General features: G+C 39.9%; 4 protein-coding genes across 5 annotated transcripts; 1 reads left to right on the forward strand and 3 right to left on the reverse strand.

Annotated features, from left to right (window-relative positions):
- Positions 1-13,422: 13,422 nt before the first annotated feature.
- On the reverse strand, positions 13,423-64,488 carry BCAT1 (branched chain amino acid transaminase 1). Its single transcript, XM_088528395.1, has 11 exons — positions 64,379-64,488; positions 49,073-49,144; positions 35,864-36,064; positions 32,566-32,676; positions 31,772-31,891; positions 28,934-29,097; positions 27,169-27,311; positions 22,781-22,866; positions 20,783-20,923; positions 19,768-19,842; positions 13,423-14,738 (listed from the first exon to the last, which is right to left on the reverse strand). The coding sequence occupies exons 1-11, from the start codon at positions 64,445-64,447 to the stop codon at positions 14,697-14,699; spliced, it is 1,224 nt and encodes a 407-aa protein (XP_088384521.1). The 5' UTR covers positions 64,448-64,488; the 3' UTR covers positions 13,423-14,696.
- An 11,703-nt stretch (positions 64,489-76,191) lies between these two features.
- Positions 76,192-86,912, reverse strand: GOLT1B (golgi transport 1B). Of its 2 annotated transcripts, XM_088528351.1 has the most exons (6): positions 86,848-86,912; positions 82,876-82,967; positions 80,939-81,117; positions 78,600-78,681; positions 77,587-77,620; positions 76,192-77,230 (listed from the first exon to the last, which is right to left on the reverse strand). In XM_088528351.1, the coding sequence occupies exons 1-5, from the start codon at positions 86,870-86,872 to the stop codon at positions 77,612-77,614; spliced, it is 387 nt and encodes a 128-aa protein (XP_088384477.1). In that variant the 5' UTR covers positions 86,873-86,912; the 3' UTR covers positions 76,192-77,230; positions 77,587-77,611. The 2 variants fall into 2 exon arrangements, with proteins under 2 accessions (XP_088384477.1, XP_088384476.1); XM_088528350.1 differs by lacking the exon at positions 77,587-77,620.
- A 1,539-nt stretch (positions 86,913-88,451) lies between these two features.
- RECQL (RecQ like helicase) lies at positions 88,452-103,894 on the forward strand. Its single transcript, XM_010220955.2, has 14 exons — positions 88,452-88,526; positions 90,071-90,268; positions 91,896-92,075; positions 92,212-92,318; positions 93,651-93,849; positions 95,021-95,187; positions 95,615-95,696; positions 98,068-98,216; positions 98,305-98,422; positions 100,181-100,319; positions 101,079-101,170; positions 102,219-102,438; positions 103,325-103,454; positions 103,643-103,894. Exons 1-14 carry the CDS (start codon positions 88,511-88,513, stop codon positions 103,829-103,831), a joined length of 1,986 nt encoding a protein of 661 aa, XP_010219257.2. The 5' UTR covers positions 88,452-88,510; the 3' UTR covers positions 103,832-103,894.
- Positions 103,895-108,753: 4,859 nt separating this feature from the next.
- Positions 108,754-123,082, reverse strand: PYROXD1 (pyridine nucleotide-disulphide oxidoreductase domain 1). Its single transcript, XM_010220954.2, has 12 exons — positions 123,001-123,082; positions 121,039-121,119; positions 118,783-118,902; positions 116,970-117,098; positions 116,179-116,252; positions 115,363-115,523; positions 114,192-114,292; positions 112,949-113,078; positions 111,761-111,873; positions 110,165-110,287; positions 109,751-109,888; positions 108,754-109,171 (listed from the first exon to the last, which is right to left on the reverse strand). The coding sequence occupies exons 1-12, from the start codon at positions 123,073-123,075 to the stop codon at positions 108,923-108,925; spliced, it is 1,494 nt and encodes a 497-aa protein (XP_010219256.2). The 5' UTR covers positions 123,076-123,082; the 3' UTR covers positions 108,754-108,922.
- Positions 123,083-144,179: the final 21,097 nt, after the last annotated feature.

Genomic DNA, 144,179 nt, shown 5'->3' on the forward strand with positions numbered 1-144,179 from the left:
ACAGTCAGGGAAGTAATTGGAAATAGATCCCAATCCCCTGAAAACCTTCTAGTTTCAAGTAAAACAGCAGCAACAGGCTAGAGTAACAATGCTACAGAATATCTCCCAGAGAAGACAGTATTCATATTTGCTGGTAAATGTAATGTGGCAGAAGTGGGTTTGGGTAAAAGCGGGATATTTTAGTACAAGTTAAATCACACTGCATTATAAAAGTTCTGCAAAAGCCTGTTCTACCTTGCACAAACTCTCAGGACTGTCAAGAAAACCCCGAAGACCTGAGTCGCCTGGGATCAGTAATTTTAAAGTCCATCTGTTCTTCCTGAGCTACGAGTCCTGTGAGACCATGAATCCATTCCAGACTTCTGCTAGCAGCAATGCCAACTAGGAGCATGGCGGATTGTGATTTCCCCAACAGAGCTGTGCCAGCCAAAGCCCCAAATGACTCCGTTGTTCTAAGAAAAATGTGTGTTTCCTAGAATAGCTTTTCCTACGCGCAGTCGCAGCTAGGTATGGTTCTTACTACATAAACAGCAAATTAAGCTTGGCTGGTAGAGCTGCAGCTGTATTTCTGTATTGATAAAAAGTGCCTAAACACAAACATAAGAGCAAAGCATATCACACTTTGGTCATAAGCAAGTTTGGAGGTTGTTTATGCAAGTATGGCTAAAAACATATTGCTACCTCACAGAGACTTTACTGTTCTTTATTGAGACTTTACATTTCATTTACTCAGTGAAAGCCATTTCAGACTGAAAGCATGCAGGGTTTTGTGGGTTTGGTTGTTTTGTGTGTGAAAAACTACAACTCTTCTTGCATCCCTTCTTAGAATTTTCAAGGGAAGGCAGGACTGCCCATCTCCCAGGATGGGCATCTTTCTTCAAGCAAGGAGAAAAATCCAATCCTGCATCTCAAGTTAAAAGAGTAATTTGCCTGGAAAGTTAAAATTGTGAAAAAACAACGTAGAGTCACTCTGCCAGTGGAAAGTAGAGGGATCAAAGTCTGATTGCTGGAGACAAGGCAGGTTTTAAGTATAAGCTAAGTGAAGAAAAGTTGGGAGCTCTGTGTTTTACAAGGCAATGAATGTTCCTTCAGTTCAGACATTAAAAAAAAAAAAAAAAAGTTTGAAGAGCAAAAATATTTCACTTGCGGAAGGAAAGATTACTTATTACTCATTACTGTCTATGTCTCTACTCCCCCCTCACCTGGTACACCAGTAGAGAGCTCTCTCAGGTCTGGACGTGGCGCCAGGCAATTCTGGATCATGGCGATCTTGGTTAAGTCAATCTACTGCAGCTGGGCTCCATTTTTTTTTCCTCCCCTCCCCTTCCCTAAGGGATAAGAAATGGGATCTTTGTTTCACAGATGATTGTGGGGCTTCATAGTTCACTGGGCTGAAGTCAAGACCATAAAAATAAATGCAGTAAATATTTCAAGTCTCGTCCTTGTGGATTCTTTACCCTATCCTTGTTAGTAATATAAAAGAACTTTGTACTTGTACAACAGCCAGTCCTAAATTAAGAAAGCTATGGGTACAAAAAATACCACCACTGAACATGTAAGCCTAGAAACTTGGCTTTCTGGTGTTCTTTCTAGAGTCCTTCCTGCAGCCTGCCTCTTTCTGAGGTCCAAGTTGTATTTGATCTACCTGCACAAAGGAAAAAGGCTTAAATTTCAAGTGGCTAGGTACCTGTTGTTCCTACACTTAATTTCTTTTGAGCACTTGTAATCCAAGGATATATCATTTGTGATGCAGAGCGGTGCATTACAGCAATGCAATCTCTTCCAAGGCTAGGTGAAAATGAACTAGATGTTTGTTTGCTTAAACCCAAATCACTACTGTAGACCGACAAGGCCTGGAATTATATGAGGTTTAGCCATGAATAAGTTCGATTCTTTTGCATTTAAATGTCACTGTCAGCTGTAGGCAACGTTCCAGCTTGCAAAGTTTCACTGAAACGGGAAGCAAAAATGAATCTTGGCAGAAATGCGATCATAAGATTTAATTGAAAGAGTAAGCACACTATTATAAATTAATGTAGAAAAGGCAGCCATGGCAGAATCTGTCTTCTGTTCCATATGGCTCTCCATTGCTGCAGTATTGGACGTCATACAGCCTGTCATGCATTTATCCTCACAGGAGTCTCTCAGCTAGCTAAGAACTATTACTCCGATCTTACAGCTGGAAAATAGGAGCTAGGAGAGATACCTGACCTGCCCAAAGCCCAGAAAGGAATTGATCGAGGGTAACCACTAATCTTTTCTTCCTTTCCATGTTGCTTAGAATTTTTCCCTAATGAAAACCACTCTTAACTGGTAGACATACATTATGCACCACACAGAGACCTAGAAAATTGTCTTTTAAAAACAAATCATTACAAACCAAGATGTCTCTAGCAGTTTACTATAATTTCAGATTGATTTTCAGTTTTCCTGTAAAAGATCTCAAACCTACCATCTTATTATTGAATAATGCAATAATTGTTAAACTCTATTTGGTTGATTACTGAACTGTGAATCGGGATTTTCTTATTTCATGAAAAATTACTTGGCATTTTTTAAACATGAAAGCCATACATTTTTCTGGCTACCTGCTTTATACACAAAACTGTTTTTCCGAACAATACATGTTTTATTAGTGAAAAAATTAAACAAACGGTTAAAGCAGGTTAAACAACTATGCAACAGAGGAATTTTGCCTTGAATTTGATGACTTGATGTTATCAATGGTAGTCTCACTGGGTCAAACACTGTTACTCTGGCAGCTTAAATAAAGATGAAAGCCTTTTTATGTTACTTTCTAGGATAAACTTGTCACAAATAGGTTGTGAGCTGGACAGATACATGTACGTGTTCAGAAAATAAAGCTTGTCTTTAAATATGATCCTATCCTGTAAAAATATTAGAGTTCTTTTATAAGCCCAAAGTTATCAACACCTGTCTTATCTGTTGATTTCTCATTGTCTTAATATTGACAAATCTTGCCAATAGTACTCACACCAAAAACAGGAAAGTAGTAGAGATGCTGATTTTGTTTGTTAGGCTGTGAAATGAAGTGTGAAATGAGGATTTTTTTCTCTGTGAAACAGGCTGGAGACTAGCAAAACGAAGCCCCTTCCGAGCCCGATTCAGAGCTAAACAGCTACAAGAGGTATGACCAAGCTCTCTCCATCCACCTTTGCTGAGGGAAGGTCCTGCAAAATAGGAACCCAGTGGGGCTGAACTTTCAGACAAAGTAGCCACCTGACCTAAAAAAAAAACCTGCTGAGTGGTTATGTTTCATTTTCATAATGCACTAGCATTATCAGTTGCAAGGTTTTGATACATGTCTTGTTAGATAAATCTCAAAAGACACACTTCTCTTTGGAGGTCATACTTCACAGGGATGAAGCGCACCAGTAATTGTAATCCCACTAGAGCTTTTCAACAAAAACAAGAAACAGGCAGTGAATTAGGTAATATTACTTCTTTAGCTTGTTTACTTCTTAAAAAGAAAACCTAATTTCAGGAATACATAGGACCAAATAGCAAGAAATGCTCAGAAACCCTGGAGCGTGCCATGCAAAATATCCAACCTTCCCAATGCTGCATTTCACTGCTCCTTCAGGAAAGCACACCCAACACTGTCACTCTGTTTCTCATCTTAACACACACACGCTACAAACTCCATTGCCTAAAATGCCCTTGGCACAACCACTGACAAGTCTGAGGATTTTTAGATTAACAACTCACCTGATAGCGGCTATTAGCACTTCTCAGGCTAACGCTATCACCACGGTAGCTGAAGATACCAAAACAGAGCAGGACAAAACATAATTGCTCAGTAAGGTAATTTATCATGGATAACGAACTCCTGTGGCACCTACGTAATCCTCAAGCCTCGTAGTGACTTCGCAAGTCCACAAAATGTTGTGAAGATTGCTGCCACCTGATAACCCTTGGCATGTCGATTACCCTGGGTTATGGGACAGACAGGCCCGCTTTGCACTAGCAAGTTACTGACCCTACCCCTTTAGAGGGAAAAATGATTGTTAGTGGGGGTTGGGGGTTTCTAAGCTTGGGCTTAACTCAAGCTCAATTGCTTCATCTCCAGAGCTAGAAAAATTCCTCCTGGAAGAGGATGAAATAGCAAGGGAACCTTTATTATGGCTAATGCTTAAAGGGTGGTATTTGCAGGAGAATGTTTTTTCCAGACAGTATCAAAAGAAGCTGACAAAGCACTCAGGCTTTCTGCCCGTTGAAGGCTATCAGTAAGGACAGACTCTTTGGTGAAGGAAGGGGGTGATGCTAAGTCCTTAGAAATGATGTGTGTCTCTACTGGTGCCATCCCAAGTAACAGGTTGGTCAGAGTCTTATCCTCAGAGATAAAAGATACTGTATAAGAGTCTGAGCTGTGGTGCTTTTCTTACTTAAAATTTCAATTTTATTACCTCTCAGGCACTGAGGTTTCTTAAAAATATGGAAGTATTTTTCCAAAGTATTTTTCACCATCTTTTTCACCATCTATTTCTAACCATCTTTCAACTATACCTTTATGATGCAGTTAGAAAAACTTTCAGCAGATTCTTTAAGACCTTATAGTAAAGCAAATGTTACAGTCTTTGCTCAGAAAGCTTAGAAATAAGCCCCGACTTGAGCGAGGCTTGGTGCCTTAGATTTTAAAAGCTGTGCTGGAAAGGCCTTGGACTTCAGAGATAATTCGGTTCTTACCATTTTGCATAACTGGTTTCAGACCCTTGAAAACTGCATCCTGGCTAAAAGGGTAGTCCTGCTCTTCTGTGGATGGCCTATGTATACCCCTTTCTATGGTCATACAGTGATATGATCACTCTGCAACTGTTTAAATATCAGTAGTGGCACACAAGGCAGGATCAGTCCTGGGGCAGCTGGAAGCAGGAAGAGTAGAGTCATTCTCTGCAGCGGGATCTCAAGAGCATGAAAGTTACCTCAAGTCAGGGCCCAAGCCAATGCCAATTGAATTTAAAGGTGGTGGTAGCGCTGGCTTTGCTTGGTGTTGGTCTACATAAACTTCACCTCTAGGTCAGGTGAGCCATAGTTGCTGTTTTCTTCTTAGATGTGGTATGTTGGATGAGTTTAATCGATATCAAAAGCCATTCCACAGGTGTTAGTGTTTCTGGTAGCAGCAGCCTCCCAGCACTTATTTACTTTGTAAACCCAGTGAGGAACATCTGGGGATGGGTATAAAATCACCTCCTTCACACATGCAAATCTGTGAAGCACAGTCTTTCATATTACAGCACAGCTGCCTAGGCCATCTAGACAGGGCTCAAGCTACACCTTCCTTCTGGAAAATAGAGATCCTCTGGCACTGTGGGCCCAGAGGGATCCTCAGGCATGTGCTGTGGGTGACTGATCTGCCCACCAGCTATTTTCAGAACGCCTGCCTCACAGGTATTGCCACACACCAAATTTCTAGGACTGTTTGACAAAATACACAGTGCCTAAAATTAAAGCATGAGTCTATTTTACACAGTCTGTGGTTAGAAATTCTCCGTTTTAAACACTTACAGTTCTGCTTATCTTTAAAGTCAGGTATTCATCACACAAATACTGAATTTGGTTAAGATATTTTCTATGTACAGGAGTTTTCTCTTTTTATTGGTCTAAAAAAAACTTGGCCCACACTGCCATCAAAGTAAAAGCTAAATATTTATGCTGAGAGAATGAATTAACCTAAGTTGAAACTTTGAAAAGAATTCTTCTATGGGTAAGATGAAAAAATCAAATCACAAAAAATATGTTGTTTGGAAATCATTTCAAAAGAATGTATTTTCTCTGAATGACCCATAACAACTGGCAATGATGACAATTCAATACCTTAAAATTTTAAAATAAATCTTAATGTTAAAATAAATTTGTAAATTAGTACAAATGTTACATAATATTCACCTGCAGGTGAAGCAGGATCACAAACACATGTCAATAAAAATCATTTGCTCAGGTCAGAAGAAAGGAGACAGCTTTCACATTCTTGTAATTTCTTTGTTGTATTTGTCTTTGGAAAAGCACCTAAGGATGCTGTTACAGAAAATTTAGCTCTTTGCAGAATTCTTTGGTTATTCTTTAGCAGCTCCATTAAAATCACCACTGTGATGACACGCTACCATAAGACTAAGCAAAAGGAAAGGATGAAGAACAACTGAAATTCAAAATTAAGAACTTTGTTGATACACCCTCACACTTAGTATTTGTAATTCTTATATTGCCTGTCTATACTGGAATCTCAAACTTGTCCATGCTCTGCTTGTATGTACCAAATGAAGATTTTTTTCCTTCTGCTCTTGCTCTCCCACCATTCTGTTTTAAAATGGATTTTTCCTCACATCAGCTTTACAAGACTGACTGTACAAGACCCCAAATTGGTGCCTTGGCTATGTAGTCTCTTCGGAGAGAGAAAACAGTGGTGGTAATGCTGCATCAAGGTGCTTATTAAACAGAGCTGATGCCAGCTGGTGAGATGGTTCAAAATGAATGAAACAAGGGATCCTTTAAGCTTTGCTAAGAGGCAAAGGTCTCTCTGCCTGTGAAGTCTGCTAAGCATCAGTCCTCAAATTCTTACAACTTGGAACCTACAAATTTTGAAAACTGTCTTACTGAGGCTTAAGCTAGAATTACCGTTAAGGAACTCTGAAAATGGAGAGGTCAAAACACAGGAATAAAGGCTGATTTTGATATGTCAGGCCCATTCCCCTAGCAATAATTAACAACACTTAGTACTTACCTGTATACAGCTTCTTTAAAGTTTCCTGTACCCATGCCAGCCTTCCCTGAAGTGACTAAGAACGAAACCAGATGGAAAATTTACCCTGATGTGTACTTTACCACAGCACGAATCCATACTATCTTTAATCACAGTATTGCCTGTTCTGAAAAAGGGGAATACGTAAAGTATTTTGGTAAATGTAGCCACTACACATGGCAAATGTCAAGATTTTAATGACACTCACTTTTCGGAGCTTTCCACCTTCAAAGGGATTCTCATTGGTTCATATTCTTGAGAGTAATGACTGCTCAGAAGTGCCTTGTGAAGTAAGTGCTCAGAGTATAAAGTTCTCTTCTGGCTTTCTTCCCTCCCTCGAGTTCATTGCTCCAAAACCTTTAGGAATGGGGCTGTATTCAATCACTGCTACCCAGCCGTGACACGTTAAAAGCTGTTTCAAGACAACATGGTTAGCAGCTAGTTCCTTTGCTGTTTGATTTGTCCAGCGTTTCTTACCGTGATGAAACCGCGGGCCTGGCAGGGGCAGACTGCCGCAGTGAAGGCCTCACGCCTCCCGCTCGTGTGGGCGTCGTGCCCTTAGGCTTTGGTGGAAGCCACAAGGAGGGACAAGGGCTTTGCATTTTGACTGTAGATCTGACTCATCTCTCACCACTGAGGTCTCACTCTATTGTTCTTAAATGCCATGCTTCATTCAGTAATTCTTTTTTTCTTCTAATTTAGCCTTCAAGAACCATTTTCTTTTTCCATAACAGCTCCTATCCATGGGATAATTATGCTTAGTTAGTTGTACTCGACAATGATGATTTCATAACACGACACAAACAGGTGCCCATTAAATTCCTTTATTGGGGACAGAAACATTGCATAATTACAGATTTGATGAGGAAAACTGCAAATAGTGTAGACTGCTTCTACTGCCAGCAAAATACAGTTATTACAGGATTTATAGACATACAAATATAAAGTGTTTCTTTCATGCCAGATGGTCGGTATGTAACAATGCCATTAGGAGCATTTACTTGTGCTTCTACAAAACCTTTAAAGAAGAATGAGGTAGAGTTTCCTTTATTTTATCCAGTATTTTTTTCACACATCTGTCCTTTAATGCTTTTATATGCTTGGATCCTTGTAAAATACCTCGTTAACTTTAACACTTATGAAAACAACAGCCCTTAAGAGGTGTTTACTTCTCTCTCTTTAAACTGTTCATTTCCCTCTGCTTCGATGCTACAATTCCTAGGCCTACTGCAGCACCCTTCTGCATGCCTTGAATACCAGGTAGACTGGCACATCTTTCTTCCCAATTCTACTGCTCCAGCTATGTCTTTAGTTTCCTATAAAGCCCTGCCTTGTCCCCACCATGTCAAAGAACCACCCTCATCATTCTGACACTCCTTATTGTAGTAGCTAAGCTGCAGTCCAAGCCATGTCCCAAAGAGATGCAGGGAACAGATTCCCTCTTTTTCAACACCTATGATTATGGGATTGAGTTCATGATGTACCTGCCACCTGGCTGCAGTCATAGCCAGCTAGTTAGAAAACTGACAGTTATGAGAACTGAGAAGATCACTGACTGTAAAAGACAGTTTCTCACTTATATGACTGAGCATTGCCTCTTTGTTTTGATCTACCGTTTCACTGTTTCATGACTATACAAAGTGAGTTGCAGGTTTCAGTTAAGTAACTAAGACCCAATTATGAAAATGTAGGCATAAATCGTAAGTACTTAAGCAAAATAAGAGCTGTCTTAAATAGCAAGCTATCAGCCTCCTAGACATTTGGTATTCTTGGGTAGTCTTTGTTTAAGACTGAATGAAAAAATGGTAACGTTGTTCTTCTGAACTATGTTGTCTTGAAGTATCGAGATGGATGATTACAGTCTTACTCCTCAGCATCCCTGTTCTGGAGACAAAACACCTTTCAATTTTTGTTCTGGCTTCTGCCACTAGCATTAGTACTTACAGAAAAGCTCGGAGTATGCTAGGGCACATAGCAGAGACAAAAACAAACCAATAAAAACCACTATTTCAACTGAAAAGTTCACAGTTATAGTAGAGACTAAATCATAACCAAGAAGGGTTTTGGTATAAAGGAAGAAGGCAATTACAAAAATAAGAAAAATACTTGCTTTTTTGGTCTTAACCTAGTGAGACATGAGAGTTTTAAACTAACTAATCTGTGATATTGTATCAGATTTTTAAAAGGAAAAGAACAAAAGTTGTAAAAAGGCCCAAAGCTTAAAAGATCACATGTTCATATCTTGATCACTTTGATCAAAAAATCAAAGAAGATCTGTTCATGCAAGATATTACTGGCTAAGATGATTTCTGAATTCCCCTGTCTCCCACTTTAATGACTGTTCCATGCCTGACAAAATCAAGCCTAGCTTGATCAGGAGAACCAACTCCTAGAAACTTTTCCAATTCTTGGTTGGAAAAAAATATACGGAGCATATTTTATTTACTTTTCCCTGTACAGCTCTTTGGTCAATAACAAAAATGATCCTGGAGAGAAGGAGGAAACATAAAATAAAGGACTCTAAAGCCCTAGACAACCCTCTGGTATACTGCAGTGTGTAATTATTTCCACATAGGTAATTTCTGTTTTTCTATGTTTATTTTATATAACAGATATTCTAAAAATATTCTATAGGCAAAGTCTTAGATCCTCTTTTACATCTTCCTATGAACATGGAATTTAAGATTCTTTTATTTAAAGCACATCATGAGAATTCAGGATTGAGTGAGGCACAATAAATTAAGTTTTAAGGTAAGCAAACTCAGCATAAATTCATATTCACAGACAAGGAAGAACTTTTAGTAATGGTGAATTTAAACACATCTCTTTTCAGTAAAGGTAGGTGTGGTTAACCTTGCTGGTGTGGTCAATAATTTTTACTTCCATCTGAACTACTAAGCCTAAAATTTGGTTTTACGATAAGGGTTGATTACTATAGTTCAGTATTGTTCTATACCTGCCTAGCTACTGTACTTGATTGCTATAGTTCAAGCTAATGGAGAAGCCAGTTTTGTTTATGCAGTTGGGGATACATTTGCCAGCTGTGCTATGGATGGCACTCAGATCTTGCATAGCTGGGAAAATAGCCTGGGATTCCCACTAATAACCATCATGCTCAACCAAAGCATAGGCAGGAGGATTGTAACAACAGCATTTTTCACCACTGCAGTATCAATACCCTCTTTTGCTAAAGACTAAAAATACAGCTACTTATTAAGTAGCTTAAGAGATTTAGAACCTATCAATTATCTCGACAAATCTTCAGTGTAGTGACAAAACACAGCCCTTTGACACCTCTCAGTTGTTAAGTCTTACAGTAAAACTGTTCAGAAAAACTGTAGCTTAGATCCATACAAAGATCTGAATGCTACATGACAAAGTGTAGCTCTAGTATAGGTGTAGTCTCATGATTCTACATTGAGAAGCACAAGGCTTCCCCAGGCTTCACCATTCAACAAGACTAAGTTCACCTTCAGCTCTCATGAAGAACCGTTCTGCGTGCAACAGTAAAATCTGAACTGCGTATTTTATTTGTTTGTGCAATCACACAGCAAACCTTAAATATACTTCACACTGAAGAAACGTTTTCCTTCTGTATGATCAGGACAATTCCGCACCCTGCTCTGAAGCAATCCTTTAAATATAGTTCTTGGCATCTTTCTCTGCTGCTAAAAAAGGCTTTCTGGAAAACTTATTAATTTTACTTATGGTCAATCCATAGGAAAGTTACTTTTTTTTACAAAAGCTGGATTATAGCTAAAAGCAGTGTAAGTGGTAGTACTAGTACTATTACTTTACACTTACAAAGAGGTTAGATCACTTGCTGAGGATCAGAGCGTCAGTTTGTGCAGGCATTACATGAGGCAGTGCAATTTGTCTCCCAACACCCGCAAGACAAACAAAACACAAAAGCTTTTACTAAACTGTCACACTATTGAAATAAAAACAGCGGAAAATTACTCAAAATAATCACTTTCAGACATAAGACTGAATGACATCATGACAGAAGGGCTGGGGGAAAGGGGTGTGTGGAAGGGAGAGAGAGAGCAAGGAATGGCCTATTGCATGCTCAGCATCATCATTTATACCTGCCCACCTCTGGTATACAAGCCTGACACTGAAATACTAAAAATTCTCATTATTAGGGCAAAACTCATGCTCACAGAGCCAACAATGTGCCACAGTCTGACAGGCTGTGCTACCATTGCACAGCAATGGCTGTGCTATCCTGCTTCACAGCAAAGCACTGTCAGTAGACAGTTCATGCTAAGCCACCCAAAAAGATTATCCTTGTTATTCTAGAGAGACAATCAGACCAAAGAGGGATCTTCCTCTAAAAAGGTGGCTATGAGATCACTCCTGCTGTTTTTCTATCTATCTCCTTAGAAGTGCTACATGTAGACATTTCAAATAACTTGTGCTGCAAATGACTCTCTCAAATATCCCTTTTTTTCCAAATTACCGCTCTTCATGCCTGAGGAAAAATAAATATACGTAAGAGGATCAATGATGTCTCTCAATTAAACTAGATGAACTGTAAATGAGGATTTATCTAGAAAGAGGAAAGGGACTGCAATCGCTTTTTGGCTGATGGCTCGAGATAGCTTAAGAGATGTAAACAATGACTGGACGGAGAGATCCTGCACTGTCTTGTTTTTGTCTTATCATATTTCCCCCCTTTATCCCAGAAAAATCCTATTTGCTTTGCACCACTGCAGACCGAACGGAGTATCTACCCTGTGCAAGAAGCTTTGCTAGCACTCTCACCGAGTCTGTCATTGTAATCCTCAGTGAATTTGCCCTGATTGCTGGTAAGACTCTAGTTAAATAATGCCATTTGCTCATGCCATAGCTCTTGGCATCAAGAAAGCATTCGTGGAATTCCAGTTTCATGAGACGTTCTCTCATTTGAAGGGTTTCTTTCCTATGCCCAAGTCATACTCACCAAACTGAAAATTAAGGACATGCCTAATACTGAAAATAATAATCAGAAGAATGAAGAAGGGGGGAGAAAGAACACGCAAAAAATTAGAGTTTGTGATTATCATTTTAAAGTACCACTGTTTGTAAAACATAAACATGTGAAAGGCTGAATCTCATTTGATCAACCCAATTAAACATTAAATAATTGCATCCAATTATGCAAATATCACACAACAGTATTAATTTGTTGATCTTTTTTGAACAGTCTCAAATGCTCCTAATGCTAGACTATCTTATGTCTTAAATGATCAATTAGCAGAACCAAAACTAAGTGATGAAGAATGGATAATTGCCTAGTTATGATGTACCAGACTCTTTCTATGTAAATCTGCTGCAATTAAACAAATAGGCCACATAGAAAAGAGATGTGCAGATGTTCTTTTACAATTATTAGTTCAGGGAAAACCACAGTTCCCTCCTAAATTTTTCAGACTAAAATAGGGAGAATGCAATACCAAATACTCACTATTATTTACAAATGCCATTTCTTTCCTTTGGTTAACAGGATAAAAAACAATGACAGAATGCATGGTAGGACTGCATTCCAGATAAGAAGAATCCACTTTCCATGTCCCATAGCTTATTTAGGTTTCAGTTATTTAGGTTTAAAATCTAGAGCCAAACCACAATCACTAAAACAACTTTGTTTCTTCACATTAAATTAATTGCATCCAATCTGAGAAGAGTTTTACACAACTTTGAGGTTGTATGACAATCAAATAATTGTTCTAGCTTGTCCGTATACATTCAAACCAGGGAATTGATTAGTGCTTTTACACTGATGCCCTCACAAGGATTTTTGATATAAAATGTTTCTTACCACTATTTGTCAATGTGTCTTGATGTGTTAAAGGATCATACATCCTGTTCCCCATGCATTTGAGTTTGATATTTCCACCTTTGCTGCTAAAAATAAACTGAACATAAGGGAAGAGGTTACATAGTTCCGCCACAGGTAGCCACATATGATTTCTCATTACATCATCTTTAAAGAGCTCCAAGCCATGCACACTCTAGTTCAAGGCACTCTTTAGTTATGATACTCGCCTCATTGGATAAAACTCTCTACCCCAGACTACAGCTTGACATATTCCTGATATTCATTTTTTCACCCATCTAACTAAAGAAGAAGATTACCAGCAGCTAATAATATGAATAAGATACTCAGCAAAGACCAAAACACAACACAGATTCAAGTGCTAAGAAGAGCAGCGACACAGTACTACTGCTACTGTAAATGAAACGGCATTTTGTGCTTGCAGATGCATTCTAAGGAGAAAACTGTCCAACATATTTTACCAGTGGTTACATTGTCAGAGAGAACCTTCAACTGTTCTTCATTAAAATAATAGATTTCATTGCAGTGAAAGACAGTAAAGTCATCACATGAGGGACCAAAAGTAATTGATGGCTAAGTAACATTTGTCTTTAAAATCTGTCCAAAATGAACAGGAAAGCCATATGGCTTTTCAGCAGTCGGGTAAGGCATGGATGAAATGACACTTTGCCTTTTTAAACTATGTTAACAAATGGCAACAACAACTAAGCACTGGTACACAGAATAGGAGAGATACTATTGAGTATTTTTCAAAAAAGTGCTAATTATTTCCCTTAATACTGGTGCATCTCTACTGTAGGCAATAAATGCTTCAGTTTTATTTCTTACTCCATTAGTGTCAATAAAGTTCCACCAGCTTTATGCTGAAGTAGCACTTTGGAGCGTTGATACACAATATGGTGATCCTTTTTGGCTAGAGACATCTTAAAGCTGTTTGACCAAGCTGTGTGCAAGAACAGAAAGCTAATAAATATTACAGTATACTTGTTAGTGACATTTTACAGAAGTTAATTCCCTAACTATGGGATACATGCTTCATATTGCTTCCAAAAGATATCAAGACTGCATGTGACTGTGTAGCAGCACATAAGAAGTAAGTGCTTAAACTGCAAATATGATCTGAATGAAGTCTCTTTCTTCCTTGTGCTGGATATTTCCTGCTGACAGTACAGCATGTTCCTTAAACAGGAAGGCCATAGTAAGGAATGTAACCAACCTCTGGGAGTCCAAGAGTGGTGGAAGGAATGAGAAAAATATTTTGCTTAACCAGATTAGGTGCTTGGATGTAGAAGGAATATTATTTTAATTATCCTCACTCCAAAGGCTTGCTTGCTCTCACTTTGTCCAAACAAAGGGTGGTTCAACCTTCACCACCACAGAGTCCTAATTTTATTTCTAGACATCCCTCCAGAAGGCAACAGTGAGACAGCATCTCCCAGCTCTGCGCTGGGCCAGGCAGAGGCCAATTCTTGCCTCCGTCTGGCATGGTCCTGCCGTGAAGAGCAGAGGTTTGCCCTGCCCCACAGCCACTGCTCACAAAATGTAGGCATGATCCACACTGAGCACACTGGACTAAATGCCAGAGCTGTTATTTGGCAGAAAATGAAGGAGATCTGCAGGGCTGTGCAAACACAGGTATCTCCCATACAAGCAGAGTACAAATGGAAAGGGTGTATGGCTAAATTTATTTTTTTCCTGGACGCAGAGCGAAAGGCAAATGATGTCAATAGAACCTTGGGCCCAAGGAACAGGCAATGTCCTTGTGTTATATGGCAACCTGTTCTGCTGAGGAGGCAGTTAAAACAAACAAACAAACAAACAGAAGAGCAGTTGAAGAGCATTTTACACGTTTTTGGTCTGTACATAAGACACAAGGAGGCACTAAGAAAACCATTAGGAAAGTTCTATTGCTAACATCTAGCACCTCTACCAAGAAGCTAGGCTTCTACTAGCAGGATTACAGTAGAAATCAAAAGTGATTGTGTTCACATTCCCTGGACTGTGGAACCAATCATCCCAGGGAGCAAGGTGATACAGAAACTACGCTACGCACAGGCACTACAGAAGTTGTCATTTTGTCATGTTTGTTCTCTCTGGAGGATCTGAACTCTTCTGCCTTCAGGACACCAGCACTGCCCAGTTGCTGTCTTCTCTTCCATACTGAAACAAAGCAAAAATGGACCGTAACAATAAAACTTAAAAGTAATGGTGCACAAATCATTATCATAACTTCTTAGGTCTGCCCTCAGTAAGATTCACATCCACACCACCCTGGTAATAGTGTGCATTACTTTTTATGCCTTTATTTATGTCTTGGTTTCTAGCAAAGCCTAAAGGCAGCTTCAAGATTTATCTATCTTCTGATGAGTAGATACCGATTCTTCTTGGAGATGACACAGATTAGTCCTGCTTTGCTGGATCTTTCCATCAGTTTAATATGGTTATTCCCTGTGGTCAGTTCACTAATGAATTTACAAGTATGCCCCTGCTCAAACTCCAATAAACACACGCATTTGCTTTCCTTTATTTTAAAGGTGGTCTTTTATTACAACATTTTGATTGAATACAAAATAAAACCAATTGCAAATACCACAGAGTACAATTAGAGAAAATTGCAATCCAAATAAAAGCCTTCTTTCCATACACAAGCCAACAGTATTCGCAGTCAGAATGGAAAGGACCTACCACATGGAGCTGTATCCCTTCCAGGGCAGGATCCAGTCCCATGACAGCACTTTTGACTCTTAAACTGACCCCATGTTCTAAAGCTCTTTGTCACCAGCCCTGTAAACAATGCTCCAGGGAGCCCCAAAAATGTACATATGGCTCAAGTATGTAAAGAGAGTAGGGATGGCCAGAGAAGAGCAGATGTAAGTTGGGGCCCTACCCCTTATGAGTACCATGTTTAGGGAACTTGAGAAAAACTCTTCAGCAAGGAATAAAGAACAGTTTTTAGAGGTCTCACGTAGGCTGAAAAGATCAGTTGATAATGATCTCTCTAGAGAGGAGAAAAGGAAATTCTTGTCCAAGATCTGCATCAGCAGAGAAAGAGATAAAGGGACAGGAAAGCAGGGAAAGGACAACACATCCAAATTAGGATGAGTCAGAAAAAAAACTTGTTTCTGGAATTACAAAAGAAGAAAGTTCAATTTGCCTGTGCTTGTGCTAGTGTTTGAAAACACAGCACTTACTTAAAACTCAGAACAGGAAACACAAAATGCAGAACTGAAAACTGACATAATAACCCAAAACTTCAGAAATTTGAAGGGCTGGACTGAGTTGTCATTTGACTACTGTTTGAATTACTTCCAGAACTAAATGGGGACCAAAAATGTTATACCAGTATCAAGATAAAGTCATTTTTAAAATAAAAGCAGATCTATGTCTTTGACATAGACTTTAGGACCTTACACTAGTCAACCTATTTTTTTCCTCCTACAGGTCCTGCTTTATAAAATTTAACACATCTTTTCTCCTTCTCTGGCTATTTTACACTGGCTTGCCCATTTAGATTGTGTGACTTTGAGAAAGGTATGGCTTCTGACTAAATATCTGCTTAGTGCATCTTGTCTTGACTGTTCAAATATATTTTATATCTTAAACAATACATTTTACCTTTGATCCATCCCTTCCAAGTTGCATGCATGCTGACCTACACTTTAAAGGGTACAGCAAAAGCTTCTTTATTCTCAACATCCAGAATGCAAACTACAAAAACATCTGATCGGTATTTCAGAGAGTGTATTCCCAGAGAAAGGAATCTCATCTCTAGCTCTTCCAACTCAAGCAGTTATAGAAGATAGTGTTCTGTGAGCAGTTCATTCACCAGCACACCATCACTGTACACAACATTAATTATTTCATCAAATATCTTTATCAGCCTTTAATGATCATGATTTCCACTCAGTGATAGGATGAGAAATCTATATTGTAGTACTACTACTGTTTCTCTCAATGGCCATGAGAAATGGAATCAGTTCTGCTCACAAGTTTCTAATTTGTCACTCCAGCTCTAGTTCCCTCTGAACAGCTGTTCAAAACTAGAGAAATCCTGTTGAACACAGAAAACTTGCAAAAACAACAACAACAAAAAAGCGAGGAACAGGAAAACAGACTTGGAAACACAATAATCAGGAAAATTTGAAAATGTTGAACAAGCATGTATTGAACAAAAGGGAATCAGCATAATGTAACTGGATATGGAGCCCTGCACCTCTCCACCACAGGTTCAAATGAAGGACAAAGTGTGGATACTGAAAGTTATTGTTGTCTATAAATGTCCATTATTGAAAATGAAATGGATGTCAAACAAAAGCATATTGAAAATATCAAACATCCATTACTGAACAGAAAATGCTTTCATTCAGGCAATATCACATCAGAAAGATCAAGCTGCATTTGGCTATAATAGTATAGTATTTTATTCTTAAGAATATTTTGGTGTAGCAGTCTCAGGCAATCCAAACAATATGACAGTATTCCAATGATAATGCGAAGAGATCTTTTGTCCTCCTGGTAGAATACAAAAGATCTTTGTGAAAGATCCTGAAAACTCCTTTGACATTTTATGTTATTACATATTCCCTTGTATATTATTGCATTGTTTTCTGTTGCAGAAATGCATCCTGTAGCCATTGTCTGACTCTTAAGTGAACAGTTCAAGCTTTCCTGGCTTTTTTAAAGCAGGGAGAAACTGCAGAAAGTAAATACGCAGGTAACATTCCAGCTCTTTTATGAGTGCTGATTTTATTATTGGTGTGCAACTAATAAGTACATGCTAAGTACATTCAATTCTGTATGCACAGCTGTAGGGCAAAGAGACCCAAGGAAAATAATGCAGCCTCATCCTTAGCTCTTTTTTTTCCAGGGAAGGAGATTGGATGAACTTGTCTTGACAGATCATTAGGTAAGCCTAAAGAATAAATACCCATATGCCACTGTTGTCATCCAAAACGAAACTACTGCAAACGAATAAGCCATTCTTCTAGAGAAGAGAACATTCTTCTAGAGAAGGTGCTCATCAAGTGAGACAAACTGCTAAAGCAGTGCCTACATCCTCACACTCAGTGCTCAACAAGAAGGAACTAGAATTGGCCTCAGATCTTTCTGCTGCTGCACTATTTTATGACCATAATTGAAGAAGTCATCAGTCAGGATGGAAACTCACCATAAACTGCTAAAAGCAGTTTCACCTAGGCATCAGAAAGTAACGCAGGAGTTGGTTACACTCATACTTTTAGACACCAAATACAGATGCTCGACACACTAAGAAGATGGCTTTAAAATGGAGCAAAAAGTTAAAGAGAGAAAGTTGGCAAGATCTTATGAGGCATTCTGTGTAATTATTAGCATGTATCACAATGAAAACTCTATTTGCACTTTATACACTGTTCTGAAACAAAACTGGTCGTGGTATAACAAGAAAAATGAAGTGATCCACACATTAATTCTAGATGGATGCATAAACTACTTGGGATGAAAAAAATGAAATGATTTGGCAGTATATGGTGGTATTCTGTAGAAATGCAATTATGTATTTGAAGAAAGGCAAGAGGATGCAGATGCTAAATATAAAACACCTGTGAACAAAGAAGCTGAAACTACAGTCTCACTACAACAAATAAACAAAATACAGAACTCCAGATGCCTACACTTCTTTTCAGTTATCAGTCCTGCTACTTGAAGGGAAAGACCCAGATCCTGAACAGCTATAGCTGGCACAGCTGTGACCCCAGAAGTGTGGCATGAGGAATGGAATATCCTGCTTTGCCCCTCTGAAAGTTGGCTAGTCACCAACACAACAGTAACAGAATATCAGGACTTCTTTCCTCCCTGTGTTGCCACCAGTAACGCCCAGTGTTATTCCAAGGAACAAGAGACAGTTTTCCCACATCATCTTTTTACTGAAGAACAATCAAGTGGCCTTGCTGGCAGTGGTTGTGGCCAAGGCCAGCTGGAAATCGGGAAATATGTAGAAAAGAGAATTCAGAAGGACCACTGGAATGACATGAAATGCTTCACTTGCCCTTGTCCAAGACCGGTGCATACTGTTTGAATTGAGCACTAAAGAATTAATCCATTGCCATTCATTGCACTTTCATTAGGACCACAATATAGCAGAACTCATTGCATAAATAATAATGCAATCTCACAAAACAGAAACCAGCTTCCTCATTGTGGTGTTCTAGGTGGCTCAGTAAAGGATAATGGATTGCAATTCATGGGAGGTTTTTGATTGGAGTCTCAGTTCAAGAATTCTGTGTCAGATTTTTACCCTAGACAAGTGAAGGGCCACGTAAAATAGTAGAAAAATACAACTTTAAGACCCTTTCTTAAAAAGATCTGACTGCTTTAAGGGATTCATACAGTTACCATGTGCTGCAGATCATTTCACAATGCTTTAATAAGTTTCATATGGACTTAGCAGCCAGAAGAAATTTGCTGCTTAAAATTTTAGCAGCAAATCTAATAAGCTCCTTCAGTCAAAAGCCATTTATGTAGAGCATTGAACTAGCAGACTTGCTTTGCAGAAATCATGATGAAAATGCCAAACAGCTACTGCTATCAGATCTTAAATAAAGGGGTTTCAATTTGTCAAGACCTGCTCCTATCCTCATATCCCCAACAACATCTGCTACAAAAGGCAGAGAAGAGAGGCAACTAAAGTGAAGAGGACCATTACGCTGAGCTCATTGATGGTATCGAAATGGTACTGATCCTAAGCCCACATTGGGAGGTCACACATAGATTCCAAATAGACTTTGATATTCAGCAAACCTCAGAGGAAGGAACTGATTCAAGAACATGAAATGACCATGGAATTGGAAAGGTACTGAGAAACAAAGACAGTGGTAGGCTGGCTGTTTCCAGCCTGTGCCTTCTGCTTCACACACCTGTTTATTGATGAGCTAAATTCATTTGTAATTTTGGTTATTCAGAGGCTTCATCTATTTTTTTTCTTTAAAAATGAATTTGCAACGTTGATTCAGTTTGCAAGACAGACAGGGAAAAAAAACAATATTTACCCTCCCACCATGTCATACATGCTTGAGGTATGGAAATAGCTACACTGAACACAAATACCTATATTACTCTGTCTACAGCATCATTAACAAAAAAGATTTTTTCAGTATTCTCAAATTTTCACCTTTTATTATTTCATTTTGTTAAAGAAGAGGAACTCTCTTACCTGGATATCACTCAACTTATTCAGGAAACGGGTTGCCAGGTCAGGTCCATTCTCCATAGTTGGAATGTGTAAATGCTAACATTGTGTTGAGGGTGAAGATGGAGAGGAAGGAGAGGATAACATATAAATGAAATAATAGTTTCATGCACATATGAATACTTCAGCATCACCAAGCATTTTAATAAACATTTAATAAATACTAATCAAGCCTTCTAAGCCCTCATCACATGCAGGCAAGGATTGCTGTAAAACCTTTTTTCATAGGAGCACACACTAAGTCAGTGAAAAGTTAGATCAGTTGTATTATGCTGTTTTAATGAAGTGCTAATTCAAGCTCTTTCCAAAACACTTGTCCAAATCAGAGAGTAAATAATAGAGATAAGAGCATATCTCTAGCACACACTATTCCATTTCAGAGTACACTGTTTACAAGTACACTATCAATACTCAGCACCTTGATTTCTCTCATATAACCCTAGTACATGATACCATCAAAACATTTATTCAACCTAATTAATTCAAGAAGCATCACCCTCCATGCATTTATTGTGCTTGTCGCATTTAATGAACTTCCATATAACCAGCCTTTTGAATTAACTGTGTGCTGAGTGAAAAGCATCAAGTCAGCTTGACAGGCTGAAGAAATGTCCTGTGAAATTCCACCTCTGCAGAAGAAATCTCCCAAACAAGTGCAGAGCAGGTGGAAGCAGCAATGCAACCTCCTGAAACTGCTCTTCCATTAGAGTTGGGTTCCCTGCAATGAGGGGCCAAGAAAAAGAAGTACAGTAGTAGAGGGAAAGAATGCAGCAGCTCAGAAATCTCTCCTCATCTATCTCATAAGACTTACATTTTTGAAAAAATGTTTCAATAAAATAAATAAATACATTCTCCGCACTATTTCTTTTTTTTCCAAAACAGACATGAGGCTAGTATTTTTATTTTGATCCAGCTGCAATTAATTTTAAGAATTTTCCAGAAAAAATAAAAGGAAAAAGAAAAAGAAACATTTTCCTACCTTGCCTTTATATAGTATCTTAGAGATGGGACATACGACACAAGCTGTTCCAGCACCAAACATCTCCTTCACTCTGTTCTCTTCCAAGGCAGTTGTCAGGTCACTCATGGTAATGTATCGCTCAGATACTTTGAATTCCCCCTGCCCAAAATGAATCAAGTATACAAATTTTAAAAAGTATAAAAATTGCTGGGGTTTGTTTTACGCAGCTTAAACATCTCTAATGGAACTATACAGTATTCCTAATTAGTCCAGCTGCAAGCAGCCAAATTTTGGCTATAATCTTTTCAAATCTCACAGTAACATGAAAAATAGACTCTAATCAAAAGAATGACCTTCCAGAAAATCTAAGTTTTGTTAGAGAGAGTACTGACGACTGACTATGTGGCAATCTCTTCCCTGTTTTGTTATTGAGCCTCAATACTGTATTAGAGAATAACACAGCAGACTTTATTATGGGTTATGTGTCAGAGAATCTGACTACTTCACTATCATGCTGAAGTTTCTAGAAAAATGACTGGGTTTCGTACAAGAGCACTTTACATCCAACACCCCTGGGCAATTCCTAGGCAAAAGGCATTCTGCTAATTCCACCTGCAATGCCAACTAGATGCTGTGCATTTCTTTATTCCCTCATGAAATCTCACACTACAGCCTGCGTGCAGCTGTTGCATACAAAAATTAACTGTACCTAAGGTGCAAGTAAAGCGACTCACACTGAACACAGTCATGGCAAAAAGAAAAAAGGGGGGCAGATTTTACCTTCTGTATGTGTGCATAGCAGCTGACTGAAGGGAAATATTCAAAGAACAAATATAAACATTAAACTTAGAAATGTTCATTACACAGATTTATGTGGATTTCATTGCCCTAGCAGACCAAACTAAAGCTTAGCCCTGTATTATAAACAAGCTTTTTGCTATGCAAGAGAGCAGAAAACATGGTTAGTTCTGGACAGGATAGCATTTGGAGAGACAGGCAGAAACAATGAGCAAGCAAGTTTCGTATAAATAAGGGGATGAAGGTAAAAGAGAATAAACTTTGTTATTTTATTCAAAAAGACTGAGGTGAGAGACTGGTATCGCACTAACAAATCTTAACAATTGGGATTGTTTCCCTTTCTTGTAAAGCAGAAATGACTGAAGTGACCATTCATACCTGCACTCATTTTAATCTAGGAAAGAGTACTAACACGAGTAATCATGTGGAGTTTAGTACAGGTCAGCAAGTGTCCTATGTGCCCACTAAACCTCATGCATAGCTCTCTTCACTACCAGTTAGGTACAAGTGATATAAATGTGAACTTCAGGAAGTCTTTCAGCTTCCTGAGGTAGTGTGAGGCTGAGTGAACACCAGGGGAAAGAGCATGTATGCCTGCCCTGCTCCTTCCTATGTATCACCCTGGTCAAAAGCTGAAGAGAGGATTCTGGTCTGGTATCTGGTATTCTTGTCACAGCTGAAATTACGTCTTGGAATGCTGGGCAGAGAGAGTGAACAGTTTCCAGCATTTCAGGATCTGAGGCAGACCTTCCAAGGGCCCAGGTAAGTGCTTGGATGAGACATTACAGAACGGGAATCTGCATGCAGACACAAGACTTTAAGATGCTGTCTGTATTTTAGGCTTCATGGTAGTTGTTACGATTAAGGATGGAACCGTGAGAACTGAGTGCAGAAACAGGAAAATGATGACTAAAGTATAGCTGTGGTCATGCACGGTAATTGTTTGTTTCCTTGCTTTATGTTGTTGGTACCACTGGAAGATAGAATTTAAGAAGCCCAATTCGATGAGAATTCTCTACTTAAACAAGCTTGGTATTGTTCTGGGCGACAGGTGCGGATGTTCTGATGACGTTGCTGAGTATCTAGGAATTAGTCCCTTAGTTCCCATTTAGTTGAAGGGATTTTTCCAGATCGGTTGAACTTCAGGACACTGAACAGTGGAAATGACCTACTTTCACAGATGTTTAAAACAGTCGTTATCAAAGTCAAGACACTCACCCAGTTGCAGGCCAGGTCCAAAATGCTTTGTCTTGTCACTCCTGGGAGTATGATGCCATCTAAAGGTGGGGTTGCCAGTTCATCTTCTGTCAAATGGAAGATAAATAAAAGCATAGATTAATAGCAACAACAAAAAACTAACAGGAAAATGGAGAAGTTAAATGATATCAGAAATGTTCCCTACTATGAGAGGCAACACTTGTCAGAGTTCTGCAAAATTGTACAAATTCGGTTCCAATAAGATTTTGAGTATTCAGAACATTTTGAGTACACCAGAATGGACAACATTTAATATATTAATAAATACACAGTTCAAACCTAGTAGTGAGTTTTATTCCCAAGTGTATTATAGATTCACTGACAAAACTATCAGAAGAAGAGGAGTTAAAAACTCCCTGCGAGCCACAGGTCCCACCTGGTTCTGAACGCTGAAAACCTGGTGTTCTGCATTTGCTAACTTTGGACCCCTCAGTCACATATGAGTGTTCCCCTTCTTTTAGCAGAAAACTTGAAATAATGCAGGTTTTAATACCAAAGCTTGTGGCAACACACTGGATAACATTTTCTCTGGTGGTTTTGCCACAGATGTTGGCCAGGACCTGTTTAAGCTCAGCAACATATATTAACTGCTTCGAGCTATTCTGAAAAGGTGCCAGGCCAGAGCAGCTGCCAAACAGCACTAGAATTTTGTCACATACACGCATGATGCCTACCAGCCTGGGGCCACCTAAGGAACATCTGCTCTCCCTAGTATCCGCAGAGATGATAACGCTTCCCAAGCCAGAAAGCTCATTCCCTCTGTGCATGGATACTACATGGCTCCGTATGACACCACTGTGACCATCTCCAGGAACGCAGACTGACAGCTCACAGGCTCCATTGGCCTTCTGAGCTGCTTTGATGGGCTAGGAGCCTTAGATTTATAGCAGCAAAGGACAGGGCAAAGTATTTGAAATAGATTTTCAGAATTCTCTTCATTTGATTCCTTGTTATTATTTGTTAAGGCCCCCTCAATCCACTGCCCTAGGGCACTAAGCACTGAAGAGGCAAGTCCTAACAACCAGATGTGAGGGACTTTAAGAGGATTATTAAAAGGAGGGTTTGCAATCTACTAAGACCCTATTTTTGCACATCTCTACTTATGAACACATGGCAGATCATATTTCACCTACGGGATAACTTCAGTACTAGTCACATTATAACAATGCTGAGAAATTCACCAAAATACATTTTACCAAAATGATAACAGACATAAGTAAATTTCAGGATCAAGGACAGCCCAGGAAACCCTTATTTCAGCACTATGAATATCTAATCCTCTCTCGCAGATTGTTCCGCTCCTTTTTATTTCTTTTTTCTCCTTTCTTCCCACCTTTCCCTCGTGCAATCACTCTCAGTCTTGCCTCTCTTCCAGCTTACTTTCTTCAGTTAGTTTTCCCTCCTTTCCCTCATTTGTCTCTTCATTCATTTGCTGCTCTCCCCTCCATGCTCTTCCTTTCTACCAGTTTCTATTAAAATCATTATTTTACTTATAGTTTACCTGTACAACATGCTCCTATACCACAAATTCACCTCCAGAACATTTTGCATTCTGGTATTTACCTGAGAGGAGTTTTTCAAGTACTCAAGCTGTTTGGAAGCAGGCACCATTAATTCCCCTTTTAATAAGGGCATGAAAATATTAAATAATGCCCAAAGGCTATTCAAAATGCTGTAACCGTAAAGCAAGAAGTAGATCCCAGATGGTTACAAATCATTCTCAAGGCATTGAATTTTTGGAAAATACACACAGATTTCATAGTTCACAACTTTCAGGTTGGCCATATGTTTAAAATTTAAGGCTTTCCTCAAAGTCAAGCCTATATTCTAGGCAGAAGAACAGACATTATTAAAGGAAACAAGAGTTTCAATGTTAACAGCCTCTTGATTGTTATGCGCTCTGAAGAGGCAGGTGGAGGGAAATTTAGGGTGATAAATTTTTTCACTTTGCGAACATAAACCATTCCTACCATTTGTCACGCTCCAGATTTGCACTATTGAAAATAGCACTTCATGAATGAAATATCACCCTTGCTTATTTACGCAACAGCAGTGATCCAGATTTGGCCATATCATAATTCTCGGCCAGAGATCGTCAGCAGAAATACAAGCCCTGCACACAGCATGTCATATTAGTTTACCAGAGATTGAGTAGTTTCCTCCACAACTTGCTCCCCAGTGCTAGAAACAAGTTATTTTTCCAGGTTCCTTTGGCTGCTGAAGGCAAAACATGACATGTTTAGTCGCGATTCTGCAGCTGAAAACGTACAGGCTTGCAGGTGAAATGTGCTGTTGTTGGAAGCATGGGGGTCCATTAGTCCAGACTTCCCTGACCTGTGTCTCTGGTTTGTTGTAAACCGAGTGGAGCTTGTTTAGAGAGCGCAACACAGAGACCTCTGAACACACAAAGGACATTTTCCATTTTATGATCTGCAATTTCTGCCACACTATTTTTAGATAGTTAGATCACCCTCAGCTGCAGCATTTCCATAACAAAACAAATCAAAAGCCCAGCCTAAGTAAGTATCTTTCATGCAGTCGCAGAACGTGATGGCAAGCACTTCCTAAATTCTATCGTGAAGCCACAGGCACCTACCTATGTGCTGGCACATGTGTAACCCTCCTGGTAGCAAGAGTGATTCTTAACCAAAGGGACCACAAATGAAGTGTTAACCAGTACACTGGAGATAACAAAGTGCTCCAGTGATGCTAATGACCACGCCGTGTGAAATGGCAGGTCTGCCAGTGTACAGGAGCTTGGGTGGCATGAATTGCAAGTTGTTTGCCACAGCCCCCTGACAACAGTGCTATTCACTGGTGCATGGGTAACCTGGTGATTGGCAGATCTTTGGAACAGAGTGGTGCTGCAGCTGGATAATTCCAGCATATTCCTGGTTTAAGTACAATGAGAACATTGAATTTGAATCATGTCCCTGCTTCAATATCCTTTCCTTGGGCAAAATGAGCCAAAATTTATTTTCACATCTCTCTGGTGAAGTTATGCAAGGGGTAGATTTGGCCATCTAGCCATCCTCACAAATCCACTGCTACTGTAAAAACAATAACATTTTTCATATTTATAGTTTCATTCATGGGACTTCAAAGACTCCTTCAGTACTAAAGAGTTATCATCTCTATTTTACAGAAGCAGTAAAGATTTCACATAAAAACAAGAAATGCAACTGGAAATGGGAGTCAGGTATCTGGACTCACATTACTGTGCCCTGAACATAAACACAGCCGAAGCACACTGCTGTCCTCACCGAATGCTGATGCTGTACCGCAGCTGTCAGAACGCAGTCAGAAACATGCCAGCTTTCAAGAGTACCTATGGCACTACGATTAAATAATCAATCTGAACTCTGCATCCTCTGCCATGCGAAAGTCCAACAGCCTTTAATTTTCACAGAGTGCGGTGTGTGGGCTAGTACTCATGTAGGTCAGGAGACATCCTTCCATGACTTCCACATACTTCGGCTCAATCCTGTAAGTAGGCAAACCCGTGCACTGTTCTGAATCACTACTTATGTACAACTACCAGTTCTTAAAAACTGAATATTTGCAGGCTCACAGGATGTTTTTGAGATGCTTACCTAGCTGGCAGCTCATTAACTAGACAGTTTTCTATGCAATGTATATATTGAGCATCGTGTCAGCATAAGCAATGTGGAAAGCTGACCAATGTGTTCTCTCCCTCCACTGGATAGGACTTCAAACTCTCCAAAGAAAGAGCCGACTGCTTCATCAGTTGGATGCTGAAATACTTTGGTCACGTTTCAGGAACATATGGCCTGCTGGAAAGTGATGATGGGAAGCACCCAAGCTCAAAGGCACGGAGTGTGAAGTTACACAGCATAAGGCGCCTCTAGGACGTCTGTACTGTTCTGACTCAGTGCCTCCTTCGAAATCAAGCGTGCTGCCAGAGTTGACAGCAAACATACAGTGTGAGCCCTTCTACGGCCGGACCCTACCGGCCTGAGCATGTGGACTGGCCCTGCGGATCAGCTCGTTACTGGCAGGCAGCGCTCACAGCTGCTCCACTCCCTCCTCTTTCAGGATGCCATGACAAATAGTCACCTACTAGTTATTAGAAAGGATTAGGCTTTCCCTTGGTTAAGTAGCTGCCAGTGGAGTTTGTGATCAGCACCCTAATAATCATTTTATGGATTATGAGAACAAGTACCTATGGATTACATGCCACTAACATGAAAAGGAAAAGCAATCCTAGTGGTCATTCTTCGCACCAGACTGTAGCTTCTAGAAGCCTTGTCTGTAAAATGTGAATGTAAAACGCTTTGTTGTCCCAACTGGACATTCTGTTAGAGTATTCATGTTTTGAGTTACTATACCTCCATCTTCATTTATCCAGTAGAGAAACAGATTCATTGTTCCAACTTCAGTTATTTGATGATCTTCTCCATACAGCCACAAAACCTGCTGGCAACCTAATTCCAGGGCTTCTCGCTGGGCATAAATAGAAGAACCATAATTCCTTCCAGAAACAAAAACAAAAAGCAAACAGATATGAGTAGCTGGCAGGATATTTTCTTTCCATTACACATTTTCATTTTCTCATTTCTGTGTAAGACTCAGTGCACAAATACACCTCTGCTTTATGGGCAAGTGCTCTGCACAATCACTGCTTATTCCTGAGATACTGTGATGGTATTTTACTAGACCATTTTGTATCTACTATCCTGTAATTCTGACAGCTCAACACATCCATCCAGACAGTCTTAAAAATACCTCCTGTCCCATTCTGTGCAGGTTCTACCTATTGCAATTGGACACTTAAGGAAAACTTTTTTTTTAAGTATATTTAAATCCTGGAGATCCTGGAGAGTGTGCATCAATCCTCATCCATCCACGGCTTTAAAAAACCAAAGCAAAGGCATCAACCTCATGTTATATGTTAGATGAACAAATGGGTAGTTTGACCTTTTGGAATACAAAATTACCAGAGATGAGCCACTTCTTTTCTAGCAGGTGACATTCACGGAGCTAGTAGCTCTCCAGTTGCATACGGACCTCAATGAACTCCATATCTTTGAGTATCAACTATTTTCTTAAAATGCTGCCTAAAGGGTGATTACAACTAAATAACGTGTTTACCCTGTAGCCTCTCTGGGGGAAAAAGAAAAAGGTCCTCCTGCTCCTGATGTTCAGCAACCATCAAATTCCTAAATCAGTACATCCATTGCTGACCACTCTGTTATTAAGTTCTCACTTCTGGTCCACAAATAAAGTTTGTAATGACCCCAGTTCTCTTCTCTCTGTGTTTTCTTCACAGCTGAAGCATGAAGCACGCACAGGAAACAATTGCTGTATTTGTAAAACTAAACAATCACACAAGCCAAATGCAATAGCCTCAAAACACCAGACTCAGTGAAGGAAAGGTGGATTTTTTTGTTCCAATTTGTTATTCTACTGGCTTGGCTGTGCAGCACCTGACAACCTGCTAACTTCGTGCCTACAAAATAAACTCTTAGGTAGAAGCTTTGTTTAAACCACAGGCTAGATATGTGCAATCTACTTACTCGGCCATACCAAAGCTGCTTGTTCCATTCAAATCCTAAGCAGCTCCATTCTGACAACACCTCAAGCATTTGGACACTAGCAATTGCGTTTCTACCTAACCAAGACCTCTGCCTCATTAAGGAGGATACTAACAGGTCATGGTCAAGTCCATGCAGGTAACTGCCTAATGCTGCATTGCCCAGCTGCAGCAGGCCCCTGCAGAGAATGCTGCATCTCAGAGTGAAGTGCTACCACCTACAGTGTCAGCTTCTGCAAGGGGAAAGGATGAAGTGTCAGACAGAAGCTGCCCAGGTCCAGCTCCCTGGCTTGAGGCACTGCAGAATTCTCTCTCCAAAGAGCTCACTTGGCAGTGATCTCCAAACAGAGAGAGGCATCTGAAATGTATACGCACTGACAAAGTGCAATTTTGAAATCTTTGTTGTAGCACTCCATTGTTTGCCCAACTGCTACATGTGATACCTTTACATCTGTTGCTGGATTACATACTTCACTAAAGAAGAAGAAGAAGGAAAAAAAAAAAAAAAAAGGAGTCTCATTAGTGAGCTCCATAGAAAATGCAGAATCAGGTTTTCTTACCCTCCCAGTTTGCAGTCTCCTGTTCCTCCTTTCCAGGCTCTTACATATTTTGGATCAGCCCATAAGGATATGGGATTAAAACTTCCGCTTGCAAAGTAAGGGCCCACAGGACTCAGTATGACATAGAGTAGGGCTTTAGTTGGCTTCTTTACTCCAAGAGAAGGCTGAACAGAAGGAATAAAAACAAAGGTTACTGGTGTACTTCACTCCAAACACCAGATACTGCACAAATAGCTTCTGAAAAAAAAAAAAAGAGTTTTCAGAGGAACTGCAGCAGTAGAGGAGTGCTTTTACAGACAAGATAAAGTGCCACAAAGAATGGGAAATATTTATATACCCCTTTTCCCTCTGTTGACCAAGGAACAGAGAAACTATAATTTTAATTTTGGTTCATTCATCTGTGCATCATTTTAGCCTTCTCAAATAATTTCAAGCTTTAGAGAATTCAGAATTTAGCTCATAGTCACACTAGATATGAAATCTAACTATATTAATTACAGCAAAAGTCTGCAAAGCTCTTTTTTTCTTTTTTTTCTTATGCAAGGACTACCACTAGCAGTAGCAATGCTGAGGAACTCAGCTCTACTAGAGGTTAGGTTATGTCAGCTCTACGAGAGGTTAGAAGAGGCCACATGTCATTCGGAAATGATCTGTCTTTTGGAAATTCCTGTCACATATGACAGCATAGGAAATAAGCCTGAACATATTGCTGTTTTCCTCTTGTCTTTGAGAGATAGCTCCTCTTACTTCAAGTCATCAAGTCATCACAAGCAACACGTGAAGCAGGAGATGAAGTTTGCCGCTGCTCAAAGGCTGAATTCTGGATAAGAGTCTCGGCTTATCTATATGATTCTTAGCAAAGCTCTAGAGTGATGAATTATCTAAAACAACTGGTTGCCAGGAGGCAGCTTTTATAACGAGACGTGGTGACAGCTGGAATCCTGTGCAATGCTGCTGGGATCATGCAAACGTAGGCAGCTGGATGCCACAAAGAGCAGAGTTTACCCCTCAGTTTCTCTGCGTATAAGCAGTTACTCAGTGCAGCACATCAATTTGTGTGTTCTCTGCTTAAGCACAACAGATCAGGGGAGAGGCAAAGGACAAGGGCTCCTTCTCCTGTGGAAGCGTGCATGCTGTGTTTTAGGTCACACGTCCTCTTAGTGATTTCTGGTTTTCTAACCAGATGACAGACAACCTCCGAGAGCTAATGCAGCTCCCAGGAGAGAGCTTGAAAGACTTTACTAAACTGAGGTTTCTGGCTAATGTGTTGACTATTTTTTTCCTAATAACCACCAGCTTTTTCACCCATGTTGAAAAATTTCTGCAAAGCTGAATGAAACCTGTCTCTCTGGAGATCACTGAAGCTTCACTCTTATTTGTGAAGAGCCTGTTTTTGTGTCATTTAATATCTTCGAGCTTTTCTGTGAAAAAGCATGGTCTTGGCCATTATTACTAGTTCAAATGAGCCCATGAGGCTGCAGTTTCCCAGCTGCCACTATGCTACGTGAAGGGGAAATAATGACAGCTTGAATTGCGCTTAATCAGGAGCAACATTTCTCAGAAATCACTGCATCATTTGAAGCACTACGTTCCCACAGAAGGACTAAAATAAGAGGAAGAAATCATATGAGGAATAGTCACAAGCTCTCAGCACTACAAATCTTTTTCTTTCACAGTTTGAAGAGTAAGAGAAATAAACAGTCCAAAAAAAGTATCCTAAGACTGGATCCTGCTTGGTTGTTAAAACACTGTTTTGTTTAGGGTCAGTTCATTAGAAAGAATGTCTTATCCTTCAGATCTTATATGCAACTGCAAGGGATGCATAGTAGTCTTATATGCAACTATTTTCTCTCCTCTCAGAGAAACTAGTCACCTAAACAGAACAAGCTCATGGTTGCTATCTAAGGTTAGATTTTCACTAAGAAAAAAAAAGTCATGTTAATACTTTGTGGATATCCTTTCACCTGAAAATCTGCAACTAATTTAAACACATTAAATTAATGAAGTCTTAGAATACATGTGAAATAAATGAATATTATGGTAAGCATTGATGGATATGGCTATTGCAAAAAAGTGATTTTGCTAGTTGGGAACCACACATTCCTTAGTCTTGCTGTTTTAATGCTCTGCCATTAAAACTTTCTCTCTCACCACTGCTCAAAAAAAGTTTTACTTGAAATTCCTATTCTAATTCACTTGGTAAATACCTTATGCTTGACTCATGCCCACATGCAAGACATGCTAGGAAGCCTCTATCAAGGTCAGGTTCGTCGAGGTTTGAGAATAAAGTAAAACAAGAATTGATTTTTAGAATTTGATATTCTCTCTCAGAAGAGACATCTTAATTTACTGGGTAGAATCTTCCATAATCCCCTCACTTAGGTCAGAGTGGAGGTATGAAATGAAATAAAACTACACAGTAAATTTTCCCTCATTTTTTCTCTGAATTATTAATATTTTAAAGGATTTAAAATCAGTAGAATTTAAAATAAAGGAGCTAAAAGATGTAAAATAGAACATTTTAAAAGACTATCATGTCACAAATATCTATCCTTTCAGTTTTATATATCTCCATATATAATTATAGAATCACTTAGAAAATTAATTGCAACCGTTTATGTTAAATGATCTGAACAAATGTGTCCACTAGGTGGTGGTGTGGTCAACAAGTTTGTGAAGCAGATCTGCAGGTGATTTAACTCAGAATCAAAAATACAAAAACGATTTAACCCTGAACTGGGACACTATCATTTACTGGCTGCTGCATATTTAACTTGATGAATTAATGGTCTCATGCTTAAACACACAAAAGCAAAGAGGAAACGTATTGTTTCGAACCTCAGTTCCAATTAAAGTGGGACGGATATACAGGCTGGCAGCGGTCGAGTAGGGCACCCACTCCTTCTCCACTTCCACCAGCTTCCGGATGCACTCCAGCAGTTCCTTCTCATCAAAACACTGTGAAGAAAGGGAGAAAAAAAGAAAAATTTCTTCCAGGGTTACAAAAAAGTAGCCATTTACAGTCTTAGCCTCCAATATGGAAAGAACCCCATGCAGCCAACATCTTGCCTTCCCAGGGCACCTGGGGAGCTAGAGCACCACCCCTTTGGCAGAGGAGTGCTTTGGTTGACAGCTACAGGGGGCTGACCAAGTCTCCTAGTTTTAACAAGTTCTCACAGTAATAAAGCTAATAAATATTGAAGGAAATAATTTGGCCAATAAATGAGTGCTAGAAAGAGTGTTATTAGTGCGAGATCAAAAGTGAAGGCACTCGGACACCAAGGGGTTTAACTAAGATGAAAAAAAAAAAAAAAGCAACAGCAATAGAGCAATTTATTCATCAGTCTGCATGCAAAGACCTAAAAAGCAACGTTCCTCCCTCGGTAGCAGACTCTCTACATCAAAGGCAGCAGGAAGATTCTGCAAAAAGCAAAACTCTCTTAAGATTTAAAAGATGACAAAATTCAAGCTGTTTCCTTCACTGAGTAGGATCTCTGAGAAGATTTAACAAAATTCTTCAAGAGCTACAGTATTTGGTAAATGCTACACTACAGTGCTGTTTCAGAGATTTACACTCCGAAAACGAAGATATTCTCCTTAGGTCGGGAGGGAGCTGTGCCTTGGCTACGTACCGGCAGAGTTGCTCGTCGTGCCGATCGCGCCATCCTCTCCATGTTGAGGCTCGGTCTGAAGAGGCGGATTTTGCCATCCACGCCGCGGTAGGCCTTCATTCCTTCAAACAGCTACCAGGCCAAAAAGTGAGGGGAAAGGGAGAAGAATGGGAAAACAAAGAGTAATTGAGGCAGGTTATCCCATGGCAACCTGTGTAAAAGTGTAACATGCCTTTTGGAAATAAAGGAACTTCCCTTTCCTACCTTCCCTTCCTATAACTTTTTCCTAGCACCAACGGTACTCAAAACATTAACGTTAACTAGTCAATCCCTGCAGCACACTCCTGTAAGGTGGTATTTTCATGTTTTTGTCATAAAGACGGCCTGTCTACACTTCAAAATACATCTTGTTCTGTCAAGGGACTTGCTGATAAGATTTTTTTCTCATAAGTTGATTACAACAATTAAAATTTGTAGCATGTGTTTGACTTAACTGTCGCCTCATATCCTGACGGATACTTAAAGCTGAGATGAAACAGTATTCTCCCTTATGAAAAAAGACCTGTGGATTTTAATTAAATATATTAATTACTCTAATGGCTCAATTATTTTAAGGTCTAAAACATATTTTGGTAGGAAGCATAGAATAAGGTATTAAGGGGAGGCTGTTGCAAGCAAATTCTTGACCATCTATTCTCCCATATGTCCCTATGATGGGGTAGAGAGCCTAGCTAGGATGCGAGAGCAGAGCCCCAGCCTAGAGTAGAGGAAGAACACATGAAAATGTTTTGTCTATACTTTACAGAAAGTCTAGACTAGTCATAATTATCTGATCTAACTGCAGAGACTGGGTGACTGGTGCTGCTGCGCAATTTACCAGAAAACCCTTTGGCCCCAGTGCCCTGCCAGCACTCCTAATCGCAGAAAAACTACATACACACACAAAATACCCATACTATTTTTCAGTTATAGATCGATAATTTCCACTTACAGATAAACATACATGTAGTGTATAAGTCAGTATTATATATACATATATTACTTGGATTAAGAACTAAAGAATTTTACTTATATCTATACACAGAGTTTAGAATTTTAAGATGTTTTTTCTAAAGTGTTTCACTGTACATTAAATTTCAGTATAAATTTCATAAATTTAGATGCATTGCTTCTGTCAGGCTCCACAGAAATCTTCTGTTTAAAAAGAATAGCCATAAATACATTCTGTGTGACTGGAAGACAACACACGTTAGTTTTCGATTAAGAAAGAGGAATCTAGTATTTTTAAGTAATTTTATAAAACACTAAAGGTTTCATTATTATTAAATTCTACATTTTCCCATAATGATTAGTGAAATGCAAAGTCTAAAAAGCCTTCATACAGGTCCATGACGGAGTTAGGTCCTTCCACATGACAAATTTTAATTGAGTTGTAACTGGGTTGCAGGAATCTAGGCAATTTTCCTTAGGCTACATACCAGTTATGCAGCAGAACCAGAGTTAAAGCTCAGAACTTTTTGCCCTAAAATTGCTCTTACTTCTATGATAATGCCAACCTTATTAAAAGCTTTGTGCACAGTACTGAAAAAAAAAGTTCCCAAGATAGCTACATTGTAGCTACGAGAAAAAACAAAAAATAATAAGTGATGGCATAGCATATGATACAAATGATATTTTGATATGATTTCTATTGGGTCAGCTGCTGAGCAATATCGCATTTCTGTAAAGCTACTTGTTCTTCTCACAGAAAAGTTGTCCCCCCGCCCCTTCTCCCGACACATGTACAGAAGTGTTAATGAGAGGGAAGAGGAAGGAATGTTACTGCTAAGATTTGACCAATGGTTCAACAAAAGCAAGAATCATATCATTACTGAAACACAAAGCCTTCTCAAACCATTATTTTTTTTCTCCAAAAATACGTATTTTTAATGTCCAAGAGCTCAGTAAACCTTTCACTCTTTCAAGAGGGAGACAGTGATGTGTTCCAGAAATGCTCAACTTGTATAACAGCAACTGTTGTGGTTGCTTGATGGTTGGAGGCTACAGCGGTGCACAAACGATATTATCTGACACTTACACATCACAGGAGCTGGATCTGGAATTCAGCAGATCCAAGCTCTCACACTGCATCATGAAAGGCAAGGAAAAAGGGGAGGGAATGCCAAATTCATCATTTTTTTTATACCCACTGTGTATTCATTGAGCCACAGCATTGGCATCAGATTCTCCTCTGTCTGTCCTCTTGGCTAGAGGAAACGTGATGCAATAAGAGTAAAAGAATAAATAAATAAATAAATGGAAAAAATGAGAGAATGTTCATATTAGCAATGATCTCAGAGCAGGCCAGAGGTTGAGAACTAAAGCAATATGCTACTATGAGTGCAATACAGGTTTGGGACTCCAGCGTGGTTTCTTGCTCCTCGGGCAGATCAAGAGCTGCAGCCTTAGCCGCGGGGGCCTGTTGTCATTTACACAGGTCCCTTGGAGTTTAGTGATGAGACGGGGCGGGGGAAAAATAGTGACAGCAAAAATGGTGCAGGCAAGAGCCCAGGAACAGCAGGTGGTAAAAAAAAAAAAAAAAGAAAACTAAAAAATAAATAAATAAAAGAAGCACCAGCAGCTCTGCTGGTGTCAGAGGACTCCAAGCAGGACAGCGCAGGCGTGAGCATCGCTGACGCCGCTCGGGGACACAAAGGACAGCTTTAGGCAGCAAGCAGCTAAGCACGGAAACGGTTAACCACGCTGGTTTCCGACTTAACATTCCACTTCCCAAAGTCCCATGCTGGATATTCCTGCTCTACTACCCTTGTCCATGCTGAATGCCTCCTATCATCTCCTTTGGAGCTCTCCAGACTTGTTTGGAGGTGCCAACAAGCACCTGCCTAGTCTGTCCTGCAATCCAAGCTATAAAACTCTAAACAGATTGGAATAAATTCCACAAAGTGCATGTTCAGTCCCCAAATTAAAACTATCCTTCGAGTCCCACACAGTCTTATCCAGAGCTTAATTAAGTTACATCTCTGACAGTAATTGGACAGATCCACTGTCAGTGAACTACAATGCTTTTCTAAACTCATGAAAAATGGGCTCTTCCTCACTGCCTATAAAGCAAAGTGTGCTGGAACCTACAGAGCAGAGCTGATTCTGATTACACCAACAGAAGCATAACTGTAAAAAAAGTCACTCTAGAATGACATCAGTTAGAAAAATGTAACCAATCCTAAAAAAGTTAAGGCAGTATCAGTCCTTATATAATGCGCCATACTTTTAAGAGCTAACGATACAAAATAAACAATTTCCAAGGCGGTTTAGTACTCACTTCTACAGCATAATGCAGAGCAGAGGAGGCTGGATGCAATGAGAGGTTCTCAAGAGGCTTAATATAAGGTTTCTCCCATCCTGAAGCCAGGGACCATTCAATTGTCAGCATATTATCAGTGAACACAGTCCCAAACACCAAACCAGTGGGGTCTGGTTTTTCCTTGAAAGTCGTTGCTGGAGTGATAATCAAGTCTGAAGCCTGAAGGAACATAAAGCCAAAAATGAAGTGTATAAATATAATTAATTCAGATTGAATTGATAATCAGTGAACATAGACAAATACAGTGTTTTATCTGCTGGGATACTTACTGGCAGACTGGTTAAAATTAGCTATGTCTAATTAGCAGGCAAAGTGTTTATCTTTCTGTGTAAGCACCTATACATGCAGTTTCTCAGAGCACAAGCATTTTGCATATTTTGAAATGCTGTTAAATAGGAGAAGTACAAGGCAAGAAAACAGCAAGTTAGCAGTTGAAAATTTCTAGGATATTTAGATTACAGTGAATGTTTACACCTGTATGAGTCCCATAAACTTCCAATTGCTATAACTCATAAACTGGTCAACATAAATTGATCATCAGCCAGGATAAGGAAGGAATTCCCCCCTCACAACTAAGTAGGTACGTTACACTGATTTTCATTTAACACATAAAACCAATGTGAGAGATCAGAACAAGTGGTCAGCACGTTACTTAGGTCACGTTAGCTTGTTCTTTCATGTTTGTATTTTCCTAGAAGGATCTTGATAGGACAAGGGAGGGTAAAAAAAATCATTCCTTACATGACAAACTGTACCATGCAAAGGCGTTCTCTTGCAAGCCATAACTAACTGGCTGCAAAAAAGCACCATATGCTTTCATAGGTGCATCATGGTACAGAAGAGTGGGGGCAGGCAGGAGAGGTCCGCTCTGGGCAGCATCCTCTTTCCTAACTGGAGTCAGGAGGCACTGCTTGTTACTGCGGGGAAAGTCTGGCTCTCCCACCTTGGGTACGCACAGCTTTGACTGCAATGCAGCTACTTTGCCCTTCCCACTTCAAACAATTTCCACATGCCTTAAAGAAGGAGATTCTGCAGGAGCTGTCACCAACTTTGATGCTTAATACTCGGCACACATTTTGCAGAAAATTCATCTCAAGATTTTCAAAATTTACAACCCCTCATCTCCATAAACAACCTGAATTTCAAGATGTCTTTAATGAACAGTGGTCCATTTTTTACTTTTTTTTTCTGCTTAATGGCTTAGATGTGAAATTAACTGAGAGCTGGAGCACATGAACAGCAGAAAGCTTGTTTTAAACAACCTCCAATTATAGGGCTTGTCAAGATACTCCAGTGCATTAGCCTGCTTGTGCTAATACATAAGCTGATGAAAATACAATTACTCTGCTTAACTCTTTAGAGCACCCATTCTGCTGTGAGCAGCAAGTGCTCCAGTGGGAAAAGCACTATTAATGATGTACTGAAAATAAAAATGAGTTTTACCTGACAGCCCCTTATGATGCCCTTTGAAAAACCACAGAACACAGAAGAGCAGGCATGGAAATAAAAGCCAGGAAACAGCGCTCGCAATTACCCCCACTCTACCACTTAGTGCGGGAGAACACTTAGGCAGGAGCAGGGTGCCAGTGGGCCTTGCAAGGATGCACAACAGGGTCATATGTTACCTCTGCACAGAGATGCTTGAATTAGAATTCTTATTGCCAGTGATATTACCAGCCCTCTTCGAAGCCAAGGCTGCTGTCTCACCTCAGGCCATTTTCATTAAGAGAACTATATTTACAATAAAGCAGCTTGGACACCAGAAATACCATAGAGCGTCTCACCCTGCACAGCTCCCGTCAACCCACTCATTCCTGCCCATGTCAGCCACTTCCTTGGCTGTGGCAGCACAGCTGGTTCAAGGCCCGGTGAGAACTATGAGCACAAGAACTAGAGAACTGGAGTTCGGGCTGAGGCAGCTGGAGGCAGAGAGCCTAGACAAGGTAGCTGTGATGGTTTCCTGAAAGGAAACGGTGTTTCCTGAGCACAGAGCTTCCTGAAGCTGCGTGTTCTGAGCAAGGAGCCTCTCTGCAGTTTCTCACTTCCCTCTGCATGCAGGAAAATCAGCTTTTGGTCAAGGTGTTTGGAAAACACCTGACCTGACAACATCAGCTGCGATACCAGAACTCTTCCTTCAAATAACTCTAGGGATGTTCTGCAGCCTCAAATACTGGTTAAACTGTATAGACAGAGCAAGGGTCATTAAGCAGGCAAGAAGTTTTCCTGATCCCTGTAATTCTGACAAATCATGTTAAACTTGCATTTAAAACATGTTTTATGTGACCAATAGTGTTGCTCTTTTTCTTGAGTATCTTTCTCTTTGTTCATCCTACAGTTCTTCTCTCTGTCTTCACCAATCAGCAGGTGCAACAAGTTGATACCACCCACAATCTGCTGCATCTTTCAGAATCCCAACAAGCACTTCCTAAGGCAAAACACCATCAAGTGCTGCAGTACATTCAATATTTTTGACAGGAGGCAGGGGGGTCTCGGAAAACCCCTTCTTTGCGTCCTTCCTCTCATGACGTGGTCTGCAGCACAAGATACTGTCCGCACCCTCAGCCTCTTCTACATCTCTGAGCGATGAGGCCCCCAGCAAAACCCTCTTCTCCACCCCCTACCCCCTGCCCTTGGCTTAACCTGCCCAGAAACTCTTGTTGTGCCACTCGGGCAATGCTGGGAAGGAGAGCAGGGAGACAGCAGGACCTGCAACAAGAGCGCGGAGCGAGGCCAGGTGACTAACACCAGAAGCACTCGTTACATATCAGTGCTTATTACTTCTAGCATCACTCACACTGAAAAATGATCATGGCAATGCTGTGCTGTCACCTATGACCTTTATAAATGGCAATCTCTGCCTTGTCTACATCGCTCCAATCCTGGAAGCAGCATTAAGGACACATTAGGGATAGCATTAACACTGCTGTTCACACCGACAGTACAAAGGGCAGTTTTCTACGTGGTTCGCCTGCTTTGTTTACGAACGCGCTCTCCAGCACTCTCTGCCGCTGCTGCCTAATGAAGCCCTTCAACTGGAAACAGAACTGGGAAACAAAGGCCAAAAAGGGAAGTGAAGAAAGAACCACGCGTGGCACACAGCCTAAGTAATAACCAGATGCAGCGACTTGGCCCATGTTGCCCAAAGTAAAATAGCAAAGACTTTTGCCGTTCTGGCAAACTTTCCCATTCCGCAGCAGCACCGTACGTCCAAATGGATGTGCCTAAGGTCCAGCCCTGGGAACCCTTGCTAGAAAGAGGAAGAAACAGATTGCCCTGCCAGAGAGACGAATAAGAGGGATTGCCAGGGCATTTGATATCACTGCACCTGCAAGGAGCTCCTATCTCAACCACACACGCTTTCCAATAGCCCCAAATCTGAAAGGAGCCCTCGAGTTGCAGCACCACTTCTTCCACATTGAAGACTCACCACTGCCGAGCACAGAGGACACACTGTGACTTCCTGAAACTAAAATTCATCCCTTGATCAAAACAGATCTTCCAAATTACAAACCAAGTCAAATACAAAATGATGTGTTGTTAATTTCTAGCCAAAGCTGCAGGAAGACATTTTGGTGCCTACGGCCAGGATGTCAGTTTAGTGCTTAGCCTCCCTTCCCCTTGCAAAATCCCTAAGCAGATCTAGAGCTGGCAGCAGCCTCAGTCCAGAGCTGTTCCCCTCATTGCTGCCCTCCTGCTCCTCATTTGATGTTTACCCTAGAGAATTGTTCAGGGCAAGTGCAAATGGGGAATATGCATCTGGCCCTGCTCTTTCCCTCACATTTTGCCAAAGCATTCCCAGCTGATCTTTGCCTACTAGATTATTTGCCTACAAGGTTATTTCCCCAATGAATAAGCAGTAGACTGAGTAGCTGTAACAAGCATAAATCATTCGACATACCCTGACTTCTCTGAACATTGCACTGGGCCAAGCACTTCTACCACACATACCACAGAACTGGCAGCCTCAGCTATACAACAGCTTACAAATTGCACAACCATAACAACAAGTTTCAGCAGGGATCCTCAAAACATTAGCATAAAGCGAACAAGACTGTCTGTGATCTATGATGCTGAAGTACTTCAACTCCCTGACTTCATGCCTAGGTGATTCATTCAAGATCACAAAGCAGCCAAGAGCAATTATTCTTTTTTTATTACATATGTTGAGTTTTTAAGCATATCCTAGGAAAGATTTGCATCTCCTGATGTAATAACAGGCATGGAAGCATAGACAAAGTGAAAACCAGTTTTGCCCTTGCACTTGTGAACAGCAAAGTGTGATTGCTGCAGCAAAGTGTGATTGCTGCAGCAAAGTAAGTACAGCAGCGTGGGACTCCACTGGAGAGGAAGGCTTGCTAACTCAGCTTCGGAAGCAGAGATCTCTTGGAGGAGTTTATGGGGCCTTGCTGTTCCCACTTTGTGGGCAGCAGTGCAGCAGAAGCAATGGGCAAAACAGTACTTTTCTCCCGCAGCCTCATCAGCCCCTTCCCTTCCCAGGCCCTTGCAGGCAGCAAGGAACGCCCCTCTTTTCCTGCTCACCTGAAAAGTGCTCCCAGATGCCTGGGAAGGGCATCCATTACATATTCTGGGCCAGCACCACATGGTGGTGGAGTTCAGACCACCATTTGCTGCCTGCAATTGCTCCTGGAGAGCAGCTGCTGTGAAGAGCCTGCAGGGATGTGCAGCCTCCTCCCGCAAGAGCCTCCACCACGTGCTCCTGCTTTCTGCAGGCTGCTGTGGCGCATCACGCTTAACCTCCTGCCAAGCTCCTGCCAAGCTCCTGGCACGCTCGGAGCGGTGTCGGGGCGACGCCAGCTGCGCCGCCACTGGCACCGCCGCGGGAAGCAGCGGCCACGCTTGCAGCTATGTGGTTGAAAGGGCAACTGGTCCTTTTCTCCTCCCCTGGGGCACAACAAGTAGTTGCCTGCTCTGCCTATGCAAAAATCCTGCCTTAGAAAAAGAAATGTTGAATATTGCTCTACTGGATGCAAGCAAATTCTGCCTTTTCTAACAGGGTTTATTTTCATTGGATTTGCTCACTAACCTCTCAGCTCTATCCTCTAATCACTAGTTGACACCACAGCTGCATGATCTGCTAGAGTGAGAAGAGTTGTGTGCTGCTGGTGACTGGGGCTGGGTGATTCCTCCAGGCTCTTGTATCCCTTTCCCATCTTCTTTTTCTTTGCAACAGACTGCAAGAGGCCGTCACTTTCTGTATAAGACTAAGCCTAAAATGGCTCTGTTGACAATAATATGAATGTCTACAGTAGAAATAATAAAACAGTAGGATCTGTGTAAGGATTGTATCTATTCAAAGGGGTTTATAAGAGGTGCTGCAACAAATTCTTATAAATTTATTACTAGCTTGTAAGGAAAAAAAATAACGTTAAATTCAGCCAGCCTATAATCCCTTTATAGTCATTACTATTTTAAATTCACAACACAGCCTGAGGCTTGAGAATGGAAAGTGTGCCAAGATATAATAAGATTTGAACAGGAAGAAAATTCTATAAAAATTGAAAAACAAAATGTGTTCTGCTACCCAAGGGAGAACAGCCAGAGATTTTTGAACGTAAAGCATAGCCAGGAGTTGCTCTGGTAGTGTTTGTTTGTCCAGGTCTTTGGAGTGGTGCCTGGAAGGGGCACCAGGTTGCCTGCATGGTGGGTACTGAAACACAGAGCAGATGACAGAGCCGAGAGGTGTCGGGGCTGTGAATCAGTCGTGAATCAATCCTGACAGCAGAGCAGACAGGCCCGGGAGGACTTTGTCTAGCCCTTCCTCTGCAACATGTTTACCTATATGATTCATAACAGACAAATAGCCAACACATTAAGAAAATATTTGTTAAATCAAAGAGTGAGATTCTACCACTACCCTCCCCTTCACCCCACAAGGAAATGGGAAGAAAAGGAGCAGGGAACAGCATTAGGTTAATCTCTTCTCCAAAATAACTACGGACAGGTCAAGAGGAAATGGTCTCAAACTGTGCCAAGGGAGATTCAAGCTAGACACTAGGAAGAATTTCTATGTGGAAAGAGTGGTGAAGCCTTGCAACAGGCTGCCCAGGGAAGTGGTGGAGTCCCTGGCAGTGCTCAAAAAAATGTGGAGATGAGGCGTTCAGGGGCATGGTTTAGTCGGCAGCGTGTTGAGGGGCTCATGGTTGGACTCGATGATCTTGAAGGTCTTTTCCAAACATAATGATTCTGTGATTCTATGATTTTCTCTAGCTTCTTCACCCTTTCCCCTGGCTTGATGGATGCTCCACTCTGACCAGGTAATGTTTGATTTGGAGAGGCAGGCAGGGCAGTAAACCTGATATAAACACTTTTCTGCGCCCTTGCGAGGTAAGTGATGTACATTATTTCCTTCGAGGCTGAACGGGGCACCTACAGTAGCAGCCCAGCTCAAAGCGCAATCTGAGGACGTCAAAAAGCATCAGAAGGGAAAATCAGGATGTGAGAAAGCTGCAGGCTGGTCCGCCAGTAGAATAAACATCGAATAAACTGGCCTTACCCTACAAAATGCTCAAGTGTATGGATAATGCATAATGACATTGATTGCAATGACACTAACAGAACTTCAGAAGTGCTGCATGTATTCAAATGATGCCCTGCACCAACTCACACTGATTCAACCCAAGGCTTACTTAAGATAGTAGAGACCCCTTCTTCCACCTTTGGGGAGATTCAGATTATAAAGAAGGCAAAACTCCCAGAATCTCTACAGCCTCACCCACCTTTACTGCTTGCAGAAAACTTAAATGAACTAATAACCCCTTTGGTTTGTCCCTTTATCTTTATTCTCTTTCTCCGCTGATAAAAATTTTTCTTTTTTAAGTTAAGGAAGATAAGGGAATGGAATTCCCACGGATTAGAAAGAAGCAATTCCACACAGAACAATTAAGAGATACTGCAAACCACAATTGTTTAATGGCCTCATACAGAAAATCTTCTCAGAGACTCATATTCAAATATTTCCATAAATACAAGATGCATTAACTAATTACACTACTCACATTATTGGTTATTAATATCTGCTGCTGCTTCTCAAAAGACCTGACAGCTTGCTTAACACAATTTCTAACGCCGCGCTGTTTTTGCCTCACAACCGCTGTATTTCCACTCTGCAGCACAAACACAACAGTCCATTTTTAGAAAGAGTTTGCCTAGAAGAAGGTTTGAGTCTAACACAGGCTGAGAGCTCACAATGGCCTGTGATACGAGACTAAAATATAAAGATCTGTGACATTTCACTGATACCGCTTTTCTTTTTTTAAACAGAGTCACAGTATTTTAGTTAGATCTTCAAATAATGCTTTAAAAACACAAAGCTTAAAAAATGGTGTACAAAGACTTAAGACGCGACTGCCTCAGGGCTTTGAAAACTATCCACTTGGCACAAAAAAACTGAAACATAAAAATGAGATACTTACAACTACACTTTTAATAAAAATAGCTATATTGATGGAAGAAATGAATTGAAAACCTAAATTTTCAACAAACAAGTAAGAAATATTCGGCCTAAGTAGCCTGTCCAGTAACAAACACCTTGTGTGGAATAGCCAAGAATAGAGGCATAATCCCAAGTGTCTGAGTGCTGTGCAGTCACAGTTAAATCTTCTTAACCTGATTTTAATAAGCTTGCAGACATGCAGGGAAGGGGATTTATGGAATGATGGTCCCCCAAATTTATCATTTCTGGTGGAATTTCAAAAAAGTCTTTTAGGAACATAAAATGCAAAAAACTTTATCATGGTACAGTCTCTTACACACATTTTAGTAATAATTTCAAACATTCATTTGACCACACCTGCCTTTTTGCTTATTCCACCCTTGTCTCTCACACTGGTAGACACAAGTTAAGCTTTGCAAACTGCCATGAATTTTACCGCTTGATCTGCTGCAGAAATTGTCATATTTTGGTGACGGGGCATACTCAGGACTTTCTTGCAAACAGGTAAGAAGTGCGGATTAAGATAACACTTTTTGAGCTCTATAGGTAATTATTTCATATGGATATATGGATTATCCCAGAAGCAAGCAGAAAGCACAACAGAATAATATGAAAAAAGACTATATTATCTTTCTTAATTGTAGTTCTCATTCCTATATATTGGACAAAGAATCCATTTAATATCAATTTTGAGGGATCATTACCACTGTGCCATTTAGGAAAAATTATGCATTCTTGAAAGCATGGACTTTTTAAGTTTTGGGGGAGGGTCAGATAGTTTCCCTTGTGAATCACTGGCTGGTGCTAAAGACTTTCATTTTAAAAACAATCCTTCACTTTTGGGAAAAAAAAAGATATGGTACAAATATAATTTCCAAAATTCTAGGACAACCTCTGTGCTTTTATAGGAATCTTATCTTAAGCTCCTAGTTAACAAAGAAGATAAAGCATCACTTTCCTTGTGCTGTAAGTTAAGTCCACAAAACTGCTCCCTGGCTGTTCTCCAAGCATCTCCCTTTCATCTGGGCTAAAAGCTCCTGTTGTTTGTTGAAGACAATTAGTTTTATTTACAAATTCAAGAACTTCAGATAACAAGACAGGCAGTTTCTCTGCTACGGCTACAATCCTGTAACTATTTGAGGGACATTATTTCTTTCAAAAGAAACACAGCTGGAACTACTACTTGCCATGAGCTTTGCACTGAACAGAGTGACCCTGGATCTCAAACACCACAAGGCAGGTTCCCAAGGGCACTAAAAAAGCACTTGCAGGCTGTTGGGAAATCATCCCTTAGCCTAGCACAGGAGAATCATGGAGAATTAGAAGATTATTTTCACAGCTGTAAGAACATGTTTTCGTTCAGCAGCATTTCTGGGCTACCACAATCCTGAAGGAAGAATCAGTGATGCTTCTCTACTACCAGCTACCTTGTGCTCACAGCCTTGCGCTGGAAGCACGACCTGCAGAGAGCACCATGCCTGGCAATGCTGAGCTGCGCTGCTGCTCTACCTGCACAGGCAGCTGGCACCGAGCTTTGCTCTAACCACACTTCTGAGAGCTGGAAAGGAAGCAGCAGATGCCCAAGTCAATCTTGCCCAGCCTGTATTAGCCTTCTTTAATAAACTCCTGGGTTTATACCTTCATAACAGAGCATTTTTGTAATATGCTGGAAACAGAGTGCCAGTAATAGAGAGCTGTATCCACAGGATGAATTCTGGCCATTATTAGTAACATTCAAATAGCTGTGTGCAAAGCCTGTGTGGATGCACATTTGCCAGGAATGTGAAATAAGGCAGTGAAACAGAATCAGGACTCTGCGTTTTGCACAAAGTTCATGGTAATCTGACGCCAAAGCTGCATGTTTTAAAATACGCCGCTAAAAGCCCTATTCCTGGGAAGAGCAACATCTGTGTGACAGGACTTGTAAGAACAAAATCAATACCCTTAATATTTTTTATTGGCAATGTCTCAACTTGAAACACAAACACCTGCCTTGGAAATACATTTTCAGTTTCTACTTGCCTAAGCCAAAGCAGAAAAAATATTAGAGCTATCGATGGCTGTGAATAGATGTTGGCTGTTTATTTGTAGGTTATAGCCACAGCGCAGAAATAATTAGTTTTTTTTTTCTAGTCTGTGCAGTTCCCAGCAGGATGGCAAGTGGGTCGGAGCACAGTAGACATTATGGCTCTGCAAAACAGGCCGTGGGGCAGGGAGCATCACAGAAACCTCCTGCACCCAGTGCCCCACACAGCTCCACAGGAGCCAGTGGGCGTCACGCAGACGCGTTGGCGTGGCCTGCGTTCAGTCCTGCGAGGCCAAGAGCTCAGCGGGGATCACGAGACAGGCACAGCACTGCGCTAACCCACCTGCAGAGCTGCCAGGCTGCCCGGGCTCCCATGCCACTGGCCTGGGGCCCGGGAAGGCTGCGTTTGTCTGCAGGAGACTGGGCAGGAGGAAGCACAGTCACTTAGGAGCCGTTCAGGTCTGGGAACGCCGCTTACGTGTTATCCATTCCACTATCACAGCTCCTCAGAATAGCAAACGAGCCCAGGTTAAACTGTAAACTATGGCTATTTTATAACTAATTCTATATAGTTTTGAAATATCAAAATATAGAGAAACAATGGCAATGGAAAATACCTAAAAGAGTACTTAAAGAAAGTATCTCATATATTAGTCTCTTACTGAAGAGAAAATAAATTCTGTGACCAAAAGTTATACCGAGACAAAAAACAGAGTTTTTCAAATTTATCAAAACACACAGACTAAGGGCCTTAGTCATATGTTATTTCATGATACTATCACACAAGAAAAGGCACATCCAAGAGCAAAACCAAGTATATGTCTTTTCAGATTCAACATTCAATCATACAGGAGAAGGCTGCAGTTTCCACCTTCGGTTTTACATGCCTTTCCTAGAAGTCTGGTGCTCACAATACACCAAAATTACAAGCATAATTTCTTAGGTAATGGTCGGACCCCACAGCCAGTTCTTTAAAAATACATATAAATAAGCACTAGTTTGGGGTAAAAAAAAAATTGCTCTGGTGGAAGGAGCTGGATAGGTAAATCCTGGAGATTTGACATTTTTTACAAGAGAGGAAATCTAAGTGTAAACATTGTTCCTTCTGATGTTCCTCATCCGCTCCAAGATTACTCATGATGTCTAAGTGCAACCCATTAGATATCTCATAAATCACAGAGCAGTCAGGGTTAGCCTTTGAACTGCAGAAGTGAATCAAACCTAAAAGTAATTCGATAGCAACTGGTATCAACAAAGTTCTGATTCCGACTTGAAAGAAGTCCATGAGAATTCAGAACAGTGAACAGCAAGCCAAGGAGCTCACTACACCCTAGTGTCTACATGTAACAGTCCTTCCTTCTCAGAATACGGAGGAAAAACTCAAATCCCCTGTTAAACAGAAATTGTAGTGAAATTCATATAATTTACCTAAAAAGCACAACAGTGCATTCTAAAAATAAGTGTTTTCAGAGAGGGAATCTGGTATTCAAATATTGGCATCATCCACATTTATGCAACCATAAAAATAAACCATTCCCCATTTTCTGTATTTCCATTCCCACAATCCTGGATTACTTTGGTTACTTGCAAACAAATAGCAGCTTTCCTTGAAATATCTTTACTAATAGTTTCTGAAGTTGTAGCCACAATTTTTTTCATAGAAGCAATTGTGAAGCCCTCAAACGAATCCAACTTTATTTTATTTGTCATTGCCTGGTGTCCTTTTTCCTTCATTTATATATATATATATTTTTAAGAGAGAGAGAGAATGAGTTACAGAAACTGTAAATTATTATTATATTGCACGATGTGACAAAGAATATGTATCTCCCAATCAAACATATACCACAGTACACTATTTTCTAGTGACTGCAGTTAATCTCCACAAACAGACCCATACTGAAGGAAAGTACCTAGGAATCAGACTTCAGTCTGAGCCAGCTGTTTTTTCTAACATTTTTCCCCATATGATGCATCTGTCCCACCTGCTAATACATTTTCCATTCACACACACAGAATCTCTGCTCATGATTTGCCATTCTGACTGACACACAAGAATAAAAGGAAACTGGCTTGAAGACTCCCAATATTTGGAGCTTGGTAAGGGAGCTGCTTGACAGTTGGCATAATTTAGAGCTGCCTTAAGGCTCCTCTAATCTATGGCCTGTTCGCCTGTGGCCCAAACACTACCAGAGCACTTGTCACTCTGTCCGTCCATCCTTCATGTGGACTGCACAGGAGGAAATAGTGCAGGCAGTTACATAAGTGAGAACAGCTCCCTTTTCTAAAGAAATTGTTCTTGTTTTCAAATACTTACTCCAGTAATCTATACCAAATACATATATATATATAGGGATCTATGTTGCCTGCTTATTAAAAGTAGACTTACAAAACAATTCTGCACTCCATGTTATGTCAGATGCTGGAGTTTCATAACTGGCTACATGCTTACGTCAACATTTCACAAAGCAGACCTTCTGGCTGAAAAGTCATCCTAAATCAGCCTTCTCTCATAAAACTGCCAGAGATGTTCAGTGCAAAGGAACAAAGAAGAGAAGGACTCAAAAGGGTCGAGAAAGGTGAAAACGAAATCAAGTGGCATGTTGTTACAAGACCAAATCCTGCAGTCATGGGATCTCTTTCTGTTTTCTATCCTTGGCAAGGTTTTTATTAGAATAAATCTTACCACAGAGACCAACACATTTTCTGCAGCATTTATTTTCTATATCTAATAAAGTCTGAGAAGCTAAAAGGGAAATAGCTACTTAAGCATAATTCAGAAGATTGCACTCAACTGGACACTGCCCAAAGAGACAGGAAGAACGTGACCGTTACAAAGCATATCACTAAAATTTCATCTCTCATACTGCTGACAGTAAGTCAGCAATAACAGGAAAGGAACTGCTGAAAAAGCACAAGTGAGGTCAACTTTTTGGAGTAATATTGTTGAACATCTGCAAAAGACAGATGAGGCTTTTAAAGGTTATATGTAAAGTAGGGAAAGAGAGGGGGAGAAAGAGAATTATAGATGTGTAATGAAGGCCAGAGAAATATTAAAAAGAGAAGCAGAGAATGGGAATGGGGACAGAAGGCAGAAGTCAAAAGCCGCACATGTTGATGGGCTCTGAGTTCCCAACAGACCATTAATTAACAACTGTGTCCACACATTGTCAAAGAAATAATCCTCGTTACTAGTGGAGTTGTTGAGTGCTGCGAATGTGCCAGAGCTGTGGTGTGAAGCCCTTCTGAGACTCTTAACTTTGCAATTTTGAAACCAGAAAAAAAAATAGTTTTGAACACCATGCCAAAATTAGACAAATAATGAAGTATAAATACAGAACGTTACATAGCCTTTGTTTAGAGAACTTATGGGGGTAATCAATCTAGAGCTATATTGCTTTTAAGCAGGTAACAGTTAAGAAACATTCAGGAATATCATGTTAATTTTTGCTTAATGTCTATTAAGCTTTTAGCTGGCACCTGAAACTAAAATTACTCTTGAAACATTGTTAATTTCTTAAAGGGTTAATAGATATTGAAAATAATTTCAAAAAATGCAACTCCTGCTTATAAAATTATGCTTGTGTGTCAGCAGTTACAAACTCCTGCTCCAGAATTCCCACCGCATTGCAGATGATGCCTAGCTCTGCCCACTGAAATGCTCCAAACACCTTAGCAAACAACTTACCTTGAAAGACTCGGTCACATGCTTTGTAGCATCCCCTGCACATCCTCCAGCCACACACTCGTTCTGACAGCCCTACGTGGAATAAAAATAGAGAAAATCAGATTCAATGCATGTTGTAGAAAGATTGCTATATGTTATTTTTTTAAGGACATATTATATTTAACAATTGTTCAGACTTCATTGTCAGCAAGAACATTAGCAAGACCTTTTTGTATTTTCTTAGCATAGTCTTAAACCTTTTAGATTGTTTTACTTTAGTTGAATTATTTTGTGAACCCAAATTTTGGCACTTTAGTAGGAGTGATAACATCTCATATTAGCCTTATACGCTTCACAGTAATCCATAGACAACATTCCCAAGGCTTTAATTTAAAACTAAATATACTGAACTAAATATACAACTCCATCAGATCACAGATTCTCTACAAAAAGCATCTTCCCCAGTAGATTTGCTTATTTTGGCCTTTTCTCAAAGAGGTCTGACTAGGCGGATTAGAAGAGAGGGAAAGGATCATTTTCTCCAAGCACATCAAATGATCAAATGATGGCCCTGACAAAGAACACTCATAAAGTGTTCTGATAAAGAACACTTGCAGCCCTGCAGCATCAGGAGAGCCTCTCCGAGGACCCTCCTGCGCCGGCGAGACCTCCAGGGCATGCAGCAACCTCCAGGGCAGCCTCTTGAAGATAGGCCTAGAAGCACGAAGTAGGGCCAGAAGTTTGGGGGAAGGACAGCGGGATCAGGAACAGGACTGGTCAGGAAGGACAGCGGAGGGCTGAAGGGCTGGCTGGGGAGATGGGGCAGGCGATGGGTGTACGAGAGCAAGCAGCCACGCTGGTCAAGGGAAGGACAGGGCTCTGAGGGAAGTCACTGCCACTGCTGACAGAAAAGGGCTACAGGCTGCATCAGCCACCAGAGCCTTACGGCAGTCAGCATGTCCTGCTGGGGCCGGGACTGGGGCCAACAGGTCACGGGCTGTGAAGCCCAAAACATGCCAAGCAGGTAATGTGTCTTTCCCCTTGGCAGATCTTGGAGATGAGGCAGCGAGGGTGGTATCTTCATGGAGCCCTCGAGGGAGGGCAGACTTGCATGGAGCAGCGCAAGGCGAATTCACAGCCAGCGAGGATCTCACTTCCTCTCTCGTTCCCCAGCAGTGCCCCGGCGTGGGAGGGCACAACGTCCCCTCCCGCCTTTCCTCACCACCCCCAGCTTTCACCCTGCTCTTCCTCTTTTTCCTACTCTCTGCAGTGCAACATGCAATTCTGGCTAAATGCTCCTTACCACTAGTGAAAGAAGGCTCTGCTAAGAGAGATCACAAACCACTTCTCAACTTACCAACGCACAAAGCTTTTTTAAAAGAAGTTTCATTTACCTTAAAGCTTATCTGTTATCACTATTTCTCCAGGAAGACAAGTCCTCCTGCTAGAGTCTGTTGAACAGAATTTAGTGTTTGAGACCATAGCAGGATCTAAGTGTTACCCAACTTGGCGGCAGCCTGAACCTAAGCACAGTATAACAGATCCATGCTTTCCCCGTAATTCTTCAAATATCCCCAAATTCAGTGGTAAAACCCCAGGAGGCTTTCATGAGACCATCAGCTTTTAATAGGCAAGTATGCTGCCTTGTGAATTAAACCAACTGCTTCTCCTTGGCACAGCAGTGAATCAGGGTGCAGAACATAGCGTTTCCCAGCTGACAGGGTGGTAACTGCCAGCTGTGAAAACAACAATCTCCCAAGCAGCTCCAGCTCCATTGCAGGCTTTTGTCTAGTATCTGATATGTGCAATAGGGTTTTCTAACAGCAGTTGCTTGCAATAGCAAATGCTGACAAGCGCTTGGTTATTATTCTTCAATCTCTTCCCTCTTCTGCTTTGAGAAGTTACTCTAAAGGCAGGTGCCGGTATCACACAGAAAGGACAAAATTCGGATGTGGTTAATCTTCTTGTTTCTGATCTTTAAACAGATACAAAATCTGCAAGTGATTTTGAAGTGTGAACCACTTACAGCAAGAATCATTAAGGGCTCATCATGTTTTCATTCAATTCAAGTTCCCACTGCATTCAATGAAGCCAACAGTCCATTTTTGGAGCGTACGCCACTGGGCCAGTTCTGTTCTCAAGGAAATCATTATGTTTTATAGATTTAATTCATATTTAAAGCAGCAGCCAACTGCCTTTATTAACCATCCTGAGATCAGATTCAGTTAATCCCTCAGCCCTAGGAAGACATATCACAATTACCTTTTAATTAGTGGAGTCATATTTTAATGGCTTATAAATCTGAGACATGCCGTTAAATACAATAAGGGAAATTACTCCCTGGTTTAGCACCCACATTGCCAAGGGAGACATGCCAAGACTAGACTGGCCCTTCTTATTTCATGGCATGGTAGATTTAAAACTGTATCCATTACCATACTGACATTATCCTGAAGATACATTTCAGATACTGTGTCAGAGCCTCCTTAAAAGCCACTCAAGTTTGCAGAACCGGCTTTAGACCAAAATATTACGATGCTATGAAACTATTTTGGCATGACAGTATTTTCTAGGCTGGAGTGGAGAGCCAAAAGCCATTCTTTTATAGTCTATGGGCCTGTTTTTCCTAAACTTGAAATATCACAGTATTTCACCATTTTTTCTTCAAAAAAAAGGTAATTTTGAATTTGCACACTGATGCTAGTAAATATAAATCTTATATGAGCAAAAAGTGTAAAGCATACCCCCTTAAAAATGGGTTTTACCAGTCATTATATTAGTGAAGAATACTATCAAAATAAAGACCTGGTGATAATTATTATTTTTTATTTATTGTTATATTGCAAGTAATTTCTATAGAGTCTGTACTATCAGGTAGAAAATTTACTGTTTTTAAAATCAACTCAAGATCTGCAGTTTCACAAACTCCTTGGTCATCTTTTTGGTTTCTCATCCCTACTGAGTTGATGTAGCTGATTTCTGTGAAAGCTCCTGCCTATCTTTAGTTGTGTCCTCAGAGCAGCTACTCCCACAAAACTTCAGATAATCTGCACCTTTCATTAAGGTATTCAGACCACAGTACAGCTTTCTCAACAATAAGACTGTGAACATCTAATCTGAAATTCTGTGTAAATATGAATTTAATAACTTAAATATGAATGAAATGACCTAGTGTGCTTAACTAGTCAGTCCAAAGACATCTGTGATGTCTCCACTGTGACTCGGAATTTCATCAACACCACCTGCACCCTTTTTAGAGTAGTGCCAGTGACAGGGAACACCAGCAAAAACAATTTTGTGCTGTTGCTGCTGCTGCCTAGGAAGGCCAGATTTGTAGGCAGTGCTTTGTTGGCAGTTCTTGGCTATTCATAAGGGAGGAGAACCTCAAGAAATAAATAAGCCAGAGATGCACAGATGTGGTGGCATATAGTCCCTTCTGCTGAGATGTCCCTGCCTCCTACTACATAGAAAATAATAAAGATTTCATGTCCTAATTTGGAAGGATAATGGAATTGGAATATTTATATGTGATTTCTGTGATTTATATGAAGGTACTGCCTACAGGAAAACCAAACCAAGTTTGTGACAACAGGTACTCATGCATTCAGACCCATAAAATCCCACTTGCCCTTCTGTTTCAGGTATAAAATAGGAATCCAGTGTGCACAAATACCACACATCCTGTGTTGCTCCTTTCATATAAAGCATTTCCTTGATTTGAAAATGGCATTTATTTCTCTTCAGGAAATGCTAATGTGATCTGACAGCTACACCACAGAAAATATGAATTTGCAGAAAAAGGGCTACCCAAAAGGGCTACAGAATGACATCCACTCCTTAAAAAATAGTTTTAAAAAATCAACCAGTTGTCAGATTGAGAGACAAAACTCAAATATTGCTGTAGGGCTGAGTCATTAAATACTATTTTTAACATAAATTTAAAAGACTTTTAGTTAATGACCTTTATAAAAGACTGCTAGGGCTTGGGAAGCTCATTTATATTATCCAACAGCCAGGCCTGCTTAACTTCACCTGCCATAGGAGTTGCTCTACATTATACAAATAATGTATTTAAAGTGTCTGTATATTGTATGGGTATAAACGTGAACATACCCGTCTGTCACCACGTGAATGCCACCAGGTGAGTTCATCAGGCTGCACTGCTCAGAGGACAGCACGCCTTACCGTGCACTAGCATGAGAAGATCTCATCCACGCTACTTCTTTTAAATATTGTCTTTCCAAAATCAACAAGAAAGAAGGGGTAAGCAAGCTACCTCTTAGATTGCACTTCTAACCCCTTATCAGGCCAAACAGAGAACCTTGAGATACCTTTGTTGGTTAGCTTGGCACACACTGGTGGTGTTGGCTTGATAGGCTTAAACACTCAAGAGACACGGTACAGCACAAATCCCAGAGCAGCTCCATTGACAGGACTCAGCGTATATAGGTCGCTCACATCACACACACACACAAACAGGGGGCAACTCACCGCAGGCCGCTTCAGTGCTCAGCCTTATACTCAGTTCCTCAAGAATTCCTGCCTGGCTTTGTTTCTGCACTCCCCATATGTTTTTCTCTGAGGCTGCTCCTGCTTTACATGTATCTGCAGTGGTGCCCTACCTGCTGGGAATTCTCCCCACAGCTTCTTGTTCAAGCCCATGCCTTGACCTGGTACTAGAAGTGGTTACACGCATAGAAAGTATAATAAAGGCACAGAATAAGGGAAAATACAAGACACCTAGCAGAAGGGAAAAAAAAAAAAGGAAGAAGAAGAAAGCAGGCTTCCTGATTTAATGATGACCTTGGCATGAAAGCATGTGAGCTCAGAACATGCAGAAATTTCTTCATTCAAGAAAGCTGTATTACAAAACATTAAGGTCGAATTTAAAAAAATGTATCATTAAATTAGTACAAAGAATGTGCAGGCACCTACCTTCTGACTTGAGTAGTTTCTTTCGTTTATTTTAAAGCAATTTTTAAAGTAGTATAAATAAAATTGAAATACTCTCCTCTTTCAGAACAAGTACTTCTACTGTATTTACATAAAAAACAATTCAGATTATACTAGCACAACTTATTGGATAAAAAACTTCAAAATGGAGAACATAAAGCAGTTGATTGAGTTATTCTATCCAAGATTCATATTTAGTAACATTAACTGCTATACCCCAACTCTAAAAGCAAAACAAGCTAGTTTCAAGAAGATTAGACAAACGCAAGACAGTGTTGCCAAAGGAGAGTCACTGCAGTCAGCAGCCTGGTGAGAAACCTCTCTAGGAAAGGAGGCCACTTTTCTGACGCTGTTCTGCAATGAAACGCTGAGTTTGGTCACAGGCTTTCTCTCTCAACAGGTCGGGCACATCAGCTCACCTGAAAGCTGTACAAGACTAGGCAAGGTGAAGGATGACTACTTCTAAACCCCCAAAAGAATGTGTGCTTCATAAACTGCATCACAAAGAGGGCTAGAGGGGAGAAAAAGAGCACGCTAGAAATATAAAATTAATTTAATCTGGTGTGACTAACGCTAAGAAGAACCTGACAGGTTCTATTTGATTTCAAGCTACAACTATTCTGCCAGGTATTTTGGAAAATCTACAACATAAACGGTGAACCTGGAGTGTAAGATACGATCGTTCCCAGTTCAAAGACAGGGAAAACCTAACACCAGCCCCATGTAATACATGGCACAGGGCAGCTCTATTTGCTGTGGCTCTACTTGGTGACCCTTCAGCCCCTTATTAGCTCTGCCTTGATATATTCCCTGCACAATCATACAGTGCTACTTCCCGTTTCCTTTACATAACTGGATAAGCACTGTAGGGAGACCTTCTTCCCACATGACCTCTGAACGCAATCTGCTTTAACCTTATTTTCAAACCCGCTGCTCACACTGTTCTTACTTTTGTTTTCCTTTCTATGAACCTTCTGTTATTCTGGCACCCCCCAGTGCCATTTTCTCTGTCTTCATCCTTTTGCTCAGCTCACTGACTCTTCCCTTCTCATTGGAGAAAACAGTCTTGTTTTATTAGGAGAACAGGGGGGATGACCTAATGGATCCCTTCCATGCCTAACTCCTATGAGCAGTGCCTGTAAGCACTTCTTTTGTTGGTTTGTTTGTCTGCACTAGCATTAATTAGGTTTTTAACAAGTGCTTTGTTTGCTAGAACGGCATAAAGAAAAACATATTAAAGCAGCCAACTGGATCTGGTTGACCCATAAATGCTTCTGCCTGTTTGCTAAACAGATAGTATTTTATGGCCATGTGATACAGTTATTGCTCAAATGAAATAAAATCCATAGGCATGATGAGTTTATTGCTTGGGCCCAAGTCTTGTGATAGGAAATCTTTTACATCACACTGGCAACAAGAAAGAACATAAATGTTTCAACTATCTTCCCTTACCAAGGTAAAACAGCTTTACTGATAAACACGGAACAGCTTCTGTTGATTAACCTTTCTAACATTTCACTTTGTGGATACACTTCATAAAGCCAGGTACTAAATTAGCATATTAAGACTTTATGGTAATGTTATACAGAGTTATGAGATGCAATTTTAATTGCATTGTTCTGCCAACAACACAATAAAATGTAAGCACAATAAAAAAAAAAAAAAAGCTTATTTTCCTCAGGGATCTAGCACAGGTTACACTGCCAGCATCTTGTCTACTGACACAGCTATGCATGTCTAGTACAGATATGGTCTAAAGATGAACAAAATAAAGAGTTTATTTGTGAAATTCTCTGATTTTCCCTGAAAGTACCCACAGACACCACAGCTGATGACCAAGGCAAGTGGTTTGACGTAATGTAATTAGCAAATGATAATGCTACCAGTACAAACATGCACGTAGCAGAAACAAAAAAAATCTTTGTCTGAGGAGTAACTGAAGGCTTAGAACTGGAAACAGATAATTTAGTGGGGGAGAGTACAGCTTCTGTGGTTTGCAAATAAATCATTGCAGACTTCTAGGGGGAAAAAAAAAGCAAACCACAACACATACAGTGATGCATTCCAAAAAGAGAACCGACACGCTTAAAGAGCTCCTAGATGAAAACTTGTATTTAAGGGCATCCTCCTGTGCCCGTCCTCTCATGGCGACAGTAGTACGAGAAGGAATACAGGGTCAGAGCTTAATCACTCGCCTGTACTCCACGGTCATTTGTAACTATTCTCAGAGTGCTCAGAGCGTGTCCCATTTAAGCCCGTTTTGCACCGGAATAAAGGTTTTACATAAGACGCTGAGCAATGATGAATCACACACTGAAAACAAAAGCTCAGGGGAAAAAAAAAGGCTTTTGAAGGGAAAAAAAAAAAAGTTACTTTTTTCCTTCTTTTTTTCCCACCAGTCCTGCATACACTGGAGATAATAAACTGGTACGTTACAGCCTGCTCTCCAACATCAAGTACAACAAAATGTTCAGCAACTGTGCATGGTTGCTGGTCTGTGAAGGACAGACATAAACTGCCTTGGTACCACATCTGGCCCTGATAACTTTACATGGCCTATTTAATTCATCATGGAGTATCAAATGCCACAGGTGCAAAAGGGTTGACCAGGTTAGGCTGTTGGGGCAGTCACTGCCTGTTCCGGCTCCCAAGGAGTGTTTAGCTGTTAGGCGTGCAGCAGATAGAGCTGATAAAGCACGGCAGCAGCTCACCTGAATGGGCTCAATACTGTGTTTTCTCTTGTATTCTGGCAGCCGAATAGTTCCTATGGCTCCTGCAGTTATTTTGCAAATGTTTGTTCTGGATAAAGAACTGGAACCTTCATTGTTTAAAAGCTTTAAATTAGGTTTCCCTACTGAAACACCTGGAATTCTTAAAAAGTAGCACTGGCTCTGTAATCACAACACCCAAGTGAAGGAAGGTAGAAGTATCCATCTCTTTTACGGGCAGGAAATCCAGGCACAGATTGTCCTACACCCTCACCCCCACCCACACACGTGGGCTGTTGCTCCAGGGCAGTCTGACACGCACAGGAATGGGCTGTGCAAGCTCCTGCTGATCTGAACCTACAGCTCCTTACGGAGCCATGCGCATCACATCCATTGCAGCTGAGGTCATTCCGAAGGAGGAAGAACAAGTGTAACCAACTGATGTGGTTTTGGCTCTGTGCTCTGTTCGCATGTGGCTTTGCCCCACACAGGCTCCTTTCGTAACAGTGCACAGGTGGTGACCGCTCAAGTCCTGTCTATACTAGTGCCACTCATCTTTAAACTTAGCATTACTGGGGTGACGTAGTGGGAGATCCCTCCCTGGATTTTAGCAAAGCCTGGATTATATCCTTGTGGTGTGATCTTTGGTATGTGTACAAACACTGCCTACATCTGAATTAATCTTGAACAATTCAGCAAAGCAAAAAGGAAGCCTTTTTTTTTTCCTGAAGTAAAAGAGCTATCCTGCAGGGAATATGGTTGAAGACAATGTTTGGTTTCTTGTTTAAGCTAATAACAAGCTACAGCGAGAAACTATGTTTGCATGACACACATTCAGCTGTGAACATGTGAGAAACCTCTCCAACTCTGCAGCCTTTATGAGGGTCCGTGGGTGCAGCCAGCGATGGCAAGGACAACCTGCAGTACCAAGGAAAACAGCAATAGGCACATGGAAGCACCAAGAAAAGCAAAACACAGCCACAGTGTTACACATGGCTTCCTTGAATGTGGAAAAGGCCAGAAGGAGCTGCTTTGTTTGGTGATGCCTGCTCAAAAAAGGTAATTTTTCTGAGACTAATGAGAAAGGATAGATCAATCCAGCTGCTAAGCACATATTTGTCAACTCATAACCTTAACATACATCAAAAACCATGCATCCTAGCACTCTTAAAATTTTGGATGTTTCAGAACTAAATCTATCCCTGTGTGTCCTTTCTAAATTTCTCGTGATCAAGCACTTCATCTGAAATCACCTATCACGTTTGTTGACAGTGCTCAGAGCAAACTGGACTGTCTCCAGTGAAGTTCAGAGCAAAATATCACTCAGCACATTAAGCGTGACCTTGAAAAAGTTATGGGCACAGATGAGGTATTTATAGATATGCCATCCTGAAACATAAGCAACCAGAGGATCTTTGCCAAAATTACTGCATGGTAAAAGGTCGTCACAAGAGTGATACAATCTCTGTTAGAAAAGAGTTAACTTTGAAATACCTTAGGACTAGTACTGAGAATAATAAATGGAGCTACTACAATTAAATACTGTTCAACATCTCTATGAAAGTTTGTTCAGCTCAGAAAGTCTAATTTGATAAGAATTCTTTAAAATACTCTTTATAATTCAAGGGTTTTGCCTGGCTTAGTAACACATGAATATCAAGACTCTTGAGCAGAATGTCTCTTATATATGGATGCACAAAGCTAGTGATCATTTTAATATGATTTAGAACCTGGTCTGATATGTCTTATATTGACATCCACTTCACCTGGAAGTGGCATATTCAATTCATAGATACATCACGATAAATATTTTGGCTAACTGATATGACGAAAACATTGCTGGCTACAACAGAACCCCTTAAAATAAAATGTAAGGTACGCAAGTGGAAATGTAGCATTCTCAGTTCAATGAAGAACCAGAAATTAATGCTGGTGTGATTGAAATTCTCTGAGTGCTAAGTAGAGCAGCCAACCTGTAAATGTTTGAATCGGCTCTCAAAATGTATGAAAGGCAAAGAATAATATTCAACACTGGGGCTATGCTCATGGTACATTTTTCAACACGGAGAAAGCAGAGATGACAGAACTTGTCTCTGTATTCATCAGAGCACTGTATAACACTGAGGAACAAGCTATGCTGATGGATCGGCTCGCAGCACAGTCACTTTATGAAAAAAGCACCACTGTGATGGAAGGATGTGAGAAGCAGAACTGAACCAATACAGTCAAGTAACCAAATGAACTTCTCTTATGGTTTCACAAGCAAAATGCTTTCTGGCATGGGAAACTGTCTTTCATTTGTCACCCCAATTTCACTTCTGTTTTTAAAGATGGTTGATTCAGTTTAATGCAGAGTCTGTAATTTATTTCCCGTGCACATCATGTGAATAGAGTACTTGCATATCTAACCATATTACTTAGAAAGCAAATGCTATATACATGAGATCAAAGTATAAATAAGGAAATAAGGATAAAGGCTTTAAATATATAAGTGTGAGCACAATGTGATTTTATATTCTGTGTGCCTGCATGTATGCAACTCAGCAGCACAGCCGTGCCAGCCTCTGTGGCTACACAATCACTCTGTGCTGTAACATCCAAGGCTGCCACCCCAACTATCTAGAATTGTACATGCACATTACTTTTTTATACCATTAGACAACCTTTGACACCAGCACTGACTGTGATATTGGTAACTTTCCTAAGGAACATAAAAGCCTATTCTCATCCATGGTTAATGACAGTTCTAAATATTTTACAATTGCAGAGCCTATTCCCCCAAAATGTGCCGCGATTTTACTGGATCAAAAACCTAATCTTCCCATCTGTTTGTCAAACTTTAAAATCAAGGAAATAAATATACATCACGCATCTGTTAAGATACTTAACAATTAGCTTGTAAAACATGTTGGCAATGCAGAGGGTTTAAAACTTGTTATATTGTTTTGACCATAAATTTCTTTCTCATGCTGAACATGCATTTCTCATGCTTTCTCATGCAAACACCATGCATCAACATGAATTATACTATTGCTGCTGTTTTTAAGTGAACTATGTGCATTTTTTTCATAAATTGACTGATAATGGGCACTTGTGTAAAACTTCAGGAATAAATCTTTCCTGGGGGAAAGTCCTCCTGCCATCTGTGGCGAGTTCCTCCTGATAAAAACCAAAACCAAAAACAAAAACTTGCCTACAGAATTAGGCAGTAGGCTTAATGAAGAGCATCTAGCAATAACAGACGGACTAGCTTGGCTCCCCAGTGCTGATAGTGGAAATAAAGTATGATACTTCCAGGGAAGGTGCTGAGATTATAGCTGGGAGGTGCAGTCCTCTTCCTTGGCACAGTAGTACACACACCTATGAATATTGATAAACCTTGCCATAGATCCTAATGTGGTATTTAAAGAATCAGGACTCCTAGAAAAAAAAAAAGCATCCTTAAAAAATAGCATCTTTGTGAAAACACTTTCCAGCAACACTGTTCAACCCCTACTGTTAAGTGCTTTGAGTTCCTCAGGGTAGAAGTTTCTAGAAAAGAGCAAAGTATTACTGTTATACTGACATGACAAAGAAATTACTTTTAACAAATAAATCTGTTTGCACTGGTGACGTTAAAGACCGTCTTTGTACAGAGCTCTTTGTAGCCTGTTAAAGAGGCTCTGGGCTACCAAGCAGAACACGGCAGAAGCACAGGCTGATCTGTACCACACGAGAAAGACCAGGCCTGGAGGAGCAAACGGAGTTCAGAAGCTCTTCTGCCGGGGAGCTATTTTCAGAGTCCAGGACCACAGTACAAATTAGGTTGGAAGGGATGCCAGGAAGTCTGTAGTCCAGCGTCTTGCTCAAGGCAAGGTCAGCGCTGAGATCAGGCTGGTTACCAGGGCTTTAACCAGTTGGGTCTTGTAAACCTTCAAGGATGGAGGCTGCACAGTGCTGGGCAATCTGCCCTACTGACTGACCGTTCTCACGTAGGAAAAACATTCCAGTGTGAACCTCCCTTGTTTCAATTTATGTCCATTGTCTGTTGTCCTCCCACTACACATCACTGTGGAGCCTGGCTCCATCTCCTTGATAACTCCTGTAGCTTTGGGAAAGTTGCTATTATGTCCTCCCAAAGTGCTGTTTTATCCAGACTGAACAACTCACTTCCCTCAGCCTCTCAATATGAAAGCTTAAAAATAAATAAAGACATCTCAGGAAGGATAATGGAAGTTCAAGCATTTAACAGAAAAGTGATTACCAGTGTGCACAAATTTTAACAAACTGACAGGACGTGCATGGCACTGATCTTTCTGAGCACTAATGGAAATTAATAAAATCAGCACCTTGCAGAATTAAACCCTACTCCTATACCATGAAAAAGTATGTTTTCTGTGCTTAGAATGAGTGTTTTTATCAAGAGCTGTATGAAATGCTCTAACAGGCAAACCAAACTAGCATTAGTTGTGTACCTATTAAGAAGTCTTATGGTGCACTTCATTAATGTATTAGGTATGCTCTGAAATAAAACTTGGAATAAACAGTAGACCTCAAGGGAAGAAAAGTAAATGAGTAACTCTGTTGCAAGGGTATTATGACATTGGCTTGTAAAAACAATAATAAACCATGTGCCAAGATGCATAATTGGTAGACAGGTAAAATTTCTTGACTATTTTAAGATATTTAATTATTATGCTAATATAGCTCAATTATTTAATTCATGTTTACTCTTTTGGGTCATTTGATGTACACACCAAAGGGCAACACAAAGCCTTTACAAGAGCCTAGCACTGGATTTTCATTTGCAATACCATATGGTAACATTTACTAAACTGGTGCACTGTTTTATGAGATACAGGTACCTGTCCTTTTAATGGGTATAGTCAGAGGGCAATAAAGTCATTTCCAAGGTAAATGGGACTACTCATTGACTTATTTCTATTGTAAAAATTTAAGGTATCAAGTTGCTAACATATGGGTTATGGTAATGTATTCCTTTAATTTATGCCCAATATCACCAGAGCATCCAAGGTGAACGCCATGCATTTAATCTCTGCATGTAGCCACCACAGCAGCTGGATAGTCACAATTTATTAGCAAAGACCACACTCAGTACTGAGTGGCTTGAGCTCATCCACACCTCTGACTAGCTGATCTAGCACTGTGGAGAACATAATGTGTCACTGCAATGACATATGAAGATGTAAGTCCCCATGTGCTTGGCTTAGGAGCCTGAAGTCTGCAAACAGAATTAACTCTTTATGAAGCTTTTTATGAACTGGTTTTGCATGACTTCCCCTTCTGTTCATGATATGTAGCCATCTCTGGGTTAAATCTGTCTTACGAGGAAAGACTAAGCAAGCTGGGCCTGTTTAGCCAAGAGAAGAGAAGACTGAGAGTAGATCTGATCGGTCTATATAATTACCTGAAGGGAGAAAGTAGGGAGGATGGGGCCAAACACTTCTTGGTCGTGGCCAGTGACAGGACAGGGTGGCAGGGGGTGGGGGTGGTAATGGGAACAAGCTGAAACTCTTCATTCTGCCAAGAACGCCAAGCTCTAGGGTAACCTTCTTCATCTTGCCAAGCTCTAGAGTAACCTGCACTTTGCTACACCTTTGGCTACAATTATTCACTTAAGCAAATGGAATAACACAAGGAAGAAACAGAAACAATATATGCTTTGATTCTTCAGCAGCATCTCTAGCCTGAATAAAGGATTTTAAAATGGCTGAACAAATTCAGCTCAAACCAAGTGCTTACACAGTTAATAATGTACCTCCTCAGGACAAATTCATTGCTGGAATATTCCATTTGAATTATTCTCATATCTGGAATTAAAACAAGGATATATATGCCCTGTGGGCTGGCTTAGCAAGATACCAACTGCATTAAAACCACCCCATGATTTTGTAATCTTCCATTTTGCCTATGAGCAGATTTTAATACCCTGCTTCTATGGTGGGAATAATCAGAACATCCCCCTGAACACAGGATGCTGGAAGTGCTAGACCTGTCAGGAGCAATCAGTGCAATAGGTGGACAAGGCAGAATTGCAGAAACCAGGGGCACAATTTCTTTGCTACATATAATATTCCTTTAAAGAGATCCAGAAAGAGATGACTGAGGGAGGGCTGGGAATCTTTCAAAGGGAAATGGAGAGTTTGGACTAAAAGGAGGAAATGACAGAGAGAGAGAAGAAGGAATAAGGAACTCTAATAATGCTGTTGTTTACTGATACCTTTATATATTTTTTATTTTTACATAAGTATCTTAATAATCAAATTGCATGTGGTCTTCCCCTTTGATATAACACACAGTGACAGCCATAACCCTGAAGAGCTCAGAGGCAGAACAGATGAGGCAAATAAAGAGGAAAGGGCCTAGACAGCCCCGACTTGCCCGTGGCTACACCACTAGCCATTGGCGAGAACGTGCAGATCTTCTAGCGCTGCCACTATCGCTTCATGATGTCTTCTCTGCAGTAAAAGACGCTAAGCAAAGTCAGGTTTTGTGCATGTCCGAGGAATTCAGTAAGATGCCACTGAGGCAAACAGGCAGGTCTATGGCTTGTTTGCTACTTGTTTTTCTGCATGGACATGCAGAGCATTGCTGTCAGGCACTGAATGATGCCTCAGGAGACTAAGGACAGCCCTCTTTCCTAGTCACACAACCAATATAACAAAAAGGGTATAAACCATGACAGCCTGCCTCACTGCTCGACACACATGCATTACAGCCCCGAGCTTTTTGGCTACGGGAAATTGCTCAGGTATTTTCCATGAGCAGTTTTAGATCTTCTGCAATGACTGTTCTGATACTCTCTGGTTGCACAATGTGCAAATGACACTGATCAGAGCATCCTGAAGTCTGACACTCACCTCTTGCAGATCCGCTGTCAGCAGCAGCACCACCGCTAGACACGCAAGAAAGCAAAGCGGGTAACACAGGGTGCGATGAAAGGAACACTGCAGCCAGCGGCAGAGAGGAGCCAGAGGGACACCTGCTAGTTAAGGACCTGTTGTGCTCATATCACTTTTGTTACAATTGCTGAAGGACACCAAATAATTCAGTCTTAGTTGGCTCAGCTGTAAACTCAGGGTCATGCTGCAGCTGAGAAATTCACAGCCAGCCCAGCACAGACGCTCTTTAAAACCCATGAATTCCTTCTTGCGCAGCTGTTCTGTGAGGTATGAAGTTGCTATGAAGTTCCCCCAGTCCAACTGCGAAGCGCCCTGTGCCCTTTGTGTGCAGGAGTAAGACTTCTTTTTAATCCCCAGATCAGCCTCGCTGAGCACAGGAGTACCATCAGCACGGCAGTCGCAGGAGGATGCTCCGCTTACACGCTAGCGTTCGTCACTGAAAACTCCCATTTACTAAGCCTGCTTCGGAGATTACTCAGCACCCCAGAGCACATACCGCTGGGCTCTACCCAGGGCTATTTCAGTACAACGGAAGACACAAAACCTATAATCACAGGCTCATTCCGGTTGCAAAAGACCTTCCAGACCATCGCGTCCAACCGTCAGCCCTTCAGCACCGGCCGCGCCCGCCCAGCCGCCCCGCCGAGCGCCCGTCCCCGCGCCCGCCGAGCAGCGCGCGGAGGCTGCTGCCGGAGCCCCGCACGGGCTCCCGCCCGCGGCCGCGGCGATGCCCGTGCGGGGAGCCGCCCCCGCGCCGGCCCTACCTTCCTCATGCTGCCCGGCGGGGGAGCCTCCCGTGCCGCGGCGCTCGCTCCTGCGGCCGCCGATTGCATCAGCGGCGGCGGCGCCGCCACCGCGCCGAGAGCGAGCGCGGAGGGAGGGCGGGAGAGAGGGGCGGGCGCGGCCGCCGCGCCCCGCCCCGCGCCGCGCACCTACCGCGGCCGCCGGGGCGGGTGGTCGCCAAGATGGCCCCGGCGCTGGCCGCGGTGAGGGGTGTCCGCCGCCCGCCTCCCTCCTTCCCCGGCGCTGCGAGCGGCTCCCGCGCCGAGTCACTTCCTCCGAGGGGCGCCTCGTGCCGCCTCGTGCCGCGGCGCTCGACGCGGGCGCCCGCCGGCCTCGCCTCCCGCCGCGCCCTCCCGGCGCTGCCGCGCACACAGAGCTCGCCACGGGCTGGTGCTGCAGTGGCCCTGGTCCGGCCCGCGCGCAGCCCGCGGGCTGGTCACCGGCGCCGGAGGGGAGCAAATGTCAGGCCGGCCCTGCCCGGCACTTGTGCCGTGGATGCTGCTGGGCAAACTACGCAACACTGGCACGAAAGGGAGAACCTTAAGAGAAAAGCCTAGGGTAACCACAGCGTAATGTTCACAAGCGTGCTCGCTTTCATCTTTACTGATTTTACAGATAATATTTTTTTCCGTTACTACTGTTTTTGTAAATATTTTCTGCTTCTGATCTGCTTGACAGGCAGTGTAGGAAACTGTTTTATCTCAACTCGCCTGTCAAGTGTCAGCTTCTGTTCTGCATGGTGCCTCTTAATTATTCTTGCTTGTGTAGTGCCAGAGATCAGTTATACAAACATAAGTAGATTGTTGTAACTGCCACTCTTCAAGCAGGTAAAAAAAAAAAAAAAAAAAAAACAGAGCTGTTTAATGGAGTTACAAAAAATCAGCTTCCAAAGAAACATGGTTAAGCAAAACTACCCCCCCAAAACGCCCTTGTGAGCAGTGATGTTCCAGTGGCTACTTAAGAAAGCAAAGAAGGCAGCAAAGATGCTTCAGAGAGATTAACTCCTCACCCGTGAACTACTCAGTGCTCCTGAGAGCAATTCAATCCATCACCAATGAATTATCCTCAGAATAGAAATACAATATAGTAACATCCATTCTGTGTCAAGCTAGTCCAACATCCTGTCTCCATTAGTGGACAGGAACAGTGCCTAAGGAGAAGGACAAGAACCGGAGAAGTGCTTCCCCGACATATCCTTTTGGCCCACAGTGGTCTGTGGCATGGAGATTTCTTGAGAGAAAGAAGGATTTGCTAGGTTTACTAGTCCTCCATGAACTTTCCTTATGTCTATTTTACCTAGTTGCTCTTTAAACCTATGTAAAATTTGTCATCTACAAAAACTTGTGCAAATGAGCTCCAAAGTAACTGCATGTTCTGTTTAAAAATACCACATTTTGTTTTAATTGGAACCTGCTGCCTGAAAATTTAACTTGATACTCCCTTGTTCTGGTATTGTGAGAAAGAACGAAAATATTAAACTCTGCTATGTAATTTGTGATACAGCCTTGTATTGAATCCTCTGACAGTTATTTCTTTTTTCCAGAAGAAGAGTCCCAATCTCTTCAGTCTTAACATAGAAGCAGCTCCATAGCTTTGATCATCCTTACTCTGGGATGGAGGACATGAGCTACATAAAACACTCAATATGCGCGTCACCATGTATACATTTCATTTTATTTTTTATGTGTGTTTCTTTTCCTAATAATGCTTCATGATCTTTTTCTTAGTTTGGCTGATCCTCAGTGCTGAACTGAACTGATATTTTCACAAAACTATTCTCAAGATCTCTCTCTCCTGGATGATAACAAATCATTCACAGCCTATCATTCTCTGCATACATTTAGCATTGTTTTTTTTCCTATCACTTTATATTTGTAGATATTAAGCTGTATTTCCTATTTTATTACTTGCATACACAATGTCAGAAAGTCCTTTTGTAACTCTATGCAGCTGGATTTAGTTTTGCTGAACTAACATCATTACCTTGAAGAGTTTAATTTCATCAGCACTTTGTCCCTTCACTCTTTGCCTCCATTTCTGTACGTGCTGAATTGCACAGACTCCATCTCTTCAGAAAACTGACCATTTATATCCTATGAAACCTCTGTTTCCTGTCTTTTAAGCAAGTAATGAGAGCAACCATGGAAGCACTTTTTCTCATAGCTGCTTATTTTCTAAAAGCCCTTGGTAAAGAACATGTCAAGTCTTTTGGAAATGCAAGTAAACCATCAGCTGGACCCTACTGTCATGTTCATTGAATCCTTCAAAGAAATTTCTAGATTTCCAGGTAACAACTTCCTTTTACCAAAGTCACAAAGAGTCTGGCCCTCAATGTAATATTTATCCACATATCTACTCCATCTTTCATAGAGTTTCTACAGACTTACTTTAGTATCCTGAATCCCTCTGGGAAAAAGAGGCAGTTTGGATGCAGTTTTACTGCCTTCAGATCTCAGCTTGTCAGTTTGAAGAGTATTATGCTCTGAGTTCTTGTTTTCTGAATTCTTTGCGGCGTGGTCCATCATATGGGTGTATTTTGAGTTATCCTTCAACTGCAAACTTCTGAGGTACACAGCAAAATCCATGGCTCGGGCGTAACTAAGGGAATTGGAGAAGGAAGCAGAAAAAATGTTATCATCTGAGCTGCGGAAGACTTGTGAAGACTTGTCTTACAACAAAGTCAAAACAGCAAGTTCTCTAGGATGTACATCAAAAATTAATCTTTTTAATTGACACTCAGGTTGTCCCTAAACTTGCAAATGAAAATGAGCCAAAGGAGCACAAAGTGTTATATCTCTAACTTATTGAGAAAGAATTTATTCTAATTTACTGAGAAAGAATTTTATCTCTAAATATAAATCTTTTCTTACTGTATCAAACCAGAAAATGAAGTTGCCATTCGTAAGTCTGTCATATGGGTATATTTTTGTAATATTGCCATGCATTAGTTCACTCTGCTTTTATTTCCTTATGTAGCACCCCAAACATTTTCATAACGCAAGGAATACTGACAGGTTTATCTTTATCTGTACTGATTCTACCAGTTCTATTGGTTCCCTCAATAAAAGCATTCTGTGCATTCTGAGGATTTTGTTTTAATATAACATGCCACAGATAATTTCTGTGCTACACTTTCCATTAATGCAAAGTATTTATTTTGAGAACACAGGACAACACTGTTAAATTTCAAGAGTTCTAATGAGTCTAATCCACAGATTTGGGAGAATTAGGTAATTTCTGTGCTTCTATGTTTTGAATTCAAATTGTTTGTACAAGCTGCAGAGATTCCCAAAGCGAGTATGAGCTTCGTCACTTAGGGCCATAGGGGTGGATTGTGTTTGTAGAATAGTTACAGAAAAGCTACAATTCACATGTCCCCTCCTTTTGCTGAGCCATAAGGAAGCAAGGGGAGAACATATCGGGTTTCTTCCATCTGCTATGGGATCTTGAGTGGAATTTCTTAGGAAGACCAAAGGGGCTTGGATCACATAGATTATTCAAACCAGAACTAAACAAGCTTGCATTTTAGCCATAGAAATCTGAGAAGCTACCTTTGAGGAAATGAGAAAACCGTATGACATACAGCCAAATGGGGAATTTTGAAAGAAGCAGCTTGTAGAATTGCGTAATGCTAAAAGGAATGAAGGGAAGAAGCCCAAAGCTCAGTACACTTTCAAAGGCTCCCTTTCATAACCTGGTGTGCATAAAGAGCATTAAGGAAAGGTGGGTATAAAGCAAACTTTCTGTTTAACAGCAAACTCTGAGATTTTTTTTCACCCTGAAATGGAATGAGAAGACTTCAAAATTTTCTGTAGTGAAAAGTGGGGAAATTCTGATTCAATCAAAAGACATCCTTTTGATAAAATCAATGCTTCCATTTGAATTTTTTTTTAATTTTCAAAACTACTTGAAAACTAAAACTCAAAATTTACTTTTTTTTCCTCAAAAATATCAAAATGATATGTTCTGATTTTTCTGAAATACTTTGTTTCTGCCTAGCTTTTGTACTAAACTTAAACTTTGCTTAGGTTCTGCAACTGCAAGAAAGGGCATTGGCCCAAAGATCCCAGTGATGAAAATACCATTTTTCATCTAAAATATTTATCAGGGAAAAAACAAGACTGATTTCAGTCACAATCTAAATCCATTCACAATAAGGAGGAAGGCAACTGCATGACATGATTTCAGTACAGCTACCTTGTAAAACTGGAAATTCAGTCGTGGAAAGTGTTTAAAGTCCTGACATACGTAAGAAAGAGAAACCTATGGATGAGAATAAATTTTGTCTTGTAAAAGCTTCCTAATATAAAAACGCTATGTATTTTAAGAAAATGTGTGTATAAATGTGTTCATATAAAATATTGGGATCAGATAATTTGTAACTTACTGTTTTTAACTCAAAGGGCAAATATATTACAGCTATTACTGCTTAAGATAAAACAAAATTACATGAGAAGCTGAACTAATAAGTGTGATATACGGAAACTGATTGTTGTAACAACTAATCTTAAATTTGGAAAAGAAACAATGAAGTTTCTTTGCAGAAATGGAAAGAAAAAGCCACAGTAGCCTCTCTCAGACCCAAGTCACCTTACAGAAGAAATATCTGTGTGAAATGCAAGGTTTCAGCTGGTAATATTTGGAGAGAGAAATGAAGTCCGTGCTTTCCCGGGTGCTGCTTCCCTCATTCTTGCCCTCCTTGCCCTTGTGCCACCCCCTCACTGGCGCCAGCTCAGCTGTATCCAGGCTGTGCTGTAAAGGGGATTGCCGAAAGGATCTGGGTTTAAAAACCTCCAATGAAAAGAATGGGAATGGGAAAAACAAAACAAAAACTTGCTGTAAACAAGAATGGGTGGAAACTATTTAAACTGGCTTTGTCACTGAAAGTACAGATTGCATAATTAAACCCCGAGAAAGAAACAGTAAAAAAAGAAAGGACAAAAGAGGAGACAGCAACAAAACACCTGACAAACATGGAAACATGTAGAAAAGGTAAAAGGAAAAGGGTTGCATAAGTGAGCTGCATGTAGAGGCTAACTGAAACTGTGAATAAATATAAATTCTCCCACTCTCTCATTCCTACTCCTGAAAAGGCATTTTACGTATTCCTCCCGAACAAGCACGTGGATGAATGTGTCACTCAGAACAATAACCATAAAAGACACACCACGGTCTGAAAATGAACCAAGACGCCAGTTTGTTCCCCAGGTTTGTGCCAGACATCTCCTTCGTGCCGCTCCCCTCACTCGGACTCCAACAGCAGCAAGGGCTCCCCAACGGTCTGCGCCTTCCGGAAGGATCCGAGCTACCCCCCAGCCCTGCTGCCTCGGCCCAACAGACCTCGCCTTCTGGAAGGTTCTGGGCCACCAGCAGGGACTGCTAGAGCTGGGACAAGGGAATTGGGAATCATCACCATAAAGAAGGGGGAAAACGGGGTGCAGAGATATGCCTGGCTGCCGGCCTCACGTTGGCTTGCTCTCCCGTTCATGCTCATCCAGGAAAGTCATGAATTTTCCACAAAAACTGCTGTCCTCTCTCATGGAGGAGGTCTTCAGTGAAGCGCTCTGCTGCTGCTTCATCCTCTTTCCAGGGCAACAAAACGAGCACTGCTAAGTCATTTCTTCCTGTACTATGCTCATCTGTACTTAAAACCTGGAAGAAAAAATGAGGTAAAAATAGCGATGTTGTAGGGCCTGGCACTTACTTTTTTTTTTTTTTTTTTTTTTTGAGTTGAGGGAGAACAACTTCAGTGAATAATTCTCTGTATAAGTTGAATGGCTAATAAAAGCCAGGACATCTGGAAGACTTAAGTGTTGAAAAGTGTTTGATTTCAATAGGAAAATTAAGTATAACATTTTTTTGTTTGTTTTTTTTGGTAGCAATGCTGTATCCAGAATGGCTTTCATTTTAGAGCAGTGGAAACATAAATCTTGTTCCCTCAGATTTTACCAGGAGAGCTTTTGAATGGCTAAGGAGAAAGTGCTGCAACCTGCATTGTCCCAGATGGAAAGCCAGCTTCCCCAGGCTCCACATTTTAATCAGACTGCTTCAAATCCTGCCAGCTGGGAGACAGGCTTGACTTGAAGCATTTCCGGGCAAACAGCTCCCTGTAAAAAACTTTCTGTCCACTTCGCGTTTTGAAACTACGTTGTAGTTCCCAAGTATAAATAAAACCAAAATAGATTCCAGAAGCACACATAAAACTGGCCAAAAACCTCACCTCCGGCTTTTTGTTTTCTTTATTTTTTTCTTTCTTTTTTTCCCCCCCAAATCTAGGACCCCAAACTGCAGTATTTTGAAGGAAAGCGAGAAGCACCTTTCGCCCTTGAGCAGGTGGAAGGGGCGCTGCGAGCGGCGCCCCCTGCGGGCCGCGGCGGGCCCCGCCGCTGCTCCTCGCCACCAGCGGTGGGAAAACGTTGATGCCCTTTTCTTCCTTCCAAGGGCAGGAAATCCCGGCGTTTGCTAAGTCAGGCGGGAGCCGGATTACAGTAGCTTTATGAGCTGTTAGCAGCATCTGCGCCAAAGAGACTTTGAACCTATATATTTTTATGGGAGAAGTGTTAGTTCCCAGCAAAGCAGAACCACCCCACGTGAAGATGGGTGTAGTGAGGGCATCTGCGGAAGATCTGGCAAGGAGTTGGTGACTGGCAGAGCACATGGTAGCAGGTCCAGCTAGTGAAACTACACACTGACTGAATTCCCATCGGGGCCAGGCAGGCATATTCTGTTTTGTCAACAGTGTCTAGCTGCTTCCTGGGCTGTAGTTTCTCAAGGTTAGCAAGGCTGAGATAAGGAAACTGTTGCAGTAGGTTTAAGGGGCCCTCACGAATGAGTCAAGTCCTGCCTGGGTGTCCAACCCATGCCTCCATCAACCTCCCCTTGGTGACCCTTCCTCACAGTTCCTGGAGGTTCTTTATTAAACTTCTCCTGTTTAATCCCTTATGAACCTTGAGTGTTTCTCTCTGCCAGTCCAACCCTTTCTTGCCCCTCTTGAGGTCACAGTTGGCATAGCTGGCAGTATTTCAGTGTGGAGATGCCTCTTTGGGAAGTTAAACGACAAGGGGGAGAGTGAGCCACATTCCCAGCTGGCCCACTGTGGGTTGGTGGTGACCCATAACTCCCAAGCTGTGGGGTGGATTGTCCCCACAGCATGAGGGAGCTAGAGTGATCCCAGGGTATCCCCTGAGCGGCTAGTGGAACTGCTGTCCAAGCTCTGGTTGGAATTGGGAGGGCTGATGGAGTGAAAGGCAGCAGGGGATCCCGGGTGGCTCTACCTAGGTGTGTTCCACACCCAGGGCAAGGTGTTGCTGACACAGTGCCAGTGAATTAGGCAGCTGGAACGTGATCTTGAAGCTGCTAAGGTGGCTGGAGGTCGTGATTGCAGCCATGCTGTGGATTGAGCCAAGAACCTGGAACACTGATGTGCTGTGATGGCCGCCTGCATTGCAAACTGCTGGTGTTGGCAAGGAGGTCAGATGAGAGGTCCATCCTCTGGCTGTGAAGGCATCGGTATGAGAAGCAGACTGGGATCTGGAAACGGGACATCTAAACACCTGGGGCCTGATGAGGCCCCAGCTCAGAGCCAGAGAGCATGAAGGGGAGGCCTGTGTCAAGAGCAGTGGCTCATTGGACCAGTGCAGCCAAATTGCAAGGGATCACAGTGTCTTGTGATTTTAAAGCATCAGAGCTGCAGGATATGATGGGACATTAGAGGCAACAACCCTGTGAAGGCTGTAAAATACCACCTATTAAAGGGGAAAGTGTCCTAGTCTGTATCCCCTCTAGGAAACTCCTGCCCTGAGAACAGTGACATGATGAAGATGCTGAGTGGAGCTGCGACACTGCCTGTATTCTGGCAGCAGTTGGGCACTGAACAGACTGTGCTGAAGGCATCGAACCCAATGCATACAGGATAGAGCCGACTTCAAGCACTACACACTACAAATCTGAAGAGCTAGTGTGTGACAACCACTGGGAGTGGCTGTCTTCATGGCTCTCGAATTTAGGACTATGGGGAAATGCTCCTGGTCTTCTGGGCTGATCAGTTTTGTGTGCATATGTATTGTAATTTACCATATATATCTAGAGAGAGGCACACTCACTGTGATTTAGACCCTTGTACACCTTAGCTGTTGAGTAAGGCTAATACCCAGAAGGCACTTCTGACCCTGCCCAAGCCTGGGGGGCATCGATGCCACCTCGCTGTCTGGAGTAAGGAAAACCGTGGAAGATCTGGCAAGGAGTCAGTGCCTGTCAGAGCACAAGGTAGCAGGGCCACTGCTACCAAATTCCCACTGGGGCCAGGCAGGCACCTTTCCTTTCATCAGTGATGTGCAGGTGCCTCGCGGACAGTGCAGCTGAGGCAAGGATATAATTCTAGTTAATTTAAAAGGCCCTTAGGAACAACAGGTTGAGTCCTGCCTGAGCCTCCTCTCCTCATGCTCCTGAGGCTCCCCATGCAGCTTGGGTGTAAATCCTTTAGCTGCCTATTCTGTTTAACCCCCTATGCACCGTGAGTGTCTCTCGCAGCCACTATCTGACTCTTTCAAGCCTGCACTGAGGTCACTGGGTTAATTTGGTCATTGAGTCATGGGGTCATTGAGATAACCATGGGGTTATCTCCTGAAAGCACACAGGAAAGCAAATGTTTTTCAGCAAATACCTCTCCAAATACGCACTGCATTACTTCCGCAGAAAAACTAAATGCCTTGATGATGGGTGTAAACAAGCTTTGATAAATACCTCGAATGATAAATGGTAACAGCAAGTCAGTTTGAGAGAATAAACGCCATCCTATATGGCTCCTAGTTAGTCCTGTCATTTTTCCTGTAATTCTTCATGTATTTAAAATTCTTTAGTATATAATAAATGTGCTGAAATTAAGCTTGGCAAGGGATTACTGCAGCTGGAGAATCTTTTGTTGGACAAAGAATGAGATGCAAGTCTTCTAAAAGATGCTTTAACAGACCAAGGCTAACAAGAGGTGTAAAGTTTAGGACGAAGCAGGGCCACAGAGGCCAAGCTGTGCTGGGTAAGTTGGTTTGGTAATGGCATTTTAGAATCGGCCATCTGAAGGGTAGAAGTAGCAGCAAAAAGAACCTAGCGTGCGGCAGCCAGAGATGAACACAGGAGCACAACAAGGTCAAAGTATCCTTGGTTGATAAGCAGCAACGATTCACTGAAGGTTCACAAACCATACACAGATTCACATTATACCTCACACTGTAACAAATATAACTAGTCATAGCTAGATTTTTTTCTTTATAAATCAGAAAGTACTAACTCTTTGCAAGTGTTGGGATAGTATCAGCTTTAGTAAAATTAGTTGGGAGTCTGTCAAAATAAACTTGTCTTCAGTTAGAATGGATTTTTAAGGGCATTAACTAATATAACACATCAAGAAAATAAAATTGCTGCTTTGCTCTCCTACTCCTGGAAAAAAACCCAAAATCTCAGGGGACAAAGGCTTGATCACTACACACCAGTGAGTCTGCTCATCAGGCCACCCTCTAGGATACGGGAGTCACACTTATCTCAGAACTAAACTGAATGCACAGGGACCAGAACCCATACTAATTTCTAGGCATGTACCTTATTTCCTCCTAGAGTTTCAGGGCTACTGCCTCTCCACATGTGTGAAAGAGCCCCTGAAAGAGAGCAATGGGGAGAAAGTGTTTAACTAAGAAACCATTTCTTATCTACCCTTATCTCCAAGTTTTGTTTGAAGTTACAATCTGAGTACCCAGCTGAGAACAAGACTGCTTTCCTAGCTCTTGTCCTGGTGAAACAGTTTGACCAAAGTACTGAAGTTGAAGGGGCCTAGGGTCACACAGTAAGATCAGAAACAAAGTCAAGCAACTTAAGCTTTGTTTTTCAACTGAAAATGCCCTAATCCACAGGCAGCTCTACATGAAAATGTTTGCTTCTTGAAACAACATGACACTCTATCATGAACAGATACATACAAAAAAATAAAGGGCAGTGCTTGTGCAAACTAAGGCTCATTGTAAGAGGGCAACCTTGCCATTTAAGACTGGTGTGAAATGTTATTGACTACAGGAGCAACAAAAGCGCAAAAGACCAAAGCACTAAATGCATGCCCTCCTTAGTTGTTGGAGGGGACACTTACTAAAACATTCTTAAAATATACAATAAAAAAAATACAGAGACAAATCATAGAAAAAGGTATCCATTTATTCAAGGTATGACAAGTATATTTACAGTATTCATTTGCTCAGGATAAGATTCATCTTTGATTTTTCTAAGTTACATTTGAAAGGGGAAATGTTCCAAGCATGTTTCTGTTAAAGGTATTTCTGTAATGACAGAAACACTTTAAGGCTAAGTAGTTTTGACCTTTGCTGCCACCCATATTTAGCTTGGCAAAACTGTCTCAAAGACAATCTATGTTACTTGGAGGGATGAAGACCATGCTAAATTCACACAGTTTTGTTCCCATGGACACTTTTCACAACAGTTCATATCTGACAAAAATTGACTTTTAATTTAAACAGTAAGCAAGTAAAAGCGAGATGAACCACCCCCATCTCAAAATTCCAAAGGGATAAAAATGTAATATACAGCAACACATTCATAGTCTCTCTCTGAAAGATATTAGAGTTCTTGTCAAGGAAGGTACTTCAGCTTGCCAAACAATTTGCATTAAATCAGCACTCCATATTCACATGGTACAATCCATTTTTCCCATTAGATTACTTCTCAAAAAAACCATAAAATCCCAAGAATGAGAGTCTACAGGTAGCCAGTATATATTGGGAGTGATGAACACTGTCTTCCTGAAATAGCGCTTGATTCCCACAGTACAGATTAGTGTTCTACCGAAGCTATCAAGATGATTTTGCTCAACAGTCACAGTGTCACCCTGCAGTTATTTAACAGATCACAGAGGCATAGGGGCAGCCAACATTGGTTCATCTCTTGAGGTAGGAGCCACAAGTCATATTTATTCCTGTCTATAACCTATAATACATGACATCAGGCAAAGATAACTGATTTTTTTGTCATTTATAAAAGCAAAACACTGATTTTTCAGATACTCATTATAAATAGGTATTGTGACGTGCTTTTATGACTGAATCTTTCTAAGACTATTTAAGAAGCAGATTAAATGTGAAAGTTGGAAACAGTATATTACGGCTATTATTACAGTTGTAACAAAAAACCCAGAACAATAAAAACTAATCACACATACAAACAAACTTTGTAGTAATTTCCAAAGTGGTTGTTACATAAGAATTCTCCTTACTTTAGTAGTTAGTTTGGAAAATAAAAATTTTAAGTTCTGTAACAAAAAATAACTGCCAACCCTCCTAAAGAACAAAAACAACTCCAGTCATTAGACGCATTAAGACAATGTAGCTACTTGAGAAACTACCATTGCATTTCAGGGAGCCTTAGCATATATTTGAGAGAAAGGAAAAAAAGTTTAACAAAGTCAATGGCTACACAAATACCATTTACTTACTGATCCCTTCTTGTTAGGGGAAGACACTATGTATCTAAGCCCATTGAAAGTGCATGATGTTCAGTATACCAATAAAAGCAAAAGTGGGACCTTTGCACTAGTAGGAGGACATTTAATTTAGGTTTGTACCTTATTCAGGTTAGCCAAGAATCTCTGTAACAGCAAAGGTGATGATAAAAGTTATGACCAACAGAACCAGTAAGTTATTTGAAGATAATCCAGGGAACAAGTTATAAACCAGATACCAAGATTGGCACTTCGGTTAACCAGTTAGATCAGTTTTCTTCCCAGAGACTCACATACACAGAATTTTATGTTTTCATTTTATTACTGTAAAAAATAAAATCTTCAATTTGTAGTTCCAGGGTAAGCAAGGAAACCTTAGCTCTAAACGATTTTAAAACAAAAGTTCATATTTTGATGAGATACGTTTCACAGGGTCCATGTCAGCACCTTAGCCAAATGCCTTTTTTTTTTTTTTTTTGAACTAAACATATTCCACAAAGTTTTCCTGTTAGTGATAACGGCTATGTTCTCATCAGGATGTTCATGTATGAAGTAAGGAGAACAAACTGGAAGGAGTGTAAGTCAGTCTCCAGACCTCCTCATTGCACTCTGCATGTTCAGAACCAGCATTTCAGACTGACATTATGCAGATTCCAGAATGGAAAGCAAATACAATCAACTTACATTTGGCTTTGAAACATTAAGATAACAATGTTTTATTTCAGCCTCATATTTACAAAAAAGGTTTGCAACAGAACCATGTGGGATTTCTTTTTTTGTCATAATATGATTAAAGATGAACAGTCACCTTAACTTTCATGCAAATACGCATCTCTTGTTACACAAGAAGTTTTTTTTTTTTTTTTTTTGTATTTTGCACTCTGAGGTTAGCGAGCAGAGAGTTGGATAAGTTGGGGTCACCCTTAAAAAGGACAGGCCTGTTTGTTCTACTGCACCTTCAAAATAAGGAGGAAAACTACAGGCACCATTAATTCCACAAGGGCTCCTTGCATGTAGCACATTCTCCAAAAAACAACAAAATAGTCTTGAACAGTTGTAACATGGGTTATTCCACGACTTTCATCTCTTCAGTTTATTTCCTGAACTGTGGAGTTACTTTTCCTAGAAGCACACTTGCTGAGCTTCTTTTCTAATGTATATTGTCAACTATACATTTTAAACTGTTATGTAAAGAATGTTACAAGTTTTTCCTTTGTACACAACAATCTGTGTCGAGTATTCCTCAAAACGATTTTTATAAATAATACAATAAGTTTAGAATCAGTCTTCTGCCCTCTTGTCATTATACCATGTTGTTGCTTTCTCCAACTTTGTCTACAAGCTGTGGAAAAGGAGAGAAAAAGTTCAAAGTTGCATGACTTATGTACCATGAAATTACTCTCAAAGATAGCTTGCTACTTGTGCACAGTTAGTATGTGACTGAAAATGGGAATCAAGTAGTACTCACCGAGGTCTCATGAAATTTAAGTTTGTGAAAGTTAAAAATCTTACATTGCAACCGTGTTTCTGCATGACATGTTTTCTCATATACACATTAACAGCGCAACATGAAAATGCAACAGAATGGAAAAGGAAATAGAAGAATGCCAGGAATACTGCTAGCTTAATGATAAAAACAAAACGATACAGTGTCAGCCACACATGCATTAGTAGACCAAGTAAGATATTTCAACTGACCATTACTGTGGATTCTCTTCTGAGCCTACGTAGGCTTTGAATAAAACATTAACAATTATCTTTTTAAAGCAAGATTTAACCCCATTATGGTCAAATTAAATGTGTGTAGGTAAGATCAATTGACAAGCAAAACATTCAATTGATCAGGATTTGAAAGCCAGAACACGGCTCAAACGGTAAGACTGGAACAGATCATCTTGAACACCAATTAAAAAAAAAAAAAAAGCAAAGCAAAGTGTATACAACTCAGTTATACCCTCCAGTAATTTTCATGTAATAGTCATTAATCTGTAGCTTACAAGATCAAGGGTAAAAACTCTTGCATTAAAGTACATACAGAAATTAGCACAGTAAAAGTAGTTGACCAAAGATCCTAGATTATCATCTTCCTAGCACCTTTAAATTTTCTTCAATTTCCTGGCTATTTGGTTAAGAAAGCAGAAAACAGCATTTGAAAAATGAGAGTTTAATAAATAGCAATATCTAATTTGGTGCAGTGGACCCTAATAAATATTGCACTTGATAATGGATTATGCATCATGAGGATTTCTGAATTCCCGATACAGGCTGCAACACTTAATTCTTTGCTCTTCTAGGCCATTTTGTTCCAATATATCACAGTGCTCCACAACGCAGATCAGTGTCCTTCCTCATTTTATAGACATCAGAAGAACAGAAAGGTGGCAAGAATCACCCGTGGTCTTTTAAGCCCAACAGTGAAGCAAGCAGCAGACATTCAGCTTTCCAAATCACTGTGCAGGGCCCCTTTGCTTGACAGCACTGAAGCAGAGGCAGCTTCTGCAAAGGTTTCCTTTCAGGGCCTTTACATTCAAGGATCTCCCCACTGGAATTAACAAGAACCACATGGTGCAAGCACTCTGCAAGAATGTATTCAGTGTCACTGCTCTAAAGTTGCATTTGTGTTATTTCTGAAGTATTTCTACTACTGCACCCATTAGAATGGGTTAAAACAGTGATAGTTTCAAATTTGGCATTTAGTACTGAACACTTACCGAGCTTATACCAGGCAAATTTAAGAGATAGCCGAGGACTGGAACTCTTCTAATAAAGCCAACCACCACAGGAAAGAACCCCCTGGAAGAAAGACAGTGGAAGATTGTATAAGTTTAGAATTAAACAGTTCTCATGTTCATATGAGTTGAAGAGATTTTTAAAACAAAGACTACACTAAAAATACTGTAGCTTACTGGAAGCAAAGTATATTTACCAAATATATGAATAAATATTCAAAGAAGAACAGAAAAAAGCATATTTTCAAGTAGACCTGATTTTTTTTCCATAATTGGCAACCCTAGGGGAAAGCTGACCACTAAGGAATTAATATTCAACCTAGTCAACAAAATTAACATTTCCAATCTCATTTTCCAGTATTCGCATAGATATTAAGATTAAAAAAAAAGAAAAATCTTTTCATGCTTAAACACTAGTTATGACAGACACCTGGGACATGGATATTTGAGCTCCTTTGATTCTGTGTTATGGGAAGGACAATGTTACAATATCCAATGTAAAAATCACTGAAATGAATTGCAATTAATTCTCCCTGAAGCCAAATAACTCCTGTGCTTTATTTTGCTTACTTAAAAAAGTATCTATTAACTTATTTGACAAGTTCACAGAAAGTGAAAAGTCTGAATCATGAACCAGGGGATGTTTCCTGGGACAGCTCCTATGGTCTAGCCCCCCAGCACTGTCCACCTCGTTTCTGCAGCAGAAATGAGAAGCCCATGTGGAAGCATCTCAGCCTTCTGCAATGAACTGCAGTTCAGCTGGTGCTAGTACTCAGCACCACCTCTTGTGGAGCTACAGATCCCCTGTACAGAATAAGGATTAACATGCAAGAGAATCAGAGCCACATGTGAACACTGAAACTGCACAATTTACCAGTTTCTCACCTGCACTAAGAGATGATGACTATTTGCCACATAATATCAAAACAACCCTTTTCCCCCCTGGAATTTTTCTTAAAGACTGGATCTTCTTAGTAGTCCAGTAAATTGTGATGCAGGATAGAGTTGGATACAAGCCACTCGTATCCAACTAAAAATTTGTGTGGACAAAAACTTCTGAACAGTCACAATAGGTAGAACAATATTTTCAGCCATAACTTCAGATCCCTGTAATCTGAGGGAGGCTCCAAAAGCATTTTCAAGCATAGCGAGAAATACTGTCCCATAACAGCGTCCCCCAGTAAATGCAATCTAGGCATGTGAAAGTATTGCAAAGGAGACGGGACAAGATCAGATTTCCCTCCGATGGGAAATAGTCTGGCAGCAAGTTAAAGACAGGATGAGGAAAATCAGTCTAGATTTAAACCACTGAGGGATAATAATTGTTACTCTCTTCCACTTAGGCCAGATGCATCTGAAAAAAAATATTTGTAATCACATGGATTGCACTTAAATAAACAACAAAATTGCAACTGCAAGATGAATTTTTTGAAGTCTCACCATGTCTTCTGCAGGAATCAAGTTAAGATGAACACTTTTGGAAAAATAAATAAAAAGCTTAGCATTTAATTTTTCAATTTTTGAGAGACAGAAGTGATGAAAGCAATATTTTGATTAGGAAAACCTACTTTTTTCAGCAGCTGAATACTGAAAAAAATTAGTGAGTCTTAGAATAATGAGAATTTAAATGGAATAGTGTTCATCTGGTTGGAAGTTCAAAAACCACTAAAAAACATATTAGCGTATTTCCTGCTTTCTTTTCAATAAGTATATATCAATATATAGGTTGTCCCACATCAAATTCATTCATCATTAGTGGCAAAAGCAGTGACCTATTGTAACAGATAACATGCATCACTAATGCTGCTCATAGGATTTTTTTTAAATACTGCTTATGAATGTAGTTAAACATAGCAAGTTAAGTATCTCATATATTACATATATAAGGGCATGAGAAAATGAAACATTACAAAAACCTGTTTTAGTTTGTTTTTGTTGTCCTACACAGAACATAGGTAGTGTTTCGCCTCATTTATTGAAGCGCAGCTCTTCCTGAACAAAGCATATAAGTATTTAAGTTGCCTTTCTATGAGGTAATATTTAAACTTTGCACTGCTAACAGTTTGGGTTCCCAGATATTCTGAAGCTTTACAGTTATTTTGGTTAGATGTATACATCATCGAAAATCAGATTTATACTTGCCTCACACACTTTGAAGAGATTTTCACCTCTTGCGTATATAAATCTATAGTTTTATATAATAGTTATTAAACTGAACATTTACCATTTCCTATTTTGCCAGCTGTCATATTGCAAAACTAGATAAAAACAATTATTCCTAAACACACCAATACAAAAACCTACTTTGAAACAAATCTTACCTGAATAATAGGAAGAACCCATAAATTTCAAGGATCATTCCTATCAAAGGCCAACCAATGAGAACTATGAGCACACCACCCAGGAAAAAGCCCGTTGCTTTCATTTTGTGTTTTTGGAAGAAGAATCTAAATGTTCTTTCTAAACCGATAACAAAAGCCAAGCCAGCCACAAATAAAACCTAGAAGAGACAAAAAGCAACCAAAGAAAATAACTAATTATATTTCTAAATTTAGGATGTTAAGCATAAATACATATATAGTGATTCTTCAATATCAGATTTTATTTCTTGCATAGCTTCTTTTAATACCAAGACTGATGGCAAGGAGGAATTCAGTAGTTATTTTCTTTTATAGTGTCCAGCTTAGAGCATTTGTAGCTAATTCAAAAGCCTCCTCACTGCTTTGCATCTGCTTTGAAAACAGAACCCGTAACTGCGGGCTGTTGCCTGACAAGCACAGGCATGTCTGAAGGCCTGGTGACAACACTCATCTGTCCTGGAACATAAGCACTGCCACTGTCTTCAGGCAGAGCCGAAGCTTAGTATCAACACGTTAAGGCTTCTAGGAATGGAAAAAAAAGACTTGACACATTCTACTCTGTAGCATGGAAATATACATAGTTGGCACTGATCTAGTGCACAATGTTTAAGAATAACTGGGGAAAAAAGAAAAAAGACCTCAAGAACATTATGAGTTCATTGTCCCTGTATACATATTTTCTTAATCTGTGTAACAACATTTCTAGTTACATTGATCACTAGTTCCACTAGAGGCTGAACACAGTGGGTCATCAACTGTACATCAAGTTGGTGCATGCTAGTTGAAACTACTCTAAGTATCTTTCAGCTACAGGAGTTGTAATCACTCCGCCCTCTAGGTGCACAATTGGGCACCATTTCTGCTGAAAAGGGAAAGGATTTCACATGTGATTCAAAATAAACACATAAAACTTCCATGTTATTAAATAATATACTGCTTTAGTTTCTGTAAGGACACAGTATCTTTCCCCCATTATCCCTGGTTACAGGGTAGCCTTTCATTGCCCCCCCCTCCCCCCACAATTACATTCTGCTTTCTTTGTTGCCCCTGAAGTGCATCGCTCTCCCCCTTTCCTCCACTCTCTCTATACATTTTATTGATGGCTCAGAACACTGCTTCAAGCAGTGCACCCAAATTCAAATATCCGTTTGGGATTTTCCTTCAGTGACTCTCAGTATCACGTTCTGCTGCCAAAGAACAAAATTCATCTCTGCCAACAGATACTTTGGTGACAGCAACATGGCTGCAAACTTCTAGCAGGCTCTGCTTTTTGGCTGGCTGGTGAAGCAGTAGAGGTGCAAAGCTGTCCAATTTAAAAATATATAGTTTTACATTTATTTTCTTTATAGAATTTTGTGTACCAGAACTAAGATTTATTTTTATCCCGCTCTGAGTGAGGATTGAATTTGGTATACACTGAAGATACTGAAGTTGTCTATTATGAAAGATGAATGGATCTAAAACCTTGATTATGAAGAATTCATGCTTCTTTCTTCATAAAGAGCATGACTGCATTTAAGAGTGTACAGACAGCTTTAGTGCTCTTATCCAAATAGATACAGATACTCAAATTATCAGATTTATCTTACTAGAGCAGAGAAAAAAGCATCACTAATGAGAGTCAATTTTAAGAACTTATTTGCAGCAGTGTAACAACTGCAGAACAGCTACTGCTTCAGGCTTGACCTAAAGGTATTATATTTATCTTGATGTGAACTGCTCCAACCTTCTTCAGGAAGAATGGTTCACTCAAATCACCGAGCTCTTCCTTTATACCAAACCGCTACTGACTTCTTCTATGACACAGCTTAAATTTGCTTTTATATATGTATTCTTAAATATTTCATACACTTCATCCTAAACAATCCAGAAACTAAAACTGAACAGCAGGTACTTACATTTCCAATAGCCAACAGTGCTTTGTCAAAGAAGAGGATCATTCCAAAGAAAAGAAAAAAAACTCCAAAGCCTGTCAATCCCATTCCAATCTCTGGAGAAAAAAAAAAAAAAGCACAACTTGATATTTAACAAAGCACAGTACCACAAAAAACTCATGTAAGTAACTACAGAAAAAACTGAATATCCAATCTATAGAAATTTTAAATTCATAGAAGAACTTCACAGCATATTTTACAACTACTTAAAATAATCCAATTACACAATTCAAGGAGGTGTTAATAGACTCCAATTATTTCAAGAACAAATAGAGAGACACAAGTGTACTGGCAATGAAAGCTTGTATCAAGTACACTTACAGGCAGCATGTCTTAACATAAGAGAATTTTGTGAACAGATAAAAAGGGAAAGCAAATTTTCCTTATCTCCTATCCCTTCATGAGCACTGCAGTAACCCCAGGAGGCTGGAAAGGACAGGGGCACATTCTGCCTCACATAACCAGAATAATCCCATTTTCTGCAGCTTCTGGATTAGAAGAGAGCGATGTTAACGCTGCAGGTGCCAGGCTGCACGCGTGCCAATAGCTACTGCACAGGACTCCTCTAGGTTCCAGCCAGTTACCACTTCCCACCAAACTTGAGAATGCCAAGTATCTTTGAGGCTTCTGCCAATCTGTAAAAGTCTCTCAGGAACTATTAAGAAAGTAAAGTAGGATGAAAGATTTGCTTGTCTAGGAAACCAGACATTTCAAGCTATGATTAAAGCCATCCATGACAAAAGCCACAAGACATCTCAAGGACCAAGCTTTCAAATACACGTTGCTCTTAAAATTAAACCTCTAGGGGCAGCCTTTGACCCTTCCAATATTAGGCATCACAGGAATAACAAAGTTGCAAAAATCTTTTTCCATGTACTCAGGGCAAAATTCTTCTATTTTTGTGGCTGGACTGTTTCACAACCTACAGCATGTAAAAATACAGCTGGCCTAAGTAGCAACAGTACTATAGTTAGCCAAGCAACAGAGTAGTGCAATGCCAGTAGTTTTGTACAGTCTAAACTGGAGAGAGAAAACAAACACACACACACACACACACTGATTTTACCTTCACTGCCAGCCAGATTAAAGCTGGAACAAACACACCTAGATGTATTTCAGTTGCAATTTTGACTGCAACATAGATATATGTCATCATTTAATCTTGTTTGAAGAGCTCAGGAATAAAAGGACTGTTCTGCCTATTCCTGAACTTCCCTTTAGTTAGGGCAAAAGTTTTCAAAAACACGGTAAAGGGACTGATTAAAGCAACATTCAAACTTCCCTAACTTCTGTAAGGGCTCACATTTCAGGAAGGCTGCAGACCATATGCTGTTGATTCTGTAATTCTATGAGATCACCTGCTGCATTAAAGCTTTGCTACACATACTCTAACAATTCAATTTTAACAAGAGAAGCAATCTGCATTCTGAAAGGAGAATGCCTGTAGGCAGCACTCCAGAGGAATGACCAGCTGCCAGCGAGATAAATACACCAACATGAGAACTGAAAATTCACTCAGACATAGCACAGACTGGGGATATCACACAAGCAGCAGCAAAGGCCAACTCTCCACAGCTGCTGCAACTACTACTCTAACAGTTCTCTTGTGTTCACTCGCAACATATTTACAATAAGGTCCTGCTACAAAAGATTCAGGCTAAAAGTCAACAACACATTCTGGTTACTGGAGGAGTAGTGGGGAACATGCTATTGTTCTCATCATCCCCAAACTGCTGCTAACAGAGACCGAGTGACCCAAAACTACTGTTGCTGTTCTACAGCAGAGAATTCTCCACAGGATAAAAACATTACAGGCTTGTTTCATATCAGGATTCTGAAAAGCAGTAGAAATGCAGGTTACTGAAATGAATAAGTTTGTTATGTAAGAACAATATTTCATCAGTATTATTAGTGAAAAAACACACTGTCATTTATACATGATCTTTGCAAATGAACTAATTTGATTTTAAAAGGGGAAGAACTGTTTTAAAATGACTTCTCTGGCACCAGAAGAGCTTTCCTATTTATCACATGAGAAAAACTTCCTTCAAGGTCTAAAAAAATGCAGAAATATGTACTAGCCATGTGACTTTTGAAAAACAAAACAACAACAAAAACCACACACGCACATTACGATTTACTGAGAAGACAGATAAATGCTTTCCTCAGTGCTCCTGTGGAAATTCAGTAAGTTGTGCAGGAGTATTGTAGCACTAGATAGAAAATGTTCAAAAAACTTAAAGAATACTCCTCTGCCCCAAAATATCTTTATCTTCTCCACTGTCAGAAAACAGCAAATGCTTTAATTCTTAGAATACAGGGTATTTTTATGTTCAATGAAAACTGCACACTTGATCTTTTCTGCAAAAAGGGAGAGAAATTACATATTATAAATTTTCAGACATCAAAATTTAATGCAGTTTATATATTCTCAAAAATGGATTTTTTTCTAAGCACAATGGCAACATTTTAAAAGTTGTATTTAAAAACAGAATTTGAAAAATCAATTTGCAAACTGTCTTCCTTCTGCACTTCCTGGTGATTTACCCTTCTATCCAACAAATCATTACAAGAATTTCTAGACCATGCACTTGCAAATTAAGCCTTCCAAATGTCCACTAGTGCAGCAATCCTCATTTATCATGCCAGCTCACAGAATGAATGTACAGCCAAACCTGTGCTTTTTCTAGACAGAAATTTGCCAGAGAAACTTATGATTTATCTCCAGATTTTTTTTTTTTGGAAAAATAAGCAAACAACAACAAAAACAGGAGTTGACAAGGCACTAAAGAAAGAAATGGAAAAACAGTAGACAGATCTTTCTAAAGAAATTTTTCTTTTTCCCTTTACTAGTCCAGACAGGATGAGAGGGGAATGGGCAAAAGCAAAGCCCACAACGACTTATCAATAAGAAGTAGACAAAAAACCCTAAAGGTTCATCCAAGTCACAGGGTCTTTCTAATCACAGAATGTGTTAAGGTTGGAAGGGACCTCTAGAGATCATCTAGTCCAACCTCCCTGCTCCAGCAGGGAGGCCTAGAGCACGTGGCAGAGGGTGGCATCCAAGCAGGGTTTGAAGATCTCTAGAGAAGGAGGCTCCACAACCTCTCTGTGCAGCCTGTTCTGGGGCTCTGTCACCCTCACAGGAAATAAGTTTTTCCTCATTTGGAGGTGAAACTTCCCACATTTCAACTTACACCCATAACCCCTCATCCTGTTACCGGCCACCTTGAAGAAGAGCCTGACCTCATTCTCCCTTCAATTATCCCTCAGGTACTTGAGCATGTACCTCTGTTCCCAGTGTCCTGACATCAAGGTGAGTGCAAACCTTTGTCAACCAGGGCATTAAACACCCAACATTTTATTTTCCCTAACAACTTAAACTCTTTTAAGATCTCTTTCTTTGATGTCTTTGCATTTCCCCCTTCATCATCTCTAATTCTGATTGCTTTAAATAGAAGCAAACTTTTTAATTCAGCTGCACGTTCTTTTACTACTTTGAAATGGGTGCTTGGGTCTTCTTTTTAGAAGTCTTTCAATGGACAATGCTCTATTGGTTTTCAAAGTTAGTATTACTTCTCTGCCCATTTGGGAGGAAGCCTTAACCACACATTTTACCTCTTCCTTACAAGTACAGAACCCCTTTTTGTACTACCCGAGCACGGCATCTCCCTGTGCCACCCGTGGGGCTCCCAAAACAAACGCTGAGAAGGTTCAGCGCGATAACAGCGAGCCCGGAGGGGGGCACCGAAGCCACCGGTACCCAAGCGACCAGCGCGGACCCTCCATGCCTGCAGGAGGGCACGCTGGGGAAAGACGAGGGTGGCCTGGACGCAGCCCCGGACCGCCCGCCCAACGGCTCTAACCGACACGGCGGGAGGCCCCAGCCGCCCCCGCTCCCCCTCTGACTGCCGGGGCGCAGCGGGCGGCGCTTACTCTGCGTGTCCGTGAGGGAGATCATGGCGGCGGCGGAACCCGGAGCGGGGCCGGAGGAGGGGGCGGCGGGGCCGGGGTAATAACGGCGGCGGCAACGGCCACGTCTTCCGGAAACACGCAGCCCCCTTCGCCTCGCCGCCGCGTGAAAGGCGCGCGCCGATTGGCGGCGCCGCGGCCAATCGGCGCGCGGGTTGTTCGCGTGGCGGGCCCTCCCTTCCCCTTTGCCGCCTCTCCGCGCTCGGAGCGGCCGACGGGAACCGCGTGGGGTCAGAACTAGCCGGGTGGGGAGGCGGGCGCGGCCTTTGTGCGCCCTCCTCCGTGGTGATTGGCTGAGAGGCGGCGGAAGCGGCTGCGCCGGCGAGGCGAACGGGGAGGTGCGTGCGCAGGTGGCGGGGAGGCGTTGGGGCGGGGGGAGAAACCGTTGGTGAGGGGGAAAAGAACCGTTGGGTGGAGGCGTCCGGGCGCGGTGGGAAGAGAGCAACTAAAACCGCCTCAATGGCAAGGATGCTTCTCCGTTTCCTCTGCCTCCTAGCGGTGCGTGAGTTCGTCTCTTCAGTCTCTCCGGAGATGAGTTTTGGAGGAATCAAATAACTGGGGTCTTTGCCAGCAGTGCTAGTGTGGGATCAGTCATTAGGGATGCTGAACTACCGCTTGCGGCGACAGTAGCCAAGCTAAAGACTTGTGGAGCCTTAATAGACCATATGGAGGCTTTCCTTTTGCCTTCATTTCCTAGTCTTTGGATAAAGAAAAAAAATGGCTTCTGCTTCTCTAGCTGTCTTGGCAGATGACGTGAGAGCGAGAGTCCTGTGCATCCAGAATAAACACTGTGGGCAGCGTGAAGGTTGTGCACTGCTGAGTTATCCTCTAGCACAGTCAGCTTCTCTCTGAAGTGTGGGCTTTTCCCTCATTTTATATCTACAACTTCTTCTGACAAATTCAGTGTTTTACTCACACTTTTGTGTGTATATGTATGAATTCTTTTTATGTTGGGATCAGTTTCTAGTGAGAGCCTGCTGGTTTTGCTCTGTTTCATGTGGCTTAAAATTTAGCTACTGCATCAGTAATGCATCTGTTCATCACTATGCAAGAGTGGGAGAGGATATCAAACTCTGGGGTTTTGTGTTATTAACACATGATATCATGAAATGTGAAGCTCAAAAATTAACCCAAATAAATAGAATTCTAAGACCTTTTTGCTGATTGTCTAATCAAAAGCAGTCTCCCAAATTAACTTTCCCATTCCTCCTAGAAGATCCTCTAGGTGTTACGGTAGCTATTTTCTAATGGGCATCATATAATTTCTCATGACTTTTCTATAACATAGTCTTCAGGAAAAAATGCAGGCCTACTGTAGGTGGATGACTAGTGTATAGAAAACCTTGTTTCTAGTAGAAAGGAAGGGAAAGACTTGGTAAAATGTAAGTCTTGATCTAAATTAGTTTGATTTCATTTGGAAGCCTTTGGAATCTTCTATTTACATGGGCAAGTTAAACGAACCAGTACTTAACGTGTTAAATTAATGCCCAAAGTAGTAGTACTGAAAAGTCTGTTATGTGTTCTGAGTTCAGCAGGATTATTAATGAAAAATGTTATCTTTATATTTTAGTGAGAATTGCCTGGTTAATTGAGATCAACTGAGGATAGGATTCTCCAGTCTTCAAAAATGTCAGCTGTTACAGGTAATCCGAAATTAGTACTCAAAGTATGGGTTGCTTGTTTTTTGTGTACCTGTCATCTAGGTAACGAACAAAAACATCCTATGTTATTGATACTTACATGTATTTAGCCTATACAGGAAAGAGTTGCAGGGATCTTCGTTATACTTTCAGATTTGAAGAAAAATACATTTTTACTGGATAACTTTTTGTGTTAAAGTAGACTTGTTTAGGAAGTTACATGGGTTTCAATATTTTGAAAAAGTGCTTCATATTTTAAAACACTCTCAGCTTTTTCCTTTGGTGTAACAGTGGGCCCTTTGAAGTACAAGTGTGTAGTTTCTAATGTGTATATCCTTACAATATCCTTACAAAAACATACAATATGTTCTTGCTGCCATTTGTGAGAATTGGTGTATCATCTGCTATGTTTGGACCAAGCTCTCTTTATTTTGATTTCTTCTTATGCCCAAGTAAATGGGCTTTGAAATAGTGGTATGCATATGGCATTGTGTGACATGTATTAATTACGCTTTTAAACCATGGCATTAATTTCTGTTGAGTTTTATACAATCTGTAATTCACACAGATGCTTGTGAGGATGTAAAGGGACAAATTTCTGATATAGATTCCCTCAGACAGCTTTAACTTCTTGGGAGTATTTGCTTCTGCTAGAAAACAAAAGCTTTTTCGAACACAAGCTAGTCTGAGTGTGGGGTTTTTCTGAGAGGGGAAGAGAAGGGAGGGAGAGTTGTAGCTCCCAAATGTCTGTCTGTGTTTTCATCTCTAGTTGTATCATCTGATTCAGGTAAAAATCCTGCCTTTCTCCCTGCATCTGAAGAGCTATAACTTTTAGCTTCTGTGTCCAAACCTTGACACTACGCATATCCTCTGGGCTTGCACAGAAGGAAGAGCTAGTGTCATGAGGGACTTGAAGGGTATTTTTTAGCTAATAGCCCTTCTTCTATCTTTAAAAGATCATTATTTGTTGAGATTAATGTTGCTTCACATGTAAATACTTTCTACTAAAAATTGGCTAGGGTTGTGCTCACTGTGGAACTGACAAGTACTCTCTTGTGTTCATTTGACCTCTTTCAGCTTTAATGTAGTACTGAAGGTGAGATGCTTTTCATAGCTCTGTATACATCTACAGGAAAAATACTTGCAAGTGTTTCAGTGGAGAGATAATGCTTTGGAGAGAACTGGGCTGTGATGTGATTTTTATTTAATTTATTTTTACCCGTACCCTGTACTAACTATTACAGTCATTTATTATTAGTGTTGCACATCTCTCATATACTACAACACCGATGACAATTTACCGAATATATGACTTCCTAATCTAACAAATAAGCCTTATTATAGGTATGTTTACATGGTAAATACAGAGATTAGATGGTGTAGTCATATCAATATACCATCAAGGACTTTTTTTTTTTCTAGATACTTTTGCTGTTTGTTTAATTTGGATTGCTCTCAGTCAGCAGATAAAAAGTATGATTCCACTTATAGCTGTGATTAGCAGGTTACTATAGTCTCTCCCTGCTTTATCTTGCTTTTCCCTTCAGTGCTGGAGGAGGAACTGGTTTCCATTGAAAATGAGCTGCAGGCAGTGGAGATACAGATTCAGGAGCTTCTGGACAAGCAGCAGGAGCTCATCCATAAGAAGACGGTGCTGAAGAGGCTGATAAAGCAGTCCTCAGAAGACTCAGAGGCTGGGGGAAGTGAAGGCACTGAAAACTCAGCCGAGACCTGGAACAAAAAAGGTTTGCAGAGTCAAATTCAAGTATTGTAGCATGGAGGTGATCTAATTCAGTACATCAAACATGCTTTCATTCAGAATCTATTGGGAGAAAGATCTTATTGTCCCATTTCATTTTTTCAGTTGAGGAACAGCAGGTTTACCATCTTACCTACACAGTGTAATGTTTGTGCTTGCCTCTTTGGACGTTTCTGAATGCTAATCTTAGTTCTTTGAGGTGGAGTTACGAGAAGAATGGCTTGTTATAACCACTTTTACATTCTTCTTGTTGCAGTGTCACAATTGGATTAGATTTGCTGTAAGAAACACAGAGTATATCTAGCTATCATGCAATAGCTGGCTGTCTTTTTAATGTTGTTATGGTTCTTCCTGTGTGAATGAGTAGAACACTGGCGTGCTATAGCTCTGACGTTTTATTCAATGAGGCATATTAGGTGAATGCTGATGGCCAAAAATAATGGAGAGTGAAGCACATTTGTGCCAAGCTGAGAAAGTGCCCTGAGGTCGTGTGCGGGCTGCTGTTCATTTGCAAGTGCTGCCTTTCAAAGGAAATATAACTGAAGCCATGGATGGCTGGTCATTCTTTGCCATGTTGTCTATAGCCAAATTCAGTTCAGATTTTTTCTCCTTTGATTATTTTTACCTCCTTGTCTTTCACATTATTTGCATTTCAGAAGTGCTGCTTTAGTTTCTGTCTGTAGCTATTGTATGTATCTCTTCCCTTCCCCCACCTTTTTTGGGAAATGAAAGTTATAGTCTTAACTCATGTTTGTGTTTGAAAAAAGTATTATGTGCATGTAAGAATTCTACTACTTCATAATGGCACACTGGTGATGCTGAACAGATAGATTTTTGGGGAGTGATTTGATACCTAGCTCTATTTTTCTGTGCTTAGAGAACTATCATCTTTTCAATCAGATTCTGCATGCATATGTATTAAATAAGCACAGTAGCTAAATTTGGGCCTGGTCTAAGCTTTTTGAAGTCAGTGAGAGGCTTTCTTTGACCTCAAGGGACTTTTGGATCTTGACTATGATCCTTATAAATGAGGAAGCAATATTACCTCAAACCTTAAAGTTAATTCTTCCATTGTATGCAATATAGTATGGAATTCCCACAGTTTTTCTGTATTTTTCTTTTATTGATGTGAAAAATGGCTAATAAGCCTCCTGATGAATCTGAAATTCAAGTTTTCATGGTATTTTCTCTTTAAAATGATGAAGAGTGTTTAAATCTTCCTTAGAGGGAAAAAAATGTTTCAGGGTGGGTTTCTCCTTTCCCTTGCATTTCAGATTAATCAAGTTTATTGAAAGTGAGCAGTTTCAAGTCCTCAAGTCTTTCATCTACATGAGTTTCATTTTTAGCATGACTTCACACTTAAATGAAATGCAAGTCTTTAGAAAAGAGGATTATGTGTACATCTTGATTTGTTTTCCAATGGTACATCTACAGAAGTTAATTTATACAGGCTTAGTGTAGTGTGTAGATTTTTTTTATATGCCTTTATTCAACCTTTGAACATTTTCCCTGATTGTAAAATTGAACTACTTTCAGAAGTAGCTATATATGTTAGTTACTTTTGCTTCCTATATTTTAGTGTAATAAATTCTGTGATTTTTTTTCTTTAACAGATTTTCCCTGGTATGAGAAGATCAAAACAGCACTGCAGAGCACATTTAACCTCCACAAGTTTAGGTCACTGCAACTTGAAACAGTAAATGCTGCAATGGCAGGAAAGGATATATTTCTTGTCATGCCTACAGGTGGTGGAAAGAGTCTTTGCTATCAGTTACCTGCTGTCTGTTCTGATGGTATGTTGGGAGAGGGAGAAAGTTGAATATGAACAATTCTCTTTCATTTACCCCTTTTGTACTTCTTTGGAGAATGAACATTATATTAGTGTTTCATATGAACAGCTTAGATGAGACAAATAATTGATCGTTACAGGTTTCACTCTTGTGATATGTCCTTTGATATCGCTTATGGAGGATCAACTCATGGTTTTGGAGCAACTTGGAATTTCTGCAACTTTATTAAATGCCTCAAGCAGTAAGGTATGTTTAATTGCCAAGCTCTGAATGTCATTTTGTGGAGTTCACTCAGGCATGTTGCCTAAATGCATGTTGTTTATGAATACTGAAGGAACTTGACTATTTACGAATACTAACTTAACAGTTCTGTCAGCTAATGTCACAGCTCCCTGGTGTGATATGGGTAAGATGAATGAGTATCTTGATTTTTTTTTTTTTTTTGAAAGAAAATCAGATGTAAGTCAACATCTCTCATGGAATAGAATTATTTTAAGGCTGGGGAGTACCTTTTGCCTCTATGTGTTGTATCTTTCTACTCTGTTCCTGGGTTTCAAAGCGATGATCAAAACAGACTGAGAGAGCTCGGCCTGTTCAGCCTGGAGAAGAGAAGGCTGAGAGGGGATCTAATCAGTGTCTATAAGTACCTCAAGGGAGGCAGTGAGGAGGATGGTGCTGGCCTCTTTTCAGTAGTGGCCACTGATAGAACTAGAGGAAATGGCCACAAACTGAAGCATCAAAAGTTCCACAGAAACTTGAGGAAAAAATTCCTCACAGGGAGGGTGACAGAGCACTGGAACAGGCTGCCCAGAGAGGTTGTGGAGTCTCCTTCTCTGGAGACCTTCCAAACCCACTTGGATGCTACCCTGTGCCACGTGCTCTAGGTGACCCTGCGTGTGCAGGGGGGTTGGACTAGATGACCTCTAGAGGTCCCTTCCAACCTTAAGCATTCTATGATCTTGTACACTAATGGCATGTTGAGCAGTGCAAACTCATACCACTATTTCTCTTACTTCAGAGTGGTAAACTGTTTGCTCCAGAGACCTAGAAGCAACTTATTTCCCAGTCTGCTCTTAGCTAACTGCTTTTTACAGTGAAACATTTTAATTTAGTAACTATCAAGAGATCATGGTTATTAACTTGCCTGCGATACCGGATTTAATGGCTTAGTGGCTTGTTGCAATATGACAAACTTTAAGCCTGCTTTCAGGCAGAGCACTTTGAAAACTCAGTAGTAAAGATTACAGTTGGGACTAGTTGATGTACATAGGAAATTATTTTGTAGCACCATGTTTAGTACGTGATAGTTTGTGGTGCAAAGAGTGATACCCCATGATGAAGCAAAGTTCAATATTCAACAGCGGCCTTATTAGAAGATCTGTGATAGAATTTTCAGGCATTAGAATTAATATGTATTTTCTGCAAAGACTTTAGTAGAGGTAAATGATATATAATGCTGTCAGCCCCTGTTAATTGCTCCCTAGATTGTTAATAGTCTCTTAAGAAGTCTAGCCCTTAGCAACTTCTTTATCTCATCCTGGTTTGTTAGCCTCTGATTTCTCCTTTTGTTTTGAACAGGAGCATGTGAAGTGGGTTCATGCTGAAATGCTGAAAAAAAATTCACAACTGAAGCTCATTTATGTGACCCCGGAGAAGATTGCAAAAAGCAAAATGTTCATGTCAAAGCTAGAGAAAGCTTATCAAGCAGGATGCCTCGCTCGTGTCGCTGTAGATGAGGTCCACTGCTGTAGTCAGTGGGGCCATGACTTCAGGCCTGGTATGCTCATTAGGAGTCAACTTTGCAGCGTTATTCAAGCATCAATAAATGATGAGCTAGGCCAGAAGTAAAGCCAAGCATGTTCTTCATGCATTAAGTAAATATTTCCATTTTTAGGTAGGCAAAGTATTTCTGTTAGCTCAAAGACTTTAAATTTTGTTCACAACTGACTATATCCTTTTCCAAGAGCTAAGTACATGCAAATAAGGGCAATTTCAATGCAGATCTCATTGTCAGTCCTCTGAAAAGCTGCCTATTTTAATTGGAACATAATCAAGTGGAACAGTTTTTGGCTGCCATCATTAATATGCATATTAAAGTCATCTTTATTGTCACAGGAAAGAAGTGCATCATTTTATATAGTGTTCCCTGACACTCTGAATGACTGAGGCAGAGAATTTCATTCTAGGATGCTAAATTTGATGATCCTTTAAAATATCTGCTACTGCATTAGTGCTGTTCTGCACTTCTGAAATTCATGAAATAAATTTTAGTTACTTTTTAAGTAACTTGCAGCAAATGCCCTGAGCTTGCAGGGAAAGAAAAATTGTGCTTCATTTTGTTTCCTATTTTGTCAGCTTAGTAGTTGCTGTTTTTCTTCCTATGAAAGATAAAATGTGATTTAAAACAATGATTACTGTGAAGTCAATGTTTGCCATTTTTGTTTAAAAATGGTATCTAAGTAGAGAGAGACATTCTGGAGAAAAAGGCAACGTGGAATTCAGGTATATACCTCCTGTACAAGGGTAGCAAGTGATTCACAGCACTGAACCTTTAAAATCCTTCCTTAGCGTGATTTGATGTATGTATCCAAATTGCACGTTGCTTATTTGTCAGCAAAGCTGTCTTAACTGAAAAACTGTTGTTAAGCACAGACCTGCAATCTAATCTGTGCATTGGTTAATGCAATGCCACTTTCTTCTAATTCTTTCAAGAAGTGTCACTCTTGCATGTTTTACTCCCTGAATTGTGGCTGCTCTTAAAAAATTTAATTGCAAGGGAAAGCGCTGTTTTGAAGAATGCAACATTCTTGCCACTTCATTTGGATGTATAAATTAGTTGCTACTTACTGCAGTTAATCTATAACAAGTTAATAATAGTTACGTGGATGTATTACTTCTGAGCCCTGGATCTATGGTACAAGAAATCTCCTTTCTGTATTCTTGTGTAGACTACAAGTCTCTTGGTATTTTGAAACGACAATTTCCCAACACTCCATTGATTGGGTTGACTGCAACTGCTACAAATCATGTTTTAAAGGATGCCCAGAAAATTCTCTGTGTTAAGAAATGCATAACCTTTACTGCATCTTTCAACCGGCCCAATCTTTACTATGAGGTATGTCTTTCTGCCTGTCTGTAGACTGCATTGCAGTAATGCTATGTTTTCTGGAATTTAATATGTTCTTAATATGAAAAAGGCTTAGTAATTAGGCCTGTGTAACATGGAGAGAGAGGTAGCAATCTCAGGTTCCTGCAATCCATTAGAAAATGTCATTTAATATTGAAAAAAGCTAGAAATTACTGTAGCATGATGCATCTGTCTAACCATACCTAATTTCATTGTTCTTCAGAGAAAACTTCTGGGTTTCTTTTTCTGGAGGGCTTCTGAAATGTATTTGAGCTTTACATGCAGAATATATAGTACTTCTGGTTAAGTGGCAGAATAGATGGGTTCATTATACTGGAAGAAGAAGGTTAATAGGATTGTTTGATGGATTGCTTTCCAAAATGAAGAACACTGTCTTGTGTGTATTATTTTTGAGGTTCGACATAAACCATCAAATAACGAGGACTTCATTGAGGACATTGTTAAGCTCATCAATGGAAGGTACAAAGGTCTCTCAGGTAAACAGTATAAAAAATGTTGTTATCTTTGGCATTATGGGGATGTTTTGAAATGATCATGAAATATTTAGAGAAATTCCACTTTCACCATCCATTAAACAGCCAATACTAAAATAATTTAAATTTCATTCCTTGCTGTATAAATGTCTTGACAATTTACTTGCATCTTATGAAGTATTAAAATGTAGTCAGAGATGATGATATATGTAGGATAGCAACAATTTTTAACATTATTAAAATGAGGCTCAGATAAGGCTACTTTTATGCTCTTAGTTTATTCACATGCCTTTTAGTATCTGTACATCAGAATACCATCTTTACCACTTCTTTATCGTGTTTGATCCCAAGATTCATGTCTCATTCAAAGTCCAGGGTGGATTTGGAGTGACATGAAGTATGCTTATGCAGTTAAGGATGGAAGTGTAAAAGTTGGGCTTTGCATATTTTACTGCAAGTAAAGAGAAGAGAGCCCTATTCTAAAGGCAACAGAAACAAACTTTCCAAACAGAACCAGTCTATGCCTGTCTTTGCTGCTCTGCTGGGCAGCTCCCTGGATACAAATCTCTGCACAGCTGTTCACAAACTACCTATTACATCTACATTGGGATTCTAGTGTTACATCCAGAGTTGCTAAAGCATTCATAGCAGCAGATGATGTTGGTGGAAGCTTATCTTAAATGTAATTGTGCTGTGTCACTAAATACTCTTGAAAATGTGATTCCAGGCATCTCAGAATGGTCATCCAAATTTAGTGAATGCCACTGACCATAGCTGGTTCCTTAGCAGAAAAAAGGAGCTGCAGTATCAGTATGAGAAATTATCAATGTAAGTTAATACTTGCAGAGCATTTGTTATGGATGATGAGGGCCATAGAATTATAAGTGACATAAGGAGCTTTACTATATTCTAAACAGATTTTAATAGTGCAGTAAATTAAATCTAGAGCAAAATGTTGAATATAAAATAAGATAGTCAGCTACTGAACAGTAGTAACATCTGTGCATGGTGTGAGCAGAAACACTCTAGAAAAATAATATTTCAGTTGATAATTAAAGGCTATATCATGATGCATTTGCAGAAATCGTGCAGAGAATTAAGATCATACAGAGTATTCCTAATTCCAACGTTCCTCCTTTGTAAAATTTCACTGTATAACCTCAATATCCTCAAAAGCTGAAACAGTAAAAAATAATGTTAAGTAAACATTTTTTTTTCTCAGTTTGCTACTATGTGAAGCTATATAGGCTTTTGCTTAGGCCATCAATACAGCTGACTCCTTTGGATGAACCATACAGACAACTCTGCAATATAAACTCATATGCTACATCCTTTTTTTAAAAAAAAGAAAAAAAGAATTAGCTCTTCTGTTTTTGGTCAGGAACCAAATGGGGAATAGATGCATGCAGACAAGGTGCATCTATCAGGCAAATATCTGCTGGGTGAGGAATGGGAGCCATAGATTTTTTTTTTGACCAAATTAATTAAATTTAGCCTTTTGTTTTTGGTCTGTTTCTGTCTTCCTTGCTCCAGGCTTATTTTCTCAGGTACTGTACTTCAGTCACAGTCCTCTGTATTGTGTCATCTTTCTTAGTTATATGAAAACTGGAATTATTATTTTGCGGGAGAAAATTGCATCAGAAAATAAAAAAGTTTGCCTTAAATTTAATGTTGTCAAAGAATGGCTCCTCTAGCATTTCGTTGTTTATGAGCTCAGAATAATGGTGCTTTGCAGTGTTTAATGGGTGCTCTGCAATGTTTAATGAGATGTTTAATGAGTGAAAAAACACCACTTGGCTATGAAATGATGATGATAGCCATTGATCATTCTTCTCTCAAACAGACAGTGCTCCCAATTCATGGTTTTGTGTGAAATCCTTGACCTAGCCCAGTGTGACTAATGATAAGAACTAGTTACTGAAATCTCAGGTGATATGGTATTGATGTCATGTGTGTAAATATATATATATGTGTGTGTGTGTGTGTATCATAAGGAACAGCACCCCTTTTCATAGTGCTGTCCTTCTTTCATTATACTAACTGGCACCCATATTTTCTCTGTAGCCTACAAGCCAAAATCAGATTGAACCGTTTCTCTGCACTACAAAAAAAAAACTAAACTGTGGATTAGGTCACTTTTCCCCCTAATTTAAGGGAGGCATTTGAGGGCAGAGAGTAATGCAAGAGTCATCATCTTCTATCTTTTTATATTGATCATTAAAATTTCAATCAAGAAGCATCCATTGACATGGCTACCAATACCTCACCTTGAATAGGAACAAAGGTCACTTAATGTTTTTCTCTCTTAATTGTTCTTGGTCTTTCTTTTTAATTTTCTGAAACCTTAAGAAAAGTTGTCTTCACTTTCTTGCAGGAATTGTTTACTGTTTTTCTCAGAAGGACTCAGAGCAAGTTACTGTGAGTTTGCAGAAACTGGGAATCAAAGCAGGGACTTACCATGCAAATATGGATGCAAAATATAAGACCAGAGTTCATAAAGGATGGGCGACAAATGAAATCCAGGTGAAGCAGACAGATATTTTCATAGGGTTTTGTTTCATTTAAACTAATAATGTCTTGGTACTTTGATGGTTTGTTACTCTTATTTTAGGTTGTAGTGGCAACCGTTGCTTTTGGCATGGGAATTGATAAACCCGATGTGAGGTTTGTAATACATCATACTATGAGCAAATCTATGGAGAACTACTACCAAGAGAGTGGACGTGCAGGTATTGTAAGAACCAGTTTTTGCTAAATATCCACTGACATTCTTAAGCTAATAAGCGTAGGCTTTTATTTCAGCCATTTCTGCAAAGTGCCTTTACTTTACAGGTTCCAAACTGTATAATATCATTGTGCCTTTGTAAAAAGCCTTTAAAGCAAATATAAATTACACTCATGATTTCAGGCCTCTATATTGTGGTATAGAAAAAAGGCCTCAGAATTTAGACCTTTGCCCAGTGTTTTCTGAATAGCTTGATTTTTGTGGCATGTATGATTTAACAGAATTATTTCATAATGTGACACTGACTAATCATATGTGTATAATAGGATTTTTTATTGTTATTTTTAAAAAGCAAGTGGGATTAACAGTCTTTTCAAAAGACTCTAAGTACTGTTTAACCACGGAATGAATTTCACTGGTGACAGAAATGCAAGTAGGATAGGGAGTCTGAGGCAGGAAATGTCAAGGATTGATCATTGTATAACAGCACTAGATACCTTTTGTGCCAAAAAAAAAAGCTGTTTTGCTTTGGAAATAGGAATAATGCACAAGCTCGAAGAGGTTTGAATGTACATGGAAGAAAGCTTTCGAAGGACCCTGATGGGCAATTGACTGAAATCTTAATGCTGCCTGTACAGAAGAACTTGACTTTAATGTTGAGCTGCAAAAGATGCAATACCTCTTAAAGTTTGTGCATATTACACCACAGCTGGTGTCTTCTAGAAAGTGCTGGGATAACAGGAAGTAAAAAGGATTAAGTGGTGAGGTAGGGGTCTTACATAGGTACTGAAATCAGTGTTTTGCTCTGTTTAACCTTTGGGGTGAATGTTTCTCATTTGGCACTTTACAGCAATCTGGTGGGTTTTTTTTTTTTGTACATAACTCCATTTATTTGATATTCTTCTAGTATGCTTTCATTAATCACTGCTACCACTTTGCCTGAGCACAGTGTTTAGCTTGGGAAACCTTTCTTTTTCTCCCATTCACCAATCCAAGTGAAATTATTATGTTCTGTTCCCAGTGGTGAACAGAAGTTTGGGCTGGCTAGGCCTTTTTTGCCCGCTGGGTCTTGCAGAAAAGGAGGAGGACACCCATCAAATACATCATCATCTCAGTGTAGGGGGGAAGGAGAGCACAGGGAGAGGAAGAGATGATCTAAGTGCAGCTATAGAAGGCACAGTTGGTTTTAAATAGAATATTTTATTAAATAATTTTCTATAAGATGACAGCAACATGGGGAGTTTCCCTTTATATAGCAGCAGAGAGCAACTGCTTTCTAACTAACTGTTTCTTTACGAGTTGTCATGAATCCCTAATAAGGTAGTTGAAGCTTATCCAAGTCTTGTAATACAAATTAGACTTTAATGTGTTTTTGGATAGGACTTTGCAAGAGGTGTTGGAATGGGTAAATACTGCTTCCATTGACTTTGTGCATCAAATTGATAACATTTTAATAATTAAAGAGTCCCAAACTTCTATTTGTAGTGTTTTCAGTTTGCTTGATTCTGTAATTATATAAGACAATTCTAAATTAATCTTATTGCTAGTGTATGTCATGCTGTTTTCTGTTGGCTGATATGCTCTGCCTCATCATGTTACAGTGGTGCCCCCTCTTTATAGAATAGAGGGGCTACAGGGGCACATGCAGGTAAGAGTAGAATTTGTACTAGGAAAAGAAAATAAAAAAGTAAAAAGTAAAAGTAAATTGCTGAAAGTAAATCACTTGTAAAGTTTAAATGTTGTTTGTTTAAATGCATTGTAGGTAGAGATGACCAAAAAGCTGACTGCATTTTATATTATGGTTTTGGAGATATATTCAGAATCAGCTCAATGGTAGTGATGGAAAATGTAGGGCAAGAGAAACTATATGATATGGTGTCTTACTGCCAGAACATGAACAAATAAGTTCCTGAAGTGGCTGGATTGCTTAGCTTTTCAATAACTATCCTTTTTTTTTTCTCTTGTTTTTAAAAAGGCTTTAAAAAAAGAGACAGAAACTGCTACTGCTGTAACTGAGTCTTGATTTCTGGGGTTTGTGCTTTGACTGCTCAGTATGAGTAACTGCTGCAAATAAAATAACTCAGCTATGTTTTATGCTAGTCTCATGGTAAAGTTCTGAAAGTGTTTATATTGAGGTAAAAAAGTCTGGCAATTTAAAGTATTTGGATTTCAAATCCAATTAGGTGCAAATCCTGAGATACTTTGCCTTTTCAGTCTCATGTCAGTGTTTAATGGCCATGCAAGACTCCAGATATTTTTAATGTTTTTAATGTTTCACTTATTGCATTGAACTATATTGAATGCTTTATGGAAAACACTTTTGTCAATGTTGTGGACAATTCATAAAATCTATATAGCCTTTGCTGGCCTGAGTGTATATTTTTACAATTTGCATTGTTCTGGAATTGCAGATTGTATTTACTCTTCTGCTTTAACCAAGCTTTTCCCCTTGAGATATTTAATATCACTGAAAGCTATTAGCTACTCCAGTCAGCATATCTGACAGGAAATACTATGCTACTGTATTTGTCTTCTGATTTTCTTTCTTCAGATTTTTTTTTGAGATACAAGCTGACTTTTTTTTTGCATTTACTTGATTTATCAAATAGATATGTACATTTACATTCTGCAGCCCCTCCTTTGCTCTTCTGTGCTCTCAGGTGTCGCCGGGTCCTCATAGCCCATCATTTTGATGAAGTGTGGGATTCTGCAAACTGCAACAGAATGTGTGATAATTGCCGTAGAGAAAACTGTAAGTAAATTATTTATTCTTCGAATGTCAAGCAAGTTCCTGTAAAATGTGAAAAATGCTATCTACTTGCCTCGTATACCTGCGGCAAAGCATTGAGAAAATGCAGTGATGAACACTTGGAATACTTACAAACAATTCTGTGTTCAAAACTATTCTGATAATTACACTTCCCTGAATATTTCGTTTTAGGTAGAGTAGATGGAGAAATAAGAGATATTTGGCCTCTTTTTTGCATTATACAGTTGTTTCTAGCCATATAATAAAGCTGTTTTGCAAAAGGATGCAAGTTATAATATGTTATTATCCACTACCTGGAAGTGAGGCTTAAGTGAAGTTTATATTGGCATTAGAGAACAAGAAAAATACAAAGTTTTGGCTTGTACACAAAACTTAGAGGAGTCACATGTTGAAGTATATTTTTAAAATGTCCCAACTGCTAGGGCCTGTTGATATATGAGGGATGTCTGGGGAAATTTAGCAATAGTTCTCGCTTCTGGGTATTTAAATCTTAGTATTAGAGGTGGCAGTTTGGGTAATCTTGGGCTCTGATCGGCTGTGCAGTAGTGGCATGATCGTTATGCACTACTTGCTTGTGGTTTTGCTCTGAAATGACACTTCATGATGAAGCTATTTTGTGTAACAAAATGCACATGTTTTCTCCTCTTATTTTGTCTGCTAGGTATTTTGGAAGAAGAAATGCTATGCTCATATTCATCAATTCCTCTTTGCTTTTTAATATTTTCGTAGTGATTACTATTGGTGAGAAAGTGAATCCAGGATTAGAGAGTAGCTGTCTTACAAATATTATATTTTGCAAATGCTTCCTTGAAATAATTTCAATGTGGTTTGTCAAGTTAAATATATGTATAAAAGTTGACAGGATCTAAGTTTTAATAACCAGAAGATAAATGTAAATTTATCTATAAATATACTCTAAATTGATAGAGCAAAGGTTTTTGGCTCTTCTATGACATCTGTTGACTTAGTTTAAAAAATACACTGCCATAAATAACTTATTATTTAAATATTGCTTCATTCGCACTTGCAGCCTTTCAGGAAATGGATATAACAGGATACTGCCGGGACCTCATCAAGATCCTTGAGCAAGCCGACAACATGAGTGAGAAACTCACCCCGCTGAAATTAGTTGACGCGTGGGTGGGGAAAGGGGCCTCGAAGCTGAGGGTGGCTGAAGTTACCCCACCAAAACACCCTCGAGAGGAGCTGGAGAGAATCATTGCCCATCTACTGCTGCAGCAGTACCTGAAGTATGTGTAACAGCATATATTACTGCTTCTCCTTTCCTTTAAAATGTCAATCGTGTTGCTTTCTAATAATATTAATAGATATATCTTTAGCTTGTATTTCAGAAGCATTTGATGTATTACAAAAGACAGAAAAGTGTTTTTTTTTTTTTTTTTTTTTTACTTCTATTTATAAAGTACTGACATAGAGGCCGGTGGAACACCTAAAATATTTTTCTGTGCATCTTTGCAATTTTAGAAAGTTGGGATCTTCTGCGGTTACACAAGTGGAACCTTTAAATCTGCAGCAAGCTTTGTTTTAGATGAGTCAGCTATTTTTATATTGAGTCTTATTAACATCTCATGGATAAGCAGAGCAAATGGGATTGCCAAGTCAGGACAAGGTGGCAAGTATGGAAGGTGGTACTCAGGAATTTTTAAGAGACCATGAAATACTAGCAGTGCTTCTGTGTGGTGTTTTTTCTCTTATAGTTTTATAAATTCTAGTGATAATGCAAAATCAAGTGCTTCAATCTTTGTGGCCTATTTCCTGGCATTTGTTTGCACGGTTGGCTTTTTATACTTCTAAGATTATAGAGACTCATATAAGAGGTGAATGATTAGGTATTTTTCTCCTCACCTTTCTCCAATGTATTCAAACAGATCAGAAGCACAGATGCCTGTGCCATCACCCCCTGTCCCCACAAGCTGAATTGCCAAGTATAGAGAGCCCCTCTAAACCAAGTAACTCTTTGCTTGAAATACTAAAGCAGAATCAAGCTCCTGTTTGCAACAACTGTCAGAAGGGTTACTAAATACATTCCTTTCCATCCGCACCCCTCCCTGGCCATGTGGTCTATTTTGTTTGTCTCCAGCCATCCCTTATAACACTGTGATTTGATTTGTGCAGGGAAGACTTCAGCTTCACGGCATTTGCTACAATATCCTACCTGAAGAAAGGACCAAAGGCTGATCTGCTAAAAATCAAGGCACATATCATCACAGTACAATGGACAACAAACGATAAGAGCATTTACAGGGTATTTAAATCTGACTGACTTAATATATGGATATGTTTTCCAATAATTTTAATAGGTTGGCATCTTTACAATTCATCTTCCATAGTAATTCAATCGACAAGATTTAAAACAGACCTCTCTCTTTTCTCTTGCATGGGTACATTGAAAAAGAATTTTGAAATTTTAATAGAGCTGTTTCTCATTTACAGAACAAACCATCTCAATCTGCAAATTTGCAAGGAAGTGGAGGAAACACTCAGAATATTTCAAAGAGTATCCAAGATTCAGCAGTGAAGAAGTCACAAGAACATAAGCGGCGCAACTGTGGAACCAACTCAAAAGCAAAGAAGATTAAGCTTGAGGCAGGTGGAAATGGAAAACCAATAGTTCTTGACTGAGTCTTAGAGGCTACATCTAGGACTAACGATGTTTGCTTCTCTGTGACAATTGTAAGTTCAGCTCGTATTTTAGTAGTAGTATTTTCTGTTAAAAGGATCTGTGTTCTTTACAAAAACAAACAAACAAAAAAAGGTCAACAGAAGACAAATATTATTAAAACCTGGCTATACCGAGAAGATTAAACCCTTTGCTCTACCTCAAAACTATCACCACTTGAATAATTAGCAAAGGGGGAAATGCTTGATATCAAAGTAATTGGTACTTATCTTGTGATATGGCAATGACTACAAAATGTAAATAACTTATGTTGCCTTTCATAATCTTCTTTTTTGAAAGTGCTGCCTATAAAAACACTTCATCACAGAGTGAAATGTGTTGCAAGGCACCTCCAGAGATCATCTAGTGCTGAAAGCTGGTCCAATTAAAGCAAATTACTGTCCCAAGGATGGACACCACCGCTGCTCTCAGGGTAGTTTCTGGCTGTCCCTCCTTTGCAGTGCAGAGCCAGGGTGGTTCTTGGTGGCCTTAAGTGTGGACTGCATCAAGTTTAATCTTGGGACATTTCTGGATTGTATTCCTTTAACATACCTGAGAAATATACCTATACATTTGCTTATACAGTTCCTGCTGTGGTTATGGAAATAGGGAGAGAAGGCCACTAACTATAGGTGCACATCTCTGGCCATGGCTTAGAGAGTGACATATTTCCACATCTCTTGTGACTCCTAGTTCTTTTCATGTATCATTTTGCTTTTGTCAACGCGAGACAGAACCAGCACCTTCTGCTGCAAATGTTGAGGCAAATGTTCCCCCATCCCAAGGAACTGAAACTGCCAACAACTGTCTGCAGTGAGCACTGAGCATCATGTATAGCTTTATGTGTATTTATTACAGCTGTGCAGGTAACAGTACTGTTCTTGATGGCATGTAGGATAGATTTTAGAGTGATGCTTCTGTGCATTAAAATTGCAATCATTGAATTGTATGCTATAGACTTGGAGACTGTGTGAAATTCAAATCTTAGCTGACAACTTGACGTGCTTTAAACTGTTGTTCTTTTTTTTTATTGCATATCACCTGACACACCTTCCTACCTGCATTTTTCATCCTAGAAATCTAAATAAAAAATACTAAATGTGGAAATCTTGATCTGAAGTAGTACAGGTCACTTGATTCCTGTTAAAGAAGTTGGTGCAAACAGCTGCTATGGTAGAACGAAGCTCTGTGGCTTTGTCCTTTTACTGTGTGAAATTTTGAAATGTTTCTCTGTAATATTTAATGCACATTTAGTGAAAATAATCGTTGACAGAAACAGGTGATGAAAACCATATAAAATTACAAATTAAGGGTAGAAGAGCGAGGTTGTGTTCTAAAGCATTTCACAAGCAGTAGGGATTTGATATTAGAGAAGTTGTGATAAAATGTAATGAAATTGAGATTTGGAATTAGATCAAAACTGACTCCTTGGCTTTATTTTTTATTTTTTTGCCAGAGATGCGCAAAAGAGAAAGTGTGTTCCGAGCTGAGCATGGACAGGGCCCGAGTTTGAACACTGAGACACATTAGCATACCAAGTACGCGGGGATAGAAGATAAGGAATATTTTCAAGCTATTACCTGCACGAGTCTGGGGAAAGAGCAGCTGCTTCGGAAATAAGCGTTTGGTCACTGGCCAAGTCTTTTGCTGCAACTGCCTTGGGAACTGTGTGACGGGAACCTCCCAGTTCCACGGGGACGTGTCAGGGCTGGCAGCCAGACCAGCCTGGCCAGGAGCGCGGGTGCGAAGAGCAGCTCTGTTCTCGCTGGGCCAGCCCTTCGCTGGTGCCACGTGCGGGGCCTTCACTGCTTGGAGCTGGACCTTTCCGCAGTGTTTAATCGCAAAGGCACAGGGGTCCTGCTTACCCTGTTTATTAACTGAATAAGGTGAAAGCTGCAAGTAAGAGCTAGTAGATTAAATGCACTCTGAAATCTTAGGTGCATTTAACTGTTTGATACAAATGACTGTACTGAATTTTGTACTCTTAAACATATTGTTAATGAGCAATTAACAATGGCAAGGGGGGAACATACTACTTCGTTTCAAAAAAAATTTTTTAACAGTTTTAGTAAAATTTACTACTTGAGTTGTAATTTAATCTTCTGTAGTTGATGTATATGTATAGGAGAATGGCTACAGTAGTAAAGGCCATGTTCACAGCTGTGAAGTTCTGGTGCTCCTGACACTTTTTTTTTTTTTTTTCCTTTCAACTGAAGATTCGGTCCTTTCCTTGTCCTCTACCTCCCATGTCATTTCTAAGCTTGCTTGTATGACTCCCTAATAAACAACTTCTTTCCTGTGAGGGTGACAGAGCTGGAAAGAGGCTGGAACAGGCTGCCCAGAGAGGCTGTGGAGTCTCCTTCTCTGAAGATCTTCCAAACCTGCCTGGATGCCACCCCGTGCCACGTGCTTTAGGCCTCCCCGCTGGAGCAGGGAGGCTGGACTAGATGATCTCCAGAGGTCCCTTCCAACCTCAACCACTCTGTGATTCTGTGAAATGGTGCTGGATTAATTCAATAATCATGAAACTACCCTTCTTGTCAACCACTTCCTCCCCACATCTTGTGATGAAAACAGAAGCAGCAAAACCAGAAGGCTGAAGACAGGGGAGATGGCAGCACGGTGAAGGAGACTGATCTTGCCTTATAAATGTCAACTCCTGTCTCTCACATGCCCTTCAGGCGAGAAAACCTTTCGCAAAACTGATCTGCCTGGGGCAGAGCTGCACACACAGCTTGGATCAGTAACTTCTTACTTGGATCAGTAAGCTTTTATAGTGCTCTTACATGTGTTTAAAGCACTTGCAGGGGTATGCTGTTAGGATGCACCAAGGAAGTTAGCTAGTTTAAAAGTACATAAAGTCCACCTGAACTTGAAGTAGCTTTAGAGTTTTGGTCACAGTGTGGTCACAGTCCTCAATGCTAGAGTTACAATTGCAGCTTCTCTTACAAAATAAGCCTAGAACTGTTAATAAGTGAAGCTTTGCCATTTGCTCAGTAAAATGAGCCAAAAATATTGGTTGCTTTTTTTTAAAGTGTTTTAAATCTGTTTCATGGAAGCTTTATTTAGAAGTTGTTATTCAAAAAAAACAATTCTACCACCTTAAGGTTTGCATTGTAAAGCTCCTCAAAGACTCTCAAATGCAGGGAATACAAAGTAGTGCTTGAAGAATCCGGAAGAACTCCTATTTTCCAGTAGTGAGATGAAAGGGGCTGTTGGAAGCTTCAGCTCTTCTGCAATAAGGGGCTTAGCATAAGGGGTTGTTCTGCATCTCCAGAACTGCTTACGCTCCTGTGAATAGCAATGCTGAGACTGTCAGCACTATTTTTTCAGCCCAAGCACCTTTATGAGCTTCATGCATATTCTCTGCTGTGCAACCCTCACCCCTAACAGAACAGTGCCCTTCAGCATCCTGCACCCGCCTCCTCGATCCATCATCATCCTCATAGTTGCACTTACTTACTCTCCTCAGCAGTCTCCAGGAGCTGAGGGCAGTCTTCATTCACTACAGGTTTTTTTGCTTCCCCTTCCAGAGCTGGCTTTAGATTGCAGGAATATACCTTACGGGTATGTATAACAGAAATACATAACCATGTATCAAATGGTTCAGAAAGTAGGATGCCATAGCACCATCAAGTGCACAGACTTGGAGAGCTGCTAAGGCTCAAAGGAGTCTTAACTGCTGCCCTCTCATTTTCTGAGAGTCTTAGCATAGCCTGTCTTAGCATGATAGATGAGTTTATAAGCTGAGTTTAAACTTCGTTCTGGTGAGTTTCATTTTAAAATACATTTCCCCACACTTGAGAATTTAAATGTATATTTAAATATAATCAAACTCAAAGATTAAAAAACACATTTATCTTTATTTTTCTAGTAGCACCCTGAGAAGGACTAAAGCACAGAATTTTACCCATCATTTAACTTAAACTTTTTGATCAAGTGAAATTTATTCATTTATTTAAACAATCATTTACTTAAAAATTAGAGTTATTTTCTAGTGGAAGTCCCACACTGTACTTCCAATCTTGTATTTCGGATAGTATAAGCTACTCCCAGCTTGATTAAAAAAAAAAAAAAAAAAGAAAGAAAAAAAAAAGAATCCCAGTAGCAACTGTAGATTTGAAACCAGTAATATTAAATATGAAACAACTTCATGTCCATGGATGGCACCATGCCATAGGGAGAAGTCTGGTAGGAATATCTTAACCTGCCAAGTTCCTCCTGCAGGAAACTAGGCATTAAGTTATTGCTAGCAACTGAGAAAGAAAAAGTCTGACTTACGCAATTTGTACACACACATGTACATAAATGGTATCATCATTATTAAAGTGCATCTTACACAGCTCTAAACATACATCCAGGGAGTGTTGATTTGAAACAGCCCTGCTGTGCAACTTAAGTTCCTTTCTGGAACTCCTCTGCACACACATGTAAGTAATATCAGAGGAGAGAAAGAGCTTCTTTCTAGTGGGGTGGCACACGCTGCATAACTGCCTTGCACCCCTCCACCTGAGCAAGGGGGACATCCCTGCCCAAGCTACTACCCTGCCCTGGGCAGCCCCGAGCGCTACACTCTGCTCGGAGCTTCCTGCTGCCAGGGCTGCTGCTGTTTGAAATGACAACACGCGCAGGCAGCAAGTCATAGGGAAAGGGGGCCCTGGGAATCACAACCAGGTGAAATATGCCTGGTTTGGGGAAGAAGTGAGTTAACTCTGAGGGAGGTACTGGATGCAACATGTATTTGGTAGGGGTTTAGCTGCATTCTTCAAACAGCAAAGGTGAGTGCAGTGCTGTCTAAACAGCATACCAAATTTAGTTTGTAGAAGTGTTATACCCGTTAGCAAGTTCTCACCTAGTCTAGCCCCAGACCCACACTAATCCATTGCCCCTGTTGCTGAATTTCTACACCGATTTCGCTATTCTAATGTGCCTTTCAGTATTTGACAATATCAACACAAAATCTTATTAAGGAATTGCATTTATCCCTGATTTCTGCTAAGTCCAAGTGAACTGTTTCATAAAAAGTTTTATACAAAAGAGAAAAGGAATTCAGTTCAATCAAAATAATCTTCTATATCAATATTTGGATTCAGGAGATCTTCCCCATAGGCTGAAAGATCCATGCGATTTAAAATCAAGTTTTCAAAGGTTTCTTCCAAGTCTGTTTCACCAATCAGTACAGCTCCCATCATTCTTCCATTCTGCATCACCACCTTAACGTACTCTTGTCCCTTGGTACATCTCAGCATTAGTTCGTGGTTTAAACCCAAGCCTTGAGCATTGTATTTTCCCAAAACCACCACCTAACAGAGAGAAGAAGAAAAAGCCCTCGTGATAACATTACAGTGGCTTTTAATCTTTTTGCAGATGACAGCTGTCAGCTTGAAAAGACTGATGTAAGCAAGGGGATATCTTCCCCCATGAAAAAAAAACACATGTACTTATATATATATATATATATGTACATACACACACACAAATATTATGTGTGTTTAAATGTATATGCATATGTACACATCCAATTGCCACTGGTTTTCATGGCCAAAGTATTTTAAAAATATTTGCCCTCAAACATGATACAGAATATAAAAGATAAACCATGCTGAACTGTATTGAATTTATCCATGAACAGCCTCTTAAAGAAACGGAATTGAATGTCTGCTGAGATGCAAAAATTAACATGTATAATGTATCCATAAAGATCTTTGCCGTCTTCACTTTCAGCATTCAGAGTCAGTACGAATGGAGAAATCTAAACAGATAATTTTATGTGGCTGTTTTAATATTGACTGTTTATTAAAGCATATGCTCAGCATATGTGAATGAATATAAACAGTGTGTGTTGTTCAGTGGTTTAAGCTATTGGCATGCAATTACCTTACCTTGTAATTGAAAAATTTTGTCACGTGAGCAAACAGTTCAAAGCAGAAATCCAGATCAATATCTTCCCTGAGGGTATCTGCTGCCATGCACTTCGCTGCGTACCATCCCATCTGCCTTGCCTGAGTCCAGAGCCTCATCTGAAATCCAAGGCACGTGCATATGTGTTCCTGTGCACTGAACAGCAGCCACTGTTCTCATCAGTGCATACTAAGCACCTTCATTATGCTCAGGCTAATTAACCAACTTGGCTTTCAACCACAGGATGAAACGAGCTGACGTAACACGGGCAGGATTATCTCCTTACTCAATGCTTTCCCGTGCAACTGAACTTGGTTTCCACACGCCTAAAGCCTGCAAGACATTTACTGTGAAGATGGGGTTGCTGCCCAGAGCACTCCCATGATTGGGCTTACCTGATGCCACACAGGACTGGGTTCCCAGGAGGCTGTGCAGATATCCCCAGCTGCATATATGTCTGGTATGGATGTGTGCATGCGGTCATCCACTTTCAGACCTCCATCTTCACCTAGAGCAAACTAAGTATTTGCAGTAATCAGCACTGAAGAAAAATAAGTATTTTAACTGAGTAATTCAGCTTAGTCCCTGTTAAGTGTAACCTCATCAGTTACTTCTTACAGCTGGCATCTCTACAATGTTTCAGCAAATCCACTGATCCTTTTGCTCAAAATATCTGAATATTTAAAACTACATGTGTAAATACTAACTGAACCCAACAAGGGGTTGGCTTGGCCTTGCTGGCTGCCCTCTAGCAACATAAAAAGGACAGAAAAAGGTCATTAGTTTATGCCTATTCATTTGCCCATCTAATCTAACTCAGCTACAGAAGACAGATAATCATAGGAAAACATATTACATAAAGATCCCAATCTTAAGAAAACACTCCATCATTTTTAAGAGAAGAAAAGTGATTCCCCCAAGAGTATCATAATGAAGTAAATTTGTTAATTGTTTACCTATTCTTCAGATAGCTTTACCTGCTAATTATTCTTTATATTATAATGCAATAAACCTCAGGATTTATTTTGGAATCTTACTATGCTTGAGCAGGGGGGTTGGACTAGATGATCTCCAGAGGTCCCTTTCAACCTTAACCATTCTGTGATTCTGTGAAATAGCTTAGAAATGTATTTCCTACCAATCTGTGTGTTCTTTTCTCATCATTTTTTGTTCCTTTATTTTGTTAAAGCTCATATTAATTCCAGCAGCAATCCAGTTCATTAAATTCCAGGATTTATCAGGGAAAATTTAAACTTCAGCTCCTTTTAGAGCAGTCTTAATACATAGCTTTTGTATTTACATAAAAACTATTCAAACACAAAGCTTAAAAAGCAATCAATGTTGCATTTTACCTTTACCTTTCTTTTAAAGTAACCTACAACACAGAACTCTATGTAGTAAAAAAAAAAAAAAAAAAAAAAAGCTTAGAATAGCATCACATCTAATAAAAGATTTAAGGTGAGACCATCTAAAGCAACACAAGCTGCACAGCAGGACAAAAGTATGCTTTTTTAAAAATTATTATACTGTATCTGGCAGGGATGTAACAGAGAGCGCCTACTTTCAAATCACACCATGTATGTAACAGGCACACCTGGTAATTTAGAATTCAGTTTGCATTTTTGTCTAGGCCAGGAAAAATGACTCCAAACCCAATTCCTAAGCTAACTCTAAAATGTACCTGGGAATATTTCATGGCTCAACACTAATTGTATGTTTTTCTAATTTTCTTCTGGTAGCTTTCTACTTCATTATCAGAAAACAAGCAACCAACCCTAACATGGAGATACAATGATGTCAAGGTCAAAAAATTCACCTGGTGACTAAAAAATCTGTAACCATTTTCCATGATCAGACTCTGATTCTTAAACACTTACACAACCTCAACAATTTACTTCAGAAGCACAAATCAACTCTGTCGACCCTTATTTTTCCCTACTTAAAACAGACAAAAAACTAGCTTAAACTTCAAGATAAATCCATATACTTACGTTATTGCCATCGAGAAATGGTTTAACATTTGGCACAACTCCAGTTGCACTGACAATGAAATTGCATCCATAAACTTTTCCATTAGTTAATTCCACATATATAGGCCATAGAACTGTAAAAGGGGAAAATTTTGCCCTGAGAATGTAACCAACAGAAGATATTTTTATAAATTATGTCTCACTATAAGTTATGAAATAAACAAAAGTCAGAAAACACAATCTTTTGAGGTATCACTGCAGACAGACTTTGGTGCAGGCTAAAGCCACCAATATACACATCCACGGACTCATAGAATCATATAATCATATTCGTCCCCGCTTGAGCAGGGGGGTTGGACTAGATGATCTCTAGAGGTCCCTTCCAACCTCAACCAGTCTGTGATTCTGTGATTTAGTTGATGAGGTAAGAAAAAAAATTCGGATTGCGTGTAACATTTCTTACTTAGTTTAGATCTAGAAAATGAGATTTGAAAGCTTACTTCCCAGTTCTACTGTATCAGATTTCTCTGTATCTTTGTATCTTTCCATCTCTGTATCTTTCCTCTGGAACATTCCTGAATCAAATCTCTTGTTGGCAAGAAGGAAGTGTTAGGTCTTGACACTGTACAAAACCAACTTGGTGTTCTGTGGCTAAGTCTCATAAAAACTCTGAAGTATCATGTAATTGCCAATTATTCTTTCATATATAGAATTATTGATGCATGGGAAATGCCAGAGACTTAACTTACTAGATACTTATACTGGTATTTAACCAGCTACTAAACAAATATTTTAAATATTAACTCCCAATTCAATGAACTTTAATGATAGGATCTGATGAAGTAAGTTATATTTTCTATTCAGAGATTATTTCAGGATTTGACAGTAAAGGGTAAAATTTTTGGTTCTGTTTAACCGCACTATTAATACGTGACTTTTTTAGACTGCCACAAAGGGGCATACTCTGTACACACTCTGTACATGGCAAAAGTCTGACAAATAGAATTTTGTAATTTAACTGGAGCACGTAAATCAAACCCATAACCACTGCAAATTGCTATAGCTCCATTGAACTTATAGAAACAAAATACTTGTTTTCCAAAACAATTCTATTTAAAACAACAAACATTCATCAGCTGTGCTTTATTTTCAACTTGAATTCTGTAATTTTCTTCTTTTTTTTTCCTTTTCCTTTTTCAGTGCACCTACCATCATCTGCTTCTACATTTTTCTCTTCCTTGGGAAAAGTCAGCGAAGTCAATTTCAGCTGTAGAAATTCTTGCTGTAGGAGTATTTGCTTTACTTCACATAATATTTCAATATGTACTTTATGAGAAAACTAAAGATAGATTGAGAAAATTGTAAAAATAATCATTAGCATTAACAATATTTTAGTAGCAAATACACTTTTTCCTAAACTGAAGTGTTTAGTAAACTGAACACATATCGCACCTCGCAGTATGACACATTTGCTGATTTTTCACACTTTCATTTTGGCACAGGAAAACAAAACAGAATTTTTCAGAACTGGAAAAGCTAAACTCCATTTTTTGTCTTTCAGGGATTTCAAATCCTACATATTTATCATGAATTAAATTCTGATAATATTACATTAATTCATATTAATATTAGATAATAATCTGGTTCCATCAGGCCACATTTCAGCTACATTCTCCTGTTCTGAGCTCAAGACATAAGTTGGAAAGGTGTCAGTTTCTTTAAATTATTTTGTGGACTGAGACTGTCAACAGCTTTACTACTTTGTTTTTGATCAAACACATTTCCACACCATATAACACCATCCACTAGTGTGCTGAACATCTTCAATATCCTTTAGTTGGTACTGCAAGTTCTGTAGAGTCTATGATTACTCATCTCTAACAGGCTTTTTTATTTAAAAAAACATTTAACAGATGCAAACACTGAACACTTAAATTAATAAAAAGTGATAAAAAAGTAAAAATGGGAATTTTTATTTGATTTTAAATGTAAAAACATTCTCACAACCTCCCTGTCCACTATTTATTTTGCATTTCATTATCTATGGCAACAGGAGACTAATGTTCTTTTAATACATTTTACAGGCCTGTATTTCACATAGTAAAATGCAGCTGAAAATAACTGAAATTAAGATATTAAAAGTACCGCTGCTTCTGGTTAAAGCTAGCATAGAAGAAAGTCCTACAGAAATGTGCAAAGCAACATTTGTATATTTCGGTCCAAGACTGTGCCAGTTGATCCAATTTGCCATCTTCTTCAGGAAGCAGAAGTAATTGCAGAAAATAGCAAAAAATAATGGCATTCATGATCATTTATTTTCCAGTATAATCTGGTAAATAGGAGTTCAAGCACATTTTCTTTTCTCTTTTCTAAAAATCCTCAATATGGTTTTTCACTTTCTGCAATCCTTACCAAGCGACACAAAATGTGAGCAGGAATATTATGGCCGTACCTCTTTAGTGCCTTTGAGGCGTAAACCCTCGTGCCAATCAGGGCCTAAGGCACTGCCCAGTTTGTCAGATTCTGCGATGGGTCTTTCTTTTTTCTCTTTTCCTGAAGGAAAGAGTTGGAGGATATCAGAGTTAGCATATAGTATGCTAACTCTGTATGCACACACACACGCACATATATATATATATATATATATACATATACACACACTTCGCTGCCTGTAGAATTCAGAGCAAGGATTCAGAGTTAAGAGAAGGACAATCCGGTTGCTAGAAAGAAATACAAAACCACCCAGGTAAGCTGAAACTTACTATTTCACTGTTATTTTGTATATCAGACATAAAAATAGTATTTTTAACAATACCTTTCAACTTTATCCCTTTCATAGTTGACTTACCTCAGGAACAACCACTACATGTAATCAATGATATTACCACTGAAGAGAGGAATTGTGGATTCTGAGCACTGTTAAGTGCCTGTGCGACCCTTAGCAGCCAGCCCTCAGGAGATTCTGGGGCAGCGAGGTTCTGAAGGCCCATGGGAGACTTTGTTGCTTAATATCAATGCTATTAAATTTATGTTTGTTTGCTACCAAACATGCGCTACGTGCCCTCCATTGCATGAAAGTGCAAATTCTAATACATAACACATTTGAAAAGAATTGTGACTGTCAGGATGAACCTTTCATGATCCACTCTTTCAATCTCAACCCTACTCTTTTGTTAATTTTTACCTATATGTAAATTTTTACATATATGTACAAACAGTACAAAATATGTACAAATAGTTTTACAAGAATAGAGTTTAATTGAATCTGTAATAACCTTCTGTAAGGTGTCATCTCATTCTCCAATAATTTATTATGGGAGAGCTCCCTCTTCAAAAATGCTGGCATAACTCAGAGGAACACTGAAATCTAACAGAAAATATATAGTAGTACTTGCACAGATTGAACACAGAAAGTCAAAATTAGGCACAGATATAAAGTTAAGCACATTTACAATCTCTAGATAACCATATTCTACAGTCTCACATATATATATATGCATATTGAAGAGGTTTTTGTCTTTTTTTAAAAAAGGAAATGTAACCAATAACTCTAAAAATGATCTAGAGGCTGTTAATTTAACTGATCTCAGGATTCCCTCTAATAAAAGATGGAAGCACCATACCTTCCATTGTATACTTGGTTCTTTTACATGCTATCGCAGTCTCTCGTTTTTCAGCAGTTAGCTTTGGAATGAGGAATTCAGCTGCTCCTGCATCAAAAAAAGTGTTCCCAATTGCTTTGTCTTTGATAGCCCAGATTACTTCACAGCCTTCAATTTCATACCTTAATGGACATTTAAACAGTGGATAAAACAACAGATTGTCAAATGAAAATCAGCAAAAATAAGGGTCTTTCCAGAAGCTAGAAACAATAGATCCCAGATAAACTTCACACCCACTGCATCTCCCAAGTATTCATGTAAGCACTGAAGTGCTTACACTTCTGCAGTGCAATCATATAATACAGAAATTACTACCATGTATTAGGACCATAGGACCATATGACTCCATGCCCTCCTACTTGTGACAAAGGTTGTATCAGAACCTTCAAGAGTACATCTGCCTAAATTAGGTTGGTGCAAGATAAACTGCTTTTCTATAACCTTTACATCTTGTTTCTAAAAGTCAGACAAGTTTTATTACTTATTACCATTAGTAGCAATCTTTGTTGATTATACATCAGAACAACTCTGTATATTCTTGATGCCTGTATATCAAAAATTCTTTTGAAGCATGCTGAATTTTCTATAACTGTAAGTTCCATTATGTCATGAATAAATAATAGTTTTTCACAAATTTTCCTACTAAACACCTTAAGATTTACAATTTTATAGGAAGGTGACCTTCTTTTCCCCAAACTCATGCACACTAGATTTAATGTCTAATTGTTAAAGATTTTATCTGCATACATTTCTTTGTAACTTAAATAGTTTACTTACACTAATTCAAGTGCAATGCCACCATTTCCTACTACTACTATTCTCTCTGCTTGAGCCAAATTCTTCTGAAAAGCCTGTATTGATAAAAAAACAAAAAAGCGAACTACAACTTAGATCATGTTTCCCTCACACTGATCAAATATATCCTTTTCAATACCAATATAGATTTATTTTTGTTAAAAAATTTGTTGAAGAAGGTCATAAAACCTGTCAAGTTCTATCCTGTAATGGCACGAAGGTTTTCCACAGCCATTTAAGTCTCAAACTGATCCAGAAGCTGTTAAATAGTTACATTTAAGTCAAATCGGCACAGCTTGTAACAGAATCCAGGAGCCTTTCCTCTATCTTCGAGACTACAAGCAGTGTTGGCATCTATTAAACCAGTTTTATCGTAACTTGTGTAACTTTACCATAACTTGTACAAATAACACAGCAAAGCAAATTAAGTTTTTTCATCAGTTTTCAATTTATAAAACAGGTTGTAGCAAACCTGAGATCTGATTTGCCTGTAAAACTTTTAGGAAGAAACAAGTGTACAAATTATGTCTTAGCGGTGAGAGAAGTAAAATGTCCAACCTCCACAGTACTTTTGTCTGGATTGTACAGCACCACTTCATATTTTATTTCAAACGAATCAAGAATCAATTTTTAACTGCTGAAAATGCTCCTATTTAAGGGCATAAAATAACAAATACCAGCTGGTGTTTCTCCTTTTCACTCAACTACCATATTTAGTATTTTCACCAGAAACAAGAATCTCTTACAGATGTTTAAGTCCAGGCCCCATTTACCTCTGCACTGTCAGTATCCCGGATGCCTAATACATACGGGTTTCCTTCAAAAATTAATTTGGGTTTTGCTCCAGCACACAGGCATAGTTTTTCATATATATACTCCTTCCCATCTTCAGTCAAAATTTTCTGTTAAGAATCAAGAGGAAAGAAAAAAAGAATTGGAGACATCTAAGAAACTTCAGCATTACATTTAACATTACAGCATTTGCAGATATTAAAAGCTGTATCTGGCTTATAAAAAATAAAATAATAATAAAAAACTCTAGCATGCCTTCAGTCATGTTTCATTAATTATATATTATTTTATTTGCATTACACTCACTACAGACTTCTGAGTCTTATCATATGACACGAGCAGTAAAACAGAGTGTGCACATGATGCACTCAGAAATGAAATATAAAGTTTTCCTCTTGGTGGCACCCTGTGCTCAGTTTCTGTGTTTGAAGAAGGAACAGTTTTCTGCGTGGCAGTTCCCTGCCAAACTTACATGACATAACACGCAATGTTGTTAGCCCAAGTGCTATTTTATCTCAGGGACAACTTTTACTTCTGTGCTCAGAAGATGGATACTTTTACATTCAGACTGTTTTTCTTGTTTGCATGGAACACTGATGGATTATTTCAGAGGTCGAACAATTTCTTTATAAGGTCTGATTTCAAAATCAGACTTGTACTACAAGTACTTGTACTAGAAGTACAAACTTGTACCTACAAGTTTACAAAAAAAACAAAAAAATAAAACAGTAGTAGACCTACGCACCATTAAATATTAGCAGTTAAGAATCTCATTTGATATTTATTTAAATATTTAAAGAGTTATGCTACTTGTACCTTAATTAGGCATTGGGTAGATGGAATAGCTTAAAGCTGCAAATAGCTGCAAATTCTGTTTTTTGATAATGAAAAAGTGCAGGTGACATAAAGCTACATCACTCTGCAACAAGCATTTAAAATGTAACATTTTATCAATTTGATGTTGTCTTCCTAACCAGAAGGTAAATAATCTGCAGTGCTTCTGCGTGAAGAGAATTTTTAAAATTATGTGATAACAGAGGCAAAAGATCCTTCAAATCTGTGATCATGAAATATTGGTGTGCATAGAGACAAAGATTAACTTAAAAGCATGACAATAATGAAACCACAAGATCATCACTAGGTACAGAATATTAGCAGAATTATAATCTTTGGAATAACAGCTCTACAATTCAAAATGAGCAAAGCTGATCTGGAACTGAACATGAGTTCCCAATAAATACTCAAGTGGAAAATAACATGTCAAGTTGACTTAGGCACTAAAGGAGATCTGTACTTGCTGTACATTGTTTGTACTTACAGCATTTTTTTTTCTGGGAAAAAAAGAAGGAAAGAAAAAAGTGGAAATGTTGGTTCTTTCAATATTTTTTTTTCTTACATGCCATAAAGCTATTAATATTTTGGCCTCTGTGGCAACTAGTAATAATTCAAGAATCACAGAGATCTCCAATTACTAATTTCAGAAGCTTTCTGACACCTACATTGACATACAATATCGATTGTATTAACCACTTTCCCTGTTATTCCAATCAGGCATTCAACACAACAAATTTAAGTTGTCAAAGATTTAAATCTAAGTAATACGGTTCCTTATCAAATACTCTATAATTATGCCCCTTGTATACAGTTCTACTGAAACAATGGTAGAAGTGATACATGAAATAAAAGTTAGAAAGTATCATTCTTTTGTCAAAAATATTAATCTGTTCCTTATTTTTTTTCTTACACAATTTGAAGGACACACATAAAAATAAAAAAGAGAAAAAATTAGCTTACATGCTCTTCGCTTTTCAACTGTTTTACTCCAGACTGTATAACTTTAATATTAGGATACCGCTTTTCTAGCAGAGAACTTGGTTGTTCCTCTACATCAAATTCTTCAAGTGTTTTAGAGACCTGTGGGCAAAAAAACACTTAAAATATGAATAATTTATTCATCTCTTTTCCTAAATTTTGTAACAAAAGGTGTTAAGTCCAGTACAAAATTCAAAACATAAAGCCCATATTTTCACAACGGGCTACCATGTCATTGCTAAAACTACCTGTTCTATACATAATCTTTTCATGCATATTCCTAGTAAAGGTTCAAAGTAGTACAAAGAATTTTAATCCTAAAGCTAGAAATGAAGCAAAAAGGCAGAATGCTATACTTGCAAAGACAGATGCACCATCTGCAGTGTTTTTTTTTCCATATATGATTACACTGCAGAGTTGGTAGCACTGCTTTTTAATTTACTTGATACAGACCTTGTTGTATGTTGGTTGAAACTTCAATAAAAATAACACTATTTGTACTGATGTTTTCCATGCCAGTATATTTCTCTTCTAGATCTTTTGGAGGAAATCTTGGGTCAGAATAGCTTGGACATTTAGGGAGTATTTTTGTCTAGAGTGATTTCTTTCCTTATGCAAAAAGGAAACAAAACACAGCACGAACATCAAAACACCCTTATGACATTTTCTCAAAATAAAACTACTAATAATCATGTTGCAGGTAGGTAGCTCTTATCTCAGGAAGATACTTCTAAGCAAAACAAGTTGCAGATCACCTCAACCTTTTACTCATCTGTAAACAAGCCCTGAAATATCAGACACTGACAAAAAATTAAAAAAAAAAAAAACCTCAGAAAATATCCAAGCAGTTATGGTCATTTTGGGTTTCTTTCAGAATGGAGAAGCTGCATGTGAACTTCTGGGCCTTCTACTCCATAGGATACCTAGTCTGGAACACAGCTAGGAATCAGAAGCCAAATCATGCTTACAATTTACAGAGAAATTAAGACCTCTGCATCCAAAAACTAGATGCTGCTGCACTCATAATATCCTGCCAATCTATTCCAAACTTCAGATGTTGAAACTTGGAGTGTTTAGATCTCCAGAATGCACAAACATGTGTCCTGGACACCCAGGGCCTTCCCGCCGCCTCCCAACCTCACAGGAAATGCTTGAGATAGGTGTTACTCTACCACCCTCACATGCAGCGCTCAGTCTCTTAGCCATGTCCTACGTGTCTCCAACCCCAGAAAAAAAAAGTACAGCAGGAAAAGAGGTGCTGACAGCCAATTCCAGTCACTAAATAGACGGAATTGTTGTCCAAGTCTCTCATTTCCCCTCTGCAGTGATGTGAATACTGGGATACATACATCCCAAAAACTGGCATCCACACCTGTAAAATGGTTAACCTGCAGAGCTGTCATCCTCTATCTTGCATGAGATGCACCTCAGCATTGAGCCAAACCATGTATTTCAGTGTGTTTCAGAGAAAGTGTCAAAAATGTAAGTTCTAGGTGGAAGCTCTGCTCTAGGTGTCTAACTTTCTCTGACGAGTTAAAGTTAATTCCCTACCGACCTGCTGTGCAATCCAGCCTCCAACTTTTTCCATGCGCTACAATAAGGTTTGCCAAGGTGATAGTGTAGGACTGTGTTTTACAAGATCTGAGTACCTCTGTGGTTCCAGCCTTATGAGCCTACTAGCCAGGAATCTGAAATCAACTATGGAACTTTAAGTCAGCACACAGGAGGTCACTGAATCACCAGCTACCAGGCAGTGAGATAAAAGTTGAAGGGAATATCACAAATCTAATCCTTTTTGCATACTTACCACAGGTCTCATTCTGTTTGAGATTAAAACCTGCTACTGTATGAAAGGTTGGGGATATGAGATTCACTAGTAGGATTTCATTTCCTAAATAATTTATTCCAAAGATCCCATTTCAGTGCTTAAAATGGAGCAGTGGAATAAAGGTTCTATAGGAACTTAGAAAATACTTCAACCATATAAGTAGTGTTTGTACTAATACATTAATACTATGAATTCACTAATATTGCTTGCTCCAGTCACTACTATTGTGAATATATTCACTAATTATTTACTAATGAGTAATGAACCAATAGAGAAGAATGCATCAGTCCTACTAATGCTTCCAGTGCAGTTCTGCTGATGTGAAAACAATTAAGCTCTAAATTATCTGTACTGACAAAATGCACTAACTTTTGGAGATACATTACCGTAACAAAATCTAAGCCGCTTACCTGTTTGAAGTTTGTTACAGCTTTTATAACTGGAGATGCTGTCACTAAAAAAATGTCCTCTGATGGAAATTCTGTAGCCAGCTTGTAAAGAAAGAGAACATGATGATTGAATACAGTCATCAGTAGAATATTATTCTAAGATCATATAATTACTGTAAAGAAGTAATATGTAACGTTATCCTAGTAGGTAAATACCATTCCAAATATAAAGAGGCATGAGACAGGAAATGGCATGGAAACTTTTACTGGATAGCAGTGGCTAAATATTTTGATTTAATTTTGTCAGCATAAATACCGATTCCTATTGGCCATTTTAAATTTCCTTTAGTATAATTTTAAGTAGATTATCATTTTCAGGGTCCTATAAGGGAAAATTCTTACATGGTCCAATGCCAAGATGAAATACTCTAATCTTAAACACTGATTATTCTGCCACCACAGCAAATGAGAACTCCATCACAGCACAAACAACTCATCATTGAGATGAAAATAAAACTCAGTTTCTTGCCTCCAGTAATCTCCAAATAACCAGAATACACCACCAAGAAGCATATCTTGAGTCGAGCATTAGTGACAGAGCTATAAAGGGACTAGCATTTATTCCTGTACCTCAGATAGGAAGAATCTGACAATCAATCTGAAGTTTTAAGTGTTAAAACTTTGTGTCTGGTTAAAAAAGAAATTCTCATGGTCATACCTTGGGCACAAAACAAAACAGAATTTCACCAGGCAGTGTGAAAAATTCATGTAATCTATTCTTTGCAGTATGAATCAAAAAACAAGTATTTCATGCATTTTGTAGCTGCATGGTTTATACTAATAGATAAAGGAAAAGAAAGTTTCACTGTTTATGCAACAAATTAGCACCTTGTGGCGCTGTAGTTGGTTGCAGCTGTAGCTAATAAACAAGTCTCAGAAAAACTACAGAATGCCATGAAAGCACATTCAAAACACAACTAACTCTAAAAGATTTTTATAACATGGACCTAAAGCAATGACTGTTCTCAGGAGCGTTAAAAAGGCTGGACTGCAGGTCATCATGGAAAAGACTCCCAAAAGTGCAATACCACAAACAAGTTGTTTATTGCATGTTTACGAAATTCCAGAGAATTTTGCTTGCTCAAAACCATAACTGAGAAAATGGTGCTTCATCTTCCCTTTGCTTTTAATGCCTGCCCCCAGCTGGGAAACCCCAGCAGAAGGCCACGTGCCTCTGCTAACGGACTCGATGGATTACACCGTGTGCTAGGAGACCAAACTCACTGTTATCTGTGCTTCCTGCTCTGCGCAGAGATGACATAAGGTCATTAGCCTCTGTCACCACCTAAGCATCTGGCTTGAGATTTCGAAGAAAAAAAAGTATTGGTGAAAGAAGCAAGGGCGAGACAAAGAGCATGAGAGGTGTGAGGCAAAGCAGCAGCTCTGACTGGCATTCTCTGTGAGCTTCTAACAAAGAAGCTGTAACTCTGAGGCACCCACACTGCAGAAAGCCCTCATTTTTAAGAGGGGCAACAAGCAGTCCCCTTTAAAACAATTAAAGGATTTTTTTTTAAGCATATACTTTTAAGAAATAACTGCACTGTGAAATGGGATCACTGCAGCTTGACACAACTCAGCTTTGAATCACTTCCAAGAAAACATTAAGTTTGCTCAAGTATCAAATCGTGGTGCAAATGGCACAGGCTGCCCAGAGAGGTTGTGGAGTCTCCTTCTCTGGAGACCTCCCGAACCCACTCGGATGCCACCCCACGCCAGGTACTCAATAGAGGAGCTGGACTAGACGATCTCTAGAGGTCCCTTCCAACCCCAACCATTCTGTGACTCCGTGAAACCTCATTCCTGCGAGCCCTTAGGGAGCCCCCATAGCTTTGCCTAGAGAAACGCTATCAACGCACACAGGCCTCACGGGGGGGCGCCGCACGCACGCGCCAGGCAGCAGCAGCGGCTCTGGGGCGCTTTTACCTTCTCGGCGCAGGTGACCCCCGCGATGCCTCCGCCTACCACCGCGAACCGGCTCCGCGCGGCGGCCACCGCCATTTCCCCCGAGCCGCGCAGGGAACAGCCGCCAACCGCCGCCAACCGCCGCCAACCGCCGCCAACCGGCACTTCCGCGTCCGCGCCGCTCCGCCTACGGCACGCGGCGGGGCCCAAACTTGCTCTGCTGGCGGCGCGTGCGCGCGCGCCCGCTGCGTGTGATAGCGGGGCGGGAGCGGAGTCGGGACCCGGCCTCGGGCAGGGCCCTTCGGGCCTCCCCGAGTCTGCCAAAACCAGCCCCAAAACAGCACTGCGGAGCCTCTCTTGCCCTAAATGTGCCTTTTGCCTTCTCAGGAGGACCCAGTGCCCCTGCAGCGTTGGCCACAGCAACCCCCAGCAACCATCCCCTCTCCTCAAGGGGCTGCAGGAGTCGAAATGTTTGCAAGGAGAAAAGACCCCATCTGCAAAGCGGATGGGATGTAGCTGTGATGGGACAGTCATCGCCACAGAAAGGAGCCTTCCCAATGGCTTCTGTTTCCCTGACAGTGTTGGGTTTAGTTTTCCTCCCCTGAGCACTCTGAAAAACTGCTAAGTTATTTAAATACTGCTACATAAATATTGGCACTGTTGGTAGACTTTGCCAAGGGACTTTAAAAGGTGGTAACAAACAATTCAGATATGAGCTTAAAATACATAGATATATATACATAAAATTTCTTAACAAGGAGGGTGACAGAGCCCTGGAACAGGCTGCCCGGAGAGGTTGTGGAGTCTCCTTCTCTGGAGATCTTCCAAACCCACCTAGACGCAGTCCTGTGCCACGTGCTCTAGGCGACCCTGCATGTGCAGGAGGGTTGGACTAGATGATCTCTAGAGGTCCCTTCCAAACTTAAAGATTCTATGATTCTATGATTATATATAATATGTATATTTAGATAGATACATAAAAGAAGGCATATACATATATATGCTCTTCCTTTTATTCCTTGGCCATAAATCAGGAAAAGAAATCCACACAAAAATGTGAGTAGAGACGGAGTTTTTCACAGAACACACAGTATTAACTGCATAACTTAGATCAAAAAGACAGGATCGCAACATTGTCACTTCCCGGGCAGCACCTTCCCAATGGGACACTCGGCTGCTGGAAGCATCTTGTAGCCCTTAGGTGCCACCAAATCTTTCATCTTCCTGCTGTGATGAGCGCAGGTGACTTTGACACTCTTGTTGACTTTTCCTATACGAGGATGAGAAATACGGCACCGTCACATATGGATGTCAATGTGAGGGGGTGACTCGGCATGTGATAAGCTGCCCGGCAACGTTCATGTTTTAGTATGACCCTCTTAAATTAAAGCTTTTAGAGTCTAGTCTACATTAGACTTTTCAGCATATTACTAAGTATGTTTTGGATGCTAATAGTGCCACTTTAATGCTCTTTTCTTCTTCCAAGAGAAAGACTATTAAAAAGGTAAAACTGTTAATTGCATGCACCTCAGATGCTGAAACTCTTTAACAGCCAATGCCTTTTCAGACATTCCTTATGCTATCAGAATATCAATCAGTCCTTAAAACAGTGACTTACTGATGAAGGCAAGCTATAAATATTTTCATTTTGCTTTTTTTTAAAATGCAGTAACTTCTTCCTGGTATAAGAAAAATTTCCTGAAGGTAATTTCCTAATCCAGACAAGTGCTGGCCATTTTAGTCATAAACTAAATTCTGTTCTCTGAACAGGTACCATTCCACTGTAAATTACCTGTCTAAATGACCTGACCTAAACAGTGCAAGAAATTGGATAGACTTGCGTCACCAAGTGCAAGAAGATCTTCCAAGGATTTTATATTGTGGTGTATGAAAAATGAAAGGAGAAACTCATTTTACTTAGAATATTTGCTTATGCAAGCTAAGAATAGTCATTTCTGCCTCCAGAGAACTGTAAAAAGCCTTTTCCAGACTGCTGCAACTCCTTGTCCCCAGATGTAACCAGTAGCAAGGTGGAGGATGTATTCTCAGTAGCACCCAAACACATGCATATATGCCTATGTACATATGTCAGCCACAGAGATCAACAAAAACCTGCACAGCACTTGAACAAACACAAGCAGCACTGAAAACCTCACCCTATTCTCCTTTCTGGCTGATCAGGAAGAAGATCTGTTAGGGGGAAATACATTTATATGTATGTATACACAGTGAGCAACAGCTGGATTTAGTTCATGCAGAAGCAGCCCCTGGAGTGTCTCTCTTTTCAGGTGTCTCTGCACAATAAGACACATACACACGTCTGCAGGCACGTGGGACTAAGGCAACCCCCAGGCCTCACGGTCTCCGTCAGCTGGCCAGGACCCCCGGACACAGAATAGCAAGCATCTTGCCCAAGAAAATCAATGGAAATTAAATTTAATAGAAGATAGGCCAGGCTGTGCTGATCATGCACAGGGCATGGCCATGCAAGCATACTGACCAGCAACCTGCTCAAGTGTGACTGGCTGTTATGCCCTTTTCCTGCTAGTGTATCTCCACACTGCTGCTTCCTGAACCACCACAAGCCTTCCCTTTCCTCTCCTCTTTGCTTCCTCCCCTAAATATCCTATAACAAGTCTTATGTAATCCCAAAACGCTCCTCCTCTGGCTGCAATCACGTGTCCCAGGCAATAACCCTGCTCAGTCCCAAAGACAATCCAGAGAGACACTCCTGTTGACTGGCCGCGGTAGGTTTCACACCTGGAGCATGAGGCTCATGGCTCTCCTTGTGCGGTCCTGGTTGGGGCAAGGCCTCCTTTGGGCCTTGTGGGGGCTCCTCCACCAGCCGTCGTTCCCCATTGCTCTTTTGTGTGGGTGCAGACAAGTCTTTTATCACACAGCCTACACACCACATTGTCATTTTATTAGTTAAAAGTACAGCTATTAGTAAACAAGTTCAGAAGTTGTTAGTGGAAACGTTGAACACGTTCTGCTTGCACTTTAATGGATATAAAAACACATTAATCTCAAGCAGCTTTGAGGGGTACATAGTGATATGGCTGTAAATGAATCATTAACTACAATGCTTTTTCTGGTAAGAGGAGAAAAGGGGTGTGAGCCTCTGCCCTGTTGTGCATGCACCAAGGAGTACTTTATTCGTGAGGAGTGTCATGCAGGCCAGCGTGCCCCACCAGCTGCAGGCCCAAGCTCATTCCCAGCACTTGGAATGTGCCAGTAAGCAAGCACTGTGTGGGGCACATGTATAATTTCAGCTTGCTGCACATCACGCAGTGTGCCCAAAGCCAAAAAGCAAGAAATCGAGTGAGTGGGATTCTTTGATTAAGCGGTAGGTAGGTGTCACTCGAGTGATACATACATAGCTGCATATCAAGTCACAGGGCAGCAGGACTCCTCTGCGAAAGGTTACATATTACAGGAGAAGCTCTGGCTATAACCCTATTTCATTCACTTTCCTTGGCTAACAGTGCCGGTAAAACTAGCCAGCAAATTGCAAGTGCATTGGTCAGCAGTGCTAGACTCTGCAAGACAAAAAGCAGGGGCATTAGAGCAAGGGACATGGAAGGAGAGCAAAAGTGTGAGTCTCACTTCCCTATCTTGACATGGCTGAGAAGACCCTTCTGATTATCTCTTTAGTTAATTCATAGAACTGAAGAGCAATAACGATTTCTTTGGTCCAGAGAAAAGGGAAAGCAGGGATGCACTATGAACTGCCTGATGTGCTTATTTCAACTTGCTTTTAAGGAACTGCTAGCCTTCATGGGCAATATTTTACCTAATTAAGAGTATGATTTCTTCTGGGAAAGGATTTGATTGTCAGATAAAATATTATTGCAACTGCCTGTGTGTTGAATGGAAGGGTTACTATTCCATTTGTTTTTAAGCAGCAGCGGTTTTTACACGCAAAAACTTGGCAGTTTTCTGTTTACTCAGGACTGACTGCACAAAAACAAATGCTTAAGCAAACCCAGAATTTATGAACATGTATAAGCAAAAATATGGTATAACTATGGTATGACTAATATGGTTTATACACAGATACTGAAAAGCCTGAGCCTGGACGCCCAGGAAGGATCCACTTCTTGAAACAGGCATAGAGATTTTCAGTGTAGACCATGTAGATTTTCAGTGTGGACTATGTGATGGTATATGGCAAGGCTGCAAGCCCAATGCCTGGATTGCATAAGCTTGCATTATAATTGTAACCCAGTTTTGTTTTTCTTGGATATAATACCGTAACTCATGGGGTTAAAGCTTTCCTGTCATCCACAGGGTTCTGAAAGAGATGACATCATTTATCATGGCACAAGGAAGCACCCTGACAGTTCTATTTTGTTACCTCATTTTCAGATCACAGTTGTGTCACTTCACATTAATTGTGTCTATGTCACCTTAAATTAGTTCTGCAGGTAAAATTTACAGCATCAAAGGCACCGACACTGTTCTGTTGCCAACCACAAACTTGAATCTGTCACCTTTGCCATCTCTGGACAAGATGCAATTGCTAGAGCAGAAGCCTGGCTTCAGCTAGGTCAAGCATAGAGCCATCCAAGCAAATTGACTGGCTCAATTTATCTTTGGGAAGTGATTTGCTTTCAGGAAAGAAATTTCTCCCCGTAGCTTTCCCATGCATGTCTGTCATTTCTTCTCATTCCCTTGCCTTCTAGTAAAATCTAGATAGCATTTTTCTTCTTCTTCTTTTCGATTGTCCTGAATATTTAGAAATGGTGCTCTATGGACAATATTTTGAATACACTAGTTTTAAAGAGCTAGCCCTTTTCAACTTACAGAAATATTTTACTGGTAGAGCAGAAGGGAAATACTGAATGAGATTTCATTCTGAGATTGGTCCTGCTTGCTGGAAAGCAGAGGACAGACAGTAGTTCATATGTCTCAGTCCTGTGAGATGTTGTGCTGCAAGGAAACTCGTGCTAAATTACTGTATTTGGGGTTTTTTTTCTCCTCCCTCAGACACACTCGCTTTTAAGGACACCATTTAAGAGGTACTTGATTGAAATTTATGAACACCAAGCCCAATTTCCACAGAAGTGACACAATAGAAGCAGATGCGGCTCATCTTTCAGCAAAAAACTCCTGTGCTTTACCCTGAGTTTGGGCTGAACTCAAAGGCCCTTAAAGGCTAGATAAGTACAAAAAAAAAAAAAAAAAAAAAGAAAAAGAAAAACACCTTGCCTTCCAAAATGCTTTGATCTCAACCCCTCCTTTTTCTTCTATGTCAGGATCTTGAACCATAAGTCTAAGGAAGTCACCTAAAAGCAGAGACAAAGAGATCCTAGCGGGACATTAAGGCCTTCTGGTGTCCCCACACCCATCCCTCCTGGCCTACCCAAGACCTGGCCCAAAGGGAACTTGCTGTGAAGTGCCACTATAGGCACAGGCTGGGTCTGGACCACCCTGTGGCTATTTTAGGTGGAAGCAGCATGGAGCTGGGGTAGGGGCTGAAGGGCAGAACAGGAACAGAGGCTACCACAGAGGCCAGTGCAGGGACGTGGGGCCAGGACAAGACTACCCCAAGCAGACAGAGAGGAGCCAAGCCAGGGTCAGGGAGCCAAGGCAGGGTCAAGGAGCCCAGCCAGGGTCAAGGAGCCCCAGAGGCAGGAGATAAGCAGAGTGCTGGAAGGGGACTGAGTTAGGTTATCAGGTCACGGAGGATGGAGCCCTCAGCCCAAACCAGCCCCAGCCATCTGCACAGGAGGTAGGGACAAGCCAGGAGGTAACTCCACAGCACCTAGCAGCAGCCAGAGCATAAGCAAGCAAGGACCTAGGTACTCCCCAGGGGCCATCAAGCCCCAGAAGTATGGACTCAGCTGAAATGGGACTCCTGGGTAGCGGGATGAGTTCCCACGTGGGGCTTGTCAGGGCGATTAAGGTCCTGCGAGGTACCCTCACAGGCCTGAAGGAAATATTAGTTCAAACTGTCAGTGAGTTTACTTCAGTTTAGGCATTTGTTTTGTTTTGTTTTGTTTTGTTTTAATGATGAAAAATCGAAAAAAAAAATGCTACAAATATTTTCTACCACATTCTAATGATGGCTTCCAGGAACAGTTGTTTTCGAAAGCCCTTCCTAAGGAATTTAGTCTCTTGCACCTTGATTTCTGTGCTAAAATATCCAGCAAAAAATATATGAGTATTGTCCTATAACTCGTTCCCTATCTGTGGACTCTTGGTCTGGAAGAAAAGGTAAATCACGTGTATGTCAGTGTAGTGAATAATACTCAAGTAGGTGTTTCAGACATCAAATTTCTCTGTATCTGTTTTAGCTGCCCTTCCTACTAGTATTGCCTCATCCGCTGATGTGGCCAGGCAACTCAGGGGAATGAGTGTATCCCTAAAACGTTCATAAGGTGTTTGTCAGTGATTTGGTCACGTATGAATAATTCTCTCCAGGGTGATTTTCATGGATGATAAAGATTTAACCTTTCGTGTTTTTTTGCAGGCTTATTTTGTTTCTTGACTAGTCATAGAGACACAAGATAAGGAAAAAAAACTATATATGCTGTGTGTTAATTGTATCTAAAAAAGAATGATTTAAAACACAGCTGTCTATTGATTCTTTTTTTTTTTTCCCAAGTCTGTGATGTTGCCAGTGGCTCTGCCAGTAAAAAGTTTTGATAGCTAAAACAAATAACATTTGGTCACATTTATAGCTTAATAGTTCCCTTAATGTAGTCTTGTCATGAAGCTAAACTTGTTTGTTGACAAATGAAACCATCGAACTGAGAACAGAAACTTCTGTTGTGAAATCCTTAATTTTTCTATCTTTTCTCCAAGGGGCTGTGATGAATAACTGTCTTGCATATTGTACATTAAATTTATTTCTTGCTTTGCTTTCATGGATACCTTGCTATTGCCATTTTCATTCAGTGCATCATTTCTTTCTGACATTTCAGAATCCCGAAATCTTAATTTTGTTAAATTTCCTGGCTTCATATAACAACATAGAATGATAGACTCTGTAATGTACATATATATATGGATATTTATAAAATGCTGACTGTAGCTTTTCTGTAAGTTTAACAAAATGCGGTGCAAAAGAAATAAAAATTCAGTATACTTACTTCATAAGAATGATCACAGTGTTGTATCAAATACTATTCTAGCCTAGTCTCTATCAATGTCCAGTTACAAGCATTAAGAGAAAGGACATAGAGAGACCTTTCTCTGGAATACTCTTCCAGATTCTCATGGTCTTTGATTAAAAAACATCCAGAGCAAAAGTTTGAGTCTAAACCAGGATATTTCATAGCCTTATAACTATAAAATCAGGTTTATCTTAAATTTATTTAATCAGGCTTGAACATAATTGCTTTTCAGGATTTTGCAGTGCTCTGTGTCAGTTATTTTCATGGTGACAATACCCTGCTGTTTTTGTGTGTGGCTTTCTTTTCCTCTGTGGTAAATCTGTTTCAACACACCATAATGGAGGTTTTTTTTATATTGGTATCAAAAGTTTCTATCCTGATTCTGACTATATGCAGAATAGATAGGAATATTCTGTAGAGAATGGATTCTGCTCACAGAATCATCACAGGACCTTAAGGTCTCACATCTTGAACTCCATAAGACAAATTTTTTATTGTAATATTATCCAATTTTTCATGGTCTGATACCTCTGTGTTTCTTTATAAATCATATCTATTTGGCAACATGCATCTGCAGATAAATACAAAATTTGCATCTGAAAAAAGCAGCACTGGCTGGCACAGAATTCAAACCAGACAGAACTGATATTACTAGGTAGAAGGATGTACTCTTGCAGTCTTAAGTAGACATATAGATCTTTGTTTTACTTTCCCAAATTCTGATGACATTGATTTTTCTACCTGAGGGCTGATCTTCCTTCTCTAAGATTAGCTACAGCAATGGGAAACTGCTGAGCAACAGGAGAAGTTCTTTAACATGGGAGATGAGATGTTTGCAAGTTGTCGTATGCAGATCAAACCTTGGTCTTGCAGCAGAATAGAATAATCCCAGGAATAATCCCTTGTGGAGCTAAATAGACTTCAATAATGTGCATAGTCACTTTTTTTTACAAGTACAGGCCAAGAAATGACTCAACAGAATTGGTGAACCAAAGGTCTTTGCAATAGATAAGTTCTGATGTATTCATTAGTTCTTCAGGACAGTGGGCACAGAAAATCTAGTAGCCTAAATATCAGTTGAAGGAAATCCCTGCTGCCTTTACATACATGGATTTGCATTGGCTGTACAATTTATTTGTCGCATCTGTTGTCCTTAGTGTAGAGATCCTGATACTCTGATGCACTCTGATACACAAAATAAAGCATTATTGTAAGCCTGTTGCTTTAAAAATGTTTTAGTAAGTTCTAGAAGTAGTGATTTCAACAGAGCAAGACTGAGACTGCAAAAAAACCCAGCAGCAATATTATAAAAATCTCTAGAAATACCCTGTTTTATTTATCTATATGAGTCTATTTTAGGATGGTGTACCATAGAATTACTGAACTACTAATATGCTGAACTACTGCATATTTCCCTTAGAAAGCCAAGTAAGTCCTCCTTAAAGTAGTCTGCAACTTCTGCTTTCAATACTGAGATTCATAAGATGTTTCATCTTAATGGCCAGATGTTGCTTCTCTTACTTGTGGTAATTACTGTGTTACTACATGAGAACCTCATTAATTCCATTGAGAGTATTGACAGGAACAGTTACCATAATTCTGACTTGAAGGTGACTGAATATTGCCTGTCTTGAGTCTGTTCAACCTGATGTGAAGGAATATGTCATCTATCTCTTGGTGTTTATTTGTTGGAAGACTGTTTTGGAGGTCTGGAATCGTAGATGAGTTCTCTCGAGACTGATCTGTGAATAGCATTGAAGTAGAGCAAAAATTGTTGCATGTTAAATGCAGTTTTCATTAAACTCTGCAATAATCACCATAGCAAGCTGTATTTCATTTTGTGAGCAGATATAGTCAGTAAACAACTACCCACCAAAGTTACCAGTGATACTCAAAGAAAAGGCATGTTTATTGGCTTCTGGACTCTTAGATACTCTTAGCTTCCATCTGCACAACTTTCTACCTTTTTTTTTTTTTTTTTTTTCCTAAGATTAGATTTATGAATCATTTGCAGAGGGAGAAACTCTTTTGTGATGTTTTTGTCATTAGTCCCCTTTGATGATTCATTTTAACACAGATGCTGTCATTTAACTCTCCTGGTGCATCAAAGGCTTAACTTGATCACAAGTTTTTGGAATGTGTTTTTTTTTTTTTTTTTCCCATTAGCAAGAAGCTATCAGAAATGGTTTCTCCTCTATCATATAATTTGTCTGAAAAGGTCAGCATGGCCCTATCTTCTGGACAGAATTCATAAAATTATAAACATGTTGTCATAGTTTAAAATCAAAACTTTGACAGGATAACCATGACCTTAACAGTCACCTTATCACAAATTGTAGCCTTAAAGAGGTAAGACTAATAAGAACATAACCTTTGAAAATCCATGTTTACCAAATATATACATCTGTTTTGGCATTTGTTTTTGACAGCATTTAAAAATATTCTTAAGTATATAACTTCGATTTACTGGTGGCAAAAATAAGGACTGGGCAAGAACTGTAATTCAGCACAGTTCCTTTGACTTTGAGCCCTCTTAATTTACAAAGTTGAGATTAATTCTCATTTGAAATGATTTGCAAGTTCCCTTTCCTTATTTATTTATTTATACAATTTTATAAGACATGAAGGCACTGAATAACACATCTTTTGCAGCCTGAGAGTATCTTGAATTCTGAGAGTATTTACCTTATTTAGGTATTGTACATTTTAAGGTTATCATAAATAAGGCAATGAAAATCTGCTTTTCTAGTCTCTTGCGTATATTGGCCTTTCCCCTTAAACTATCTTTTAGCAAATCAATGTGCTGTTTCAAATTTTCTAGTATTTCTTGTTGGACGCTTCCTTTGACACAACGAGCAGTGTCCTTTCTAGTGTAACAGGCTGTAGGTAATTAAGAAAAATGCACGTCTTAAATCAGCAGAGAGACTTTTGTTGGGCTTTGGACACCCTGTGGCTCTTGGTAAAAAACTCATCCGCAGGGGAGGAATCCATTGCATTTTGGAAAGGACACATTAGATTGTACAAATATATTCATTCTTGGTCATATGCATAAGATTTACAAACATATGTAGTTGTATAAATATTTTTGAAATAATTTGTCAAAAAAAAAGCCATATAGCCAGATAATACTGCTGATAAATGACACTTACTGATATTTGTTCTGACATCTGGAGAGTATGGAAAAAATCATATACATTTTATGACAGTTCATAGCTGCTTCTATAGCCTTGATGATTTTAGTTTCAGGTATATCTCTGGTAATAAGGAGTGATTCAAAGATAATAATAACCAATATCATAAACTCAGCGACGAAAAACTGCTTCTTACATCCCAGAAGCTCTTGGCCACATGAGTTTTGTTCAAAATCTCAGACAAGAAAGAGATTTCCTTGCACTCTTTGCACATGTATATGCGTCAGTATGTATGCGCCTGTTAGTATCATGAAAGCGTATCCATGTTCCGGTTGGTCAGTAAAAGGTATCAAATATTTATGTTGCCTAGATGAAAGGAAAGGCATTTTGCAAAAAAGAGGGAATTGCACAAGAACTCAACAAGAGTGGGAAAAGTGTGTGTATCAAGGAGGGAGGTCAGGGTGGAGGAAGGTCAAGGAGTGACAGTGAGAGCAGGGTTTTAGCTGGGGCACGACTGGATGCAAAATGGAGAGAAGTGCAGACCTCTCATGAGCAAAACATATGGGTAATTCTTTCTGTTCAGCAAAGCTTTCTGTGATTATTTGGATTTTAGTGTGAGTTTTTTTTTGTGCTTTAAGGACAAGAATTTTCTGGTGTCCTACATTAAATGGGTAGATTTGTTATTTTCTGAAATAATTTGCCAGCCTCAATGAATGGTCTATTTTTGAGAGGTGCTAGGCATCCACAACTCCTCTGAATTTTGCTTCGGACTTCAGGGTGATCCAGAATTTTTCAGCTCAGTTTGTCCTTCTAGCAGGAAGCAAAGCCAATTAGGCTTTGTCATTGCTCACTTTCTCACTGAATGCCTGAATAAAGCTCTTGTGAGCACTGACACTTCAAATGTGGATAGTTAATACTACTGTCAAGTAATTAAAAGCACAGGGTCTCAGTCTATATCTGAATGGGGAAGAAAATTCATTTTGAATTCTTGGTCACAGTGACCATGGTCCATTATTGTGCTTTATGGTAAGATTTAGAACATCTTCCATTTAGAGAGAATCAGCTCCTGGAGTTGAATAGAACAAAAGTTCAACATGTGCTAAGAATGTGTGAAGTTTATATGCAATGGTAGATCCTAAGGTGCTTTAGCATTGAAATATTTAGCTTTGAGGAAGTTTACTGCCTATTTTATAATGCTTCTTTATAATAGTTTATAAATATTGCTTTGTTTATAATTACAATTAATTATAGTTATGTAAACTATCTCAAAAATTACTGCATAAATTATATCAAATTAGTTGTATGTTCTAAGAATCCCTTGATTTTTTGAAAAGAGATAGTGGTAGTAATATCAATAAATACTGATTGTTCAGTGTGAAAGAAGAACATTATTACAATATCTTAATATAATTAACTGCTATGTTTACAATTTGCTTTTACCCATGATAGAAAATGGCCACTCATTGGTACTTCCTTTCGAGTCCTAAGAGCACAGTTCATTGCAGAAGCTGCATTTCTATGACATAAAGATGTAATGGCAGCAGGCTACTCCCCTGTGTTCTTGAATTTTATTCTTAAGATTCTGTGTTTGTGTAGATTCATGCCCAACATAAATGATGGTCATTTACCTAACACTGTGAATGTCAATCACATTGACATTCACAATGTGTTGAATCATCAACATAAAGATGATGCAGGTATACAAATATCACTAAAATTGAGTGAATTTCTCCTGCAGGACTTGCTGAGCTAACTTAAGTCTTGCATAAGACCTCAGAATGTAGTGTTATTTCTTTATCTGAACTGAAGCACTGCAGTGTTGTGGGAAAAATAAAAACATGGATTTTATCACTTTTAAAGGTCTTAATTTGCAAAAAAAAATCTACTTAATTTAAAAAAAAATAAATGGCAAATATAACAAATACCACCATGAACTAGTAGTGGAAAAGAACCTGTGCAGTTTCAATTTTGTATTTCCTCTGGAAGTTAATTTTGTTTATTAAATTTCCATAGTGGACCAAGTACATTCCCTGAAACAAAAAAGAGCAAAACTATTTTTATCAAGAATGATTGACTAAATCTTCACTTAAATGACCTGAGTCATAAGGCTGTGCTCTGCTTGCCTCCTGAAAATGTAAAACCCTTTTTACAGAAGTTTAGATCTCAGTATGTGGGATCTGAGCATTTTAGTTTTAAGGACTGCCTTAAGCATTTTTCTGGAGGAACTTTTTGTCTTTATCATGTGGGCTGCTTTTTTTTTTTTTTTCTGTTATTTTCCCCAACCCGTTATATTTGGAATTACATTCCTGAAAATATAGAACTTTTATGTTTCATCAGCACTATTTATATTTGCGGAATAATAAGTACTTGGTGGCATTGTAGAAATTCAGAACGCTGTCCAGTTGTAGGCTCCATTCTTTTTTTTTCTGGTTTCCAAAGCTTAGTGTTGTCTACATGAGTGCATTTCTTTGCCTCAGTTAACTGTTCATGAGTTTACTTTTTTCAACGCCCTGCATGTTTCTTCCATTCTCAAATTTCTCATCTCTCCCCAGGATATTCAGTTAAACAGCCTTGTGTGTTCTTCTGTTCACCAAAACTATGTGCTGAAGAATTATATTAAGATTGTCAGTATCAGCTTTGTTTCCTTCTTTCATTCCTTTTGCTCTCTCTTCCCCACTTCTCTTTGCCACATTAATTTCTTCTCACTTACTTTTCACATGCTCTTTTTTCCTAATAAAGTACTATATATAATAGCTATTAACATTGTGTTGACTAGCATTTCCCCCCTCTTCTCTGTCTTTCTACAATGTGAGCTACAAACAATAATAATTTTAAGGTTTATTTTCATTCCTCACATCTCACATAAATGGTGCATGCTGTGGTATTGAGTTACAGAACTCTTCAGTGCTCTGTTTTGAGAGTTACAGAACTCACAGTGCAGTGCTCCACTGCTCTGTTTTTATTTGTCAAGGCTTTTATTCTCATGGTGTGTTGCTATTTTTTAGGTATTTTAAAAAGCACATGACTGTCACTGTTATAATTGTATTACTCAGTGGCTTAAGACATTTCACAGTGGTAAAAACATTATTTCTTACCCTTTCTTCCCCAAGTCAGCCTTTCTTTAATTTTGCTGGTCCCTGTTCAGCTGAAACCTATAGTCATCAGAACCACAAACGTTATTAGACTTACTGCTTACACTGTACTTAATACAGCTGTCTTGGCTGACACAACAGAGGATAGTGGAGAAGTTCTGTGCAAGAGCAGGGACTTCTATAAAGGAGAAAGTCATGTGTCTGTATCTGTCACAGAATGCCCTCCATATACCTGTATTTGTTTAATCTTGCTAGCACGGATGCTAGCATAGGTAGTGGGAGTGAAGATGTGGACTTTGTGATGTACTGGCCACCAGAACATGGGCCCGGGATCCTTGAATTTGTTCTTTTGATTTCAGTGCAAAGTTTCTGACCACAATCCATGGCAAACGATCCATGGTGAAGTTGGTGACCCTGCACAGAGTGGTTCATCGCTCAGGGTAAGAGGGTGGCCCTCAGTCCCAATGTGCGTAACCAGCTTCTCTGACTTCACATCCAGTCTCCTCAGCTCAGAGGTGATTTTAGGGAGAAAGTTTTTTTCCTGCTCCATGAGCAGTTTGTCTTGGTATTCTCCATTTTCCTGTTATCATGGTATAGAAATGTTCTTCTGTCTGACAAGAATCAGCGATGGGATTCACTGTGATGGGAATTGACACACATACATGCATACACACGCACACACATATATGCATATATAAGCTAAGAAGGCAAAGGCATATATATGAAGGCATGCATGTGTGTCCAATAGCAGTAACTCCCATATCTGATAACCATCTCTGTGTTTATGTATGTATGTGTGAACCCATTCATGATCTCAGTACCTTTCTCTGTAATACTCCCTTATAGTTAAGCACAGACCCTTGCCTGTCTCTGTTGCCTATAGAAGTTGCACCTTTATATTTTCTGACATGCTATGGAGGAACTACTTGACTCTTCTACATGTTATGCTAATGAGAGTTAGCTTCAGTTCATCAGTATGGTGTTTTCTTTCTGACAGCGTGTATGCAGTGTTATGTTAAAGTTTTCTTTATTTAATTGTGAAGGTGGTACCCTGCTGCCCAATTTGTGGAGTCTTTGACTAATGCCTAGAAGAGACACCGGAGTGAGTGTTTTCTGTAGTTCTGTCCCTCCTTTGTCATTCACTGCATGTGGCTGCTTCCCTTCAAGGGCAAACAAACTTGGCCGTGTGCCCCAGCTTGCAGCAGCTTTGCTGCTAAAAGTTTTCTTTGAAAGAGAGAATAGCAGCTTGAGCACTGAACTTGGCCCTAGCTCTGTTGGAGAGGGGGGATTTAGGAGAGGGGAGGCAAGAAGCACTCCCTGGAAAGCGCTAGGGTAGTCAGTGACTGGCGTGTGGCTGCAGCTCTCGGATGGGGAAGCTCTAGCTCGTCTGCCAGCTGCCACCTGGAGCAAGGGTGAGTGTGGACAGCAGTCCGTAGCCCGTGGCGTGTCGGTGAGGGACTGGCCGTGTGCTGGGGATGTGGGGAGGCAAGGGAGGATGGGACTGGTTCTGCTAGCAGCCACAGAATGAAGGCGTGAAGTTCCTCTTGCCATCCGCTTGTCATAGTGTAAACTTGGAGTAGTCATTCTCTGTCTGGTTATGGCTAAGTTTTTGTGAACATTGAGGTTGTTCCTCAGCATCAGCAGTGCCTCACCAGGAAACTAGTAAAAGTATTTTTTCCTGCAGGGCATAGCGGTCTTATTTTGCTGGATGACTTCAGCTGTATGACTGTATTCAAGCGGGCAGCCAGTTTGGCCACTTCTATTTTCTTCTGAAGCAGCAGTGTCTGACTGCAGCAGAGTCCTGTGCCAGGTGGCCGTGATTTACATCATGCAAGCAGCATGTTTGGGTTGAGATACAGGATAGTCAAGGAGTTGCTGTCAGCTTCTAGAGGGACGTGGGCACCTAGCAGGCTGGACGTAGAGGAGAACATGGGCCATGCCAGCACTGGGAAGCCAAAAGTTTGGAAGCACTGGGGAATCTGTAGAGCTTGGGAGAATGGGGAATGGCCATAATAAGCACTATAAAGTGAGGAGGAGCAAGGACATTATATGGTCCTCAAGTGAGATACAGGTGAGAGGATCTTCACAATGGAGCTGAAGCAAGAATCTTGTGGCTAAAGAAAAGATCTTGACTTCTCATGTCTTTGAGGCTGTGTAGGAAGAGAAGAGAATGGAGGAGAAGCAGGCCGTCAGGTTGTGTTTCGTTTGCTACTGCCTCTTCCTCTCCCTCACTGAGTCATTATCCCATGTCCTGTTTGATCACACTTGTGTGGCCTGGAGGCATGTGTGGAGGAGACCAGTGGGCCCTACTGTTGTTTGAGACTGACCTTCCCCTTTGTTCAAGGAAGAAAAGGGAGCTCAAAGGGAGCAGAGGTGCTGAGCGCTGCCCAGCTGCGGTGCTTCATCTCAGATGTCCTACCCAGAAGGTGTATGTTTGTGTTCCCAGTTTTCTTTGATGCATTTTTGCTCAGAATGACTTCTAATTCAGAAAAGATTTGGAAGAGAATTTGGTCTTATTCTTTCTACCCTCAAAGAAGTCTTTCTATTTCCATTCTTTTTACTACATTTGATCCTAGGATGTGCCAGGTTATATGCAGAACTAGATGGTATAAGATCTTTTGACTATCTCTAGGGATGTTACTGAAACTAATCTCTTCCTCAGTTGTCTTTTCAGAGGAAAGAGTGAGAGCATTGGATAACCATAGGGGAGTGGGGGAAAACAGGCTCCACAAGGTCAAACCTCTTAGTAATTTTTAAGGGAAAAATTATATGCTGGCAGGCAGGGGAAGGCTGGAGTTACTAAAAGAATTTGTCGCACGCCCTTAATACTAGTTGTTGCAAATTGGAGGAAAGGTTAAGTGCAGTGGTTCTTGCAGTGTCTGTTCTGAGACAATACCCTCTAATGCACTGAAAATGAAAAGCATTACACAAAAGGTGTGGAGAAAGGACACAGGCTTTAAGAGTGAGTGTATAAATGGATGGACACAAGTAGGTATGAAAAAGACTAAGGCATAAAATTAGTTAATTAATGGGGGAAGTAAAGGCAGTCAGAGAAAAGGGTCTGTAAATAATGCAGAGGCCTGAGAAGGCTGAGAAAATTTCAGGTGAGCCACATAATGGGGAAGACTAATAAATAACATAAGAAGGTGAGACATTCAGTGTTTCTTTTACTTCATTAGATTGTCTGGATTTTTGGTTAGATTCAAAATGGAGAGAGGAGAGAACTGATCTTGCTCTAATTTGTGGGCTTGTTTTTGTGGCTGTAGACAGAACTAGAGACTTTATTCTTATTGAGCTGTTTATCCAATAAGCAGTTTAAATATTATTGTGAAGTGCACCACTTAAGTATAGTGATTGATTGAACAGTTTTAGATGAGTATCTCTGTATACTGGTCTGCCCAGACCTGTCACTTCCAGCATTTGAATGGCCTTACTAGGATTAGCTGTTTAAAAATCTTTTCCAGAAAAGAAGTGTGCTTATAGCTACTTACATACCTCCCTGCAGTGAGAAGAGAGAAAGGCTCCCACAGCTCTTCGGGGGATGACACTCCCGTGGTAATGAGGGATGCAAAGCTTATATATACTTACAGATAACGTCCAATGTTATGCATGTGAACTTAGGCTTTTTTTAGGACTCATCCTGTGTTTAAGTCTCACCTGGTATGTGATGTACATTACTTTCTGTTAATCCACATCACTAAATCCAGTGTCGCTTTGAAAAGTTATTCTGGCTAAGTCTGTAGGCTCCTATAGATTTTGGCATCACACGCTTACTCTGTTTGCAAAGAGGAAACCCACAACACTCCAACAATCCAAACTGGTGTCAATATCAAATCATGGTGTCCAAATGAAATGACTTTCTCAGCAGGTTATCAGATCAACATTATATTTTTCTTCCTAATTTATTGTCTGCTTCTAGCTGCAGTGAAATAATCAACAAAGTTCATTTATGAGCTGTGTTGATTAGGTTTCAAAGTTAACAAAGTTAAATAACAATAAGGCAAGTTCCCACCTAAAGTCTGCAGCTTATCTTTGTCAGTTCTAAATGAAAGACGTTTTTTCAGATAGAGATATTCTTTGGCACAAGGTGGCACCCAACATGAAAAATAAGGATTCTGGGCTCTGTGTCAACTCAGTAGATGGAATTTTAATTACAACATTAAAGTTTATCATCATTATTATTGTTGTTAGATATTGCTATTAAGTATTATAATCATATTTTATTTAAGATATTTAATATTATTACTATTGTTACTGCATTATTCATGTTATAAGATATTATTAGGCAAACTTTAGGGAGGGGGGGAAGGTACTATAAGATGTAGAAACCAGAAGAAACACCACTATAATAGTGATCTGTACTAGTTCTCTAGTTCTAATGGTAATAAAACCCAACAAACCAAATTATCTTTTTCTTTTCTCTTTTTTTTTTTTTGTGAATATACATTGGATTAAAATTAAAGAAGGTTTGGATCACTTTTGATTAGAACTGCGCTTGAAATTATTAGAATGTGATGGATGTGTTTGGATGGGTAGGAAATTCACACTTAGGCTAAGATTTCTTTGAGCAATTTATAACCTTAGCATTAGTCAGATACCCAATCTCCGGTCCCTTTGGGGATATATAAATAAATATACTGTAATATGTGAGCAGTGAAATTTATGGTCATAGCTTGATTTCATTGGAGACTGCTGCCTGTATTTATGAACAGGGAGCACAGAAAAGAATTTCTTAAAAGAGAAGCAATCCTGATTCTTCCTGGAGACATCCTGTCCCAGTGGGCCAAATTCTTTAGGCTTTAGTTAAACCTGTTACTGAATATGCATATCAAATGAAGACAATAAGATTTTCACCTCTCAAATTAAACTAACTCCTGTCTAGAAGAGCTATCCAAAGCTCCTCCTTCCCAATTTCTCAAAGCATGTTATTAAACTTGTGCGCTGATTTCAATTGAGTCCTTGTTGGTGGAGTACTATTATTAATTCTATTGATACTAGTATTAATGTTAAGCAATTGCATCAAACAATTGCAACTCAGTAGACCTGAGAACTTCAGTGTGTTTTGCCGCAGAATTAAAGAGGAAGTTTCTATCTACATGAAGATGCAGATGTTTTCCCTGTGCTGTGTTTACAACACGCATGTGCGTGCACACACACACTGAAATGATATATATACCCTAAAGCTCACTGCTGCTGATCTGCTTCAGAGCTTCCTCAAAGTTTCAGGTCTGCTCTTGTCTTGTCTACAGTAATGGAAGTGAACTGAATCTCCAAATGCAAACATTGTTCATCCACTCTTTTGCAAGGGTCAGAAGTTGATTTGGGAGTTTTTATTCTTAGTTTATCAGTGTTTCTTATTCTAGCCAAATTGTAGACTGCCAGAATGAACAATATTTTTAACATGAATGATAGTTTTCTGAAAAATCACATTGGAAATGATATGTGTCCTCGGGCTGCCAATTTAATACAAAATAGAGAGCTACCTGAATATGGCGTGTAATATTTTTGAAGCAGAGTGCTGTACTGTTTACACATGTGGGTTTAATGTAATAATATATTGATTAGGTCTTTTCCAAATGTAATTGTGTCTGGCATGGTCTTGCCCTTGTGTGTAAGCTGCAGTGTAAGTAGGTGCACTACATGCAGAGTCTTGGGAAAGGCTGAGCTTCACTCAAGGAAATAAATAATAGGAAAGGAATAGCAGCAACATTCACCTTTTGGTTTAGGAAAAGTTTACTTAAATAGAACAGAAGTATGTTAACAACCAGCAATTCGGGAATAACCTTTTTTTTTTGGAAGGTGAAGAAGAAACGAACCAGGGATGATCTCAGAAAAGGATGGGAGAAGAAGCTAGGAGATGTGCAGATGACTTGCATTGGAGAGGGTGCTTCTGACATTTAATTCTTCAAAAGCACGAGTTAGGAATCAAAATCGTATGCTATCAAGGAGAATGGGTTTAGTGCTGGTTTACAAGTGCCAGAGAGCTGTGAATTTCTCCTGTGCCATGAGACAGGAATCTTTTCTGGGCGCAGGAATGGGTCCCTCCCTTCTCCTGGCCATCATCCTTGCAGAGGAAGATTAAAAATCAGTAAAACCATTCATTTAAAATAAACTATGTAATAAACTTTTCCTTTTGAGAATGAGTGAGGTAAGGTTTGCACCTTGGTGCTGGACCCTGCCTGTGGCCTAGGAATGCTGCCTCCATCCAAAGAGAGATTTAACTGCCTCAGTCACCTTTTCTTCCCTTGACGTGAGGGCCCGCTAGCTCTGTGTGCTCACTCCTGCCTCCTGCAGAGCTTGCCAGCAGCAGCGATGACTCACATCTGGAGTACTGTGTCCTGGTCTGGGCCCCACAGTACACGAGGGATGTGGAGTTGCTGGAGAGAGTCCAGCGCAGGGCCACAAGGATGATCAGGGGTCTGGAACGTCTGCCCTGTGAGGAGAGGCTGAGGGAGCTGGGCCTGTTCAGCCTGGAGAAGAGAAGGCTGAGAGGGGATCTGATCAGTGTCTATAAGTACCTCAAGGGAGGGAGTGAGGAGGATGGTGCTGGCCTCTTTTCAATGGTGGCCACCAACAGAACTAGAGGAAATGGCCAGAAACTGAAACATCAAAAGTTCCACAGGAACTTAAGGAAACATTTCCTCAGAGGAAGGATGACAGAGCACTGGAACAGGCTGCCCAGAGAGGTTGTGGAGTCTCCTTCTCTGGAGATCTTCTCCTCTACGTGACCCTGCATGTCAGGGCCTCTAGAGGTCCCTTCCAAACTTAAGCATTCTGTGATTCTATGATTCTTTGATTCCTCCTGGAAACCCTCACTACATCTGAGCTCTGTTTAACAGAAACAGCCCCAGGGAAGTGCTGCATCAAGCTGATCAAAGCACCAACTGCTGGGGCTCCAGCCTGTTTAAGATGGCTGATTAAGATATCTTTGACTCCCAGAGATGACCCAGGAAAGAGCCACCCAGAGATCGTCGCAGAACATGCTGGTCCTGCTAGCTCTTGCTGGAGACTTGGAAATCTCGGTTACAGTGGTATAAGTCACTTCTGATCCCTCTGATACCCCTGCATGGTCATGCTGAAAGGGCTTGGACCAGTGATGCAACCCTTTCTTATTTTCCCTCAAACCTCTGCCATTTGTGTAGGTTCTTTCAAATCTCTATTTTCTATGAAAGAAAGAATATGTTGTTCCAGAATCTTAGATTTCCTGTAATCCTGCAGAAAGATTAGGAATAAAAAGTGGCTTCCAGTTGTTTACTCATTCTGGAGGGGGGAAAATAGTTTGAAGTATTTTTGACAGGCCTGAAGTACTTTGCAAACTGAAAATGATGTCTCTTCTCCAGATTTTATGACCTCTCGTCCCTTTTCTCTCTAAGAAAAAATCAAAATCATTTTCTATTTTCTTTTGAATTGCCGAAAAATAGAGAAGAAAAAAACAATCTGTTATGCAACAAGTTCTGTGTGCCATTCAACACTAGCTAGTCCAAAAATGATATTTTAAAATGATCTATATGCTGAGTGTTAAGTAGCTTGGCTTCTTTAGTGCTGGGCTGATAATAACTTCATTTAAGCTGAGTACATTTTCATACAGCTCCCTCAGTGAAGTCCCACTTCAACCTCCTCCAAAGGGAGTGCTTATTAAATAAGGTAAAAATAAGGACTTTGTGCAGATAAAGTAATCTGACTCTGTTGGCAGTATAAATATTAAGCAAATCCTAATGTTCAGATCAAGTAACATTTCATTCCAAAAATGTTCCAGCTATTTCAGTTCGTAAATGTAACAGTCTATTTAATGGAACTCCATTTATTTTAATATGTACCATTTATTTTAATATATAAAATAATAGTATTTTAATTGC

This window comes from Tinamus guttatus, unplaced genomic scaffold (genome assembly GCF_059628265.1).
Source record: "Tinamus guttatus ecotype Peru unplaced genomic scaffold, ASM5962826v1 Tinamus_guttatus_pri_ptg000308l, whole genome shotgun sequence".
Lineage (NCBI taxonomy): Eukaryota > Metazoa > Chordata > Aves > Tinamiformes > Tinamidae > Tinamus > Tinamus guttatus.

Coding starts and splice junctions, on each gene's coding strand:
- BCAT1 (XM_088528395.1), bottom strand. CDS start 64,447: ATGCAATCGGCGGCCGCAGGAGCGAGCGCCGCGGCACGGGAGGCTCCC. Junction 49,145..64,378: donor CGCCGGGCAGCATGAGGAAG/GTAGGGCCGGCG, acceptor TATTCCACGTAG/GGCTGTCAGAACGAGTGTGT. Junction 27,312..28,933: donor GGAGACTGCAAACTGGGAGG/GTAAGAAAACCT, acceptor TGTTTCTGGAAG/GAATTATGGTTCTTCTATTT.
- GOLT1B (XM_088528350.1), bottom strand. CDS start 86,872: ATGATCTCCCTCACGGACACGCAGA. Junction 82,968..86,847: donor CTCCCTCACGGACACGCAGA/GTAAGCGCCGCC, acceptor TTTTTTCTCCAG/AGATTGGAATGGGATTGACA. Junction 78,682..80,938: donor GGGTTCTTCCTATTATTCAG/GTAAGATTTGTT, acceptor TCTTTCTTCCAG/GGGGTTCTTTCCTGTGGTGG.
- RECQL (XM_010220955.2), top strand. Junction 95,697..98,067: donor AAGGTACAAAGGTCTCTCAG/GTAAACAGTATA, acceptor ACTTTCTTGCAG/GAATTGTTTACTGTTTTTCT. Junction 98,217..98,304: donor GGGCGACAAATGAAATCCAG/GTGAAGCAGACA, acceptor CTCTTATTTTAG/GTTGTAGTGGCAACCGTTGC.
- PYROXD1 (XM_010220954.2), bottom strand. CDS start 123,075: ATGGCGGTGGCCGCCGCGCGGAGCCGGTTCGCGGTGGTAGGCGGAGGC. Junction 117,099..118,782: donor AGTTGAAAAGCGAAGAGCAT/GTAAGCTAATTT, acceptor GATTCTTAACAG/AAAATTTTGACTGAAGATGG. Junction 110,288..111,760: donor CATTTCTCGATGGCAATAAC/GTAAGTATATGG, acceptor GCAAATACTTAG/TTTGCTCTAGGTGAAGATGG.